Source organism: Maylandia zebra, linkage group LG7 (assembly GCF_041146795.1).
Source record: "Maylandia zebra isolate NMK-2024a linkage group LG7, Mzebra_GT3a, whole genome shotgun sequence".
In the NCBI taxonomy this organism is placed as follows: domain Eukaryota; kingdom Metazoa; phylum Chordata; class Actinopteri; order Cichliformes; family Cichlidae; genus Maylandia; species Maylandia zebra.
Window position 1 is genome coordinate 33783612 of NC_135173.1, and position 110253 is coordinate 33893864.

At 39.9% G+C, this 110253-nt stretch overlaps 7 protein-coding genes, 1 long non-coding RNA gene and 1 pseudogene across 8 annotated transcripts; 6 read left to right on the forward strand and 3 right to left on the reverse strand.

Annotated features, from left to right (window-relative positions):
* Nucleotides 1-4748: 4748 nt before the first annotated feature.
* LOC112429782 (tripartite motif-containing protein 16-like) lies at nucleotides 4749-7511 on the reverse strand. The gene has a single exon (XM_076886270.1). The coding sequence runs from the start codon at nucleotides 7319-7321 to the stop codon at nucleotides 5843-5845; it is 1479 nt and encodes a 492-aa protein (XP_076742385.1). The 5' UTR covers nucleotides 7322-7511; the 3' UTR covers nucleotides 4749-5842.
* A 2065-nt stretch (nucleotides 7512-9576) lies between these two features.
* Nucleotides 9577-12945, forward strand: LOC101474787 (tripartite motif-containing protein 16). Its single transcript, XM_076886271.1, has 2 exons — nucleotides 9577-9618; nucleotides 11246-12945. The coding sequence occupies exons 1-2, from the start codon at nucleotides 9577-9579 to the stop codon at nucleotides 12689-12691; spliced, it is 1488 nt and encodes a 495-aa protein (XP_076742386.1). The 3' UTR covers nucleotides 12692-12945.
* Nucleotides 12946-17406: 4461 nt separating this feature from the next.
* On the reverse strand, nucleotides 17407-28328 carry LOC101479085 (uncharacterized). Its single transcript, XM_024799728.2, has 7 exons — nucleotides 28117-28328; nucleotides 26041-26185; nucleotides 25870-25965; nucleotides 19750-19894; nucleotides 19385-19530; nucleotides 18892-19031; nucleotides 17407-18552 (listed from the first exon to the last, which is right to left on the reverse strand). Exons 1-7 carry the CDS (start codon nucleotides 28214-28216, stop codon nucleotides 18404-18406), a joined length of 921 nt encoding a protein of 306 aa, XP_024655496.1. The 5' UTR covers nucleotides 28217-28328; the 3' UTR covers nucleotides 17407-18403.
* Nucleotides 28329-28343: 15 nt separating this feature from the next.
* On the forward strand, nucleotides 28344-39106 carry LOC143419474 (uncharacterized). The gene is made up of 3 exons (XR_013099460.1): nucleotides 28344-28388; nucleotides 35934-36092; nucleotides 38834-39106. It is a non-coding gene; the product is annotated as an uncharacterized LOC143419474 (long non-coding RNA).
* On the reverse strand, nucleotides 31045-37207 carry txnl1 (thioredoxin-like 1). Its single transcript, XM_004538526.4, has 8 exons — nucleotides 36898-37207; nucleotides 35974-36070; nucleotides 34557-34730; nucleotides 32999-33121; nucleotides 32195-32264; nucleotides 31876-32048; nucleotides 31392-31496; nucleotides 31045-31312 (listed from the first exon to the last, which is right to left on the reverse strand). Exons 1-8 carry the CDS (start codon nucleotides 36993-36995, stop codon nucleotides 31283-31285), a joined length of 870 nt encoding a protein of 289 aa, XP_004538583.1. The 5' UTR covers nucleotides 36996-37207; the 3' UTR covers nucleotides 31045-31282.
* A 2669-nt stretch (nucleotides 39107-41775) lies between the features above and the next one.
* atp8b1 (ATPase phospholipid transporting 8B1) lies at nucleotides 41776-79823 on the forward strand. Its single transcript, XM_004538525.5, has 30 exons — nucleotides 41776-42013; nucleotides 61440-61624; nucleotides 63489-63586; nucleotides 65543-65656; nucleotides 65753-65851; nucleotides 66129-66190; nucleotides 66301-66373; nucleotides 67212-67282; nucleotides 67781-67863; nucleotides 67974-68132; nucleotides 68357-68445; nucleotides 68777-68967; nucleotides 69087-69171; nucleotides 69520-69643; nucleotides 70147-70190; nucleotides 70344-70500; nucleotides 70584-70772; nucleotides 71716-71828; nucleotides 71918-72082; nucleotides 72232-72343; nucleotides 72482-72557; nucleotides 74595-74727; nucleotides 74898-75026; nucleotides 75116-75272; nucleotides 75362-75585; nucleotides 76229-76312; nucleotides 76532-76777; nucleotides 76971-77109; nucleotides 77610-77740; nucleotides 78219-79823. The coding sequence occupies exons 2-30, from the start codon at nucleotides 61459-61461 to the stop codon at nucleotides 78453-78455; spliced, it is 3750 nt and encodes a 1249-aa protein (XP_004538582.3). The 5' UTR covers nucleotides 41776-42013; nucleotides 61440-61458; the 3' UTR covers nucleotides 78456-79823.
* Nucleotides 79824-82908: 3085 nt separating this feature from the next.
* LOC101473940 (tripartite motif-containing protein 16-like) lies at nucleotides 82909-85848 on the forward strand (annotated as a pseudogene).
* A 964-nt stretch (nucleotides 85849-86812) lies between these two features.
* LOC112431171 (tripartite motif-containing protein 16-like) lies at nucleotides 86813-89700 on the forward strand. Its single transcript, XM_076886272.1, has one exon. The coding sequence runs from the start codon at nucleotides 86819-86821 to the stop codon at nucleotides 88475-88477; it is 1659 nt and encodes a 552-aa protein (XP_076742387.1). The 5' UTR covers nucleotides 86813-86818; the 3' UTR covers nucleotides 88478-89700.
* A 953-nt stretch (nucleotides 89701-90653) lies between these two features.
* LOC101478799 (E3 ubiquitin/ISG15 ligase TRIM25) lies at nucleotides 90654-94036 on the forward strand. Its single transcript, XM_012920494.3, has one exon. The coding sequence runs from the start codon at nucleotides 90660-90662 to the stop codon at nucleotides 91917-91919; it is 1260 nt and encodes a 419-aa protein (XP_012775948.3). The 5' UTR covers nucleotides 90654-90659; the 3' UTR covers nucleotides 91920-94036.
* The last annotated feature ends 16217 nt before the right edge of the window (nucleotides 94037-110253 follow it).

Here is a 110253-nt window from a genome sequence, read left to right on the forward strand (position 1 = left end):
GGCAGTCAACACGACCTGATCAGTGGAACTACATTCCTTCAGAACTAAATCCGGCTGATCATGGGTCACGTTCTGTTCCAGCCGCCGAGCTTGCCGACACCACGTGGCTAACAGGACCAGCATTCCTAATGAAACAAACAAAGGTAGCTGCCAGTGGCGATAAAGGATCAACATTTGACCTTGTGAACCCAGATGCTGATGCTGAGGTACGTCCTGAGGTAATCTCGCTCGCCACACAAGTTAGTAGAGACAAACTTGGCTCAAAACGCTTCCAGCGTTTTTCTACCTGGACCACACTCAGTAAGACTGTGGCACGTCTGTGTCATATTGCTCAGTGTTTCTCTCACTCCTCAAAGAATCAAAGGTGTGTTGGATGGCACATGTGCAAAAGTGGCCTGTCAGTCATTGACATTGTCAGAGCAGAACAGATCATCATAAAATGTGTGCAAGAAGAAATGTATTCAGAAGAACTGAAATGCATCAAAATGAAACATGACCTTCCGAAAACCAGCACTCTGTACAAACTCCGGCCCATTCTCGACAGCGAAGGTATGTTAAGAATAGGTGGACGCATTGGTCGAGGACAACTTGAAAGTGGTGAAGTCCATCCGCTAATAATACCAAGCCGCAGCCATGTAGCAAGCTTGCTTGTTTGTCATCATCATCAGGCTGTAAAGCACCAGGGCAGGCATTTCACTGAAGGTGCAATTCGCAACAGTGGTCTGTGGATTGTTGGAGGGAAACGTCTCATCAGCAGTATTATTCACAAGTGTGTTACATGCAGGAAACTAAGAGGAAGAACCGAGCAGCAACAAATGTCAGACCTACCCACAGAGCGCCTTCAGGCTGACCCTCCATTTTCCTATGTTGGCCTTGATGTTTTTGGACCATGGGAAGTGGTGATACGCCGTACCAGAGGTGGTCAAGCTCAAGACAAAAGGTGGGCTGTCCTTTTCACATGTATGGCCACTCGAGCCATACATATTGAGGTTATTGAAACAATGACGTCCTCAAGCTTTATAAATGCGCTCCGAAGGTTTTTCTCCATCAGGGGTCATGCCAAACAGCTTCGCTCGGACTGTGGGACCAATTTCACTGGAGCGTTCAAAGAGCTGAAGATGGATCCTGGCAATAAGAGCGTAGAGGATTACCTTCTTCAACAAAAATGCACTTGGGTTTTCAACCCACCTCACTCCTCTCATATGGGCGGCGCTTGGGAGCGCATGATTGGAGTGGCAAGACGGATTTTAGATTCTATGCTTCTTCAGGTTGGACATGTAAAACTCACTCATGAGGTCTTAACCACTTTTATGGCTGAAGTGAGTGCCATTGTCAATGCAAGGCCGTTAATACCAGTTTCTACTGATCCTGAGGCGCCTTTCATTCTAACACCTTCCATATTGCTGACCCAGAAGGGGGGTGTTCCCTCTCCTACTGTAAGTGAGTTTTCAAGAGGGGATCTGCTCAAAAATCAGTGGAAAAGAGTTCAGGCCTTGGCAGATACCTTCTGGGCTAGGTGGCGCCATGAATATTTGAGCACATTACAGAGTCGGCACAAATGGCAATCTCAGAAACCTAATCTCAAAGAAGGAGATATTGTTCTGCTCAAGGACGATCAAGCCAAGAGGAATCAGTGGCCTATGGGAATTATTGTCAAGGTTGTTCCCAGCAGAGATGGACTTGTTAGGAAAGTTGAAGTTAAGGTGATACGGAACCAGACAGCGAAGGTCTTCTCTAGACCAGTTTCTCAAGTAATCTTGTTGTTTTCACCACAGGACAATGACTCATCAGCAAGCTAAAGGATTGAGACTGTGGCATAAAGTGGCATATCTTTAATATGCCAGGCGGGGAGTGTCATGGAACGGACATATTATAGTTGTTTAAGAAGTGTTACTACCACCTAGTGGTAACTAAGCAGAATGTCTTTTTTGTAGAGGAAGTGATATACAGGAAGTTGTGTGCTCTTTAGCTGCTGCAGTGACAGCATTTGTAATCTGATGGCAATCTCTGCAATCCTGGTGTTAAAGTCCACAATATCGGCTTCATCCGTAAGTTCCTATACATTTAATGTGTATTAGTAAGTTTTGACGCTGTTTTGAGTTAAATCATATGGAGGCAGGTAGATGCTTGTATTTTGTCAGCAGATGCTTTATCTGTGGTCGTGTGTTTTTCGCTAGAACAATGTTATTCTCCCAGTGTAATGGAACATGTCTTCATTGTGTATTTTGTATTCCTTTTCTTTGTACAGTTTTACAAAAAAAGAGAGAGAGAGAATTTATTTTCATCATTAAATCCTGCCAAACACAACAAGCGGCCTGTTTCTTGGAGGATGAAGTGCTGGGAATAAAGATTGTTAAGCTAGCTGTATAGCTGAAATTACGTTGCCTGCAACAAACTTTAGTGAGGACAGCATACAGCTGCCGTCACATCCTCGGTGTACCTCTCAGGATGAATATTGATGCTGGCTGAGTCTGGAGCTTCACTGAGACTTGACAGCAAGGTGTAGTTGTGTAGAAACTGGGTGGGGTCCTCTGTGTGAGAGAGCTGCTCCAGTTCAGTGTTTCTCCTCCTCAGCTCAGAGATTTCCTAATGCAAGTTTCCCCTTAAGTTCATTAATTTGACTCACTTCAGACTTCTGGCAAGCTTTGATCTGCTGCTTGACCTCTGTGAAGATCTCCTCACTGTCTCTCGCAGCTTTATCAGCAGACTGATTGAAGGTCTCCACCTCCTGCTCAAGCACCTTCAGGTGTTTCTCGCTGTCCTGGACTCTCTGCTGGATTTTATCTTGACTCTCTTTGAGCTCTCTCTGCTTTTCACTCATTGCTGCACCAGTCAGTACTTTGTCGTGTCCTTTACATTCATCCATTGTGCAAAAAAATTCAGATACATAAGGTCTGTCTGCACTAAGGACACCTGTGGGTTTCCTTCTGATCCTCTTCATCCCAGTACCTTTTAATACAGTTCATACAGTAGCTGTGTCCACAGGGAATAGTCACTGGATCCTTGAGGCGATCCAAACAGATCGAACAGCAGAGTTTGTCTCTGTCCAGCTGATTTTCTTGTTTGCGCCATTTCCAGGACAGTAAATGCAACTTAACCCGTTGTCACCTCACTTATATATGCTGTGCTCTCCGTGTCTCTATGTTGCTCTAGTGTGCCTGCAGCTTCTCTATCTCTCTCTCAGGACCGCACATTTGGACATTTGTGCCCTTGAGAATCTTATATGAGTAAGCAAATCTTATAATTGTACACTTGTGTGCAATATAATTAGGGAAAAGATATTTTGCTGGAAAGTTTTATCTGCTGCAGGATGGTTTTCCAACAACAGGCTCACAGATGTTCCCATAGCCTTAAAGTAACCTTAAAACTCAGACGGGCAATGACAATTTATTTGCATTTGTAGACTGTAAACTTTCTGCTAATGGGCTCACTAGATTTGAAAATCGGTGCAATATTTGAAAAATTATAATTTTTATATAATTTTATTTATCCGCATAATATCCTACAAAACTTTTCATACAGCTTTTGCCTGGACTCTTTCTTCCTTTACTTGCTCATTAACACAAATCAGACCAATAGCTCTATTGTTCTCTTTTAAACTAAGGAAGGTTAACCTCTAGTAAAGCACTTTAAATTAATTTCAGTTCGATTTTCTGGTAAACGTGTAACAAAGGCATTATTGCACTACCACTCGTCTTAAATAGTGAGCAGCTAATCACAGGATTACAAACAGGTGAAGTCATCAATCCAGGTGTGCAGAGATGAAGGGTGGGAAGCAGAGGAATGACGCTCACTCACATCTGAAACACAAGGTGTGGTTATCTCACACACACCATGGATCATGATACTTTAATCGTTACTTGGCAAAACAAAAGCTACTGTATGTGTGAAAGATGACCATTCTTGTGTATACATTGTACACCTGCATATCCAAATAAACATGTTGAAGGATTCAGTGGGGGGCAGCATGGTGGTTAGCACTGTTGCCTCACAGCAAGAAGGTCCTGAGTTCAGTTCCACAATCAGTGCAGGGTCTTTCTGTGAGGACTTTGCATGTTCTCCCAGTGTTTGCTTGGGTCCTCTCCAGGTGTCCATGCCTTTCTCCCACAGTCCAACGCAGGGTGGGGTTAGTTTAATTGGTAACTCTAAATTGCCCATTGTTAGCCCTGTGACTGGTGACCTGTCCAGGATATACTGTACCTCCAGCTGGGATAGGCTCCAGCCCCACAATCCAGACAAGGATAAGTGGAAGAGAATGGATGGAAGTATTCAGTGGGTTCAATCCAGTTTTTTGCTGCTCTGTTTTGCCCTTTTTGTCACACAGGTGTAGCAGAAAGCAGAGGTAGGCTATTTACACAATTTCTGAATACTGCTATACACTGAACATATGTGCACACAGCACTGAATTGGATAAGCAGAGGGAAATGGATGGATAGATTGACAGACAAGTTCATGTGTGCAGTATTTAGGATTATTTTATGCAACAGTGCCACCTGCTGTTCAAACTAATGAAGTGGCAAAAGAAAGTAAATATTATTCCATCATTTCTAATGATTCTCCAGTTATCTTTGTGTTTAATCCTGATCTAACTAGAAGTATAGATTCACTATGGAAATAACTCCAGGATGTGAATATATCCCTATGTTCTGGGGTCAACATCTGGCAAGCTGATAGATGCAGGTGCAAATAAAAGGAAACTAATATGTATTAAACAGCCATCTTGTGTTCCCTGATTTATTCCAATAACATTTAAGACTGTTGTTTCATCTGGTAATCATTGAGGCTTCAGCTGGTGCATCTTTTTGAGGTACACACTTCTTGTAAGACACAGACAGGTGACAAAAACATAAAAAACAACATTCAGGGGATCACCTTCCACTATTTTCACATGGTTAGAAGTCTTTATTGCAGCCTTTGTCAAAGCCCAAGAAGAGGTTGCAACAAAAACAACATTTATTTGCCAAGATATAACTAAATTAAAAGAGCACATGTTTAAAAGCAAGTCAGCAGTGTTATGTATGTATGGATGAGTGGCAGTGTATGAGCAGTAGCTGAATAGTAGTCTGGGAGCCCGAGTAAGGACTGAAGCAAAGAGGTAGCTCATAAGAACACCAAGCTCGTGCAGCTAATTAGCATCCAATTAGCTCCTGTGAGACAAAATATAACACAGAACAAAACAAGACCGACATATAGTGGCCATATGTCCTTGAGAGTCTCCAGTCCTTTTACTTATCTCTGTTTTCCACAAAAGCCTGCAGAGCTTTTACATTTGTAGTGAGTTACAGATTAGGCACTGAAAAGACATTTTAACTTTCGGATTGAAAAAAAAAAAGGCCACTGAAGTTGGATGCACTGGCTGATGTGGTGTGCACATTTAAACATGGGATGCAGGTTTAATATGACAATGCTGATTTACTGGATTTACAGACATATTAATGGATGGATGAATAATAAATATTTTTTTCTATATATTCAAATAAGAACAAAAAATTATAATTCAGGGCCAAACCAAATCACAGTGCAATCATGCTAGTGAAAGGATTCAATAAATTAGCACAGTATTAACTTACATCACTATGCAGCTACCATCTTAGCATTTCCATTTCTTTAAATTTAACCATAAAGGGTTCTGGTGTAAAAACCATACATTCAGGTGAGGAAATGCCTGTTCACATTGCATGGTAATCAGTCTTTGTTTTTCATCAGGTTAAGGAGGTAAACGGCCTACCAGGCCAAAGTGGTGGCTCTCGCGTTGTGTGACCAACAAAGTGACAGGATTGTGTATACTGGTGTAGTAAAGTTGGGAAAGGGTTTACAAGTTTAAATCTTCAGTGTCTTCTTGTTAATCTGAATGGATTTCAACAGTTGTATAATCAGAGTATAAACCAAATCCAGGACAGAGTGGTCGACTGAATCTGGTCTTGACTTTGTGGAGGAGAGTCATGTTTTGAGATGTTTCAGAGACGCTGTAGAAGGACAGAATACCTGCATCATAATCCAGGTAAATTCCAATTCTGGATGACCAGGGACCTGAGACTGGAGTTCTGATGTTGTTATGTCTGAATTCATAACCACCACAGAAACACTGTAACACCCACGACTTGTCATCATTTCCAAAAGCACTCTCTCTTCCTGATCTGCTGATGTCTTTGTGAGCTACTGCTATAAAAATTTCCTCCCTTTCATTCCACTGCACCTCCCAATAACAACGTCCTTTCAGACTTTCTCTACACAAAACTTGAAACCAGTCAGTGAATCTGTCTGGGTGAGCACGAAACAGAAAGCTCTGATTAACAGGGTGAAATTTTGCCATTACACCCTCAATTCTGATGTAGTTGTGTGCAGTTTTACTGTCAAAAGTGATTTGACATTTATATTTTAAGAATTCATCTCTGCTCGTGGGCTCTGTCTGTAACAGTAAAACATCCCCTCTAGTTCCTCTCAGAGACGCTACAGTCCATCCTTCACTGTGAATGCCCTGAAGTTTCCCTGTGACTGCTGTCTCACTCCCAGGATGAATATTGATGCTGGCTGAGTCTGGCGCTTCATTGAGACGTGACAGCAAGGTGTAGTTGTGTAGAAACTGGGTGGGGTCCTCTGTGTGAGAGAGCTGCTCCAGCTCAGCTTTTCTCCTCCTCAGCTCAAAGATCTCCTGCTGCAGGACCTTCAAGCTTTTCTCTTTCTCTTTAATTTTCTTCTCGATGTCCATCTCTCTCTCTTTGAGCTCTCTCTGCTTCTCGTTCATCTCTGCTGCAGTGGAAACTGTGTCGTGGCCTTTATGTTCATCCATTGTGCAAAGAATGCAGATACACTGCTGATCAGTGCGGCAGAAGATCTTCATCACCTCATTGTGGCGAGAGCACATGATCTCCTGGAGCTTCTGGGAGGGGTCCACCAGCTTGTGTTTCTTAAAGGCGGAGGATTCATAGTGAGGCTGGAGGTGCTGCTCACAGTAAGAGACCAGACACTGCAGACAGGACTTGACAGCTTTCAGCTTTGTCTCAGTGCAGAAATCACAGCTCACATCTTCATGTTCAGCGTGACAGAGATCAGCTTTAGCAGCTTGGAGTCCAGTCTTCTTTGTTTCCTCCACTAAATCTGCTATCACGGTGTTTCTCACCAGAGCAGGCCTCGGTGTGAAGGTCTGTCTGCACTGAGGACAGCTGTGGGTTTCCTTCCGATCCTCTTCATCCCAGTAGCTTTTAACACAGTTCATACAGTAGCTGTGTCCACAGGGAATAGTCACCGGATCCTTCAGGAGATCCAAACAGATCGAGCAGCAGAGTTTGTCTCGGTTCACCTGGTTTTCTCGCTGCGCCATTTCCGGGATGACAATGTCAATAAATCGCCTTAACTCACCAAAACAGTCCGCCTAATTTTAAAGACAGCAGCTCGACGTCTGTCAAGAGAACTTTTTTGGCTTCACATGTACTAAGCAGTTCTTTTTTTCTTTTTCTTTTTTTACTAAGCAGTTCAAAGTCTTCCAGCTGAATAAAAACACGGGAATATTCTTCTTCCTTTTAAAATTTGTATTGGTGGTTGGCAAACAACTGAATGGTGTATTACCGCCACCAACTGGTATGGAGTCTGAACTGGAACGTCGCTCAAAAACAACAAAACGAAAAACCTTCAAATCCTTCCAAACAATTTCCCCTCTTTTAAAAACTGAAACAAGTCCTGATAACTTTTACTTCCATATTCCTTTTGCAATAAATTGATGAGACTCAGTTTCATTTTTAAATTATTGAGGTTTTGGATCAATTGTCTTCTCTCCACCTGATACTTCTGGCAGTGCAATATAACATGTTCTATAGTTTCCTCTTCTCCACAGTAGTCACATTTCACTGTATTATGTTTCCCTATCATGAATAGTGTAGTGTTCAAACCAGTATGTCCAAATCTCATTCTCGATATGACCACCTCCACTCTCCTAATCCTTTCTGTGGTTCTCATTTCTCCTACACTCCTTTGAATTTTATACAACCACTGTCCCCTCCTTTCTTCCTCCCACTGTTTTTGCCATCTTTTCCTAATTTCTTTCCTTATGATACTCTTTACCTCTGCCTGACCAGAATTAATAGCCAGGTCAACTACCCCCAACATAGCAGACAGGTCTGGCCTGGATCTGGTGTCAAGCCGGCACTGCTGGCTGACTTCTGGCACGGTAAGTGGTATGTCATCCAGATAGGGGCCAGGCCTGTTTATGTGATGGCATGCCACATCTGGCCTAATTGTGGTTTGGTTTATGCGGCCCAGACCCATAGAAAACAGGTCTGGCCCGGATCCGGCATCATGCTGGCACTTCTGACTGACCGGTGTCATGGCAGAGTGTATGTCAACCAGATGTGGGCCAGGTCTGGCAATAATGGCACTATTTATGTTCCTATGTTCCTATTTTAGTTAGAAGACCCAAATGCCATGTTGCAACACTATACTGCTATGGTAGCCAACATTTCAAATGCAGGTTTGACAGGTTTGTGAGTGTACACTTTATCCAAAACCTCATGAGGGTTTACTTATGTTTACCACTGAGTGTCTGTAGCTCAGGAGGTAGAGCAGGTCACCTACTGATCAGAAGGTTAGTGGTTCAATCCCTGGCTTCTCCAGTCTGTATGAATGCAGTTAGGAAACACTCAGTTTAGAGCAGGCATGTGAATGTGGAACGTTGCACCTTTAGTAATCTGGAAGAGTAGAAAAGTGCTTTATAAGAATCAGTCCATTCAATGTCTGAACACAGTTCTGTCATGTTACTTTTGCACAGTTATGTTCTGGAACATGTTGTTATTACATGGCTTGATGAAGGTACACATTAGGCTGACATATGGGGCCAGAGCTAAAACTGTTCTGGGAAAGCACAGGGCCACCAGTGTGTCTGCAACTGGCCTTGTGCTGGCCCATGTTTGGGCCGTACCAATTTTGTTATGTGGGCCCATGTTTTGTGGCTTCCTTTGCAACTCTATCTGCCATTTCATTCACCCTTACTCCATAGTGCTCCATAAAAACACAATTGTACGTCCCATCATGTGTATTCTGAAAAGTGTTTGCTGAACCTCTGCTATAACATCTGCTGTACCTTCTGAGTGACTACACTGTAAACTGACCAATGACGAGCTTGAGTCTGAACAAATGACTACTTTTAATGGCCTCGTGTCTTTTACCCACTGAACAGCTAATAGTATTGTGAGCATTTCTCCAGTGTATACTGGCAGTCCATCATTGATCCTTTTCCCTATTTCAACCATAAACTCCGGGACCACAACTGCTACACCAGTTTGACTGACTGAATTCTTTGATGCGTCTGTATATATTTGAACATAATTATACAGTAATTGTGTACTGTTGCTTTAAGAGACCAACCCTCGCTGTATTACTTAAACTAACTTTCAGATTTCCAGACAGTCAAACTTCTCCAGTTTTATATCATCCAGCAAGAAGACTTGTGAGTTTGACCTGCTTATTATCCTCGCAGAATAAAGGAATAAAGCTTTCCTGCGTTATTCCAACCGACGTTGAGTGTTTGAAACGATTTGGATTATTGAGGCGACAACGAGCTAAATTGCATTTAGCGTCCCGGAAATGGCGCAGCGAGAAAACCAGGTGAACCGAGACTGCTGCTCGATCTGTTTGGTAGTGATGGGCAGATGAAGCTTCATGAAGCACTGAAGCTTTTCATCCAATTGGTTCATCCCAGCGCAAAGCTTCTTGAAGCTTCATTTGCTCTAGTAGGACATCTACTGGACGTAAAAATATTAGTTGGCATGAATTTGAAGAGTGTGGCCTTTTGCACACAGCCTGTAAATGTCAACAACAAAAGGAGTGTGTAAAACATGTATATTGTAGTGATGGCAGTATACTGTGTATATTTATACTGGCAGGATGGAAAATGATTATTTGGAAATGCTTAAAATGGAAATGATCATTTACTGTGAGGTGAGGTGTGGTTGGGGTGTGGACAGTGGTTGTGCTTTTGTAACGTTGAGGTATGGACAGCTACACACTGCCTGTTCACATTTTATTCTGTAAAAACTAAATTTTCACTGCTTTTATGACCTTTTTAGTGGGGAGAACATAGCTAGGATTTAATGATTTAACAAATCTTTTAAATCCTTTGTCCTCCACAATGCTAAATGGCTGGGAGTCCTCAATCACCATGCTAACCAGGTCTTCATCTATTTGAGATTGTTCTCCTGAGGAAAGACAATAAAGACAAAGCACAGATATAAATAACCACACACGTAACTTATTACAGTTGTATAATATTGTTATATCATTTAGTAACATTACTGCATGCTATATTATCATGGCATTTGATGGCTCACCTGGTCTTGCTCCACAATCGCTGTTCCCCTTATTCTCATGCAAAGCTCTGTAATGCCTAAGCATGGATGAGGTGTTGTTGTTATATCCCAGCTCCCTGGCACATAGCAAACACTTCACCTTGTACAAAAGTAACAACAGCTTAACATAAATTGTATTGCACCATCAGTATTATGAAAATACATCTTCTGTAGAAATGTACATACCTTGTTGGGAGGAATAAGATCAAAATGTTCCCACACAGGGGAGGACATCCTCCTCTTCTTAGCTGGCTCCATTCTCTCCTGACTTTCTCTCCTCACTCTCATACCCCCTGAGACACGGGCGACCGTGTCTCAGGGGGTTGGGAATCGCATCTGTAACCGGAAGGTCGCCGGTTCGATCCCTGGGCCCTCTGTCCTGGTCGTTGTGTCCTTGGGCAAGACACTTTACCCTACTGCCTACTGGTGTTGGCCAGAGGGGCCGATGGCGCAATATGGCAGCCTCGCTTCTGTCAGTCTGCCCCAGGGCAGCTGTGGCTACAACTGTAGTTTGCCTCCACCAGTGTGTGAATGTGAGAGTGAATGAATAGTGGTATTGTAAAGCCCTTTGGGTGCCTTGAAAAGCGCTACTGTATATAAATCCAATCCATTATTATTATTATCATAAACCTCCAAACGGTCTCCAAACTCTCACTAACCGCAACTCTGCATCAAACACCCACATTTTTGAATGAAGTCTGAGGGGTTTATATCGCTGTCGTAGCTCGTGGCAAATTCGAACCACTTCATGAACCAGTCACGTGGTACAGCCGGGCAAGCGAGGCTTCGGACGTCATCATTTTCAGCTCCTCCCATAAATGAAGCAAGCCTCGATACGTGCATCGCGGAAACGCCCCCTCCATTACTCGACACAAGCTTCGAAGCCTCGATACAGAACGTCACATCACTACTGTTTGGATCTCCTGAAGGATTCGGTGACTATTCCCTGTGGACACAGCTACTGTATGAACTGTGTTAAAAGCTACTGGGATGAAGAGGATCGGAAGGAAACCCACAGCTGTCCTCAGTGCAGACAGACCTTCACACCGAGGCCTGCTCTGGTGAGAAACACCGTGATAGCAGATTTAGTGGAGGAAACAAAGAAGACTGGACTCCAAGCTGCTAAAGCTGATCTCTGTCACGCTGAACATGAAGATGTGAGCTGTGATTTCTGCACTGAGACAAAGCTGAAAGCTGTCAAGTCCTGTCTGCAGTGTCTGGTCTCTTACTGTGAGCAGCACCTCCAGCCTCACTATGAATCCTCCGCCTTTAAGAAACACAAGCTGGTGGACCCCTCCCAGAAGCTCCAGGAGATCATGTGCCCTCGCCACAATGAGGTGATGAAGATCTTCTGCCGCACTGATCAGCAGTGTATCTGCATTCTTTGCACAATGGATGAACATAAAGGCCACGACACAGTTTCAGCTGCAGCAGAGATGAACGAGAAGCAGAGAGAGCTCAAAGAGAGACAGCAGAACATCGAGAGGAAAATTAAAGAGAAAGAGAAAAGCTTGAAGGTCCTGCAGCAGGAGATCTCTGAGCTGAGGAGGAGAAAAGCTGAGTTGGAGCAGCTCTCTCACACAGAGGACCCCACCCAGTTTCTACACAACTACACCTTGCTGTCACGTCTCAGTGAAGCTCCAGACTCAGCCAGCATCAATATTCATCCTGAGAGCTACACCGAGGATGTGGCAGCAGCTGTGTCAGAGACCAGAGAGAAACTGCAGGACAATGTTGAATGGACCATAACTGCTGTTGAAGAAACTAAGGGGGATGTTTCACTGTCAGAGACAGAGCCCAAGACCAGAGCTGAATTCTTAAAATATAAATGTGAAATCACATTTAACCCAAACACAGCACACCAGCATGTTGTGCTTGGGCCTGGCTTAAAAGCAAAATATAGTCATACTCAGACAATCAGGCGCTATGATCACGCCGACAGATTCACTGACTGGCCTCAGGTGTTGAGCAGAGAGATTTTCACAGGACCTTGTTACTGGGAGGTGGAGTGGAGCGGGGACGATGTCTTTATAGCATTAGCTTACAGCAGTGTAAGCAGATCAGGAAGAGAGAGTGCTTTTGGAAACAATAACAGTTCATGGGCATTGGAGTGTTTCAGTGGCGGTTATACATTCAGAAATTCAGGCAGCAACACTTTCATTAAAGGTCCACAGTCCTCGAGAATTGGAGTGTTCCTGAATCATTTTAATAGTTACACTTATCTGTCCTTCTACAGCGTCTCTGAAAGCACTCGAACCATGACTCTCCTCCACAGAGTCCAGACTAGGTGCCCACTCCTGGTTGGGCTCGGTGTATACAGCGGTAGCGCTGAAATCTGTGAGATTTCAAGTTAAAAATGATAAAATTCATAAAATCATTATCTTATGCAACAAAAAGTAAAGAAGCTCCATAAACCAAGATACTCACTTGAAGGTAAAATGTCTTTGTTTTATACTTTTTATTATAAGAAGTGGCCTAGGAAAAACAGACAAGTGATTGTTCATCAGTTCATTGTTAGAAGATAGCACAGACATTTTATACAATAAAAACTCAGTTTTTATTGAAATCTTCATTTCTCTAAAGATAATAAATATTATTTTTAAATCTTTTCTTGATTTGTGACAGACTTCTGATATTGTTTGCAATAACTGACTAAATAGAAACTGAAAATTTATCTTTCTGATTGTGTCAAGTTTTTGGGTTTATTTTCACAATTTATTTATCAGAATGTTTATTAAACAAAATAATGATATTTCATGGAAATATTCAATTCATTTCTATATTGTATGTGTAACAGATTTGATTGTAAAACATCTCAAAATTAAAACTTAATGTCATGTGACGCCATAACAGCTTCTTATCTGCTGATGTTTTTATTGGGAATATTTCATCCATGGAGAGTAAGGTAAAGTGCTTCGAAACAGTGTTTTAGTTTAAATAACTTTTATTTGATTGTCTCGTATGGCCAGTGTTTTATTGTCTAGCAAATCGTTAACAAAGGCAGTGTTTCTAAAACATCTAGAAATTTATGAGACGTATTTATCATAAAATCCAGTAAATGAGAGAAAATGACCAGGACCTTTGGAGCGTGTTTTTCTTTCCTACCTGATACAGTGTTTGCTGATTTTACTCAAAATTATTTAGTTTCCAGTTTCAATCAAGTTTTCTCCATTTGTCCAGCGCTGTGCTGGAAACATGCTTCAGAGATTTTGGTCCAGATTGGCATGATGGTGTCACAGAGTTGTTTCAGATTTGTCAGCTGCACAACTCTGATGTGAATCTCCCTTTTACCACATCATAAAGGTCAGAGATCTGGTGCTTGTGGAGTCCATGTGAGTGCAGTCAGTTCATTGCCATGTTTGAGAAACTAGTTTGAGTTTTTTTGACATGGCGCGTTATCTTGGTGGAAGCAATCATCAAACGGTGGGTGCAGTGTGGCCATACTGGGATGGAGATGGGCAGCAACAATACTCAGGTAGGCTGTGATATTTAAATGATGCTCAGTTCATAAAAAAATGTGCCAAGAAAATATTTCCCACACCATCACCTGCAGCCAGAGCTGTGGATACAAGGCAGGATGGATAATAATAATAATAATGGATTGGATTTATATAGCGCTTTTCAAGGCACCCAAAGCGCTTAACAATACCACTATTCATTCACTCTCACATTCACACACTGGTGGAGGCAGCTACAGTTGTAGCCACAGCTGCCCTGGGGCAGACTGACAGAAGCCAGGCTGCCATATCGCGCCATCCAGAGGGGCCGATAGGGTAAAGGGTAGGGTAAAGTGCCTTGCCCAAGGTAACAACGACCAGGACAAAGAGCCCGGGGATCGAACCGGCGACAGATGCACGGTCGCCCCGTGAGCCACGGTTGCCCCGTAGATCACACAGACAAACACTGTGTTGTCCAGAGGGATCCATGCCTTCATCTTGTTTATATCATATTGCTACCCCCAGAAATCTGGACTTGTCAGACCAGGCAACATTCAGCTGTTCAGTTTCAGTGAGCCTGTGTGAACGGTAGTTTCCTGTTCTTAGCTGACAGCATCATTCTCTGCAAATCCTGGAAAACCCTATGAGATCAAATCAGCTCGTCTGGAACCAACAGACATGTTCAAAGTCACTTCAAACACCTTTCATCCCCATTCTGATGCTCGGTTTGAGTTTCAGGAGGCTTCCTTGACTATGTCTAGATGCCTAAATACATTGAGTTGCTGCCATGTGGTAGATATTTGCATTAATGAGCAGTTGATCAGGTGTGCCTAAAAAAGTTGTAGGTGAGTGTACATACACTAGGAAATCATTAACTTATTTACAGATTAAGTTGCATTATTAGCAGGGCTTTAAAAATAAACTGGATAATGCTGAAGTCTGCCAGATTAAATGATATACACAATACACTAAAAATAAATAATAATGTTAAGCAACCAAAACCTTTCATGTATCAAAACATGGAAAGTCAGTCAGTCAGTCAGTGTGTTTCTATCCAGTCTCATCGGGCAGTAATATTGTAATCTGTAATGTCTGATTCTGAGCTTTTCCTTTGGAGTTAAAAATCCAAATCAGTGTTTGTCTGTGTGATCTGGATTTATTTATCACTAAAACTGTCCCACACTTAACCAAGAGCTGACACTGGAGGGTGACTGGCCTGAGTTTGGGTGTCACACAGGGGCAAGCAAGTATAGATATTACAATACAAACAGAACTTTTAGAAAGCAATTGACTCACAGTCCGTTAGACATTAACGTCTCACCAAATTAACAAATACCAGAACTAAGGATCTTTTCTCTATTTTTATTTTATTTTATTTTTTCACATCCACTTTTGAATTGAATTGAAATTTTTATTTCAGTCAACAACAACAACAGATTATAATTTTACATAAAAGTACTCAAACAGTAACCGAAAAAGGAATAGGCTGAAGCCTTATGGCTTATACTTATCCCATCCCTTACCCCCATAGAAATAATCAAATCCTTAACCAAGAAAATAAATAGCATTGATAAATAAGTTGTATAACAGTTTGAAAAGAAATCAATGATAAATCAAGAAATTAAATCAACACAAAAAAAATTTAACAAACCAAATTTCTATAACCTTGTATAATACTAATCTTTAAAATCTTTTAGTTAACTGTTATTTCCTTGTCTCTTACTGCCATGTTGTACCGGAGCAAACACACATCATTCCAGCTTTAGATCAGCATCAGGAACAACAGCGAGCTCCTGCAGTCAGAGGTCGTGGGATGAACACATTTATGTAACTTCATGCTATAAACTCTCATCTTCTTCAGCTTGGCTGCCACAAGCCCAAACAGATTTAGCCTCATTAAAGTAACGACGAAACAACTGTATTGTCTGCAAGCATGAATCACAGGTCCTCACAGACTGATGAGTCACTGTATCAAACAAGCACACTCATGTCCTACAACTCCTTGTCTCACAGTGAACCCACTTTTCGTGCCCTGCTCCTGTCACTCGATAAACAGACCTTTTTAAAATTATTTACAATAATTTATAGTAAAATAATATAAATGTCAGACACTGTCCACGACCTAAAGGTTGAAGTCAGGTGTGTTAGTCTGTATTTCACAGAATGATGTAAAATAAGCAATCAGTGAAGTTTGACTTCTTCAACTTTGTCAAACCTCTTATTTTGTCTTTATTTGAAGCAGCTGTATAAAGCCATGATGTCAATGAAGCAGTCATATGCAAGCTGGTATGTTGTATAATGGTGACAGTTTTAGTTCCCACACTGGGTTCACATCTCCAGACTGCAGCAGATTGACGAGATACCAAAAGAGCAGGAAAGCTGAAGAAGAGGTGAGCATCGAACATACCATAGAGAGGTGACACAGTTTAAAAACGGAGTTTACACGATCAACATTTAAATGTATAATGTCAACATCAATGTTTTGTTTTTTGTTTTTTCATGTGTGTGAAAGCTTACAGTCAGGGTTGGTGTGGTTAAAGCTCCTGTTTTCTCTTTTCTTTTCCCTTCAAACCTGAACCACTTCCAGCAGGTGGCAGCACCTCCCTGATCCTGATGCCAAGGAGGCCTCTTCCTGTTAAAAAGGAATTCTTCCTTTTCCTGTTAACATTATAGTCTGAGCATTGGAGGTCTCTTTCTAATAGTTTTGGGGTCTTTGCCATTGAGATGGCAGTTGTTGTTAACTGGTTTGAATGAATTATTCCTCAGCTCTGTATTCCCTTCATACACATGGGTTTAGGTTGAGGCAATCACAATATTCTGCTTGATATTTGAACGCAGACTAACGAATATAGGAGCTGCATTCAAAGAACTCCACAGCTGCTCAGCCTGTGTGGGGCAGAAGTGTGTGCTGTGAAAGTGGCTTTGTTCTGAAGAAGGGGGGGACTTCAAAATCAGGTTTTGGAAGACAACTTCAGGAAAGGCTGGTGGAGAGGCATTTTATCTCCAACCTTTTTAATAATTGGAGGATGTGACAATGGCTGTGGCTACTGCCAAAGTACATAACACAGGAAATCCCTTATGAGAGATTGGCAGAGATGCCACCCACAGGGACTGAACCAGACATGTTGCACACATGCAGAGTCAGTCGAGCTGGTTCAAGTATTTGTAAAAACTTTACGCTGGAATTAAAAACAACATGGTTTTCTTTCCTCATGAGAAACAGAAGGTTACACCAACTAAACCAGCAATACACTTACCTGGTAAGTGTTGTCTGGCTGATATTGTATGGTAAGTCTTACCATACAATATCAGCCAGACAACATAATAACACAGGAGTTACCAGGAGACGGAGCGTTGTTGGAAAGATTCACTTAGTATCTTAAATCTTAACCTCCGCCCACTAAATCAGGGCCTCATTGGGATCACAGCGCAGCCAATCAGAAACAGACTGTACTCACAGACCCGAGTGTATGAATCAAATGTGGATGTGTTAATAGTGAAAAACATTCTAAGCACCAAGGAAAACGCATGTGGATCAAGCTGAGTGGATCAGACAGGAGCAGCCGAACACAAAGAACATAAAGCCCTGCTGAGCCTGATTCTACATGCACTGAAAGAGTCAGGAGACAAGAGAGGCTGCATTCATTTATTTATTTCAACGTTCAAGGCCAACAAAACTGTAAGTGCTTCAGGAAGAGTTAGTCAAGTTCCACTGTCAAACGTCATCATACTGTACAGTGAGGTTTAGTGCCACAGCATTGATATACATGTACAAAAGCAAATACAAGTGCAATAACAAACAGTCTTAGAATATAAAACATGAATCTAATGCAATGAAGTTTTTCCCCACACACATTTAGTATGGCCGGGTGTTTTGGCATTCTGGTATGACTACAATCTTATTTATTTATTTTAAATTTAAAAAAAAAAAAAAAAAGGTTCATGATACCCAGCTAACATCAACTATCTGCAGTCCAAGAAGCTGGAGTTGGAGTTTCTCGTCCTGATTTCAGGACCAGAATCTGTCAGGACAAACAGATGTATGACATTTCAGGAAAAAAAAAAAAGCACCAAAATGTGCGCTGCTTTTCGGTCTGGTTACTACCGTTTATGTCAGAACCGGTGCAATACCATACCCATCCCTATTTAGCAGTGATCGAACTTTCAAAATAAGAGCACAGAGATCATGAAGTCATGGAGTGTGAACTTGTCTCAGATGGATAAAAAACTAAAACAAAAGAGAAATCAAAAATGAGCTGCCAAATATACTGTGGGAACCACTAATAAACCTGCAAACTAAAGTGTGTGAGTGGGGAACACTGAAATACATGAATAAAGTACATTAAGATAAAATTAAGCAGTGTATTAAATAGTTGTAGTAGTTTTGAAAAGAATTTAAAGTATTTTAAAGACGGTATTTCTATTTTCTTCAGTACAGCTGAAGAACAGATAGAAAAGATTTGTGGGTTTCCTGCCTTCCCGTGCAGACTCTTTCTTCTACTGAAGAAATACATTTGTTCCCCATGCTGACAGATAAACTCTGTTTAACATTTAGATCTACCTTCAAACATGACTGTGGAGGTGGTGTGAACATGTAACTCAGTGGGTCTGGGGAGGCACGAGTTTCGTTTAAGAAAGGACTCTGAACGTCCTGCCGTCGAGGGGTGACACCATTAGCCGTGCTGAGCCCGGGGAGTGGAGGGGGCGCCACTTGTTCCTCCAGAGCACCGTGAAGAATCTGGACACGAAAAGGATGCACGCCACGACCAACAGCACAACTGCAGAGAGAAAACAAGCAGGGCAGCTAGTGGTTAGGTCGGCCAAGGCTGGACATTAAATTAACTGAACTCCTCTCTGCCTCTGTTCACTGAATAAACTGATGATTCTTGTGACACAAGTTTATTATATTTGTGTTTCAGGGGTGACAAAAACAGATTCACTATTTTATAAAGTTTACACATTTCTAGTAGTTCATAAGCAGCATTTCAGTGGAGAAAGCAGCTTTTCCATGCATGAAACACCCGTATAATATTCAAATGGAACAGAAACCCCAAACCAAACAAAAAATACTGGCTCATTAATAATCATTATTGATAAATAAGTATTGCTGAACTCACCCATAAAGATGGCGTTTGGAGTGGGATCAGCTGGGTTGAAGTGCTTGTAGACGTTTCCGACCAGAGCCACGATCACCACCGGGTAGATTGTGAGGATGTTGCGCACCCAGCGGTCCAGCACCCAGTTCTCCAGAATGAACCTGCCATCATCAAACAGTGTTTCTGTTTACTGTTGAAACAAACTGTTTGGAGATTCTCTCACAGACTTTTATTCAGTTATGCGTGTCGTTCTTACACCATCAGTGTTTTGGGGTTTTTAGAGTCACAAAAGATGGAGGGAGATCACATAATTTAAGTGGCTTCTTAAGGGTGAATTTTAGGGCAAAGCAAACCTTTGCTTTCGTTTATATAAAAAAAAAAAAAAAAATCAGATTTAACTGGTGAATCTATATTTGACTTTCTTCTGTCTCCCTGATCATAGAAATTATCTTCAAGGTAATTTCTTGTTAGCTCCCACATCCCTGTGCCTGAACCTCATCCAATCAGAGCTTACCATGCCACCACCTCTGCAAACAGGATGCACAGTGACGCAGTTGCTGCCGTGCTCTTATCCACACCCCACAGGTGGAGAACTACAGAGAAATTGATCAGAGAGGCGATAGAAGTCCATGTAGCATAGACAGCCAAACCATTTTGGACCTGAAAAAAAGAAAATGAGACAAACAGTTTCTTACTATTGCCTTTTGGGGACAGAGCTGACACTCATCTAACAAGTATTTGCCCCCTTCCTAATTTCTTTTTTTTAAAAACATATTTGCCATGGGTATTTTAATATAAACATTTGTCTGATGATCTGAAACACTAAAGTGTGACGAATATGCAAAAATCAAAGAAATTTTCACACTGACTGTGTCCTACCAGTACTCTGAGAAAGGTCAGGTCTTTGCGATGGTATGTCTGTAACCAGAGTCCATAGTAATCTGTGGCAAAGCAACAGAAGAACAGAGCGCTGTAGCCGGAAACCGCTATCAGGATTAAAACGACCAAAGACGCCAGCATCATCCTGGAAGACAGAGAAACAGAAAGAAACAATGAATGCAATAAATAGGGGGCAGAAACAGCTCTGTAGGTAGAGCGGTGACCCCATGATCAGAAGGTTGGGAGTTCAAGTCCACTGAACGGCTACCCTGAGCAAGGTGCTGTCCCTACACACTGCTCCCCAGGCACTGGATTGGTGGCTGCCCACTGCTTAACTGAGTGAATGTGATTAATAAAGTACAGATTATTAAGTTACAAGGTCAGACATCAGAGAGACAGAGCTGACAAAGGGGCAACAATTCCTTTTGTTATTAACTGAATGGTGTGTCCGCATTGTAGTAACTGAACATAATTTACCACAGTGACTTTCAGGCAAACTGAGCTTTCAGTACATAATTGCATGTTCATTATTTGCATATTCATATTATTTATACTACATTTTGGTCATTCTTATTTCATGCACTACTCATTATTCACAAACTAACATAAATGCTTCCATTCACAAAGATCTCAAAGGATATTTATTTGCCTTTCTGCAGATATGCATAGTCATAGGGCTGCTCGATTATGGCAAAAATGATAATCACGATTATTTTCACTGAAATTGAGATCTCGATTATTTGACGATATTTATTTAACCCTTTAAGACCTACTATAGAACCAAATCCGCCAGAGCTCATATTATTTTTTTACATGTTGTAGTGCCATTTGTGGGAGCATTTCAATTTGCTATGCAACTGTTATAGCCCATATTTTAATAATATGTATGCATTAAGTCCATAGTAAATACATTAATTGCAAAAAAGTGCAATAAACTACAAAAAAATTGAAAATCGTTTTTTTTTTACATATTTGTAAAATATCTACTTGGAGAAATTTAAGAGGTTTATCCCTCAAAACTTTAAATACAAAAAAGTTGCAAAAAATAGTTTACAACAACAGGAAATTTATTTTGAGTGTCTTCATAGTTTTATTTTGGAGATACACCAGTTTTTATATACTGCAGGAAAAACGAAAAAACAATCCTATGATGCAAATTTGCAAAGAAAACAGCAGGTGCATCAAAATAAACTATTTCCAGCAGTGCAATTCGAGTTCTAAGCATCCCAGAAACTATTCAGAAAAGTCAAACATGACCAGTATAGGTTTTTAAGGCCTACGAGTAAAAAACTACAATTTCCGCGAAAATGACGTCACTTCCAGTTTCGAGCAGGAAATGGCGGACATGCGACAGTTCGCGCTGACATCTGTTTCAATGTGGGAAGTGTTACGAACAGCTGATCGGATCGGCAAAGCGTGTTTCTGGAATATTATGTTTTTGTTGCTGCAAGAGCTTTTTATGCAATTTTTGCAAAGCTTTATGTGGAAGGAAACCGTGACCGAGGACAAGCTGATGGCATCAGATGTAAGTACAACTCCTCCGGTTTCATATGCAAAACAAATTATTGTGCTAGCTTACACGGTTCCGGTTCTACAGGGATTTAAAAATAGTTGCACAAAACGGAGCGTGCTGCTCTGACCGGCTTTAAAGGGTTAACAATGACTTTAAAAAAATAATATAAAATAGTGTGCAACACCACTGAAGTTGTTTTTTACCTCTCTTTTCAACCAACGGCAGTCACTCTCCTCTCCAAATAACTTCTGCTTAGCTTTCCGAGCTTCCCTCGGGTCCTCTTAATCAGCGGTCTCCAACCTTTTTTGCGCTACGGACCGGTTTATGCCATTTTTAATGATCGTTGAAAGCCCAGATCGTAATCGTGATTAAAATTCGATTAATTGAGCAGCCCTACATAGTCACCTTGATATTTACAGTGGGGCAAAAAAGTATTTAGTCAGCCACCGATTGTGCAAGTTCCCCCACTTAAAATGATGACAGAGGTCAGTAATTTGCACCAGAGGTACACTTCAACTGTGAGAGACAGAATGTGCAAAAAAAAATCCATGAATCCACATGGTAGGATTTGTAAAGAATTTATTCGTAAATTAGGGTGGAAAATAAGTATTTGGTCACCTCAAACAAGGACAATCTCTGCCTCTCACAGACCTGTAACGTCTTCTGTAAGAAGCTTTTCTGTCCCCCACTCGTTACCTGTATGAATGGCACCTGTTTGAACTCATCATCTGTATAAAAGACACCTGTCCACAGCCTCAAACAGTCAGACTCCAAACTCCGCCATGGCCAAGACCAAAGAGCTTTCGAAGGACACCAGGAAAAGTATTGTAGACCTGCACCAGACTGGGAAGAGTGAATCTACAATAGGCAAGCAGCTTGGTGTGAAAAAATCAACTGTGGGAGCAATCATCAGAAAATGGAAGACATACAAGACCACTGATAATCTCCCTCGATCTGGGGCTCCACGCAAGATCTCATCCCGTGGGGTCAAAATGATCATGAGAACGGTGAGCAAAGATCCCAGAACCACACGGGGGGACCTGGTGAATGAGCTGCAGAGAGCTGGGACCAAAGTAACAAAGGTCACCATCAGTAACACACTACAACGGCAGGGAATCAAATCCCGCAGTGCCAGACGTGTTCCGCTGCTGAAGCCAGTGCATGTCCAGGCCCGTCTGAAGTTTGCCAGAGAGCACATGGATGATACAGCAGAGGATTGGGAGAATGTCATGTGGTCAGATGAAACCAAAGTAGAACTTTTTGGTATAAACTCAACTCGTCGTGTTTGGAGGAAGAAGAATACTGAGTTGCATCCCAAGAACACCATACCTACTGTGAAGCATGGGGGTGGAAACATCATGCTATGGGGCTGTTTTTCTGCCAAGGGGACAGGACGACTGATCCGTGTTAAGGACAGAATGAATGGGGCCATGTATCGTGAGATTGTGAGCCAAAACCTCCTTCCATCAGTGAGAACTTTGAAGATGAAACGAGGCTGGGTCTTCCAACATGACAATGATCCAAAACACACCGCCCGGGCAACAAAGGAGTGGCTCCGTAAGAAGCATTTGAAAGTCCTGGAGTGGCCTAGCCAGTCTCCAGACCTCAACCCCATAGAAAATCTGTGGCGGGAGTTGAAAGTCCGTGTTGCTCGGCGACAGCCCCAAAACATCACTGCTCTCAAGAAGATCTGCATGGAGGAATGGGCCAAAATACCAGCTACTGTGTGTGCAAACCTGGTAAAGACCTATAGTAAACGTTTGACCTCTGTTATTGTAACATAACCTTTGTTGGCAAAGTATTGAGTTGTATTTTTGTTATTGACCAAATACTTATTTTCCACCCTGATTTACGAATAAATTCTTTACAAATCCTACCATGTGGATTCATGGATTTTTTTTTTCACATTCTGTCTCTCACAGTTGAAGTGTACCTCTGGTGCAAATTACTGACCTCTGTCATCATTTTAGGTGGGGGAACTTGCACAATCGGTGGCTGACTAAATACTTTTTTGCCCCACTGTAGCATACTTTGGCACAGCTATCAGTATGATTCTTTGCACATCCATAATAAATCTTTATCACTAAGTATGGTGATTTATTGAAACGTGCATCCATACAGTCTGTACATTTCTAATGAGCCTTAAAGGCAATGCCTGTTATGGCCATTGGCCATCTTTAATCTTCATGTTTAAGGACACTTAAATCTTTTTGGATGTTTCTGCCTTTTGTTCTGTTCTCTGTCCAAATGATTCCACACTGCTTCAGTAATGTTGACATCCAGGCTCTAGGCAGGCCAATCTGTGTGTTTTTCCTGTTCAGGTATGTTTTTAATCTACTGGGAGTGTGTTTCAGATTCTTTCCATGATGAAAAATCAAGTCGTTGCCAATGACATGATTTTTTTGGATGGTATTACTTGATGGATCAAAATCTGCACATTGTGAACACATTTCTACGTTCACAATTCCATCAATTTGGAAAAGATTCCCAGCAACACCGGCTTAAATGGAGCCCCAAACCATAATAGAGATTACAGGTGGCTGTACACACTCATTGTTATACCTCTCTCCTGTCCTCCTCCATACATATTGATAATGAGCTGAACCAAAAACTTGGATACAAGTTTGGATTTGGATTCACCACTCCATCAGACCAGTTCAGTCTAGTTCTTGTGAAATCTGGCATATGTCATCCTTCTCTTCCTTTCATAAGAATGGCTTCTTGGCAGCCACTTTTCCACTGAGACCATTTCTGATGAGGCTTCAGCAAACAGTGGATGAGTCAACTGAAGGGGTAGATGCATGTATACTGTGCAAAAGGCTTTTGTCAGTACTGTATGTTTACTGCAAGTACCGCTGTGCCACATGAGAACTACGAAACGTGAGAACTATTTATTATGTTTTCTTTTCCATGGTGGCTGGAACGGCACATCATTTCATGCTGCACTGCACTGACTATTGTTTTTTTAGTATTCACAGTATAGGATGATCATCCTAAATTGTCCTGTCTGAATTTTTGTTTGGTCGCCAAGTGTTACAAAGTCCGATACAGAGGAACCACTGTTTTGGAGCCATCATCAAAGATATAACTTCAGTTCTGGCTCAAACGAGTTCCAGTTATTTGCATGACTCAGTCTGGATGAACAGCTCGTCCTACAAGTGCTCGTGCTCTGCTAGTAACACATGTGGAATTTATTCCAGTCTTCACAGACACACCTGGTCTGGAACCATCATTTGTTTTTCCAAGAGCACAACGAGCCAAAACACACCTGCGAGGTCTAACCCACCAGCAGGGTGATGAGAGTGTATCAGATGAACTTGAGTGCAGAGAGACGCACAAGTGAGAAAAAACAAGTGTTCAGCATATGTGAGAACTACTTCAGGAATGTTGAAAAAGCTCCAGTTTACGACCTCATGAAGCTCGTGGAACAATTTAAACCATGTGCTGCTCTTGCTAAACCTTTTTCTCTTTAACTAAACTTTAACTCCAGGGTCCATTCCTTCTTATTATGTCTCTGATACGACCACATGTATAATTTAACAGTCTTGAAGTTTTCAATTTTGTACTGTGCTGCAGAAAAATAGTAAAAACAAATTAAACTCCTAGTAAGCAGAACCCAGCCAGGGTGGAGCCAAAAGCCACAAATGGATAACTGCTGAGGTACATTAGGAAAGACATGCAGTGCTAAATCAAATATGTAGAATAAGATATTCATACTGGATGGGCTGGAGCTCTTGTAAACAGCAGATAATGTATCAGCTGATATTAGCCATCCAACAATAAATCAGTAATGGCATATATGAGCATCTTAAAAGTAAAGGCGAGACAAGAGACACAAAAGTTCAACTACATTATGAGTGTTATGAGTTTGTTCACCACACTCTGCAACTTCCCTGTTAGGAATGCCACAAACACAACAGCTAGCTGCTCCAAGCAGACTCAGGCAGTGTGGAAATGAGTAATCTATGAGTGCAGCGACAACACAAGATCACACCTGTATTGTCATCATATTAAGGTAAGGACTCATTGGGTTTTTAAAAATCACAAAATATTGATATTTGCCTAACAAAAAAATCCTAGATCAATCTGGTTATAGCAGATATACGGTGTGTGCAAGAGACAAATTGAAAGAGAAGCAAAGACAAGAGCACAGGAGACTCTGAGCGGTAACCTGCTGCACATCCTTTCCAGCTCAATCTCTGACTAGGGTGATTAAGAATAGAGATGGAAATGTACTAATGAGTGCAGTGAATGTTGTGAGAAGATGGAAAAGTACTCTGAGGAGTGCATAAATGAAGAAAATAAGAGAGAGAGAAGAGAACAGATGGAAAGTTAGTGATTCATGAATGCATATTTAGTAGGGAGGAAGTGAAGGCAGCTATGTAGAGGGTGAAGAGTGAATAGGCAGTCAGGCACTTTGGAGACAAATATAGAGAGACAAGGACATTTATAGAAGAAGGATTATAGATATGTTGGATAAAGGATATTGAATATGGATCTAGGGACTCTGGCGACAGGGTGAGATAAGAGGTCGATGTGGTGACCCGTAAAGGGAGCAGCCAAAAGAAGCATAAGAACAGGTAGTAGTAAATAAAATGAAGACATACTCTGCGTCCCACAGCAGGAGCCATATAATGTTCAGCACCATGTTGGAGAGCCAGCAAATATGGAAGCCGTAGGGCAGCAGACACTGAGCCCAGGATCTATTAACAGAGAGAGAAATATCAGTTTCATCCTGTGTGTTTAGATTTAGTCCAGGTGTTTTGATGCTAGCTTACCCTCTGCATGTGTATGAAGTGATATAAATCACCATCAGGGTGAGCCAGGTATAGATAACACCCCAGATGGAGAAGGTCCAGCCAGCTGGAGTGATGCCTGTCTCATAGCGGGCTGATACATTTCCTGTAGAAGTATGAAAGGGACCTGGAAAACAGACAGAGAGAATAAACAAATGTGCACTGGTGGAGTTTGCATTCCAGTTCCAGCTGGTTTGTTTACAGGGGCAACAAAGCAGCAAACACAAAGATGGAAGAAAACTGATGTGATGTGACTAGATGTTACAGGGGGAAATGCAGAAAAACAGAACTACTTCAGCTGGATTAAAGAGAAATGTCTCAGATCAGCAGGGTTACTGCTTACTGACTGATGAACGTCTTCTACCCATCTTTACATCTGAGAAACCCAGTCATGTTACAGACTTGTTTCCAATCAAATGCTTAGTTGCAAAATGTTCCTCCAGTATTTTTTGGTACCACTTACTTTTCCAAACTTTTATTTACCTGTTCCAACTTTTTGGGACTGTTTGTTAAATTAGCAACATCTTAAATGCGAAGTAAACTAAAGAAAGTCCTCATTTTGTTTGTAGATGTTCCCTTTGAGCCTTTATAACTACTCAAACATAAAGACCTTTATTAAGTAGTAAAATCACTGATAAACAATAAGCTACAACAGAAAAAAACTGACCCTTACTTTGTCATTTTGAAAGCATTACAGAATTCTGAGAACGGCTCTCCTACTTTTTAAAAAGTACCTCACAGGAAAAGATCTTAGGTTAACAGGGAGACAATGTTCAGGTTTATACAACTTCCTAAGTCTTAGTCTTAACTTAAAGCAGATGCAGAGCTGCTGCCACAGTGAGGCTCGAGAGCAGAACAAGGAGTACAAGAGGCCTGCTGCAGTCCAAGATGGAGGAGATTCACTTCAGGAGCAGCTGATTATTATGTTCAGTTATGCGTCAGTCACAAAAAGGCTTGGCAAACACATATGCATTCAATTCATATAACAAAACGTGTGTTCCTCCTTTTGATGCGTGCACACATAACAACCTCCTGCCATAAAAAAATCTAAATCTATCCTAAACACTGTGACTTCTGGGTGCTCCACTTTCCTCCCACGGTCCAAAGACGTGACTGTAAGAGGCAAGGCTGTGGGTGTCAACATGAATGTGGACGATCGTTTCTCTGTGACGGACTGGTGACCTATGCAGGATCACCTCTCGTAGGTATAAACATCAATGTGTCCTAATTATAAGGACTTCTTTTCGTTTCCATTAATGTAATGCACTTCTATTTTAGAAGGCAGGCTTAAATTTAACGTGTGCGTTTTAGACTACCTCTTTGTCTCAAGCTCACCATTTCTCTGCTGCAGAGTAGCTCTTACACTTTTTACATGAATCACAGTGCCTGCTGCTCCTAAAAGATCTCTAAAATAATGACTTAATATCTATCATTACATAAAACAAATTGATCACAGTAAAAACTGTGATTAAAATAGAAAAAAAGTGGATACACTGTTACTATTTGCCAGCTCACTGAGGAAGGAAATGAGTCTTATCCATGTGGGAGCGGAGCATTTTCTCGGCCACACCCTGAATATATATATAAAAATAAATAAATCACTGTTGGATCTTTCCCGTCCAGCAGAACCAGTGGGCGGAGGGATACCACAGTCACTATTCCTACACTTTACTTAGACTATTTATTAGGATAAAAATAATATAAACTTCGTACTAATAACTGGTTAATTTGAGCCCCCTCTCATAACTATAACAAACTCTGGGAAGTTTGTGAGCCGTTATTGTTACTCCTGCCAGTTAGCAGTACCAGCTATGTAAATACGCAGTCCTGGAAATGACGGCTCACTGGTTGGTGTAACATGCTTTGGTGACATAACAGCTGCAGTAAACAGTTAACAAAACTTCTGAAAATACAGCTTTTGTGAAGGAAGAAAACTAAAACCAGAAATAAACACCGAGAATGTACCACCGTGTGCAGTTTTAACAGTCTTGCAGTTATGTTTTTAATCTTTTTCGAGCTCTGTGAAACTCACTTCTTGAACAGCGATATTTCACCTACCTTTGCCCGCTCCGGCCAAAGCGTTAAAGACTAAAACGGCAACAAAAACCACCGCACACAGGATTATGACGAGAATCCGCAGAATATTGACGTCCTTCATTTTGTCTTTCTCGCTGCTTCGTGCCTCGGTGTGTCCTCTTCAACTGTCAGGGAGCAGCGGACGGAGCTAAACGGACCCGAACGTGACGCCTTCACGTGCTCCACGTAAACGCCCACAGAGGGGAAAAGGAGAAGAAGAAATGCAAATGTGTTGTGCTCACGTTTCAACACAGGTAAACCTTGAGTTATATATTCATGTAAATGTTATCGATAAGTTAAACTAAAGTAACTGCATCGTAGTATAATATATAATTACATATATAAGAACTTGCAGTGTAATGGCGTCCTCTTCAGGCAGACCGTGAACATAATACAGCTTATTTAATGCAGTCTGTTGAGCATGTTTCACAACTTAATTGAAGTTTAAAAGTTGTTCAACAACATTTTTAGATACATAGTGTGACACATAGTGTCCGTTGAACTGGTTGAAAATAGCGAGTTTCCCCCCTCATATTTACATCCCATCATACAACAAATAACGTTTATTGGTTTTGTTCTAATACGCTTCAGAGGCATGGTGCAAGGTTGTGTATCTGCTCACATCATTCACAATCTGCCTAACCTGAACAGTATTTCCATCAGCACGTCGGAGGAAACAGTAACAAAACAGTGGGCTCCGCACATATTAGTAATTACATTAAACAGCGAAAACAATAAGTAAACAACTGCAAACTTCTAAATATAAATCTGTTTAAAAGAACAATTCCTGGCATTAGCATTAGTTGAGAACAGATTTGTAATAGGATTTGAATATAAATTAAAAGATATAAATGAACTTAAGAGCTTTTTTAAGAATGAATAGATGGTAAATCGATGTGATGTTTGAGTCTACCCCTCTGTCTGTCTCTAGCCCACTGTAGCTCTGCTGAACAGAGCCGCTCTTACTCACCACACTAAATGTTTGGCAGGGAGCAGTTCTAGAAAAAGCTGCAGGTTTATAATCGGTCCTTTTGAGTCCCCTTTTATAACCGAGCACCACGGGGAAGTTAGTGTCTCACGCCAGTTACCAGAAGCAGCTACGTAACAAATGCGTAGTCCTGGAAATGACAGCTCATTGCTTTGTGTAACATAGCTAGGTGACATAACAGCTGCAGTACGCGGTTATAAAAGCTACGAAAATACAGTTTTTGTGAAAATGCATCTTTTAGTGATGTTCGCCACATTCCCACTGAGTTCCTGTTAAGGGCTCGAGCCCCTAGTGTCCAGTCATTCCAGTATCCATGTGTGTGGGCACCGAGTCGTGTTGTCATGAACTATCCCACTACTGCTAGCGTCGCCCTGAGGCAACAAACCACATTTCCATGCCTCACACTGGCCCTTCAAAATAAACAAACTTTTTTTTCTTCAAATAATGCTACGAGGCACATCTCTTTCCAATAAAATGATGAGTTGAAGGTGGTGACTTTAAGTTGGGGGGGCTTTCTGCAAGATGAGACATCTCCATTAGGAGGTAAGATAAAGATCACTATTTTACATGTTTATAGTGAAATAAATGTATATAAAATACTTTGTGCATTAATATGTTAAGAAGTATATTTGATTGTTTGTTCTACTTTTTGAAATTTATTTATACAGTAAAACTGTTAATTTTCACTTGTTGCCTCAAGGCAACACTGTGTAGTTAGCCTAATTTTTTTTCAGGCAATATAATGCATTAGCATATGTGTGTAGAGATGTGTTTGTGTGCATGTATATGATCATAGTCAATGTTTTTTACTTTTACTTTACTTTTTTTTGAGGGACACTTAGGCAGTCAGGGGTCAGTTGGTAAAGTAATTGTGTGTGTGTGACGTGTATTACTTATCGTTGTGGGGACACAAATCTGTTTACACACTCACATTGTGAGGTCTCGCTTACTTTATGGGGACAAACTGCAAGGTAAATCATTACATTTTAGGGTGAAGGCTTGATTCAGGGTTAGGTTCAGGCAGGGACTTGTGATGGGTAGAATAAGTCTCCAGGAAATGAATGTAAGTTAATGTAATGTCCCCAAAAGTGATGGAAACACATCATGTGTGTGTGTGCATGGGGTTAGGGTCAAATGTTGGATGTACTTTGGTGTTTTATTGTTCTGTGAAATGTTTACATTGTTTATTTATTGTTTATTTGTTCATCCTTGTTGTACTAATAAAACATATTATAGAATAACTTGTTTGACTACCCTTGTCACACAGTGTTGCCTTGAAGCAACAAACCAAAATAAGTAAAAAAATTACATATAAAAACATAAGGAAACATCAGAAATCAGTTTCTAGCAGATGATCAGCAACTGGTTCATTTGTGCTGCCATGTGCAGTTAGCTTCTTCAGCCAGTAGGTGTGAATCATGTCTGGCTCTGGTGCTGTCCAACTCTTCATACTTAATACGATCTGTCTGTCTGCACTGAGGACACCTGTAGGTTTCAGTCTGATCCTTTTCATCCCAGTAGCTTTTAATACAGTTCATACAGTAGTTGTGTCCACAGGGAATAATCACCGGGTCCTTCAGGAGAAACACTCAAACACATTGAACATCAGAATTTGTTCTGATCCAAACAAATAGTTAGCGCTGACATTTAACCTCTCAGAAACACGGAGTGCAAGAAACTTTACCACCGAGAGGAAAGAGCAAGTGGATTTTCAGGTCATGGCTGATACCTGTGAGAGGAATAGTTTGAGTGGTGATAAAACTGAAAGCACATTTTGTTTTCCATTTTTCAGGTTGCAGCTTGTCATGCATCAGTAAACCAATACCATTTGTTCTGACTCAATAATAGTGAATAATAGTATAACCTTCCAGCAGCCATGTCTTCGTGGTGCTACTACTAAAAGAAATCAAGACTGACGCACGTGCCTTTGAAAAAGGATCGTGTTTTATTTACAGAGGTTCCATCAGAATTAAAATACAAATGATTTATAGACTCCACAGGTGGAGCATTCATTCAGAGCTCGAGGAGGACAGTTGGAGGCCCTGTGTGTTTGTGTGTGTTTGTATGTGAGCATCATGTGTGTGACAGCTTTGGCAGAGAGGGGGAAAGTCCTTGGATGCATCTTCAGCCTCCTCCTCATCCTCCCCTTTGTTCTCCTGCTCAGTGACTCTCGCCTTTCTTCCCTACGACCTGCGTGGGGACAAAACATGGGTGAGTGTCAAACACTGCTCTACACAAATGAGCACAGGCTGCTGCAGCTGCTCCTCACCCTTTTGAAATCGTTCATGTTAGTGGCCTGCACCGGAGTGCCTATGAATGTCAGGTAGTTGATTTTTGTCGTCTCCTCGCCTCCTTGGTTTGACTTAATGAACAACTGAAGGGGAAAAAAAACAAGAAAATGATTTAACAATTCAACAAAAACACACAAAAAATGTTTTTCTTTAACTGTTCATTGATTCTGCCAGCGTGCAATGTGTCCATAGGGCAACCCTTCCCAAGCTACTTCTCCAAATTCCTCCAAGAGGGAAGTCTTTTTCCTATAACTCACAATTTTGGTGACCATCCCACAAATAAACCTCTAAAAGCTTTTCCCCCCACCTACAGGATTTACTTCTATTGTATATACTTGAGCATTTTTGCCGTTTGCATCACGGCCTCTTCTGCTGCTCATTAACAACCTTCTTAAAATACATTTCTAATGCATTAAGATCTAACTGCAGTAATGTTTCAGAGGTACTGTTGGTAACACTTACTGTAACACTCTGTACGTTCTGAAACTTGACATAGCGCAGAGGAATCAAACCGTCTTCTTTGTAATCTTCCTCAGACAGCTCCAGAGTCTGAGTGGCTTCGCTCCGCTCTGCGTCGTCGAACCCCATCGACCGAGGGAGATTGATAAACACCTTCACCACCTTAGGGGCTTGGGCTGACAGAGAGTGAAAAATAAAGAAAAAATGAGACACAGAAAGAAGATGATGATTTTTTTTTACCACTCAGAAACTGACAAAGTTCATATCAGCGCCTCCAGATGCTCCAGAGGCTGTGATTAATGTCAGCAGGAGAAACACTCACCAAAGTCTGAGGACAGTAGTTTCATAGAGAAGAGCTTCACAGGCTGATTGAAGGCGATCGTTATCAAGAACTGGACAAAATTTAAAAAGGAAAACATCCATCAGGTTGATGCTCCACATATAACAAAGTTTATTAAGGTGGTAAACAGAATGAGAGCAGACTAAGGGTTTCAGTTAGTTTTAGCTTTGTTTCAGTTTCCTGAACAAACCTGAGAGTTTCAGTTTATTTTGTATTGTTTGAAAATGTCTAAATGTCAAGTCTGTTAGCTTTAGACATTATGATATGGGTGGGATTTGTTAAATCAATAAATATAATCAGCAAAGCCTCTCGTGCTGGTTATGTTGTCTGAAATGAAGATATTTGTTGTATATTTTTGTTTCATTTTTTAAACGCACAATATGTTTTAGCTAGTTTACATTCCTGTTTAAAAGTGTCATGAACATAAAGAGAAAAAAATCTAAATTCAGGGTCATTAAAACCATATGCTAAAAATTTCTCTCTTGAGTATTCAGGAGACAAATATTAGAAAGAATAAGAAAAAACAATTATCAGGAACACCACTTTAAAAGTATCATGATTACCCAGATATTTCATATGAGGATAAACCCCTGAAAATGTATCGTCACATTTTAAGAGGTCCAAACAAATTAAACATGTTTTTAAGAGACAACTCATCTATTAGACATTCTCAATGTGAAACCAGCTTCTTTGAGGAAATAACATCCAGGCTGAGCAAGGTACTGATTTCGTGAGAACTTTAAACTTGTAATGTTTAAACTTCCCGCATGAAGCGAAAAATCGAACCTGTTCATCGCAGTCAGACTCCAGGTAGGACGAGTCTTTGATCAAACAGTTGTCGAAGCCGCAGTCGTCGCTCTCGTTGAGGCACTCGCAACCGGCTTTGTTCACAAAAGGCATGAGGTCCATCTGAAACACAGCAGAGGAGGCAAACTCATTTATTCAGTTCAAACTTCGTGTACGGCTCGATATTTATGAAGCTGGATTCATGTGTGTACTGCAGCAGGTTTACATACACATTTGTTTAATCTTTTCATTCATCTGTGGCAAAGCTTGCACGTGTTTTCACAGAGTTGGGCTATTTATGGTATTTTTCTATCATTTTTTACTGAATCAGAGAGCATTACTGTCAAATCAGTGCTTACATTGGTTTAGTACAGAGTATGGCTGGATGATGTTTAGTTTTTGAAACATATGAGTGGATTATCGAGATAAGATTAGACAGTATGATTAATGGTGACATGATGTGGTGGTGATTCATCTGAACACTAACTCAAACTTTAAAGGTACATTTTAACTTATAATGTCATAAGTGGCAACAGGTGACAAAGTTCAGCCGCTGTGAAGAAATAAAGCTGACAAAACAATGCTTTTTATCACAGATAACAGTTTGTTGGTCTGTTTTTGTGTGGACTTCGTATTTTATAACTTTATCTTTTATTCAAACTTAACTATTAAAACACAGAAGTTACACATTAAGACAAAATAATTAACTTGTTTAGGAAGCAGTGGACGAAACAGCTCCTGTGTCAGGTGAGGTAAAACACACATTTTTGTCAATAGTCTTGTGGTTTAGCAGTGACTTCAGTTCCTTGTTGGAAAGAGCTGCCAGCACTGAAAATAGTGAAAATGTTATGCTGTCTGCTTGGGGGCGTGACCCACTGCCATCTACCACAAATAACACACCAACACTGATGAGAACCTTCAGTAAAGCCTTAAGAGTACTAAAAAATGTAAGAATGTCTTATTGGGTTTGATGAAAATTGACATAAGAACTATTAAATATGAACTTTAATGGCATTTTATTTTAATTAAAGTTCATTTTTAAAAAACAATGCTATCCGACATGCTGCTTTTTCTAAATAATACCACAATGAATATATATCTTACACTGAAAAAAATACAGAAATATGGGACAACTGGATTGACTCACACCTTTATTGGTAGTCAAGTTGGCTCATGATGCACTGGTCCAACTTTTTCAAATGCTGATGTAGAGTACTGATCAATAATCACAGTGAGAAATAGCTTTATTTCTCACTGTGAGGAAGAGACTGTGAACCATTCTTTACACCAGGCTCAGCTTAAACAGCTTTTCTAACTTTGTAAAATAACTCAGGAGAAATGTAAATATAGGGGAACGTACTGAGCTGGCATTCATAAGCAAAAGCACATCCCTAAAGGAGACAATGACTAATGACCTTTTCCCTAACTTCGTGACTGCTGTCTTCAACTAGCAATAAATGCACAGATTATTTCTTTATTTGAACACTGCTGATGGCCAGCGGACAATCCAGCTGTCCTCATCAGCAATCGAAAGCCATCAGCAACATTATCCACTCACATATCCCTTAGGAATGTCAGAGTCCTCGCTATTTCCAGGGTCGTTCTCTGTGTGCTGTTTGATCTTCTCCTCCAGACCTGCAGCGTCTGCCCCTTGGTACTGATCGACCCGCACCCGGTTCCTGAAGAACAGGAACGTTGGTGTCGCTGAGATGTTGTTGGCTGCGGCCGTTGCCTAAGGAAATTAGAAAAAATATATATTTAAAATTCAGAATATAATCAGACTTTAGTGCAACTAAACTTGCCTGTTTGGGTCTCACTATTGACCGGCACCACACATGTCTATTATTTCATAACCCCCGACAGAAGCATACATTTCTGCTGCTCTGACTCAGTCTGCAGAGGATGATGATGACGACTTCAGGGATTGTGGACGATCAGTAATATTGTCAGTTAGGTCACAGTTAAGTTTGAGCTTGTTTCCCATTAATAGACGAAAATCAATATTCATAGTAAATTTGGTCTGCTTCCCACACCCTCCCCCTTTTGTTTTTTTTTGTATTAATTTCATGAAACCATAGAAATCAACCATCAGTATGACAATTGTTTGACTTATAGGCCACCAATGTATCTCATCTGGGCTGAAATTTGGAACCTTTTAAATTTTTTTGTAGCCTTTTTGAGCCCTCGTGACTTCATAAGTGCAGGAGACATCCCAATTAAACTTTCAGGGTTGAAAAACATGACACAAAGTATGTGGTACAACTGCTCTGTGGGCTACTCTTGCTTGTGTTGTTGTAGATCCGTCAGCTGGCCATGGAGAATAGCAAAGAGTGTTAAAAAGAATGAGTCCTTATAAATCTCCCATAGATGCCATTTTTGCCCAGTCTTTCTTATTGTTCAATCAAGAACTCTGACCTTAACTAAGGCAAGTTAAGGCCAACCTGAAGTTCTTTGGATGGTGTTCTGGAGTAATTTTGCTGTGCTGGCCACTCCTGAGAAAGTTCAGCACTGTTCCAGGCTTTCTCCATTTGTGGATAACAGCTCTCACTGGGGTCACAAAGCTTTCGAAGTGGCTTTTTATCCTTTTCAGACTGACAGACGTCATTGACTCTGTTTCTCAGCAGTTCTTGAGTTTCTTTAGCTTGTGGCATGATGTCTTGCTTTTTGAGATCTTTTATCTTACTTCACTTTGCCAGACAGGTTCTATTTACATGTCTTGACTCATCAGGTCTGACAGTAATTCAGCCTGGGTCTGGCCAATGAAAATGCACTCAGCTTTCCAAAAAATGTGGCTAATCTCACTTAATAAAGGGGGCAATTACTTTTTCACACAAGGCTATGTAAGTTTGGGTGGCTGTATTTACTCATATTTTTACTCATTTTGTAGAGAAAAAATACAGTGCTTTTTCACAGCACTGTATTTTTCTTGTTTCAGGACTGCACAGGATGTCAACAACGTGGTGAATCAGACTCACCTGACAGACGTGAACATCTACTTCGAGGAAGACGACCTGTGGGTATTTGTTACTCAACGTGTTGAAAGCTGGAGCTATTCTGATGCATGGCCGGCACCTGAGGAGGAAGGACAGAGCAGGTTAGCGGTCAATTCTAGTCTCACGATGGATCAGTGCATCAATTGTTGCAGTACTTGTCCTGCAAGATGTGATGAAAATCTGCCACACACAATAACACTGCTCAGTGAAGCTAATACAAGCTTAACTTACTCCTTTATTTATTATAATATCATAAAAGCCTTTAGTAGAATGTAAACTAATAAATGAATTACAAGTTTTAATGTTGGTCTAAACTTTTCATTTAGACCTTTTTGCTGCTGTTGTGGGTACGTGAGTTTACCCTCAGGACAAGAACCCAGCATTATCATCATTTAATGTGTCCCAAACGAAAGACATAACCTTTAACTTTAGATACTTTAAACTGATTATCATCACTATTGATCTGCTGTCTTTTCATCAGCTTAACAGGCCTATAGATCAATCAAAGCCTCTTACAATCAGAGTGTACATAAAATCACACAAAGACCTGAAAACCCGCACGTAACAGATCATTTGTTATGCTAGTGGTAGTAGTTCTGCTTTTCATGAGGACAATGCTACAATAGAGCTCATTCTATTTAATCAGCCAGCTCACTCGCACACCTCAGCAGCCAAGTTGCTGTAATACTGCCGTGTCATTGTAAGCAGCAGCGCTAGTGAGCTAACGCCTCGCTCACTGCTAGCATAACGCTAGCATGCCGGCCGTAATTACAATACAATAAACGCTGCCGGTGAGAGAAATATTCAGCTCATGTCACCTCCTCAAAGCGGCTAAGCGACTATCCCTGAATGTTTCTCAGTCATATCCCGAAACTAAGGGTTAAGTCTCGAGGGGCCTGAGCTTACCCGGCCATTGTGAACTTCACCACGGCGAGCCTGGAGCCGGCGGCGGCTAGCTCCGGCTGGAAGTCCGGGTCGCTCCCGATCACTTTAACGCCTACCATGGTGCAGTGTGCTGCTGCGATGTGAGGCGGTTACCCGGGTGATGTTCAGAGCGAACAAACAGGGAAACCTAACAAATATACGGTGTTTTGTTTTTAGCCTTCTGTCGGTGGGTTAGCCGACTAGCCGTCCGGTTCCGAGCCACACACTACAGTTACAGTGCGTTGCTCCAGGATGTGACTCCTGATTGGCTACTACACAACCGGAAATGTAGGGCTTTCTTCTTCGTCCTCGCCGAGTCTGTGTCCGCACGTTATATTGGCCTCAACAGGTTACGAACAGGAACGAACAACAAAAATCTTAATTTTTAGGGGGGAAAGGAGTGCAAACCAAATCAAATCAAACGCTGGTCTCATAAATCTTACAAATTCCGTAAAGCATGAATGAATGAATAAAGGACAAAAAAGGAAAATGTGCTTTTTGATCCAAACCTCACATGTTGCAAATTTCATTTACTTCTCACCACTGAGTTTTGTAGAGAAAACAATGGACTGCTCCATAAATTTAGCTAACTATATATGCAGTGCAAAATGAAAAATAACATGGCCATTAATGCAATAAATAAATAAAATTAAATCCACATACATGCATACAATACATTAATTAAATTGAAAATAAAAGAAAAAGAAAAATTAATGAAATTAAAAGGCAAAGTACATGAACAATAAAGAAACAATGGACAAATGAAGAACATGAAAAATGAAATAATTAAGAAAAGACAATTAGAAAAAAGAAAATTCATCACAACACACTTTACAGACTCATAAATGCTAACATTATTATTAGTAGTAGGCCTATTAATATCATTATTATTATTATTATTATTATTATTATTATTATTATCATCATCATCTTAGATATGTTGCAGTTTTTACTATTTTTTTAGGCACTTTTAGGCCTTCATAGTAAATAGTAGGTCGGGTGTTATATATATATACAAAAAATAAATAAATAAACATCATTATAATGAGTATTTGTAGAAGAGCTTAGCCTCATATTAAACCGATCAAAAAAGATTTATGATTGACAGGGAAATAAAGCACATACATTTGATCTTTAAATATTTTTTATACTTGCTAATCTGTAGAATCTCTTTAGGTGTAACAACAACGGAGGAGAAAATCAGCGCTGGCAAAGTATTTTGATAACATAAAAAGGCACCAGAAGCATCGGCAGCATGTAAACTCTCAGATTAAGAAAAAATACATATTAAGATATTGTTAAACACAGCTTTTGGTGTAATGCTGCCCCATTACACTTTCCCATGGAATTGCACTGGGTTTTAAGAATTGAGAGTTAGAGTGACACAGTGACTTAGGCTTTAAATCAAAGCTAAACATACAGTGCATCTCACTGAAACTCCAAAATCACATTACAAATGTAACAGTTAATGTTCAATAGATGCCTTTAGAGTGAAATAAATGAAGTATAACACAATTATTACGATGTGCTGACAGAGAAACTATTTTTACAGATCAATCAGAGCCTTCTCTTTAATTTTTGTGGTAAATAGGAAGTTAAAAAAAATCATGTACAGAATCACCAGCCAAATCTGATAAAATCGCCCAACATTTGCAGTTTGATTCAGAAATTACACTTCTTCCACGCCTCTCTCTTTTAATGTCTCTGTTATTATTAATTTAAAGGATGACTGTACAGTGAATGGTATTTGTAGTTTTCTAACCTGCCAAAAAGTCTTTCACCGGGGCTCAAGACTCTTGCACAGTAATGGTAAATGGTCTGTATTTGTATAGCGCTTTACTTGGTCCTAAGGACCCCAAAGCGCTTTACACTATACACAATCATCCACCCATTCACACACACATACATTCATACACAGGTTATGGCAAGCTACAGTGTAGCCACAGCTGCCCTGGGGCGCACTGACAGAGGCGAGGCTGCCGGACACTGGCGCCACTGGGCCCTCTGACCACCATCAGTAGGCAACGGGTGAAGTGTCTTGCCGAAGGACACAATGACTGTTGGAGCTGGGGCTCGAACTGGCAACCTTCCGATCACAAGACAAACGCCCAACTCTTGAGCTACGATCGCCCCATAATGCCACTTCCTGTTTGAATCTTTGGATCTTATCAAACTCAAAAATTATAAAGCAGTCTAATTGTTTTGTAGATACTGGATGATTAAGCAATACAGAAATATGTATATGGGTGTGTCAGTGTGCTGCCTCATAATGTTTCACAAAATTAGAAAAAGTTCAATAAAGGCATTCACTGAGTTTTTATAGGTTTGTATTTTCTAATCAGTTTTTATTGTAATTTTGATTTGAATTTGTGGATTGTTGTTTGAAAATGTTTATTTTAAAAGTATTTTTCATTAGTTTCACTGTTAGTTTTAGTCTTTTTAAGTACAGGGAGTGCAGAATTATTAGGCAAATGAGTATTTTGTCCACATCATCCTCTTCATGCATGTTGTCTTACTCCAAGCTGTATAGGCTCGAAAGCCTACTACCAGTTAAGCATATTAGGTGATGTGCATCTCTGTAATGAGAAGGGGTGTGGTCTAATGACATCAACACCCTACATCAGGTGTGCATAATTATTAGGCAACTTCCTTTCCTTTGGCAAAACGGGTCAAAAGAAGGACTTGACAGGCTCAGAAAAGTCAAAAGTAGTGAGATATCTTGCAGAGGGATGCAGCAGTCTCAAAATTGCAAAGCTTCTGAAGCGTGATCATCGAACAATCAAGTGTTTCATTCAAAATAGTCAACAGGGTCGCAAGAAGCGTGTGGAAAAACCAAGGCGCAAAATAACTGCCCATGAACTAAGAAAAGTCAAGCATGCAGCTGCCAAGATGCCACTTGCCACCAGGTTGGCCATATTTCAGAGCTGCAACATCACTGGAGTGCCCAAAAGCACAAGGTGTGCAATACTCAGAGACATGGCCAAGGTAAGAAAGGCTGAAAGACGACCACCACTGAACAAGACACACAAGCTGAAACGTCAAGACTGGACCAAGAAATATCTCAAGACTGGTTTTTCTAAGGTTTTATGGACTGATGAAATGAGAGTGAGTCTTGATGGGCCAGATGGATGGGCCCGTGGCTGGATTGGTAAAGGGCAGAGAGCTCCAGTCCGACTCAGACGCCAGCAAGGTGGAGGTGGAGTACTGGTTTGGGCTGGTATCATCAAAGATGAGCTTGTGGGGCCTTTTCGGGTTGAGGATGGAGTCAAGCTCAACTCCCAGTCCTTTTGAGTGTCCTTGCAAAGAAAGGTGGCTATATTGGTCGCTGATTTGTTTTTGTTTTGTTTTTGAATGTCAGAAATGTATATTTGTGAATGTGGAGATGTTATATTGGTTTCACTGGTAAAAATAAATAATTGAAATGGGTATATATTTGTTTTTTGTTAAGTTGCCTAATAATTATGCACAGTAATAGTCACCTGCACACACAGATATCCCCCTAAAATAGCTAAAACTAAAAACAAACTACAAACTACTTCCAAAAACATTCAGCTTTGATATTAATGAGTTTTTTGGGTTCATTGAAAACATGGTTGTTGTTCAATAATAAAATTATTCCTCAAAAATACAACTTGCCTAATAATTCTGCACTCCCTGTATTATGGTATAGAGAACATGTAAAAGGCTCAAGATTTAGGAAACTCAGACTCAATTTATTGTCTAAACTCACAATAAAACCACAGACATCAGTTTTCACTGAAGAACCTCATCAGTCTTTGACAACTAAAAAATACTGAAAATACTAAAACTAAGGACATTTCTTTTAAAAGGACATTTTATTTTGGTTGTTTGTTTCACATCAAATTTTAATTGTAATTGTAATGAACTATAATAAGTTTGGGTATCGTCATGTAAATATAAACTGCCAACAAATATTTGATTGAGAAGCAATGATTGTGGCAAGCTAGGTTTCATCGGCCTGAAGCACACCTGCTTGCTCACAATGCCGGCTTACCTCATTTGTCTAACATTAAAGTATAATGTTGGACCTGCTTTGATACATGACTGCTTGGACTGACTTTAAGCTGCTACTATATGAGCTTCCCTGTCATCAGATCATTTGAAGAGGGACCTGCTGCTGTTTCTAAAATGAAGGGCCATGTGTGTCATGCTGTAGTGCTGACTCATTTTGATATGGGCCATTGCAGGCTTGCTAAGGCCCCACCTCTCATTAGGGTTCTGGATAGTCTTTAGAAGTAAGCGGATCAGAACATCGATGCCAATGCTGGTATTGGTATAAGATTGATACCAGTGTGATAGGACTGATACGTCGTTTTTTACCTATTTTTGTCTTGACTGTCGTGTCTGTTTAATTTATAGCGTGCAGCACATTTAAATAACACAACATTAGTCCTCTTTGTAAATGTAAATGTGGCAGGTACGTTTACATTACAGGTTTTCAAAAAAAAACACCTTGCATTAAAAGTTGAAAGTTGTGTTTTGTTGTGTAGTTATTGTGGGAAGTAAAACTCCCTGTGATTTAGTGGTTATTAAAATGTGTTCAGAATTTGCAACTTGACAAACATTCATCACACAAATGATAAAGGTAAAAAACATTGGCATCGGTATTGGATTTACCACCACTGTGCACAGCACCAGTGGTCTGCCCCACTTTTCCCCACTACAAAGACCCCGATAAGACCCCGTAAAGGCGATAAAACCCCCCGACACGTTTCATCATATATCCAGGCACGTAGCATCGCCCTTTGAGCCACCACATGATCTAATTAGAAATTCAATTAGACGCCTTTACCTGTCCGTCACGTGACCAGAACACCTCCGCGCCCACTTCCGCAGCTGCAGCCTGCCCCCTAAACGCGTCGTTTTCCGTTGTTATTTTCGGGACAGGAGGAGAGACCGGTCCGGCAGGTTTGTGTGGACTAAACCAGGTGAGGCAGCGGGAGAAGAAGGGCGGGGAGCCGCTGCCTGAGACTGCACAATCAGGAAGAAGCTGACAACATGGTGCGGTGACAGAGCGCTCCGGACACCGACTGAGAGCAGGATTCACCTTTTTAATACTATTCTGACGAGGAAACGAGTAAGTCGAGCTAAAATATAGACGTATAAGCGTTGCTTTGAGTACTTTGCTGTTTGTGAGGTTTGTAAGTGTTAAAGATTGGGCATAAACCAGAGTTTCCCCTGGGCGGCTCACCTTTCCTCTGTTGTCGGTTAAAGTTTCCCACTGGAAACTCCTCAATGATCGCGAATGTTTTGAAATAAGGGTCTTTTTGTCATGTCCAAGAAGAGGTTAACTTTAAAATCTCTACTACATATTTTAGCGGAAACACTGCTTTAGGCTACTTACAAAAATGATTTTAAAAAGCTGCTGGTTCTGTTTGAATGATGTCTGAATTGTTTCCAAATTTCTGGGTAGTAACAATTACTTTTACGTTTCTTTTGTTTCCTGTGAAGGAAGGCTACACGTTAGAAGCTCTCAAGTCAGTATCATTCAGCAATTTACAACTTCAAAAATGATCATAACATGATGATCCATTAGGAGGAATTTCCCTAACAGGATCCAGTTGCTCTCAAGTGGAATCTCTCTGGAATCTGAGTGGGGTTGGGATATATTCAGTACTTCTATATTTTTATATACCTTAATGTGTTCCCTAGATTTAAAATAAGCAAATAAATAAAATTAAGCCCCATGGGCATGAAAACATGGGCATCACCTGTCTCGTCACAATCACATTCTTCTTCCTGGTTGAAATCAGATAAATTTGAAGTATGCTGTGGATTATTCTGTCTGCTGTGGCTCACGTCCGTGCTTTTCTCTGGCCCACATTTGGTCTTCACTAACACTTTTAATGAGGTTTGAGTGGTGCAGTCTCAGCTTTGCCACAAGCCCACATTGTATGGGACAAAGGTCCTGACATTTGGGCCACACCTCTGCCATACAACACATACCAGCGCCTTACCTGAGCTGTGGGTCGCCAAAAGTAGCTGCAATTAGGACCAAATACAGTCTGGATTGTGTTTGGATGGGCGACATGTCTTTATTATGGTATTTCAATGTGGTATCAAATTGTATTCATGTTACATTTGTGATACCCAGACAAACTTGGAGGGCTGGTAAAAGTGGCTGTGTTCCACAATAAATACCAGAATGACTAAGGCAAATCACAGCTGCGAAAATTATCATACGTTTTCCATTCCTTGTGTTTCTGTGTTCGTTCAGTGTCTGAGGTAAATGGACATGTGTATTGAACAGATGTGTCCAAAAAAAAAAACCCCCCAGTGTATTGCATTTTACAAAAATATCTTTTTATGTGCTTCCAATGAAATCTTTTGCTTTTGCTCAAGTTTGGGAATTCTGATTAAAATCCATAAGAATAATGAAACTTGACTGAGGTGAATTCCAGAATTTGGCTGTCACAGAAGACAGAAAAATTAAGCACTTAACTTAAACATCACATCCTCATTTTACGGCTCTATTAAAAACTGATTTTAAAATCTGGGTTTTCAGCACGTGTTTACTCTGAAGAATGTAGATTATAAAATGAAAGGGGGATTACCAAGTGGACTGAGTACATTTATACTTCATCCTGGTGTTGTGGGCAACTCTGTATCTCTTTTCTTTGTTTACCTGTTTACACTATTGTTCTTATTTTTATTGTATTTGTATCTACATGGTCAACAATCAATGACGTCACTTAACTGGACCGAGCCCATGCAAGGTTAATCTAGACAAGCACAAAACTAAAGCCCAGCTATACAGATGCATTGTGTGATTATAAAACCCAAGGCTTTGGATAGATGCACATCAGCTGTGACGAGGGCTGGCACTACGCTCACTAAACTGGCATCTGAGCTACATATACATATAACTGACAGTGGCTCAACAGGCTCAGTCCCACGTGTGGTTAGATGTAACAACCCAGCGTTTTTAGTGTGCGGAGGACATATTGTTTAATTTTGGAATGTGACTTTTGAATGACTTGAAGGTTATTTATTCAATTAATAATAATACTTATTTATTATTATTATCCCTGTGTCCCTTCTAGGCCTCCATATAAATTTTAGTTGTGTTGACGCCACCCCATTTCCTTCTTTATAACTTGCGTAACCTCTCCATGCTGCAAACTTCTCACGGTCTAACATTTGATAGTAAAAAAGTGGAGCCCTTTACATATGGCTACTATATAAACACGTCTTGTCTGCAGTTAAAACACTGTGATTCAAGCCTGGACACCCTCAATTGTGGCTACTGTTGTATTTGTGAACACAATGGCGGCTGGTGGGTACACCCATCCCAGCCAGCCTGGATGTTTTTTCCATAAACATGCAAGGAAGTTTTTCCTCAGCAGACGCAGCAAGTTGGAGTCTCTTTGATTAGGGAAATATTTGTACTTCTTAAGGAAATGCCTGACCTTGAAAGCACAGACAGAGAATTTGAATCGTGACTTGAGAGGCAAATGGACAGAAGAGTGATGTGAGGTCAAGGCTTCACGAAGGCTGTTTTAAAATTTTCTTCAAATTTTCCATATGGACGATCGGACAGGTTTCACTTACTCCATCTGAAGCTTTCTGTTCGTGCTGTCACGACTGTCTATCTGCTTTTATCCATGGTTTAGGAGTCTGTTCTTAAATTAGTGCTTTATTCAATAATATCACAGATTTTCATTCATTTCATTTCATTTTTTGCCCTTCTTCTTTTATTAGGTTATCATACTTTCTCCCCCCCAGTACCATCCATGTTTAAGCTTAAGAAATGCTTCCATGGCTAATGTTTGAGATAAGCGTCAGATTTAACAACGTGACGACACCAGGAAGTGTTTTGTGCCAGCGTACTTAATAAATCCGATGTTTGCTACTGAGTTATCCGCAAATATCTGCTAAAGAACTTTCACAAACATTATGACAATGAAACAGGAATAATAGGAACACATAGGATAACAGGAAGGCTCACATCTGTCTTCTTGTCACCATGAAAGTGAATCTATCAACTTTTTCTCTCCCCTCCAACACCTATTTGAACACTGAGTCCATCTTTAGGTATTTTAATTAATATTTAGGGTAATTACTAATCGCTTATTTACTCCTTGAACTGATAATTAGGGAAATAATGTTTTTAAATTGGCATATAAAGTAAGGAGTACGCTTCATTAATCTCGCTTAATTCCTTCATTAAGCTCTGAGTTATTTGCATATCCAAAGACACCTGGTCCTTAAACTGTATTTCCCCCGAGAGATGCAATGGCCCAGCTTCAATAGTTTTGCTATATGGGGGTAATTTAAAGTGAGCACCAGGGTTTTAAAAGTATGGCCTGTAGCCCAGAGATGGCCATCCTTTAATACAGATGTTTATTGAGACTTGGGATGTGAGTTCAGTGTATTATTTGTACCTGTTCTGAACTTCTTAAGGTTTGCCCCTAATCAATACCACCCGTTTTTAGAAGACACACAAAAATGAATGTACACAGTGTAGCAGCCCTTGGCATCAAGAACGACAGAAGAGTCTCTAACGGGTGCAGCCATTTATTTCCTCACCACACACGGCTCATTCTCTGGACGTTGAGCACCGTGAAAACTATAAAATAAGAAAAAATTGATACCCGTACAGTACCCTTTGAACTATAACAATGAGCTTAAGTTAATTCAGGCAAGTTCAAACAAGTAATTCTGAGATATACAGTCACAGATTAAATAAAACAAAAGGGGTTACTTCAAACAGCATCAAGGGATTACACAGTTCAGTTAAATAAAATATAACAACAGATCATCTCTCATCACATACCTCAGTCCGCTTGCCAAGGGTGCAAAACTCCGGTAAACACTTAAACACTTCGGCCCGTTTCTCATGGGGTGCTGCTAGCTTGCATGACACACATGTCTAGCTAAAAAATAGCACATGGATGTAAGTAACGTAAATAAAGAATAAAAGGGTTTTCAGATAGCTCACAATACAAACGCAGCAACATACCTTACATTAGAAACACACTTATCATACTTATCAAAGTATTATCGTAACTTACATGGACTTTGTACAACTTATTCCTGCCGCGACAGACTGCTCTATACGCGTTACGGGGCATGCCTCTGATCACATCTGTCCTTAGTGCGACTGCGCATACAGTTCCGACAACCCCCGCAAGGATGACTTATGGTACAGATCAGCGGTTCATTACACACAGTTTTTCATTTTCATTCACTTTCAGACACTTAAAAACTAAAACCAAACCAGCAAAACTCTGGAAATCATCAGAGACTAAACTGAATTTAAATAAATGAGTAAATGAATTGGAAAGTGTAAAACTCTTAACAAGGTCATTACAGGCTCCGTTTAGTTCTCTTGCAGACTTTTGTGACCACTTGCCCTGACATACTCACTGTGCCCAGAGGGGAATGTAGCAACGTCTCTGCCAGTTCACCTGTTTTGCTAAAGCAGCTTTGTGGAAGCTTTTTAATAAATTATTGGTTTGATGGTTTTATTTTTCCTTTGTGGCCCTCTGCCCCAGACTCTTTAAAATCTTTAAAATTACTTACCAAGAGCCCCCGATTTAAGAATGTAAACTGAGTGTGGGTGTCTTTGTTGGCCTTGAGGCCTCCCTATAGGTCACTCCAACAAAAACCACTTCTGTTCAGAATCTTTCTTAATCAAACCTTGAGCCATCTTGAGGTTTCAGTCACTGCTCACATGTGAGGAAAGGCAAACAGATGCAAACTAGGAGTCAAATAGAATTTGACTGCATAGGATATGAAGTCTATGCGTGTTTGTTATTTTAAAAAGGGGGGGAAAGCCAGTTATTGTGATTCCTGCCACGGTCTTAGAGCTTCATCTTAATCCACAGAAACGTTAAAGTCCTAGCGGTACAGTGGTTTGCCCCAGGGCCACGCAGTTCTTCTATTTTATATAGACAGAGAATTCACTTTCCCCAAAAGACTTTTGCAAGCTATCTAAATGCAAACAGAAACATGTTTTTCAAATCATCTTACATCTTTTATCTTTAATAGAGAAGTTGTACGAAAACGACATCTCAAATGGGGACACTAAGACGCTGGTTGTTTTATTGAAAAGAAGTAGACATGGGGCAACATAGAAAACGTATCAGTTTCTTGGAGGCGAAAAAATATACTCGGGTCATTAATGTGAGTGGGAACAAAAAAAAAAAAGTGTAGAGAGACGACAACTTTCAAGAGTACAGATGGTGAGGACTTTGCCAGCATGTTGGCAAAACATGAAACATTTCTCAAAGTACAGAATTTTCATAATCTTTGCTACCTTTTACCCTTTTTTAAACCTCTATTTTTTTTAATCTATTTTATTTATTTAATGTGCATATTTACTCAGCCACTCATGTAAACATTAAGAGCATTGTGAAAAAGAAAGTGTGATGGAGGACAAACTGTTGAGCAACCAAATTCCTATATGAAACAGTGATGGCATAAACCTGTGTGGCTTAAATATGAGAACTCCTCAGATCTTATTCTAATTAAAGGATTAAGGTCTTTAAAGTGTTCTTAATTTAAATCCAAACGTGATGATGATGATGCTTTGAGGTCATAGCGCCTAAACTTTGGAACCACCTTCCTCAGCCCGTCACGTCGGCTGAATCAGCCGCTTGTTTTAAACAACTGTTTAAAAACCAAACAAACTTTTATAGATTAGTCTTTCTTTAATCATTTACCTGTTAAATTTGGCTATAGCATACACACATATGGAAGCACGTATCTGTAAATGAGTTAAAATATATATTTCATAATGTAAACATAAGTTTATTTATTAAATGCTTTTTACTTAATTAGATAATAAGTGTCATTATAGCCAATACTGCTGAGTCAACAGGTCTGTAGACGACGCCATCAACACGGCCCTACACTTCATCCTGCAGCATCTGGACTCCCCAGGAACCTACGCCAGGATCCTGTTTGTGGACTTCAGCTCTGCCTTCAACACCATCCTTCCAGACCATCTCCGAGGCAAGCTTTCCCAGATGAATGTGCCTGATCCCATCTGCCGGTGGATCACTGACTTCCTGACGGACAGGAAGCAGCATGTGAGGCTGGGAAAGAATGTCTCGGACTCCCGGACCATCAGCACCGGCTCCCCTCAGGGCTGTGTTCTTTCTCCTCTGCTCTTCTCCCTGTACACCAACTGCTGCACCTCCACCCACCAGTCTGTCAAGCTAATCAAGTTTGCAGATGACACCACCGTTATTGGGCTCATCTCGGACGGGGACGAGTCTGCCTACAGGAGAGAGGTTGAACGTCTGGTGTCCTGGTGCAGCCACAACAACCTGGTGCTGAATGCCCAGAAGACAGTGGAGATTATTGTGGACTTCAGGAAGCACAAAGCTCCACTCCCCCCCATCATCCTGACTGACACCCCCATCACCTCTGTGGACTCATTCCGCTTCCTGGGTACCACCATCACCCAGGACCTGAAGTGGGAGCCCACCATCACCTCCGTCATTAAGAAAGCCCAGCAGAGGATGTACTTCCTGAGGCAGCTGAAGAAATTCAACCTGCCAACACGGACGATGATGCAGTTCTACACTGCAATCATCGAGTCCATCCTCACCTCCTCCATCACCGTGTGGTACGCTGGAGCCACTATCAGGGACAAACAGAGACTGCAGTGTGTTGTGCGCTCTGCTGAGAAGGTGATTGGCTGCAGACTCCCATCTTTGCAGGACCTGTACACCTCCAGGACACTGGGGCGTGCAGCTCGGATCTCAGCTGACCCTTCTCACCCTGGACACAGTCTGTTTGACCTGCTCCCCTCAGGCAGGAGGCTCCGGTCCATTCGCACCAGAACCTCTCGCCATAAGAACAGTTTCTTCCCCTCTGCTGTTGGACACATGAACAATAACCATATGACTGTACCCGCCACTAACACATGACCCTACGCTGTGTTCACTGCATCATTCCATGATTGGCACTGATCACCACCTGCACTCATGTATATATCTTTCAACGTAGCACTCTTAATTCTTATTCTCATGTATATATCTCATGTATAGCTCATGCACATATCTTTCTACGTAGCACTTTGAATTCTTATCCCTACTTTTATTTTTTCATGTCTATTTAAGTGCTATTTATGACACTATGTTTGCACTGAAGCACCGCAGCAATTTCCTAATGTTGTAAACCTGCTCAACATTTGGCAATAAACCCCTTTCTGATTCTGATTCTGATTCTGAATACAGAGATACAATAAGACAAACGGATAAACAACTGTTTTAAAAATGAGTGAGTAACAATTCACTAAAAATTCTCAACAGCCTGTTTAAACACTCGTCTGTGTCATCACAATACAATCTACAGTCATCTAAACGTCATGACACAAAAGCAGGAATAATATTCCCCCGTTGAGCTGAGGCGACCACACATTACAGTTCACAAATGTTCCTCAAATGAATCAAACTGATTTTTGAAAAACAACCTTTTTATGATTTTTTTTTTTTTTTTTTTTTTCTCCCAGTCTCAGTTGTTTTACATTAAAATACAGAGATGGACTCTGCTGACTGAAAAGAACTGAGTATTAAAGAAGATGTTAAGGAAGCAGGAATATGGTGAATAGTTTAGCTTTGTACTGGAATTTAACACCGACTCTGCAGAGAACAGGCAGTCATTGTTCAGGTTGGGTTTTTTTTTTTTTTTTTTTTTTTTTTTTTTTTTGGGTATTACAGACATCAGCTCACACGGATTCCCCTCAGGTGCTGCAGAAACCCGACTCTGTGTTAATGCGACCAATCGCATCTATTCTGTCCTCAAAGTTCCACAGACACAAATATCTTTCAGTTTTTTAAATGAGGTCAACCAAATCGGTTTTGTTTTCTTCCCCCTTTTTGACTCTGTTAGCAGGAAAATCAGAAATGACTTCCATAAGCGTTAAGTCAGGTTTAGGTTTTAATTCAAGGAACAAGGGATTTGGTTTTGTGGATTAGGGCTCAGCAGTACCACAGACTTGTAAAATCTCATTTTCTTACAACCAATTATGTTTATTTAAAAATATAAACAAACAAAAACTAAGAACAAACCTTTTCAAAATGCCCAAATTCACATACAAAATGTTTCTTCTCAACATCTAAATTTGAAAGTCAAACCTGTTAGTTTGACAGTTATTGCTAATTGTTTAGAACAAAAAATGCCTCTCTTCTTAAATATGTTTTTCATTTAATGAGCAGTTTTTCAGCATTTGAGTGTATTCTCCTTATGTATAGTCCTGATCAAAAGTTTTAGAACACTTGAAAAATGGCAAAAAAAATCATATTTTGCTTGGTTGGATCTTAACAAGGTTCCAAGCAGAGCTTCAACATGCAACAAGAAGAAATGGTAGTGAGACAAAACATTTTTTGAGCATGCAATTTATTGAAAACAACGCTTAACATGAAACAGTCTGTTTTACAGCTGATCAATAGTTTAGGACCACATCCCTTTAAAAGGCCAAATCTGTGCAAAAATGTGGATTCATTGTCATTTTCTGTCAGGTAGTCACACTGTCATGACGTACTGATGGCAAATGCAAAAAAACTTTCCCTTTTTGAATGTGGTGTTATTGTTGAACTGCATAAGCAGGGTCTCACGCAGCGCACAATCCCTGCTGAGGTGGGACGCAATAAGAAAGTCATTTGGGACTTCTTAAATGATCCTGAGGGTTATGGAACAAAAAAAGTTAAGTGGAAGACTCCAAAATTTTACCAGCACTGAGCCGGAGGACCCAACTGGCTGTCCATCAAGACACTGGATGATCCTCGACCCAAATTAAGGCAGTTACTGGTGCAGACTGCAGCCCCATAACCATCAGACGGCATCGGAGACTGAAGGGCTTCAAAAACAAAAAACGTCTACAAAGGCCTCGTCTCCTTGAACGCCACAGAACCGATCATTTAGACTTTGCAAGAGTGCACCAAACATGGGACAATGAAAGATGGAAAAAAGTTTTATTCTCAGAGAGGAAAAAATGTAACCCTGATGGTCCTGATGGTTTCTAACATCACTGCCATGACAAGCAGATCCCAACTGACATGTACAGTGCGTGGGTACTATAATGGTCTGGGATGCTTTTTCCTTCAGTGGAACAATGCAGGGGCGTCAAACGGCTGCTGGCTATGTCCAGATGTTGCAGAGAGCATTCCTCATGACTGATGGCCCTCATCTGTGTGGTAACGACTGGGGTTTTCAACAGGACAACGAGACAGTACACAGAACAAGGGAATATATCCAGGAGAATAACATCAATCTTTTGGATCATCCTGTGTGTTTTCCTGATCTAAATCCAATTGAGAAGCTTTGGGGATGGATGGCAAGGGAAGTTTACAAAAATGGACAACAGTTCCAGACAGGAGATGCTCTTCACCAATTTGAGAAATGTTCCCACTCACCTCATGGAAGTGCTTGCATGAAGCATCCTGCAATGAAGTGATCATCAATAATGGTGGAGCTACTTTGATTTCTGTTTTGGGGGTGGTTACAGGTTTTTTTGGAGGTGTGGTCCTAAACTTTTGATCAGCTATAAAACAACCTGTTTCAGTTTAAGCGTTGTTTTCAATAAATTGCATGCTCAAAGAAATGTTTTGTCTCACTCCCATTTCTTCTTGTTGCATGTTGAAGCTCTATTTGCAACCTTGTTAAGACCAGTACAGTATATTTCGTGTGAGCTTTCTGTAGGTCAGCAGCAGTATTTTAAATATTTCATGATTTTAAAAAACTTCTCTAAATGTAGAGATGGTTTTGAGTTTTAAGCACAGCAGTAAGAAAAATGCGTTTTTCTTGAAAACTGGAATGATCAGTGACTTAATGCTATTTACGATTTTTTTCATACTTTTAAATGTCAGACACCTTTAACAGCACTAATCTTCATAATGGAAGCCATCTTTCCTGCTGTAAAGTCCAAAACGATGCTGTTCTCTTTTAGGCTTTGGAAATAACTGAGAAAACATGAATAAACCTCAGTCTTATTGTAATTGTGTTCTTCTGGATATGAACCAAGTAGAAATGGGCCAAGTGAAATTTCTTATCAGATTATTTTCTTTTCTAATAACTGAAACACAAATACTGGAGCTGGTAGTGGATGACTGCTGTTTGAGTTCCTGCTGTTGTGTTTATATTTCACAATATTCTCAGATTAATGATGGACATTTAGAGAAGTAGTCGTCTCTGGTTTGTATTTTTCATTTCTGAAACCTGAGGCCTACATTACCCACAATACAGTGGATGTGGTGTGCTACGCTAGCAGAGTTTAACTCAGGCAACCATCTGGTGAGCTCATATTTTCATACATGCCTGTGTGTGGTTTGTTTTTTTTGTTTTGCTCTTCAAACTTGTTTTTCACCTAAACAAACATGCAGTCACATGACTTTAACACATTTTTCACACATACAAAAGTGCACTTCGATCCTGTTCATGTACCCTGATGTGAAGACACTGTTTACTAAAAACAAAAGCTGCCTTTCAGCCTTCAAACTTCACACACTGCATAACTATTTCCAGTGAGGTCTTCCCACAATGCTGCAAACTGTAAATATTATATTTACAGCTGGTACGGCATTATATCAATAAGGGACTAACTTTGAGTTTACTTGCAAACTGGCACCCAAAGTCATTTATTTTATGATTACATTTTTATTTCTGTATCTTTTAATTGACTTTTTTTGGATGGCTTTCTGCGCAGATCTTAGAGAAGACATAGACTAAATATTAGGCCAAATGCAAATTTGATATTTAAGGGTCATTATCTACAGATCCGCAGTCTTGTGCTTCTAGTTTGACTTGTCTGAAGGCTCACCTGAGCAGTCTCACGGAGCGCTGTACCTCCTCCCTCCTCAGGTTTCAGTGTCGTCAGTTAGGTATGCTCTATTCTGTCCCACTCTGTGAATCCCCCCCCACCCCTTCCTGCTCCCCCTGGTTGCCATAGGGATATCCTGTACCAGATAGCAAAACCTGTTTTCTGAAGAGCGATCCTGAAGAGCGTGGCTGCCTCTAAGCCTCACTTTGGTCGTTATCTGTTATCAGGGAGACCTGTGCAGGAACCGCTGAGCTCTCGGGAAAGAAAACTGATGAATTTGTTTGTTAATGAGGCTGCTTTCATCCTCAGTTGACTTCCCAGGTGATAAAACCAGCTTTTTAGGTCAAGTTGATGAGGTTCCGCTTCTTCGTTATTTCACAGTAGTGTCTGATATATATATATTTATTTATTTATACCTCCTAAAGAACTTGAAAATATATTAACATTTAATATTGACAACAGATTGAAGATATCAGCCACAGGAAAAGACATTTAACTTCACTTGTCTAGTTCCAGAAGTTAAAGGGGACCTAGCTCTTTATTTTAACGACTGCACTGTTCTAGAATAGTTTTGTATGATTCACAGTTCAAAATAATCTTTATTTCATGTCTTTGGCACAGCCCAAAGTGCCCTTTTGTTTTGTTTTTTTTCTTCCCCTGTTACTGGCTGTTCATTGTAAACGTAAGATTTGAACAGCCATCTCAGAGTCATGACACAAGGAAAGGGTCATCAAAAAGCACGATCCCCTCTGCAGCATGGTGGTTGTTGAGACAAGAAAATTAAGCATTAAAAAAAAAGTTGTTACCATTATATTTCAACTCAAACCTTTTTTCTTTCATTTTTTTCAAACCCAAAGAGTAGTATTCATTGATACTGTTTCTGACAGGGCAGGTTTCTACATTTCAACTGTGTCATGTTAACTGGATTATAAAGTGCAGTCTGTGGTGTGAGACAAAAGCCCTGCCAGCCTTTAAAATCAACAGATATGAGACATGTTGGTAAAATAAAAAATAATGATAAGGGAAACTATTTCCTGAACTACGGTAAGAGTGTGTCTCATTACCACCATAAACATTTAAAAGTTGAAAAGGAAGGGTCTCAAATGACTCATTTAGAGCCGTGTGAAGCTGGAGCTCATGATGCAATGCTAAACATCAGACTCATCGTGGCCAAACACAAGCATTTTTCTCATATGCTTGGGAAATTTCTCAGCATCATCCAGTTCAGTGCAGTAATGGCATATTTATAGTAATTTTGATGCAAAAATCATGACTGGCTAATAAGGAGGGGAAACTAAAAAGGAGTGGAAACTTCCTGATAAACGGCTCATTTGCAGCTTTGTAAAACCACATAATTTTCATATGATTCAATGCTTCTTTCAAGATTCAACATTCAAGAACTTTGTCAGTACAACAATATACACAGTATACAACGTACAGTGGAACCCTGACTTACGAAAGTAATTCGTTCCCGAGGGTCTTTCGTAAGTGAAAAATTTTCATAAGTAGAAGCACCCATCGCTCCTTTTGAGTGAACAATAGGCTATAGGCTAATTGCTAACTGCAACAACAATACGTTGTTCAAATGGAACAGCGAAGCGCAAGTACGGAAGCCAAGGGGGTTGTCACATGATTCGGAAGGCATTGTGGGCCTTCTGGACTCAGCCAATCAGAGCCAGCAGATTTTGTTACACGGGCATTTTGCCGTAACACGGGCAGAAAGATTGCCGTTAAGTGCCTTTGTAACTTGAATTTTTCGTTAAATGGGGTATTCGTAAGTCGGGGTTCCACTGTACTGAAATGCTGTTTCACCCCAAGCCCTACATGGTGTATTTATAAGAATATAAAAGATCTATCTCCAAGAGATAGAAAACTAGGAATTACAAATAAATAATGATTATTTGTTATCGTTATTGTCTTTATAATAAAGATTAAAAAGTACTATTACTAAGTATACAATACTATAATAATAATAACTATACAATACTAACTGTACAATAAACAAAGATGGGACAGAGACAATACAAAGTGGATTGTGCAGTAGGTATTGAATAGCAGGTTCAAGTTATGGTCAGGATATTGTAGACAAGACAGGACGAAGGCATGTGTAAGGTCCAAAATGTGCAAATATAGTATTATGTAGATGTGTTCAGTAACCGTGTGACTGAGTGTGACAAAGTGGAGGAGCAGTTATAATTCTCTCCATTTGTCCCACATGTGTTTACTTTTTTTTTTTTTTGCACATTGTACACGTTATTCCGTTTCTATGTATTTGCTATGATTTGCTATTTGTCAAGTAACATTGCTTCATTCACTATCCCGGGTTTGTTTGTGTAAGCGTTTTGTTGCCGGCAAATCAAACATTCTGCAAATTAAGACAAATACTAAGTTATGTTTCTTCATACTTTATTATGTTACAGATTAAGTCATTTGTTCATACTTACTTTGTTTGTCTTTTCAGTCGTCATAAGGGTCAGGTGTGGGAAACGCCCGGCTGGCATTTCCTCATTTTAAAGTCCTGATGATGTCACATATGACACCAGCAGGTCAAACCAAGTGGAGAGGTTTCTTTGTCCATAGAGATACTTCATTTTGTTTGTGTTAAGGTTTAAAGTGATTTGTTGAATGTTTTTCCTTTCGTTAATACTGCCATTTTGTTGTGTAAATGTGCATATTAGAAGTGTGTAGAGGTTTTGTGTTTTTAGATAATCTGTGTAGAGTTTTAGATCCCTCAGTTGAGTGAGTGGTACTGGCTGGGCAATTGGAGGGAAATTGATGGCCCTATTTAAAGCCAGTCTCTACCAGATGCAGGAGAGAGGAGAGGTGAGCTGTGTCACCAGATCCATGTTATGTTGAGTTTTGTTAATTGAATTGATTTGGGGGAAGTTTTGTTAAGTTACATTAAATTAAGTTCACTGTAAATAAATTGCTCACCTTGGAAACCTAAAATGTCTGCATAGTCTGCTTCCCTACCACCTTCTTTGACGTTCGAGTCTGACTACTTCACACTGAGTGTGCAAATAAGCATGTTGTTCTCAGGTCCAGTTTGTAGTGAATTTGTGGAAGTTTTTATTGTTTTTGAGTCTTTTGGTGAGTATTGTAAGGCGTTTGTGTATATCAGTTGTTTGGTGGTAGTGAGTTGAGGGCTCTGACTGCTTGGGGGGGTGGGGGGGAAGCTCTTGCAGTGTCTGGTCATTATGGTTTTGATGTTGCAAAACCGTCTGCCAGATGGAAGGAGGGAGAAAGGTGCATCTGAGGGGTGGAAAGTGTCCTTCACTACACTGTTCGCACGTCGGATGATGTGTTTGTTGTAGAGTTGGGAGACGGGTGGGAGAGGCCTCCAGTGATCCTCTCTGCTGTCCTCACTATGCGCTGCAGACTTCTTTTCAGCAAAAGTATAGTTCCCGTACCAGATATATTTTCTTAGACACATCTATTTTGCATTTGTTTGAATGAGTTCTATATCATGTTCTCCCCTTGTTAATTGACTGAATATTAGTCCACGGATCATTGAGCCTTCTTTGGTTGTATTTTTTTGCTTTTTCTGAAACAACACTGTGGATTTTTCACTTTAAACATGAAGAGTGAGTTAATATTGTGGGCATGTTGACACTGATGCATCTGACTTTAAGCAAGGCTAAAGCTCCACTCCGTTGGTCCAGAGCTGTTTTTATGTTAAGTGGATTGCTTAGGTGGACATGGTGTGTTGCTCTTTAGCGTGTCTTTACAGCTGGTCACACTGAAATAAAGACCCTGTTTATTTCTTACAAACATACACGGAGTTGTTGGAGACGGCTGCATTTACTGGAGTGCATTCTTGTAACCATCAGCTGTCTTTGTACTTCGCATGGACACATCAGGAAGTCTTGGTCTGGATATCCTGACAAATTTCCCAGTAATTGCCTTTTTATTAAAGCAGCTGCAAAACTGTAACTTAACAGAATTTTTAGACTTGTGCATTTATGAAGCCAACTCGCTTGGAAGAAGTTGTTTTGATGGCATGCATACCTGCAGTGATGACAGGTGTCTTAAAGGATATATCCGTGAATGCAGGAGTGACGCAGAGCATTATTTGGCATTGTGTGTTCCTTTGGCGTGGTGTTGTTTGACTGGGTGATGAAAGTTTTTCTGGTTAGACGGACTGTTGTTTAGAATAATTTGACTTTTTTAAAGGTGGCGTTTTTGCTGAGAGATGGTGGAAATGCCAAGTGAGGTCAGAGCAGCAAGTTTTTACTCTACACACTCGATCCCCCTCTTCCTCTCCCGCCCCTCCCGTCATCAAATCTCTGTGTTCCCATGTTTTCGTGTTTGGACTTGTATGTTCAAACAAGGCCCATTCAGCCAAAACACCCACTGTAAATGGAGAGCTTGAATAGAAATGAACTTCTTATATAAATCTCTAGCTGAATGAAAACTTTTAGGAGCGATCTGAATATTACCTTGTTTGTTCAGTCTGTTTGAGCAGTTTCCTGCTGTTTTTGTTGAGTGTATTATTATCAGTATAATCACAGCAAGAGTCTGAAGACATACTCTTACTGCCCCATTTTTTTTCTTTCCCTTTCTATGGCTCTGCTTTATCTTTGATGGGACATAAAACCTTTTAAGCAAAACGGCTTTATTCAGCGGCAGTGAATACATAGCTATTAACCATCTTGCATGTACAGTATATTGTGTGTTCGTTGTGTGTTAAATATGTTCATCCCTGTTTTTTGTGGGTCAGACATGAAATTCATGTGTGCCAACAAGTCATTGGTGGAAATTTTGCTGCAACTGTTAATTAAAGTTGTGAAATACTGTTGACGAACACGACGCATGGGAACACACTACAGGCTGTGAGGAGGGCGGGGCTTAAACATGTATGCACAAAGCGTGCCGAGCTGTGTTCCTGGTCTGTGAGAAGACTTCTGTGCTTACCAATTAATAAATAAATAGCCTTTACAGAGGCTCTGGCAAGGAAAGCATGATTAATATTTAATTAAATGTTGACACCGAGCTGGTAATAAATAGTAAATGTAAGCTGGCAGAACATAGAATTGGGCAATCAGTTACAAGCTATGGAACATTTCCTGCAAAAACGCTGTTACATGAACACTGATTGTGGCGATAAAGGTGATAAATGCACTGAGACGTAACATGTCGTCTGGTTTAGAAACCTTTGAAACCATGGTTGTGTAGACTGAAGACTCAATGACTAAAATATTTTTCCTTTATGACTTAAGAAGGCTTTAAAACTCGATTTTCTTGCCCAACAAGTGGAAAGGAATTTCTTTGTGTGGCTCACATTCATAATAGGAACACAAGAAAAGCTGGTCCAAGCCGGCAATGTCAGCTGTCAGATGGGCCTGTTACATGGCAGACGTGTTGACGTGTCATTAAGTACACCTGTTTTGTAAAAAAACAATATTAGCAAAAGCTCCAAGTGTGACCAAAGCTTTGAATCTGAATGAGTTGCTTGAAATTTAGCTGCCACTGATTTATTCATTGTGCAGTTTTAATTTGACGTAAACCTCTTTTTGGGAAGAGCGCTTGCATACAGATAGACCGATGTTTAAATTCAAAGTGGAAAAAGTGTTCATTAATATGAAGACGAAGAACAGGATGCTGACTGCACTATAATTGCCTCGAGTGGCCTGCTAAGCTCTGTTTGGTACATTTCTGTGTCTCCTGACATTGTTCAGTGCTTATGTTTGGTTTTTGGAAACCAAATTAATCAACCTTATCAGCTGTGCTAAAAGACTCTTTAACAACATTAAACATTAAGCTGATTGAGCGTGCCAATCTGAGCTTGGCGCCTTTTAATCAGGAACTGTTAGTCAGTCAGATGTCAGAGGGAGATAAAATGGCCAATTCATTACATTATCTATCAAAGCTGAGGTAAGACCAAACAATTTTATTTAATTTTTTTTTAAAAACAGTCATGTATGTTATAGTTATAACCCTCTAGTTTATTTAAAATGAACTATGGCGTCATGCATATTGCCTCTATTGCCGCATATATACTGAAACAAGGTGTTAGACACAATGTTTAAAAATTTATTTGTGGCATGAAATCACAAGCTTATTGGGTAACAACTTATCAATTACAAGTTGTGAGCCCATGAGCGTACAGTTCCACATTGAGACCCGCCTTTCTTTGTCACATCCAGTTTTTCCCCCCACACAAGATTGTAACAATGGAAACGCTCATCTCGAGGCTTCAGAAACCAGTGGATGACATCATTGTAGCTACATCCACCTTTAATCTGTCTACAAAAGATGGACACACATTGATATTATGAAAATAAATTTTCATCTTTTGGATATTTAAACCCTGAATTTGTGCTTTCTAGTATTAGCTGACAAAGAAAATAAGCTATAAAGCTTGGTTAATTTCTTGGTTGATTAGTTACTTGCTAATAAGTGCTAATTAACATACCATCCAATATTAGAATTTCAGTCACCCAAAGGTAAATGGGATTAATTACACAAATAAAGTTATTATTATCATATAACTCTATTACAAATGTTCCAAAAGACACAAAACACAGTTGAGGTCAGAGACTGGTGTAGCATGAAGACAGGTGGCAGCTATTCCCCTTAAAATACATAACTTTAAACTTTAATAATAAATGGATGAGTGGGTTTTTGTTTTTGTTTTTTTGTTTTTTTGTTTTGTCACCAGTGTACAGTTGTCACTAAGTCGCTACAGAGATCAACAACATTTTGTACCAGGCTGTAAATATGTTTCTGGTCTAAAATTGCACATTTTAACTATTGGCGAGGATTTCAGGTTGCTACCTCATCAGGGCAAACTATATTTTGAAGTGGATCTTGTGCCTCGTGCTGTTTTGTGAGACTGGATGTTTCCCCGATTCTCTTCTTTGTCGTGGAGAGTGCAAAGTTGGCAAAAGAAATAGTCACATTAGGGAAAAAATGAAAACTATGCCAGGTTTAAGTAAACTGGAAAAATGTTTTGTTAGAAAGTAAAGTTTATTTATACAACTCTTTTCAGACATAAGTCTCAAAGCACTGTACAACAGTTAAAATACAATATCAACAGAGAAAACCAAATCCTGTATATTTCCATCCTGTAAATTGCACTCGGCATTTCTGAAGATGTGCTTTAAGACCTCTGTAATTTCCAAAAACAGGTGGACACGGTAGTTTTTAGGGAACACGACGGAAACAAGAAGACAGAAACGTTTCTTTTGTGAGGAACTATTATTAGCAGTCGATAAATAATCTGTGTTCCACTGAGTAACTGAACCGCACAGAAGCACATAGGTTATTATCTGTGTCATGCCATTCAGTGCAGCGGTAAGACCAACAAGGTTTGCTTTATTAAATGTCACAGAACCACACCTCCCCTTCAGATAAACTTTTCAAACACAAGACTTTGCTTTAAACTCTGAAAACTGCTGTTGGAGGTTTGTCCTGCTGTTCCAGTCGTCGCAAATAGGCTATAAAAAGCTCATCCTTAATGAGAGGTGGTGATGACAAGGAGGGAGTGATTGCATTCCTCACATGGACACGATCACTTCGACACGGATCCCACGTCATCACACTGCATCGTTTTGCTCATGGCATTTGTCAGTCAAAGTAGGGAGAAAAACAGAAGTACAGCTCCCTTCTTGTGACTGATTACTGAGTATTAATGGCTATAATGATACTACACGTGGGCGGTCAGTTTTCCGGCCGTGAAAACTTTTAGAGTTGATCAGTCAGCTGGAGGCAGATCTGCATTTCCTGCTTCAGCTGCATTTCTGCTCTTTTCATATTCTTAAGTCAGTGTGTGGCATCTGTAAACCTGTTAGACTTGTGACTGCTGTCACAGCTTTTTCCCCCTTCTTTTTCCCCCTGCAGTGTTCTTACTTTCACTTCTTCGTCTGAGAAACTGAGGCCTGTGGAACCATTAATCCTTGTCAACCTGACCAATTTTTTTTTCTTTTATTTATTGAAATATTAATGTTTTAAATTTATTTAGATTGTTTTCATTATAGTCAATGCATTTATTTACAGTTTACTGTGTACATTATGGAAATCTGAAGGCCCCATTGATTTCAACTGTACTACTTTGTATGATGCATTATAGTGTTTGCATCATCTTCCTCATTTATGAAACAGACTTGGAATTAAAAAGAAAAATGCAAATCACGACTTCATGAGCTGTATATAAATGATGGATGCAACGTGTGGGTCTGAAAACTGAGGCCAGAACAAATTGTATAATTATTGTACAAATAAAATATGCTGAATCTGAGGGCTTATGTGGAACGAGCCCTAAGGAAAACTGTCAGTTTAAGTTTCTGGAGATTGTGAGTTTACATTTTCTTTAAGACAATCTTGATACTAACATATGTAAGAGGCCCCACATCCTGAGCAGGTTAGCTTTTAGCATTGGTATTATCATCTAAGTCATATCTAGTGTCTGATGCATCCTTAGTATAAACCTTTATTCAGGAAATCACACTACAGATCATTCATATATTAGTTTTGTCTGGATTAAACTGATCTGCTGACTCCATCTATTCATTTATGTATTCATTAATTTTTTTTATTTTTTTTTTGTAAGCAGGTCTGGAAAAAAAGGCACCTGGTGCATCATTGCAGTCGTTGCACAACGTAGCTGTTGGATTGATTGTTTTTAAAAAGTTGCAGAACTTCTCAGAAACGGTCTGAAGACTCCACTGTGAAACAATCTGTAAAATTATTATTGAACCTACTGATCTCTTCATATTTTTTCCTTTCTCAGAGATAACTGACCCGCCAAGATGAGTCGACGACGTGTCGACACCCGGAGCTCCCTGGGGCCTGATGATGAGGTCATGCCATACAGTGACGATGAGACGGATGACGAATTGGAAGAGGAAAGCTCTGAAGGGGAAGAAGAGGCACCAGAAAGAGCACCGCAACCCCAAGTGGAGACAAGACCCACTGGTGAGTTATTCAAGACGTGCGCTGATCCTTTTTTTTTTTTTTTTTTTTTTTTCTCCTTCTGATTCAGGGGATGAATGTGTCATTTTATAGCAGTTTTCCTGTTTCATACCAATTTCTATTTCTCCCAAAGTATTGATCAGATTTTAATGGACATGAGATTAATTTGAGGTGAATGACAAATATGTTTGAGCCTCCTTAAATTCTCAGTGGATTTTTAAGTGTTATTAACATGTGCATAACTAATGTCACTATAAGGCAAATAATACTGGTTGATGTGTGGTTAAATGTCCTAGCATCACATCATACTGTGACCCACTTTTGGGGACTTTCTAGTTTCTTCTGAGAAGGTTGATTCTGTTCATCTGGACGTAGCGTTTTTAGTGGGAGAAACCTTTCGTTATTCATCCAAGTGACTTCTTCAGCCTCAGCTGACTGCAGTTTTCCCCAACCTTATAAACAGTACATTTGCACAATGACGGAAACTAGCACCACTGAATGAACAGTGGGCTGTAAGGTCAGTTCCTTGATTATTAATATGCAAATTGTTATGACCATTGATAAGCTGATGTTTACTGTAAGCCTACACACACAGATCAGTATTTAAGGGGTTGACTCTCATTATCCACTGGAGCATAAACTGAGTGTCATCAGGACGCTACAACACAGAGCGAACACCATCCCCACTGACAGAGAGACAGCGGCCAGGGAAGCAGAAGAACAGCACATCAAGAAGGCCCTGAGTAAATGTGGTTATCCCAGCTGGACTTTTGTCAAAGCTGGGAAGGTGCCTAAAGAAAGCTCCAACCAATCCAGGAGAGAAGGACAACCGCTGCCTAAGTGAAAACCTGTAATGATCCCATATGTGTCAGGAGCATTGGAGCAGTTGAGACGCATTTTTCTAAACACCGGGTCTCTGTAGCTTTTAAACCCCAAAACACGCTGCGCCAAAAATTGGTCCACCCCAAGGATCGGGTCCCCGACACAAACAGAGTAACGTAGTGTACGCTGTGAAGTGCCAGGAGGATTGCCAGGATTTATACATCGGGGAAACCAAACAACCTCTGGTGAAGCGGATGACACAACACAGAAAAGCCACCTCATCATGCCAGGACTCTGCAGTCTATTCACACCTACAGGCCAGTGGACACTCTTTCAAGGATGAGGATGTGCACATCCTGGACAGGGAGGAACGCTGGTTTGAGCGCAGAGTCAAGTAGGCCATTTACGTGAAAAGGGAAAGACCATCTCTGAATCGAGGAGGGGGCCTAAGGGTACATTTTTCACCATCTTATAATGCTGTGATTGCAGCCATCCCTCAACTCTCTGTGAACGGTACTAGTGGCCATTAATTAGTGGTTGTTGATCAATGGTTATGATAGTTTGCATATTTATGATCAAGGAACTGACCTCCCAGCCCATTGTTCATTCAGTTGGCTGGTTTCAGTCACTGTGCAATGTCCTGTTTATAGGATTGGGGAAACCAGCAGTCAGCTGAGACTGAAGAAGTCTCTTTGATGAGTGACGAAACGTTTCTCCCACAAAACGCTACGTCCAGATGAACAGAATCAATCTTTTTTGATTTACTTACCTGGATGATTGAGCATGCATCAAGACATTTCTAGTTTCTTGATTTTTACTTTGGAAAATTGAGTTGTTCTGTTTTTTTTTCTTCTTGTTTTTAATTTAACTGGTGGGTGAAGTTATGTTGATTACATCCATCTTTCACATACAGTCTGTGTTTTAGCCTAACTTTCTAGAGTATATAAGTAACAGACATGTTATTTATTCTATAGTTTACTTCATCAACATTAGGTAAATTTTTAAAACACTGTCTTTTTTTTCTTTTTTTCTTCTTGTTTCGCAGACGTCACCTGGAAAGTGAAAGCCAATGACCGACCCTATCACCAGCTGCCAGAGTTTAAGAAAAAAGTCTTTCTGTGTATAAAGAAGAGCAAATACTCTGTAAGTTTAGACATTACGTCAGCAGGCCATTTAATGTACTTATCTGCAGATTGACTGTTGGTTGTGGTGTAAACCAAACCCTCAGCATATAGAGCTGAACATGGCACACCCTAAACAAATACCAGGGCAGGTGTGTATTTTCCATCAGGCATCCCACTGAGAGGGTGTTTTATAAAATATGATGTTTTTATTTTGTACGCTCTTCAGTTATGAATGGAACTGTAGATGAATAATGGGATGAGGTGGATGTAACTCGATGAGGGTTGGGCGTGCTACACTGGAGTCAAATGAGAAAATCTTGTTCTTTGATTTATGTACAGCTTTTGTTCATCACACAGTTCATTTGTTAAATTTGTCTCCCTTCATGTGGAAAACCATTTAAAGTAGTTGTTGCTGGCTGTGTGGTTTATCCTTCTGACAGCCGGTTAACACGGAAGAGATTTTTATGCTTCGTGTCACTGGCCTTTGTCAAGGTTGAAACCTGATCACCCTGCTGGGGCGGCCTTTCTTTCACCAGCAAACACAGTCAGATACGGTAGATCCTGATGCCAGGAGATGTTTAAAAATACTCGTAGCTCTTCTGTAGTTCTGTGGATCTCTAGATTGTTTTGGTATTAGCTGCCCAAAATGGATATGCTGCCTTCTCTACTATATAATTGAAGCCACATAGCGTTGCCCGGTGGTGCTAAAGTGTCATAAATTACATTATAAATAAATTACATCAATACCACTGCATAATAACCTGTTGATGACGCCATATTTTTTTGTGTGTTAATCTAAAGAAGTACAAGTATATTCTGAAAAAGTTCACATTTAATGCATGTAGTAAACAGATGCCAAAAGCTTGACGTCTTAATAAAACCAGGTGCAGTCCTGTAAATAAAAAAGCAAAACACAAGTATGCACCATGATTTAGTAGCTTCTAGAGTTCATTGATGTGTGTGGGCATGGTAAAATCTTAAATGGATCGGTTCTTATGTAGCTCTATAATACTTTGGCATGAAGAGGAGTTTATGGTTGACTTATAATACCCAAGTCCTGTGGCTGCGAGACAAGATTGTGTTATGGCGTGAATAAAAACCTGAATGCTTCAGACTAGCAAGATGCCAAAACGTCAGTGCGTTTCTTACTGTTAATTGCTATAAAAGTGGTTAATAGTATGTAGTTTCTCAAAGAACTGGACATATTCCTGAGGAAATACTTCTTTTTTCTCATATTGATGATGACTGAGATCACTAGCTTGAATAAGACAAGTTTGGAAACCTTTCCCATTTTCTCCCATGACATTTTGCAACAGAAAATGAATTTTTATTAAAACAAAAACAAAAAAAACCTGCTTCACCTGCAGGTCTTAGTCTAAAAAGCAATCCGCTGTTCCAGACTAGAACCTTTGGCTAACTGCTTCTGTTTGCTTTGATATTTATGTGAAGGTTCAACATAACACAGATACAGAATGGAAGCATAGCCTCAGATAGAACAATGTCCATCACCCCATTGGACACCAGCTGGGGGAATCTGCCCTGAGCCAGCTCTTATCATTCAGCACCAGTAAGAAGAGAGTCTGCCCTCTGTGAAATCAAACTCTGAGCTCTCCCACAGTGGCAGAGCTTCAGTGTCTTGCTCAGTGGAAACCAGGTGTAATAAGCAGAGTTTAGATGGTTATCTGTAAATGAAACACAGCATCAGCTCAGTACTGACAGCATGATAAGTTTACAATTTCTCAACCCTACTTTCTGCAGAGCATCTTTGTCTTTCTAACCAGAATCGAGAATTTTATAACTCTTGCTTTATCATAAACATGTAGTCTTCAAGCCTAGTCTGAATTTACTTTTGTAGTAGAATTGAAATCAAGTTGTTTTTAAATAAGCTGCCAAAATAAGCTCTTGCGTTTAAAATGACTCGTTTTTTTGGAATAGAGAAGTAAGCAAATTGTTGTTTTGTTTCTTTTCTCTGCAGGGAAATGCCATTAAGACGTACAAGTACAATTTCTTGACCTTTCTGCCCCTGAATCTGTATGAGCAGTTTAGGAGAGTAGCCAATGTCTACTTCCTGGCTCTGCTCATCCTACAGGTATAAATATTACTTCTATGCATTATCTGTTTTATGACTGACAGTTTTGCAAAGAATGGGGATCAGTGAGTGCCACCAAATGTCTTGTTTGTTTAGATTATTCCAGAGATTTCTACTCTGCCCTGGTATACTACTCTGATTCCCCTGGTCATCGTGCTTGGAATCACCGCTATCAAAGATCTGGTGGACGATCTGGTAAGATTTGGTCTTTGGAAGACATGCGAGGTTAATTCTTCTGTCATTGTCTTCTCGACTTGGCCCTCAGGTGCAAACTTGCTTACTCTCATTGTTCATCTTGGCAAAACAACATGCAGCATTGTTTTAATCAGTTCAAAAAAAACCTAGCGATATATTTTCAGTTTCCTTTGTAGAAGAACGAGGAAAAGGTTCAAGTTGACTGGATGCTCCTACAGCTACTCTGCATAGTTTTTGATTGTTTTATTCTTCATGTTCTTATGTCTTTTTCCTTCAGGCACGCCACAGGATGGACAACGAGATCAACAACAGGAAGTCTGAGGTTCTACTAAATGGCAGGTTGGAAGAAAGCTGCTTATCAAAATTTTTTTTTTTTAATCAATTTAAAAAAACAAAACAAAACCCATTTCCCTTTCTTTTTTTTTTTTATGCTTTTCTCTTTGCTTCAGGTTTCAAGAGGCCAAGTGGAGGGAAATCCAGGTTGGAGATGTGGTTCGTCTCAAGAAAAATGACTTTATTCCGGTATGATAATTCACCCAAAGTGGGGGTTTTTCCTACAAGGTTGCATTAGTTTTAATTTAAATCAGCCATAACAAGCTCACATAATGAGCACACACTTAATTTATTTCCTTCAAAAATCCCTATTACGATGTGAACTGAATTTCAACTTTTTTAGCGCTATGGGACTTTAAGATGAAATATTATTACGTGAAGACCAATAACCTCACTAAATTGATGTAATCTTTAAAATAATAGTCTTCGTTAGAATCAGAAAGCATTATCCAGGATGTGTGTGTGGTTTCAGTCACTTTCATGATGTAGTAAATTCAGTGCTCAGTTTTAACTTGAGATTTCACAAACTAATGGGTAACATCAAACAGCTGCATCCATTTTTATATATATATTTAACTGTAGAGAAAAGGTACAGAAGAAAACTCAAAGATGGCAAATGGACTTTAGAGGGACATGCTGAGGCCATTATGAGGTTCACTGTTACATAAACTAATGTGTCATCTACATACGTTTACAAAAATATAATCTTCAGTGTATAGTCATTTTCTTTATACTTTACTTAAAAGGGACTCCTGATCGATCCTGGAGGCACTCCACTCATCAAATGTATTTGGATTAAAATGTATCCACATCTGCTAGGTATAAAGAAATGAGCTGAATAAAATGATACAGCATTGCATAATCCAGAACTTAAAATATTAGCTGATTGATCATTTAGTTTTGAGCAAAAGCGAAAGTCTTAAGAAATCGCAGATGTGTGCCTTGAATCCTTTGAGTGCTTTATAAATTTGAAAACTCAAATGTTTATATTTTCAGATATTTTATATATATATTTTTCACTCTGTAGGCTGACCTCCTGCTGTTGTCCAGCTCCAACCCAAACAGCCTGTGTTATGTTGAAACAGCTGAACTCGACGGGTAAGAAAGAGGGGGGAAAACGCCATGTACTGTGCTATCACCATATATTAGGTTAAACTGTACAAACGATGCAATGGACTGTTGGAGTAGAGTACTGTGTTTGAGGAATTTCTATTTAATCAGTCTTTTTCCCAAGTGTTCAGTCAACAAATTACTAACTGAGAAGAGAAGAGCAAATTTGAAAAGCCTTTTCTAAGAACCAAACAGTCTTTGCTCTGGTGTGTGAACGCGTTCTGCTTTTAAGAGGGAACACCTTTAAATCAAACAGATACTTGTATATGTGGTGCAGTTAGATCCTCCAATAGAACGTGTTTACAGTGAATGGGAATAGAAATGAAATGAAATAGAAAGTGATACAAACAAGATCATAATCATTTATTTATTTTTTGCAAAAACAAAGAAATGATCTGGGGATTTTTCTTTGTTTTTAATCATTCTCCCAGACGGGGTTGGAATCAGTTCTCAGGTCTTTGTGTATATATTGTTTTCCCGTTGCAGCGAAACCAACCTCAAGTTTAGGATGGGACTTCGAGTGACTGATGAAAGACTTCAGGAGGATCATCAGCTCGCTGACTTCAATGGTAAGAACTGGATCACCACAACACACTCATTCAGTTTGAATCATGCTTACAGAAACAAGCTATTTCTTATTTTATTTCTCTGAACCAACGCCTTTTTTTCTGTCCCGTAGCCCTGATCGAGTGCGAGGAGCCAAACAACCGTCTTGACAAGTTTACGGGGATGATGCTGTGGGACAGGGAGCGCTACCCTTTGGAACTGGACAACATGCTGCTCCGAGGTTGCAAGATAAGAAACACTGACTGGTGTCATGGGCTGGTCATCTTTGCAGGTGTGTGTTTGTTGTTGTTGTTGTTGTTTGTTTAAAAAGTATATAAATAATTAAATATAAATGTGTGTGTTATTGGTTTTTGTTTCTAACTCAATACCAGATTGTACTTTCTTGTGTTGTAGTTTGGCAGTTCCTCTTCTTAAAACATTGGTATTTCAAAAGTTTGGTTAATTTGATTGTAAAGGTTAAAATAATGAACGTATTTTACTGACTTCTTGTTGTAGGAGGTGATACCAAAATCATGAAAAATGGTGGCAAGACGAGGTTCAAGAGGACCAAAATTGATGAACTGATGAACTACATGGTTTACACAGTAAGCTTCAATCACCATTTTAACACACAGTGTATATTTATTTTCATATCTATTATCTGATGCACCTCCTCGCCACAGACTGAGGTAAATGTTGGCCTGTATGACTGAATGTGTAAGCCCGATCTTCCTGAAGGCTTCTGTTTAAGTGATGCAAATATGCTATTGATGATGTTTGCTTTTTCTGAATATATTTTGAGGTCTCCCCCCCCCCCAAAATTTCTTGCACTGACACTTAAACAATACATTTGCAATAAGTAAGTCAAGCCATACAAGCAGTATATGAAGTCTTCTCAACAGCTATTTGGTGTCTCTCTGTTACTCCTCACCATAGATCTTTGCACTGCTCATCCTGGTGTCCGCGGGTTTGGCTATTGGTCACACATACTGGTATGAGGCTATCGGCACCAAGGCCTGGTATCTGTTCGATGGCAAAGATCAGACCCCCGGCTACAGAGGCTTCCTTAGCTTCTGGGGATACATCATCGTTCTCAACACCATGGTGCCCATTTCGCTCTATGTCAGGTACATAAAGCCAGACAAAATTAAGTGAAAACAATTATATTAATGCGTTTTGTGCTCACTTTCAGATTTGTGTGTGTTCAACAGTACACCAAATAAAAGTTTTTGTGCTTTGTCTACAGCGTGGAGGTGATTCGCTTGGGCCAGAGTAAGTTCATCAACTGGGACCTGCAGATGTATTTTGCAGAAAAAGACACCCCAGCTAAGGTACATTAACACTTGCATGTTTGTTTTTCAATTATCTTTTTTAACTGATTTTTTTCACCGCACTTTTATGCTGTATGTTGTTGAAGGCCTGTGAGTGTTGCCCCTCAATTAAATGGCCATTTCCGGTATTCAAGAATATAATGACGTTTAAACAGGCGAAGAGTATTTGTGGGAGTGTTTCGTTTTTTTTGTACCAAACCAAAATCATATGACATAAATGAAGAATATATGCTGTTTTGTGGTAAACCAGACCTTTTTAATTGGAGATTATTTTGTGAAAATGGCAGATTTTCCACCCTCAGTTGATCACTACAGCTCTGCTGCATAAACTCCTTTAACTGTCTGCAGGCTCGGACCACCACCCTGAATGAGGAGCTGGGTCAGATCCAGTACATCTTCTCCGACAAGACAGGAACTCTGACACAGAATATCATGCAGTTCAAGAAGTGCACCATCGCTGGACGCAATTATGGTACTGAGGAGTTTTTGTTTCACACAAGGAAAAAATAAGATTCAGGAATGGGAGTTTTACATACCCCCCCCCCCCCCCCCCCCCCCAAAGAAAAGCCACCTGTGATGTTCCGGTGTTGGTTTTTAGCTTAAAGTTACCCAAACTTTAAGCTACACAGGTAATAATGGCACATAACTACCGGCAATGAAGTTTGTGCCAAATACATGTTTTTGATTAATGGTAACAAAAGAAAAGCAGCAGTTTCCTGATCAGTGGCCCACAGCTTTGAGGGAGTTAAAAGATCGAATCAAATGCAAATTAAAGCAGAAAATGAAACAAATACATGAATCTAGGAAAATATGTTAAGTAAATTGTTGGGTCCTGTATCAACTCTATTTAAAACCTCTCATTCCTGTCTTTCAGTGTGTTTTTTGTTTTTTGACAGTTGCTGTACTGTGGATTTGTAATTTTGGCATTAAAAGTTTGTTTTGTGGGGGGTTGTCTTTGGTTTTTTTTCCCCACAGGTGATCCAACTACTGCTGAGGGTGTGTCACTGGAACGAGGAAAGGTAAAATCTAAATAATGAGTTGAAAGAATTTTCATGAGTAGAAACAAATTAAATGTCAGTTCGATCTTCAGCAATCTGTAAAAATGGTCCCCAAAAAACCCTATAAACCCAGGAAAATGGAAAGTCATAAAACCTTTTTCTATTTTATGTCAGCTGGTGGACTGGAGCTGGAACCGCTATGCTGATAAGAAGTTCCAGTTCATAGATCATTCCCTGGTTGCCCATGTCCGATCCAAGAAGGATAAAGATGCCATGGAGTTCTTCAAACTGCTCTCCCTCTGCCACACCGTCATGGTGGAGCACAAAGACGGTAATCCTACAGTCACATAATATAGGTCCTATTTAAAAAGAAGACTGCAGGTACTGACATCTGCTTTTGTACTGTCCTCTCAGATGATCTCGTATACCAGGCAGCGTCTCCTGATGAGGGCGCCCTGGTCACGGCTGCCAGGAACTTTGGTTACGTGTTTCTGTCTCGTACGCAGGACACCATGACCATCAGGGAGATGGATCAGGAGATGACCTACGAAATGTTGGCGCTTCTCGACTTCAACTCTGACCGCAAGCGCATGTCTATCATCTGTACGAGCACACAGCCTGACATAATGTCCTTAAATACTTCTTTAGATGTACAGTTATCTGCATACACATGAAGCTGCAAGGGAAAAAAACCCATCAAACTTTGAAACAGAAACAAAACAAAGTACCAAGTTACTGAAGGATGCGCAATGAATGAAAAATTGATGAAATGCCACCTAAAAACTGAATAAATCAAGTCTTCACTAAATCATGGAAGGATTTTATTATGTTTCTACTCAAAATGCACAACTGGCACAGAACTCAAAAGTATTTGTCCAAAACAAGTAAAGCTGTTCAATCTTTAATATAAATGCATACGTAGTTAATCCTAAACATATTCTGTAATTTCAATATGTGTGGATGCTGCATGACCTGGACGTGGATCCAGATCTTGCTAAAACCGTCGCTACTGCACCACATGCCATCCTTTTATAGTGTAAGGAATATAGATTGTATATAAATGGGCATATTGCTTCAGGGCCTAAAAAGTGAAACCTGTGACTCACCTTCTTTCTAGTTGTCAGCAGGCGGCAGCACCTCTGGATGCAAAAAGAAGTGCGGTCATTTAGAAATCTAAAGGAAATGACCCTACTTATATCTTTGATTTCAACAAACAGGTTCCCGATGACTTTATGGTCTCAGTCAATAGTTTCATTCATAGTTTTATTTCTCTAAATTCTTATTTTTAATTTAAAGTGAAATAGAAGATAAAACAGGGTTTGTTTGTTTGTTTGTTTTTTGCAAACTGGCAAAAATTACAAATTTCAAAAAAGGTTTCCAAACGTCACTATGACTACGGTCTTTTTATAGAAATAACTAAAACAAATAAGAGCAATATTATCAAAGCTATTTAGACTGGACAGATTGGACCTGCTACTTTTGACTTTTTACCTCACTGAGACTTCTGTCTAATTACCGCTGATCTTTCTATGTACTGTCTTTTTAGTGAAGTTTCCCGATGGCCGTATTCGTCTCTACTGTAAAGGAGCAGACACTGTCATTTACGAGCGTCTCTCCCCCAGCTCCAAACATAAGGAAACCACCCAGACTGCTCTTGATGTGAGCTATTGTTTAATCTCATTTGCAGCATGCCAGATGCTGTCTTTTTCTCTCAGGAGTAAACAAAGTCAACATTTTCATGTTATCAGGTCTTTGCCAACGAGACCTTGCGGACACTGTGCTTGTGTTACAAAGACATCAGCGCTGAAGAGTTCGAAGCCTGGTCCAGGAGACACAAAGAGGCCCAGGTGACCATGAATGACCGCGAAGCTGCCCTGGATGCTGTGTATGAGCAGATCGAGAACAACCTGATGGTGAGTGGGAAATGACTACGCTTTAGTTTCTATATACATGTAGACTTCATTTGAATGTTTTAATTAAAAAATCTCTTCTGCTAAAAATCTATCGGATTTTAAAGCAAGAAGCTCCCGTTACAGCTAGTAACGAGTTCTCTTGCATTTAGCTAATTGGAGCAACGGCTATTGAGGATAAACTACAGGATGGAGTTCCAGAAACCATTGCCAAGCTGGCTAAAGCAGACATCAAGATCTGGGTCCTGACTGGAGATAAGAAAGGTACCATCACCCCAAAGTGCACAAGAAATAAAACGCCTGTATCACATGAATAACAGCGACATGCCTGAGCTGGTTAAAGTAACAATTTGGATGAATTGAATCTGAACTCGTGTTTTAATCTTTATAATTTATCCCCAGAAACGGCAGAGAACATCGGATATTCCTGTTCACTTCTGACAGACGACATGGAGATCCACTACGGAGATGATGTCAAGTAGGTTGACAAGAACATTGCAAACGACATCCCAAGGCGGACTGTCCCTGCAGACTCAATTAAATTCAGTTTTATTTATATAGCGCCAAATCACAACATCGTAGCCTGAAGGTGCTTTATATTGTAAGGTAGACCCCACAATAATACATGGAGAGAAAAACCCGACAATCACATGACCCCCTATGAGCAAGCACTTTGGCGACAGTGGGGAGGAAAAACTCCCTTTTAACAGGAAGAAACCTCTGGCAGAACCAGGCTCAGGGAGGGGCGGAGCCATCTGCTGCAAGCGGTTGGGGTGAGAGAAGGAAGACAGGATAAAGACATGCTGTGGAAGAGAGACAGATATTAATAACAAATGTGATTCAGCAGAGAGGTCTATTAACACAGTGAGTGAGAAAGGTGATTGAAAAGGAAAGACTCAATGCATCATGGGAATCCTCGGCCTACACCTATTGCAGCATAACTAAGGGAGGATTCAGGGTCACCTGGTCCAGCCCTAACTGTATGCTTTAGCAAAAGTAAAGTTTTAAGTCTAATCTTAAAAGTAGAGATAGTGTCTGTCTCCCGAATCCAAACTGGGAGCTGGTTCCACAGAAGAGGGGCCTCTTCTTTTTTTTAAAATTTTTTTTTATTTTTAATTTAATTTTAGGTTAGATTAATTTCCATCCATCCATCCATCTTCATCCGCTTTATCCGAGGCTGGGTCGCGGAGGCAGCAGCCTAAGCAAAGATGCCCAGACCTCCCTCTCCCCAACCACCTCCTCCAGCTTATCCGGGGGAACACCAAGGCGTTCCCAGGCCAGCCAAGAGATATAATCTCTCCAGCGTGTCCTGGGTCTGCCCCGGGGCCTCCTCCCGGTGGGACATGCCTGGAACACCTCACCCAGGAGGCGCCCAGGGGGCATCCTTGTCAGATGCACGAACCACCTCAGCTGGCTCCTTTCGATGTGGAGCAGCAGCTGCTCTACTCTGAGCCCCTCCCGGATGGCCGAACTTCTCACCCTATCTCTAAGGGAGAGGCCAGCCACCCTTCGGAGGAAGCTCATTTCTGCCGCTTGTATCCGCGATCTCGTTCTTTCGGTCACTACCCACAGCTCGTGGCCATAGGTGAGGTGAGGTTCGACTAGCGGACGAACTCTCCTTTCCAGCACCCTGGCATAGACTTTCCCAGGGAGGCTGAGGAGTGTGATTCCCCCTGTAGTTGGAACACACCCTCCGGTCCCCCTTCTTAAAGATGGGGACCACCACCTGGTCCCCATCACAGATGTAAAATTTTCTTTTTAACATGTAACTTGATGATGATGATTGTTGGGTCTGTGTTTCCACAAACCCCGCTAATTCTAGAGACTTATTCATCATGAAGAAAACAAGACAGTCGATCGATCCATTACTTGCACAAGGGAGGCCTCGTCTGTGTCCAGCACGACAAAGAACCCCAAAATGGTGGCCTCCTCTCGCTGCCTTTTATTGACAAACTTCAAACAATAGTTTACAAAGCACCTCCCCTTGCAACCCCCCTTTGGTTACAAAGACAAGGCACTGTATGTAAATGTATACAGTGTGTGTGTGTGTGTGTGTGTGTGTGTGTGTGTGTGTGTGTGTGTGTGTGTGAGAGACCTCCTGCTGACCAAAGGGTCATAAACCCAGGAAGCTTACATCAAAAGAAACAGATCTTTCAGATAGGATGTATCTACAATAAAACCTCCCCCAGCACAGAGTGGCTGGAGAGGTGGTCAGGATCAAAGGAATGGCTTTGATCCTACTGCTTAAACTAAGACTGTACAAATTTAAGAAACACAATGGCAACATTCAACAATTAGACTTAACAATGATGTGTTCCATCATCAAGTTGCATGTTAAAAAGAAAATAACTTGATGATTGGACACATCGCCATCAAAACATCAAAAAACAGTGAAATGAAACCATTGCATTCTGTTTCCATTCATATTTAAAGTGTTCCAACCATCTTTTATACTATTTATGGCCCAACTGTGTTGCAATTGAGCACTGTTATCACCTGTATTGTGTGTCTACAGTGAGAAGCTAACCAGACGTCAGGCCAGCAGAAGGGATGACCCTCAAGCTTACCGTCGAGGCAAAAAGAAAACGGCCGAGCCTTTCTTTCCCGGATCAAACAAAAATGCTCTCATCATCACTGGAGGATGGCTGGTGAGCTTTCTTCAAAAACCAAAACTAAATTAAAGCTACTATAAAAGATGAATTGGTAGTACTAAAAAGCCTAGCCAATGTTATAGTCTAAAGATAAATGTAATATATTGCCTTTAATACGGTTTCCCTGCATGGTTTACATACTAATCTACTCTCTTTATTCTTTTCAGAATGAAATTCTGTATGAAAAGAAGAAGAAACGCCGTCGTCTGCGTCGTCTGCGTCTAAAGAGGCGGCAACCTCCAAGCAACCCTCAGGACGGACAGCCGATGGATGATTGGGAGAAAGAGATGAGACAGGTTTAACAAAAAACTTTGATTATTGTGAGTAAGAAGAATTTTTGTCTTCATGATATTAAATCCAGTGAAATGTTTCTCTCTACCGGTAGATTGACTTTGTGGATATGGCTTGTGAATGCGAGGCGGTCATCTGCTGCCGTGTAACACCGAAACAAAAGGCTAATGTGGTGAGTTTGGTGAAGAAGTACAAGAAGGCTGTGACACTGTCCATCGGAGACGGAGCCAACGACGTCAATATGATCAAAAGTAAGGACACAAGCTAACTGTGCTCACGCCAAGTGTGTAAGATTCTACGAATCTGCTCTAAGATTTCTCCCCGTCCGCTCTCCCTCCAGCTGCAGACATCGGTGTCGGTATCAGCGGTCAGGAGGGGATGCAGGCCGTCATGTCCAGCGACTACGCCTTTGCTCAGTTCCGTTACCTGCAGCGCCTCCTGCTGGTGCACGGGCGTTGGTCTTACATCCGAATGTGCAAGTTCCTGCGTTTCTTCTTCTTCAAGAACTTTGCCTTCACTCTGGTCCACTTCTGGTACTCCTTTTTCAACGGATACTCCTCACAGGTCAGCAGCACTGTGAAAGTCATCCCTTTTGATTTTATTCTGAAAAGAAGGGAATGTTTGTAGTATCATAGCCATCATTAGACTAACTTTTCATGGAGTTTGCCCATTATAACATGTACTTTAACCCTGTGAAAATTGCAAACGTAGTGAGTAGCTCCCACACAAAACACTGAAGCTCATTTCTGTAGAATTTTTAATCCATGTTCAAACATGGCAGAGAGTAAATGTTCTCCTGCTGGAAGACATCCACAGAAAACGCCTTTCACACACACAACCTAATTTCCATTAGTCAACATCAACTTCTCGGTTTAATGTCTAAATTTGTACCTTGGTCCTTTTGCCTAAGGGGTCGTAATGTTAACCTTCAAAGGTTTTTACTGAGCAACACCTAAAAGAATACTTTTAACGGTGCATACATCTGAATGCTCCAGTCGCACAAGAGGCAAGAACAAGATTATGATACTGCAGACGTCTCTCCTACATCTTCAATTCCTCATCCCACTAAGTAGCATGATTGCTTTGGATTAGGTTGTGCAGTGAGAAGTGCAGATTTGTGGTGCTTTACTTCTAAAGTACACACTCAGTGACAGATAATACTGAACAGCAACAGAGACGATAAATGATTGTTTTTTCCTTCCCGCAGATCACCTTTGAAGACTGGTTTATCACACTCTACAATCTGGCTTACAGCAGCTTGCCTGTTCTACTTGTTGGACTTCTTGACCAGGTAAAAGCTGAATTTGTTGTAGACCAAAGAAAAGAGGGCTATTGTATCCTGCATGAATGTAAAAACTAATTATGAATACCGGTAGCTTTTTTTTTTTCTTCATAATTTTCTCATAATTTCATGGCACAAAGACAGAGTTTAGTTGAGTCATTCTTCAGTAGATATTTTTTTCTTAATCTTAAAATTTCTTGAAACCTTCTCTTTCTTTCTCTGTTGTAGGATGTCAACGACAGACTGAGTTTAAAATTCCCCAAACTCTACATTCCCGGTCAGCAGGGGACGTTGTTTAACTACAAAAACTTTTTCATCAGCTTGTTCCACGGCATCTTCGTCTCACTCATCATCTTCTTCATACCTTATGGAGCCTTCCTGCAAACCATGGGGCAAGACGGAGAAGCCCCCTCAGACTATCAGTCCTTTGCTGTCGTTGCTGCCTCGTCCTTGATTTTTATCGTGAATCTGCAGGTTGGTTACAAATTTCTGAGCATGTGCAGTGCATAAATTTTCAGTTTTTGCTTTTAGGAATTATAATTCGGATTTTGTGACTTATTTGAAGTATTGATGTTGTCAAAATATGGAGCTACTCAAGAATATTGATATTTGTAATGGCTTTTATGTAAAATATCCTGTCTGTCTTTTCTCCTTCCTGTCTTGTCAGATCTCCTTAGATACCTCCTACTGGACTTTTGTCAACTGCTTTGCAGTTCTGGGCAGCATAGCCATCTACTTTGGGGTCATGTTTGACATCCACAGTGCTGGGATCCATGTCATCTTCCCCTCAGTTTTCACCTTCACAGGTTAGTTGACCACAGCTTCACTAATTTAAGCGGTTTGTCTGACTGTTATTCAAAAAGCCAATAAGGGTTGATGACGTATTCTAAAATTCCTGTGTTGGTTGGCCTCCAATTTAAAGCCTGCTTCAGATTAAATCGCTCCTAGGGGATCTCTGGCCAGCTGAAGCTGCAATATCACTGACAAATTACTTGTTGATATATTAAACAATAATTGCATTAAGGCAACTTCATCATTCATTTGTAGCTTTCAGTGTAGACACTCCTTACAGCTGTTTGTCAAGAAAAGTTAAGTCTCTTTAACTGCTAAATCCTCTACAAGTTGTCAGTAAGTCAGGCTTTGACAAAAGGCTTTTTATTTTCATTAGCATGAATGCAATAGCCTTCTACTAATAATTTTACCCAATGAGAATCATGTCCAAGTATTGAAGGTCCCCACATAAACCCCTCATTCTTCATTTCTCTGTTAACATGTGTGTGTGTGTATTTATATGTTGTGTTTATAGGGGTAGCACCAAATGCTTTACGCCAGCCGTACCTGTGGTTAACCATCATCCTAACTGTGGGCATCAGCCTTCTGCCTGTCATCTGCATCCAGTTTCTCTCTAAAACCATCTGGCCCTCTGTAGGAGACAAGGTGAGACCTCTGCCAGTGCAGCAACAAGCCTGCTGGTCATTTTCTGACCCATCAGCCTGAACCCTCTCAGGGAAGGTGGGGGAGTCCTGGGTGATGGGCAATAAGATGCTTGACATACATAAATATATTAATAAACATAAAACAACATAGCTTTGTTTTTTGTTTCTTTCATGCATTGCTTTAAATGTATGATTATCACTTACTAATTCTGGCCACAACTTTATTTCCTAACATTGATGGCAGGGCTGTAGCATAGATTATCCTAACCCACCATTCTTACATTACAATTACACAGCATCATTAGGGTGCCGGCTGTATTGCAGAAGCGCTCTTTTGTAATTACAAGTTGCTTTTAAGGCTGTATTCTGACCATCTTTTGAAGTAAAATTGATTTCTTCTTTCCATTATGACTTTCTACTTTATTTCCATGGACCCTTCTGCTTCATATATTACCGGCTTATTTCCAATCGTCCTTTAGGTCCAGAGAAACAGAAAGAAATACGAGATGGAGCTGAAGGAAGACGACGATAAGAAAAAGCCAGCGCCCTTCCAGCGAGGCCGGCGTTCCCGGCGATCTGCATACGCCTTCTCTCACGCCCAAGGCTACGCTGACCTTATTGCATCTGGGCAGAGCTTTCGACGGCGCCCACGGGCACATGGTGGACCTCAAGAGAGCATCAGGGAGATTCCCCGGAGAGAGGCCGAAAACATCTGAAGGGGCGGGTCTGAGTCTGAGACGGAGCAAAACTGCAGTAGGGGGAGCTGTAAATATTTGGGAGTGCAAAGAGCACTTAGTTATTCTATTGCAGTTTAAGAACATTTTCCCTATAAGGTATTCTGAGCATGCCAGAAGGGAATAAAAGAAAATGAGCTCTCCTGAAGTTTCTTAAATGAAACTCTTCTAAATTGTTTTTCGCTCCTGTCTGTGACCTAGACTCCCCGCCTCCAGATGCACCTCTATGCACAAACTTTGTTGAAATACTAAAGCGAAAAAAGCTCACCGAAAACGACCGTCATTATGAGGTCTGAGGTCACGCAGCATCTGTGTGACTGACAATGTTATTTAACTCAGGATTTTAAAAGAGTTTTATTTTTAGTCAGTTTATCCCTGCTAAGTCTTTCTGTACTGTAACACTAATATAATAATTTTGATTTTGAGTTTTAGCCTTGTGTCTACAGCACACTTGACATATTAGTGTTTTCGTTAAAAGTATAAGAATAATATTTAATCTGTACTGCATTAAGTCAGACTAAAGCATCGGTTAGTTTGATTTCCATTCGTTGACCTCCAAAGATTTACCTTCACATTAAGCTAGTGGGCTAAAGTTAAACAAGTCAAGACATCATCTTTTTAATATTTTATTCTACATAATAGTGGGACGTTACTATGCTAGGCAATGCAGGGTGGTCAGATGTTATAAAGTGTGTCTTAATTTAACAGTGAGATGTGAATGGTGATCTTTTCTCCTCTGCAGCATCAAACCAGGTGTACTTAGAGTAATCACTAAATTAAGGTACTTCATGCTTGAAATCTTTTAAATACCTCTTTCCAAGTTGGATCCTTGTTTTGTTCGGTGCCTTACATTAAAAAAAACAAACCACACTTTCCTCCTCCAACAATCTTCAGAGCTTACTTCAGAAATAGAGCAAGGGTTTGTCGGTTTATCTTCATTTGATTAACTTTTACTAGTTTGTACGTTCCTTTCTGTTTTTACAAATTATTCCAAGTTAACTTACATGTTCTTTAGGTTCAAACAGGAGAATTATCTTAGTGTGAGTGGGTATGTGTGTGTATGTGTATGTTTGTTTCATTTTGTTTACAATCAACCCAAAGAAAAGGTTTTTTTTCCAGTCCTCTAATCAGGTTTAGAATATTGAGGAGCCAAGACTGATGATAGTTCCTGTTCTGACTGTTACTGTATCTTTTTCATGCTAGTGTTACTGTCCACAGATGATGTCTTTTTATTCCTGAATGAATGGAATAGTCGATCAGGACTGCTGTTAAGTAAAAGCAGCAGTATGGTCTTTGATGTATGATGGTGTTTTATCATGTGGTTGTTAATAAAAGCCAAGGGCACATTTAGCAATCTGAAATGTGTCTTTATTTAAATTTTAATTTGAGTATTGCTCCTCTTTTCTGCAGTCTCTCACCCTCCCAAACTGGTCAAAAACAGATTCCTGCCAGTACTTCAACTTTGTTCTAATGAAGGTGTCTTCCTGGCAGAAGTGCTTTCTTACAAGAGAGATAATGTATAAGCAATCTTCTTAGTCCAAGCTCTGTTGAGCTGAGTCTTCCTTTAACCTTAACTAGTAATGACTTAATGAATTTATTCACAAATCAAATAATAATCATCTCACAAATCTATCATTACATACAGCAACCTTCAATACCACTGATATTTATTTAGTGTCTCTCTGACTGAGCTTTCTGAGTGAACTTCAACCATTACTTCCCGCAGACAGTCAACACGTCTGTTAGAACCCATCCCTTCAAAAGTGCTCAAAGAAATCCTACCACCATGTTTGAGAAGCAATAATCTCTCTGTTAATGGGCAACGTGCCACAGGCCTTTAAAAGGCCGTAATTAAACCATGACTTGAGAAGCCAGCAGTTGACACAGCTCTTACCTAATTATCGATACATCTCCAACCTTCGTCTCATCTCAAAGATTCTTGAAAGAGTAGTTGTCAAACAGCTAACAGATCATCTTCAGATGAATGGCTTATTTGAAAAGTTTCAGAGCTCATCATAGTGCTCTCTGTGCTCGTCCTGCTAGACCTCAGCGATTAGACCATGCTGTCAGTATAAGATGGTTTGACTCCTATCTAATAGACTCTTATTTGTTCCTGGAAATGGATGGAGTGTGTGTAGCTGTATCCCAATTCAGGGTCTGCAGCCTTAAAGGCCGCATTTTAAGGCCGATTACATCACAGCAACACAACGAAGGCTGTCCCAATTCGAAGGCTGCTCGAAATGCGGCCCTCAAATGCGTCCTCCTTTTCCCTGAATTTTAAGGACGTGGCGGTGTAGACTTCGTCGTGGCCCAACATATCCCAGAATGCATAGCGCGGCGGTGGGTGTGGACAATTTTTCCGAAAAAAAAAACCGGCGGATGAGGGGCGCCCGAGAAAACTTTAAGTATGTACTGAATATTATTATGTCACTTATTTATGTGCAAATGTTTAATAACGAAGAACATTAAACATTACTGTTGGCCACATGTCGGCAAAGTTATGTGACATTAGTGACGTTTGTACTAACTTGGTTTTAAAGCCTTTACTTTAAAATATACGCCGTTCATTAGCTGAGCTTAATCTTACAGAGAATGATCAAAGCGCATGTAGAAACAAACAAACAAATGAACAAATTATGTTCTCCTTCATTTCTGTCAAACAAAGCTGTATGAAACGTTTCCAGCTGTTAGTATCATGGTTGCTAGGCAACCTGGGCAGCGCGACGGAGGCTAGACTGTCCCATTTCACAAGCCTCGCACTTCCGGCCTTAGCGGTCTTTGAGTACGCGGCCCTTGTGGACCGTTAAGGCTGCGTACTTTAAGGCTGCAGACCCTGAATTGGGATATAGCCTGCGTGTGTGCTTAACAGCGTCTTCTTCACACACTGTTAAATATGCAGTTCCACAGGATTTAGTGCCAGAACAGGTTCTGTTTACATCATATGCTTTCCTTAGGCAGTATCATTTGAAGGGATAATATACATTTTCACTGCTAAACAAGGATCCCCAGCTTAGTCAAACTGCAGGAATGTCATAAAGATCTTGATGACCTGTATATTCTTGCTGCTAAATTCAGATAAAACTGAGGTTATTGTATTCTCTCTCTTTTGCAAGGGTAGGTCTGTCCAGTCTGAGCATCGCCTTTAATATGGACTCTACAACATTTTGAAGTGTATGTAGGTGCACTTCTGCCACTGACAAAGCTATGTCCAGATGAACAGAATCAACTTTTTGGGATTTTCTTACTGGGGTGATTGAGCATGCATCAAGCTGTAGGTGCAGGTTGTAGTTTACACAGGTCACACTCCCCTCACATTCCCTCATTCTCTTCAGAATCCCAACCAACGTCTTATGAGATGGTGCCTCCTTCTTCAGTCATATGATCTCGATGTTCAACATATAAAGGTGCACACAATGTTTTGGCTGATGCACTATCGAGGGCTGTGTCTCGGTACTATTCTTTTCAATTTTTTGGTAAAATGTTAACTTCTTTCTGCTTCCATATGCCTCTATAGGAAGAAATGGGGCTGAGATGAAGGAAGTTCAAAAGTTTAAACCAGCTTTGTAGATGGCTAGCTAAACCATATTTTTATTGGTGGGAGTGTGATGGCCTTGTAGCACTGCTATTGTCACCTTTGTGTTTTGGGTTAGATTGTTAAAGTATCCAGCTGCACCTGTAAGGTGGGAGTGACGGGAGTATATCATCTGTCACACACACTCTCTCTGGGAGGCTGTTGCCAACATGTTTTTGTTACATGCCTCTTTTTACAACATATTGCACAAACCTTTACAAGCATCCATGCTGGGCATTTCATACATACACATACATACTTACCATTACTCATTACCTCTATAGTTACATGCATTTATTCAATGCAATCATTTTTTGAAAAGGATATTATTTAAGGAGGGAAATGTCCTCAGTTTCACCTTCATGAAATCTTTTGGTGGTTATTTACATTTGTATTCATATATTTGTCTTTAAAATTTTACACAAGTAAACGGGAAAGTCACTTTTTATTCCTGCTTTAAAACATTTTAACGTAGAGCTTAATTAAAAATCCTTTAGCTTTGTTATTTTGGAATATTGTACAAAGATTTTTGGATAAAATACATGAACCGATTTGAGAAATAAGAAGAGATTCATGCATGATCGCTTTTAAGTGCGAATAATAACAAGATTGAAGGTTAATCTTGAATAAGCAATAAGTTATGGTCCATGAGTCTTTAATCTGTTTCTTTCACACACTTTCACTCAGATCAGATGTTTCAGTTCAGACGGACACTGATCTTTGTAACACAGAGAAATAAGCTTCCTGCTTTCCAAACAAACACTCCCACTCGGTCCACATGTTTCCTGTTCCTATAGTTAGATCTACAAGTTTACAGATGGGTGTGACCAGCATGGTGTGCACGTAAACCCCATTCAGTGCATGTGAACAGAAGGAATGAGAGTCAGTTTTGTTTCTTTGTATGACAAAAGTGAAACTATTTCACAATCATAGTCTCTGACCGGTGAAATGGCGCAGGGAGGAACCCACTGAAACCAGGACAAACTCTGCTGTTCGATCTGTTTGGATCTCCCGAAGGATCCGGTGAATATTCCCTGTGGACACAGCTACTGTATGAACTGTATTCAAATCCACTGGCATAAAGAGGATCAGAAGGAAACCCACAGCTGTCCTCAGTGGAGACAGACCTTTGCACCGAGATCTGCTCTAGGGAAAAACACCATGTTGGGAGAGTCAGTGGAGGACCTGAAGAAGACTTCAGTCAGCGCTTCTTCTGAACTTGAAGATGTGAGCTGTGATTTCTGCACTGACACAAAGCTGAAAGCTGTCAAGTCCTGTGTGCAGTGTCGGGTCTCTTACTGTGAGCAGCACCTCCAGCCTCACTATGAATCCCCTGCCTTTGAAAAACACAAGCTGGTGGACCCCTCCCAGAAGCTTGATGACCATGTCTGCTCTCATCACAGTGAAGCTATGAAGATTTTCTGCCGCACTGATCAGCAGTGTATCTGTTGTCTGTGCTCCAAGGTTGAACATAAAGGCCACGACACAGTCCCAGCTTCAACAGAAAGGAAAGAGAAACAGAGAGAGCTCGAGGTGAGTCAGCAAAACATCCAGCAGAGAATTAAAGAAAAGGAGAAAGACGTGAAGGTGCTTCAGCAGGAGGTGGAGGCGATCAATCAGTCTGCTGATAAAGCTGTGAGAGACAATGAGAAGGTCTTCGAGGATCTTGTTTCACTCATCAAAAAAAGAAGCTCCAATCTGAAGCAGCAGATCAGATCTAAGCAGAAAAATGAGTTGAACAGAGTCGGGGAGCTACAGGAGAAGCTGCAGCAGGAGCTCGCTGAACTGAAGAGGAAAGGGACAGAGCTGGAACAGCTGTCATGCACACAAGATCACATCCACTTCCTACACAGTTACCCTCTTCTGTCGTCTCTAAGTGAATCCACAAACTCACCCAGTATCAATATTCACTCACCGTGTTACTTTGATGAAGTAACAGCAGCTGTATCAGAGGTCAGAAAGAAACTCGAGAATACTATTAAACTTGAGTGGACCAAGATCTCACTTAAAGTGACCAGTGCGGATTTTTTACTCCTACCGGAGCCAGAACCCAAGACCAGAGCTGACTTCTTGCAGTATTCACGTCAAATCACACTGGATCTAAACACTGCACACCCACAGCTGATATTATCTGAAGGCAACAGAGTAGCTAGATTGACGATAAAAAAACAGCTGTATCCTGATCATCCAGACAGATTCACTCAAAGACAGCAGGTTCTGAGCAGAGAGAGCCTGACTGGACGTTGCTACTGGGAGGTGGAGATGGGACCAGCTAGTGCTACAGTTGCAGTCACATACAAGGACATTAGCAGAACAGGAGATGAAAGTGAATTTGGATGCAATGACAGATCTTGGGCTTTAGAAAATTCTGTTGAATTTATTCACAACAGCATGAGCAACACCATCTCGGGTCCTCGGTCTGCTAGAATTGGAGTGTACCTGGATCACAGTGCAGGTGTTCTGTCTTTCTACTGGATCTCTAACACCATGACTCTCCTCCACAGAGTCCAGACCACATTCAGTCAGCCGCTCTATGCTGGACTCAGTGTTTATGGTTGTGGTAATTCTCTGAAATTGTGTGAACTCAAATAGATGGGCAGGAGAAAGAGTAACTGTGTCACTCTGTGTAGTGTTATTTTACGATGCACCTACTGTAATCAGTCGTTTCTTATTGTAGATTTTACCAGGATAGAATAAAAGCTTTACACCATAATACTGTCAGCAGCTGGTTGCCATTCAAATGTTATTTGAACATGTCTTAGTGTTGACATAATTTATCACAGCTATTGTCCACATATATAGCTGCAGAACCAGTCAAAGGTTGAATACAGTCATAGTGGGGAACACTATTTAATTTTCTTTTTCAGTTATTTTCCATGTTTTATACCAGGAGTATAAAAATGACCCCATTACTAAAGAACAACATGTGGAGCTTTTTATGCCATACTGTGCAGAAAAGTATCCCTACTACCAAATATGCTACGTTTGGGATAAATCAAAAGTCCACTAAGAGGAAAATTAAACCACAAATGAACCTTTATGAGTGATCAAGATGATTAGAAATTTCCCTTTAAACTATCTCTCTACCACCACTGATGTTCTGTTAGGAAATTTACTTGTTTAGAACAAGTTTGCAGAAGCTTGTTTTATGTATTATTATTATAATTAAACTTGACCAAACCAATGATTGGTACTGTATCTGTTAGGGTGTTGGGGTTTACTTAATATCTGTGAATCAGGGTTTTGTTTCCTCATTTGTAAACTAATATTTGTTTGTGTTCATGCTTACCCTTCTCTCCAGTGTTTCTTTTTCTGCTTTTGCTTTTGCTTTGCTGATTTGTGTTTCTTTTCTCCGTTCTAATTATTTCATATTTCATAAACCTTGCCTGTGGATTTCTGATTTGTATACTCGGGACAATTTCCCTCTATTATTATTGTCTGCCTGGCTCTTATTGATTGATTTGCACTGGTGTTTTTCCTAGTTAGCTTATAACTTTTGGGCCTTTTTATCTTTTTAGTAATTCACATCATCTGAGTGCTGGAAATACTTATTCTTTTTGTTCTTTTCATCCTTTTCTTCCACATTGGGTTCTCATTTTGCAAAAACATGGGGTACACCTGTACTAAAACATTAAGACTGAGTAAATTAGGTTTGCTCAATTTAATGTAACTTTAGGTTTTAAAGTTATTTGTTTGTGAAAATACTGCTGATGTAAATAATATACAGTGCACAGTTATTGTTGCTGTGGGAAACCTGACTAGGGATTTGGTTTTCTTTAACATAAATAAAATTTGTACTATTTGAATGCATATAATCTTTTTTTTCTGTTTGTGTTCCTGTTGATGTTCATTAAAGTGTTTCGAGAGGGTAAAAGCTGTGAATTAAAAACAGCAGGAGAGCAAATGTGCATCGGTAAGGCCTGATTAACTTTGAAGGTGATTTAAGTAGTTAAAGGCATTAAATATGTACATTAAATGAATAAACATCCAACATGACACAGACGTGGAGGATTCCTCGACAATTAGATGTTTTATCAGGTTCGTCCAGAGAGAAGAAAGTATCTTAATGCTGAAATAAAGGACGTGATTGACAATGGGACTGCAGAGCCATCTAGTTCTAGCTCAGTGTTTGCTTTCAGATAATATAATAATATAACTTATACTTTTAAAGGCCACTTTGAAGAAGATATAACATTTAAAAGATGAAGTAAAATGTTAATATTTTGAAAATGAATGGATGCATAAATGAATGAATTAATTGTGTTGGTGAACAAAATCGCGGATAGCAAATTTTAAGTGAAAATAATGAATTGTGAGGTACAAGTGTACCTCACCCACACAATAACTGCTAGTTCTATAAGTTTGGAAGTGGCATCTGTTCAGTCATAAGACTAATCTTTAATCCTCTTTAACTCATGATACAATGAAATTGGTGCAGTTCAGTCACAGATAAGCTAAGTTGCTAAGCTTATTGTGCTCTTACTCTCAAACACACACTCTTGACAAACTTTGACCTTTGTTTGATGAGGAAGGAATTAGCCCCTCCCCCCTCATTCCTGTTATATAGAAAAGTCAGTCCCATTCATTTCAGGTGTTTTCTGTTCCTGCCCTGATCACAGATCTGCAAGTTTAAAGATGAGTGTAACCGGCATGCTGTGCTCTGACATGCCAGTCAGTGCGTGTTAGAAGCTGAAATGAAATAACTGCAGCTCAGCCCTGTTTTTCTGGTAAGATGAAAGTGAAACTATTTCACAATCGCATTCTCAGAGGTGAAATGACGCAGCGAGGAGCCCAGATAAACCAGGACAAACTCTGCTGTTCGATCTGTTTGGATCTCCTGAAGGATCCGGTAACTATTCCCTGTGGACACAACTACTGTATGAACTGTATTCAAAACCACTGGGATGAAGAGGATCGGAAGAACATCCACAGCTGTCCTCAGTGCAGACAGACATTTGCACCGAGGCCTGCTCTGGGGAAAAACACCATGTTGGCAGAATTAGTGGAGGACCTGAAGAAGACTGGACAAACTGCTCCTGCTACTCACTGCTATGCTGGACCTGAAGATGTGAGCTGTGATGTCTGCACTGAGAGAAAGCTGAAAGCTGTCAAGTCCTGTCTGCAGTGTCTGGTCTCTTACTGTGAGCAGCACCTCCAGCCTCACTATGAATCCCCCGCCTTTAGGAAACACAAGCTGGTGGACCCCTCCCAGAAGCTTCAGGACAATATCTGCTCTCATCACAATGAAGCTATGAAGATTTTCTGTCGCACTGATCAGCAGTGTATCTGTTATCTGTGCTCCATGGATGAACATAAAGGCCACGACGCAGTCCCAGCTTCAACAGAAAGGAAAGAGAAACAGAGAGAGCTCGAGGTGAGTCAGCAAAACATCCAGCAGAGAATTAAAGAAAAGGAGAAAGACGTGAAGGTGCTTCAGCAGGAGGTGGAGGCGATCAATCAGTCTGCTGATAAAGCTGTGAGAGACAATGAGAAGGTCTTCGAGGATCTTGTTTCACTCATCAAAAAAAGAAGCTCCAATCTGAAGCAGCAGATCAGATCTAAGCAGAAAAATGAGTTGAACAGAGTCGGGGAGCTACAGGAGAAGCTGCAGCAGGAGCTCGCTGAACTGAAGAGGAAAGGGACAGAGCTGGAACAGCTGTCATGCACACAAGATCACATCCACTTCCTACACAGTTACCCTCTTCTGTCGTCTCTAAGTGAATCCACAAACTCGCCCAGTATCAATATTCACTCACCGTGTTACTTTGATGAAGTAACAGCAGCTGTATCAGAGGTCAGAAAGAAACTCGAGAATACTATTAAACTTGAGTGGACCAAGATCTCACTTCAAGTGACCAGTGCGGATTTTTTACTCCTACCGGAGCCAGAACCCAAGACCAGAGCTGACTTCTTGCAGTATTCACGTCAAATCACACTGGATCTAAACACTGCACACCCACAGCTGATATTATCTGAAGGCAACAGAGTAGCTAGATTGACGATAAAAAAACAGCTGTATCCTGATCATCCAGACAGATTCACTCAAAGACAGCAGGTTCTGAGCAGAGAGAGCCTGACTGGACGTTGCTACTGGGAGGTGGAGATGGGACCAGCTAGTGCTACAGTTGCAGTCACATACAAGGACATTAGCAGAACAGGAGATGAAAGTGAATTTGGATGCAATGACAGATCTTGGGCTTTAGAAAATTCTGTTGAATTTATTCACAACAGCATGAGCAACACCATCTCGGGTCCTCGGTCTGCTAGAATTGGAGTGTACCTGGATCACAGTGCAGGTGTTCTGTCTTTCTACTGGATCTCTAACACCATGACTCTCCTCCACAGAGTCCAGACCACATTCAGTCAGCCGCTCTATGCTGGACTCAGTGTTTATGGTTGTGGTAATTCTCTGAAATTGTGTGAACTCAAATAGATGGGCAGGAGAAAGAGTAACTGTGTCACTCTGTGTAGTGTTATTTTACGATGCACCTACTGTAATCAGTCGTTTCTTATTGTAGATTTTACCAGGATAGAATAAAAGCTTTACACCATAATACTGTCAGCAGCTGGTTGCCATTCAAATGTTATTTGAACATGTCTTAGTGTTGACATAATTTATCACAGCTATTGTCCACATATATAGCTGCAGAACCAGTCAAAGGTTGAATACAGTCATAGTGGGGAACACTATTTAATTTTCTTTTTCAGTTATTTTCCATGTTTTATACCAGGAGTATAAAAATGACCCCATTACTAAAGAACAACATGTGGAGCTTTTTATGCCATACTGTGCAGAAAAGTATCCCTACTACCAAATATGCTACGTTTGGGATAAATCAAAAGTCCACTAAGAGGAAAATTAAACCACAAATGAACCTTTATGAGTGATCAAGATGATTAGAAATTTCCCTTTAAACTATCTCTCTACCACCACTGATGTTCTGTTAGGAAATTTACTTGTTTAGAACAAGTTTGCAGAAGCTTGTTTTATGTATTATTATTATAATTAAACTTGACCAAACCAATGATTGGTACTGTATCTGTTAGGGTGTTGGGGTTTACTTAATATCTGTGAATCAGGGTTTTGTTTCCTCATTTGTAAACTAATATTTGTTTGTGTTCATGCTTACCCTTCTCTCCAGTGTTTCTTTTTCTGCTTTTGCTTTTGCTTTGCTGATTTGTGTTTCTTTTCTCCGTTCTAATTATTTCATATTTCATAAACCTTGCCTGTGGATTTCTGATTTGTATACTCGGGACAATTTCCCTCTATTATTATTGTCTGCCTGGCTCTTATTGATTGATTTGCACTGGTGTTTTTCCTAGTTAGCTTATAACTTTTGGGCCTTTTTATCTTTTTAGTAATTCACATCATCTGAGTGCTGGAAATACTTATTCTTTTTGTTCTTTTCAGCCTTTTCTTCCACATTGGGTTCTCATTTTGCAAAAACATGGGGTACACCTGTACTAAAACATTAAGACTGAGTAAATTAGGTTTGCTCAATTTAATGTAACTTTAGGTTTTAAAGTTATTTGTTTGTGAAAATACTGCTGATGTAAATAATATACAGTGCACAGTTATTGTTGCTGTGGGAAACCTGACTAGGGATTTGGTTTTCTTTAACATAAATAAAATTTGTACTATTTGAATGCATATAATCTTTTTTTTCTGTTTGTGTTCCTGTTGATGTTCATTAAAGTGTTTCGAGAGGGTAAAAGCTGTGAATTAAAAACAGCAGGAGAGCAAATGTGCATCGGTAAGGCCTGATTAACTTTGAAGGTGATTTAAGTAGTTAAAGGCATTAAATATGTACATTAAATGAATAAACATCCAACATGACACAGACGTGGAGGATTCCTCGACAATTAGATGTTTTATCAGGTTCGTCCAGAGAGAAGAAAGTATCTTAATGCTGAAATAAAGGACGTGATTGACAATGGGACTGCAGAGCCATCTAGTTCTAGCTCAGTGTTTGCTTTCAGATAATATAATAATATAACTTACACTTTTAAAGGCCACTTTGAAGAAGATATAACATTTAAAAGATGAAGTAAAATGTTAATATTTTGAAAATGAATGGATGCATAAATGAATGAATTAATTGTGTTGGTGAACAAAATCGCGGATAGCAAATTTTAAGTGAAAATAATGAATTGTGAGGTACAAGTGTACCTCACCCACACAATAACTGCTAGTTCTATAAGTTTGGAAGTGGCATCTGTTCAGTCATAAGACTAATCTTTAATCCTCTTTAACTCATGATACAATGAAATTGGTGCAGTTCAGTCACAGATAAGCTAAGTTGCTAAGCTTATTGTGCTCTTACTCTCAAACACACACTCTTGACAAACTTTGACCTTTGTTTGATGAGGAAGGAATTAGCCCCTCCCCCCTCATTCCTGTTATATAGAAAAGTCAGTCCCATTCATTTCAGGTGTTTTCTGTTCCTGCCCTGATCACAGATCTGCAAGTTTAAAGATGAGTGTAACCGGCATGCTGTGCTCTGACATGCCAGTCAGTGCGTGTTAGAAGCTGAAATGAAATAACTGCAGCTCAGCCCTGTTTTTCTGGTAAGATGAAAGTGAAACTATTTCACAATCGCATTCTCAGAGGTGAAATGACGCAGCGAGGAGCCCAGATAAACCAGGACAAACTCTGCTGTTCGATCTGTTTGGATCTCCTGAAGGATCCGGTAACTATTCCCTGTGGACACAACTACTGTATGAACTGTATTCAAAACCACTGGGATGAAGAGGATCGGAAGAACATCCACAGCTGTCCTCAGTGCAGACAGACATTTGCACCGAGGCCTGCTCTGGGGAAAAACACCATGTTGGCAGAATTAGTGGAGGACCTGAAGAAGACTGGACAAACTGCTCCTGCTACTCACCGCTATGCTGGACCTGAAGATGTGAGCTGTGATGTCTGCACTGAGAGAAAGCTGAAAGCTGTCAAGTCCTGTCTGCAGTGTCTGGTCTCTTACTGTGAGCAGCACCTCCAGCCTCACTATGAATCCCCCGCCTTTAGGAAACACAAGCTGGTGGACCCCTCCCAGAAGCTTCAGGACAATATCTGCTCTCATCACAATGAAGCTATGAAGATTTTCTGTCGCACTGATCAGCAGTGTATCTGTTATCTGTGCTCCATGGATGAACATAAAGGCCACGACACAGTTTCAGCTGCAAAAGAAATGAGTGAGAAGCAGAGAGAGCTCGAGGTGTGTCAGGAGAAAATCCAGCAGAGAATTAAGGACCAAGATAAACACATGTGGGTTCTTCAGCAGAAAATGAAGGCCATCAGTCAATCTGCAGATAAAGCTGTAAGGGACAGTGAGATAATCTTCACAGAGCTTATCTGCCTCCTAGAAAAAATAAGGTCTGATTTAAAGCAGCAGATCAGATCTAAGCAAAAAAAGGAGGTGAGTCGACTTACAGAGATTCAAGAAAAGTTGAAGCAGGAGACTGTTGATCTACAACAGAAGAAATCTGAGTTGGAACAACTCTGTCACATGCAGGATTACATCACCTTTCTACAAAAGTATCCCTCACAGCCAAGCTTGACTTTCAGTGAGAAGCCACCCAGCATCAGTATTCACCCTCTGTGTAACTTTGATGATGTGACAGCTTCTCTGTCAGAAATCAGGGAAAAGACGCAGGACATACTCAAAGGACAATGGACCAAGCTATCAGCAACAGTGAGTGACTGTGATCAGTCACCGTCACAAAGAGAACACACAACTAGAGAGGAATTCTTAAACTATTCACAACATATCACACTGGTTCCAAACACAGAAAGTGAGATTTTAATATCTGCTAGCAAGAAAAAAGCACTACAAAAACATAGTACACAAACAAAATTTTTTTTAATAACCTGCTGATGTTAGCACAATTAGGATCTCCTGAAAGAAAAAAAATGTCTCATTTTTTTTCTTTCAGGAGATCCTAATTGTGCTGGCCAGTGTTACTGGGAGGTGACGTGGTCTAGGACTGTTGCAGTAGCAGTCACAAACACAAACAGACTACCAGTTTATGGATTTGGGAATGATGACACATCTTGGGCGCTATATAGTATAAGAGATAAATTTGAATTTAGACATGACAATATCAGGACTCACATCTCCACGTGTCAGTCCTCCACTATTGGAGTGTATCTGGACCACAGTGCAGGTACTCTGTCCTTCTACAGTGTTTCTGACGACATGACTCTCCTCCACAGAGTGCAGGCAACATTCACTCAGCCGCTCTATGCAGGATTTTTTGTTGGTTATGGATCTGTAGTTGAGCTCAAGTAGACCGCAGTCATTAGATGAGATTGTAAAGATTAGTTTCTTATTTTGGACTAATTAAGTTTTTGTTAAACACACTCACTTATGTCATCTTGAAGTTTATAAATTGGATGTAAACTGTAAAATATGATAACATAGAAACGTGATTTTCTAGTGCTAGCCCCCCTGCTCCACAGCTCTCCGTCTCTAATTAAAAATATTACACTGATTAAAGTTTACTGTCAAGAATGGGAAAGGGCATTTGTATACAGCTTGGTTGGATTCAATTGAAATGACACTTCTAATCACTTTTATATTTCCTTTATTTAAGTTCCAAATATGATGGTGCCCTAAAATAAAAAGAGCTCTGAAAATTTCTGGTCAAACTGAAATGTAAACACAGGAATAACAAACTCCCTAAATATGTGAATTTCATCCATCAGTCCATTCAGAGCTGCAAGTCTGTCACAGGGCAAGCAGTAGGGTACATCACCATCACCAATCACATGTATGACTGAGTTTTCATTTTAAATAACATTCTAACTAATTCTAACTATTGGAAGATAGAAAGGTCTTTGTCATAGCCATCATGGAAGACACTGTCACCGATATCTGCAGTTATAAGAGAGATATGCGTTTTTGGTATCTTACATTATTTTGTTCATATTTCATTGATTTGTACATATATTTCTTTTGACAAAGCAGTGTTTAAGGTTTATAAATGCATGTTTGTGTCTTGACCTGAGTGCAACCACTGAAATAAGCAGCAGCCTGCGTTTAAATAGAGCAGTACTGTTTGCACCCTCTTGATGTCACTGCATGACTGCATTTGTCTCTCTCAGCTTTGCTTTCATTATAATTCTCACTTCAGTGAAGAATCAGCGCCACCAGTGAGAACAGCCAGCATTATTAATATTTTCACATATATTACTGCATCTTTTTGTGATTGAGAGGTTTAAAGATTTTTTAGTAGTAGTTTAACTTTGCAAGCTTTGACATGTTTGGTATATGTTTAACTACGACAATAACGTTATTAAATTATTCTTTCACAACATTTTCCAGTCACAATCACTTCTCCATTAGAGGTTCAACCTTCAAATATATATATTTTTTGTTGTTTATTGTTTTTTGTTTTTTTTTATCTTAATTGAAATGAGAATTGCAATAGTGACAAACATAAAAACTGATGTTTTCTGGGGACACAAACTATTTATAAGACTTACAAAACTTCAATGCTGTACTGCTGCATAGACGTTTTCTGATTGTTTTCTTCATTTATTTATTCTGCTAATGTCTTTCAAACTAGAGTTGACTTTACTAATTTTATTTATCTACCTGTTAATATTATTACCATTGTTGTTGTTGTTGTTGTTGTTGTTGTTGTTACAGGATTCTTGCCTCCTTTTCATTCCAGTCTATGGTAAAAAAACAAAAACACTTTTTTTAATGGTTCTGTTTCTGTTCATTATATGTTTTATATATCATTATATTGTCTCCTTTATCTTTTATCTATGACACATATTCCAAAATGTTTTAATGTATACGCTTTTATTTTCAGCAATTTTTAAGCAAAACTGCAATTATCTGTGTTCCTTTGGGTTTTAAGTACATGCCTGATGTTTTCGGCTGCAGTACACTGTAAGACATGATTGACTGCAAAACTTTAGTATGTTGTGATTAGAAAACTTAAATTAAAATAAAAATAACTACCTTAAAATTAAAGCTTGTAATGTCAAAAAAATATGCATACTGAATATTTCCAGAGTCATAAATACAGCTCACCTCAGGAAGGCGCCAGTGACTAAAAAAACAAAACAAAAACTAAAAATTGTAGGGGAAGTAGACTGACAAATTTATGATAGCAGATATGCTATGCTTGTATCATCAGTACAGTCAACTGACTGGCCTGAAACCTACATTTATTCAAGGGAAAAATAAGTGAAATACATAACAAAATGTGTAACTGATTTTACAGCAAGGAATACAGAAAATGTTTTGCTGTAGACACACTGTGGAATGAGGTTAATCGTGACTGTAATGCTGCATTATGTGCATATTCTTTTATTACCACGATATGATAAATGCAGACTATAAAGTGCATTAAAAGCACTATTACAGCTGTATGCCTGGTATATATTTTCAAAGAAACAATCTGTTCAACCAACCTTTAAAATAAAGTTTTTAAAAAGAGCAACCGCAACATTAAAGCTTTGCTTTGGCCTTCAAAGGTATCAAATAAGTTGAGAGAACAATCCTGTATGAATGACCAGGCTGCATCAGACTTTTAAAAGTTGAAATTTGATTCAATTCATCTCTACAACCAATCAAATTACCGCTGTAACTACGTCAACAGCATGTTAAATCATCTTTTTTTGGCCGCTATCTCTCAGTCTCTCTGTCAAATCTGCATCAGTTCCACATCAGAGGCCTCCAGGCGGACGCAGATAATGCTCTCCATATTTACAGTGGCAGGAGGATTGGGAGGTTTTTGACTAGATCCCATTTGTGTGAACCTATTAGTGCAGAGCGCTCTGAGCTCCCTCTGATACGCCTCTGAGATTAGGCAATGGTATTACTGTAAGAGGATCGACTCGCCTCGAGGTGAGGGCCGAATATACAGAGAGAGAGAGCGAGAGGAACACACACAAAGACGGGAACATGCTCACACAGATAGGACCACACACTCCCCAGGAAAAGAAAAAAAAATCAGGATCTGGCAGTGAGAGCGGAAAAAAGAGAGGGAGGAACACACACACACACACACACACACACACACACACACACACACACACACACACACACACACACACACACACACACACACATTTTAAAATAATGAACTGAAACCAAGGGCCCGCACTGATAACAAGGTGCATGATGATCCTCAATTTTAAGATGCTAAATTTCCAGTGATCACTCTCCTGAACACTGATAAGTGTGACTGAGCAACTATTTGGAGGAGGAGATCTAACATGATTGTCTCAATATCAGCTAAATCTAATCAGTCACATGCACGCTGCAGGTTTAATCTGCAATTAAGCTTATGGCACTTTTAATATCCTAAAACTGAAATAAAGAAAATAAGACTGGTATATGTTTAAATCTTTACATAAAGGTATGTATTTCTGTCAGGCATTAATTAGAACCCTTACCTTGTTTTGTTCGTTCTCGCCTTATTTACAACGTTTTGCAGTTTATTTTGTGGGGAACTAATACTATGTAAAAAAACAATACATCAAATGTACAAATGCTAAACAAACTCAGTCATACCCCAATTACACATCTACTGTAATTAGATACTGCATTCAGTATAATAAGATTAAAAAAAAACTGCTAAACTACTATATGTACACATAGCAAGTTATATCATGATAATGAAGCAAAGCACTGAACTAAAAAAAAAAGGTACTTATCAAATCTTTTACATTGTTTTAATTTATCACGGCATCATTTTATGCTCATTAGAGAGGAAATTTTAATCTGAAGTCAAGCCACATGTTTCATTCCCTGAATGCTTTTGGAGTTGGAGCAACTTCCTTTTAACTGTCTTGAAAACAGGTACTGACATACAATACTTGGCTACATGAAATACTACATGAAAGCATGGGGAATATGAAGAGTGAATCATGTCCTGACCTCCTCCCTAGACCTATTTGGGCTACTAAGATTGGTCAGTGACATGACATTTCCAAACCTGTAGGGGGTGTAGGGTGCCAAGTACCTGACGTGATGTGGCTGAAGTCCCCGGTATGCTTTCTTAATGTGCAACAAATGTTTCTCTAATGAATTAAAACAATGTAATTCTAGGGTTTTGTTATATTGATTTTTGGTTGTGGTTCTGATTTTGTTTTTCTATTCTCCCCAGTGTTTCCTCTGCGCCTGTGTTATATTGAGTGTGTCTTCTTGTCTCTGGGTTTAAGATGTGAATTTTAGTTGCTTCCTGTTTTATTTCAAAAGTTGTTTTACATCTTGTATCTTGTTTTGGGTTTTGCTTCCTTTATGTCTGACTGGAAACACTTATGCTCACCTGATTTCTATCTAGATTTCCATCTATCCACTGATAGATATTTGACTTTGTTTAAAGTGTTATTTTTTCCCTCCTACTTTAGTTTTGCTCCTTATGTTGGTTTTTTGACTTTGCCACTGTTTCGATTTTGCTTATTTGCTTGCCAGAGTCTTGCAACTTTTAGCTTGAGATGAATTTATTTCTCCTTGCACCACTTTGTAGAAAACTGATGAAACATGTTGCATTGGAATCGAGTTTGATAGCAGTGCAGATTCGCTGCAGTCATTTGCCCCGAGGTTCCTGCCTCCTATAGAAATATTTTGAGTAGAATGTCCAGAAGCCCCTTGTGGGCTTGTGTGGTGAAACCAGTCTAACAATGCTATATTTTTTATTAGATTGAATATTTGATCTATGATGTCCAGTGTTTGACAATATTTGTTTAAAAATAATAAAAAAAATTATCATTTATAGTTTTGTCAAATTTTTTACAAGGCATTGCACTGTTAGTGTGACTGTTTTCACTGCTTTCACAGTCTGTTTACGATCCAGCAAACCAGTTTATACGACTTTCTGCAGTGAATTGATGGGCCAAGGGCTACATGGTTATATTGGACACTGATAAAATGCCCACCTCCTCATCACGTATCTGTTATTTTATGCAAAGCCTGTAACCGTCACATAAACTAGCTGCAATCCAGTGAAATAACAATCAAATATTAGCATAGAAAGACACATGGCTGGAGTAGCCAGAAGTTCATAAAGGAGCCACATTCTCTGTATGCGCTGATAAAAAAAAAGGTGCTCTTTGTGGTGATCAAAATGAAACAGCTAATCAAATATTGTTTTAAGTACCTAAACCAGGGGCTTGTAAAATATTTCATGAGTCATTGCCTTCTTAGGAAGCAAGTATCGTTTCCGAGGTTGGCCTGGAGAAATGAACACATCTAACACTAGGTGGTTTTCACACAGACACTGCAGCACAAAACTTGGACATGATCTTACAGAGCTGTAAAGAAAACAACTGTGAGAAACCAACTGTGGCAACTGTCAAATAACTACAACCACATGACAGGGACACCAGCACAAACTTCATCCAGAATCAAATCACTACTTTGTACCAGCGACACACACCATGTCTCCTCCTTATTACTGGAACGTATAAAAGATCTTTGGGCACAAGAAGCACACAAAGGTGATACCACCCCACCTCCATCCTGATAGAAACAGTGCTTTTCTCCCATCACTCAGAACTCAAAGCATTCTGATACTGTCTTGTTGTTTACCCGCAATCTTCCCTGACATATCTACCATCTTACTTAATTTGAGAAGAAGTGTTTATAATAAGTGAAAAAGTTAATAAGGCTGGAGAAGCCAACAGAAGAATGAAAAATGTTTCTCTCTCCCACTGAAAACATTAAATCCAGATGTACAAAATGAGCTTCCTGTGTTTGTCGTGTAGTGCTCTGTGTATCTCCCTTTGGTCACTCCTTACTCCACCCTTTTATATAAATAGTCCAGTCTTAAGCTGGGCAAACACTGTGCGATTTTTTCAGTCGCATTATTCAGCTCCTGCTCAAACTGCACGACTAAATCGCAGGGGTTAGAAGTTCGTAGGTCACGATCACACGATCACGGGTCTCACACTATACAGCCCGATGCTCTGAGGCAACCTGAGTGCTCACACTGTGCGTCCATAACATGACACAAAGTCTGTCTCTCGCTCTCTTTTTTTTACTGACACAGACACACCACCGCCATCAGCTTTGCTAAATTGCTAATGAAAAACATTGATCAGGCAGCTGTGATTGAGCAGCAATGTCCATCCAACTATTTTCACGGTTGTTGCGGTCGTGATAATTTTGTGAGGCCACATCGAAAAGGCTCGGATGAGCTTGCCAAAGTTATACAAGTTGGGCCTCCATCGCTTGTGTCCAGATCACACACTGCACCGCCGTGCTACTCTGTCTTTTTTACTTCCATTTCTGTGTTTGCACGTGCGCAGTGTGAGAAGTTGTGTTAAACTGGCTCGTGGCACTACTTCAACAGTGCGATACCCTCACGAGGGGCGACCAGGACTTCAAACAGGTTTGATTTTCTTGTGACTATACGATTGCTGATCAGGAGCTGGTTGTGAGGTGTTAATCGCTTCTCATTACCCCATGTATACATGATGCATAATACACGATTAAGGCGAAACTCAGGCCGATCCCCAAAATGGTCATGTGACTGAAAAATCTTCTCTAAATGAGCCAAAAATCATACAGTGTATGCTCAGCTTTACCCTCAGTCTTCGTCACAGCATCAATTATGATTCCCACATTTGTTCCTCAGGTGCAGCCTGGCATTTTTCCTTGCCCTTCACATCTTGTGGATTTACAATGTCACTCTCTGATTTATTTAAGGACTTACATTAAAACTAATGCTTCTAGTCTCCTGTATTTGGGTCCTAACTTTTACATGACACTCATCTGCATTAAACCTGCAGCCAGCTGCATCAATATCACGTTACTGTTATTGACAATCAGCCAGATAACATGCTTCCGGATGTGTGGGCTTAGGCATTTTAACAGTGAAGCTGTCATACTAGACATTAAAGAGTGCATTAGGCACATTTTCAGAATTTTCTTCAACTTCCATGCTCATTCTGTTTGTTAACAAATATTTTTATTAAAAGTTCATGCTTGTGGGTTACAGCAAGCATTTGTTACAACTTTTCTTTGTTTTGCCATCGATTCACCTCTATCTGGACATTGCATCCAGGTAATACCTGAAACCCAGAAATATGGTAACATCAGTGAAAAGTACTGAAAAAGAAATTAGCAAACAGGATATAAATAAGCCAAAATCTTATGTAAACTGCATTTTCAAAAAGCCACCCATGTTAAAAAGGAAACATAAAAATAACAGAAGCTTTCTAAGTCTCTTCTTTGTTATTATCAGTAGAAATTATAGTTAAAACTAAAATTCCACAAAATGCTACTACTACATGCTCATACTACATAATACTAGTATGGAGGATTTTTCCATGTGGTATCCTCAAGTGTGGATATCTCATTCAACACTCGCTCCTTTTAATTTTGGCTTTTCTGTGAGACGGTGAGAGACTGAGAATTTCAGTCAGGAAGAGGATGGTTGACGAGGAGGGAGTCACAGCCACCCACCTCACCCTCCACCCCACCGGCAAGAGGAGAGAGCAGCGTGTCATAATTTATGACTTAAAAAGCATGAATTTTTCAGCGCACAGTGGCAGGGATGGCACTTCATGTTTACGGCAATCATTTCCTTAGTGAATGATTCATGTGGATGTGGCGCTTATGAATCTTTCAGGGAACAAACAGAAACACTGATGCTCAGAGCTTTAAACTCCTTCGTTGGTTGCTGCCTCAACAGCCAAACTGTGTCTGGGAATCGAAGAAACGGTGACATGAGCGTGGGAATGAAAACAAAAAAGATCCCGTTTCATCTTAAGGTTTTTGTATGCTTCTCTTTTTTTCTGAGCATATTTAAAAGACACTCTTCGATATTTTAGCACTCTTCGAAGGAAGCTTGTGACCATAGGTGACCATGTATCCCTCCAAATGCTGTCGAAACTCTGCCAGAGGTGCGAGGTGAAGATCTCGTGGACCGGGGCCTCTGTCACTTTACGTTGTCTCGTCGTATACGTGTAGGCGCCTCAGGTCTGTCCAGCATCCTACTCTGCCACCTGATCCAACTCTAAAGCCAGGACCTGTTCCCCAGCCAGCCTCCTGCAGGTGGTGTGCCCATGTCCCTTTTTCAGGTTGTTCCCAGCAGGGCCCCATGGACTAAGGCCCGGCCACAAGGCACTCACCTTCAGGCACCCTCAGGCCTGGGCCATGGTGACCCTATCCTGGGCAGGGTGAACTGTTCCCTAGGTTCCCTGTCACTGACACGGCTTTCTAAATCGCTCTTTGTCTGGTTCCTCACCCAGGACTAATTTGCCATGGAACACCCTACCAGGGTGCAAAAAACCCCATGACAACATAGCCCCTGGGATCCCTGGGACACACAAACCCATCCGCCATGATAAGGTATTGGATGACAGAAGAAATATTTGTGTAGCTGATAAATTGCATTGCATACTATTTCATATTCTCTCACATAATTTTGTAGATCCTTCAAATAGCTATACCTCAAAATTAATTGTCTTATCTTATAAAAAATCCAAATCCAAAACAAGTACAAGGGCCCAAAAAGACTCACATTTAGTCCTCTAATGCTATACATCACTCAGCTGCAACAATCCAGGCTACTGTTAGCTTACAAATTTTAAAAAGTTATAAAATGTTTTGCAATATTTTTCTTTGTTTCTGATACGACTGTAACTTTAGGTTGCACAGCTGAAAAAACCCTTTATATAAACTCCAACACTATATTGTGCTCATCATATAGCACTGTACTACAGTGCTATATGATGAGCAGAATATTAGCCATCTTTAAGATCTTTTGGATTCCTCTTTAAATATTTGCTACTCTGCAGTTCCTTTAACAGCCAGCAGATGCTTTTCCCTAGCTGAGTGGAAAAAATGGTGGCAACCTCAGGGGCTGATAAAACAAGCCAAGAAGAAGTTCCAAAAAACTGCAGTTCCTCTGAAGCTGACTCTGAAAGCAATTCTCCATAGACCTTTATAGTAAATATAAATCATTTTATAGCCTGGTACAAAAAGCAGTATTTTTTGTCTCTCTTAATGACTAATGTGGGAGGGTAATATTTTTTTTTACCTTAGTTAGTATTATTATTGGCCTGGCCCCTTGAGTGGCAAGTGGTTGCCAATAGGCCTGCTAGCTGTCTGCTAGGCCTCACCTCTGTTAATTTAAAAAACTGGAACTCCCAGCAGCGTTTATGGTTTTGGTGCCTTTTCAAGCATTTTTAATGCATTTGTCTGACAGTGTTGCATGGACTGCAGCCTTCCCAAGATGAGTAAAATGTTTTAATTTATTAGTCTGCTACTTAGCACTAATCAGCACGTACCCACAGAGACTATAGATGCACCTTGCTAACCCTGTTAGCTATCATTAGCTGATATTTTTGATCTCCACCCACCAATAAATCTAAAAAAAACCCGAGATGAGTACTACCAGATGCCGAACTGGAAGCTTCATATGTTGGTCACATATACCTTTTGCATATGATCATTACTGGCCATTGGAGCCACCTATGACAACAAAGCAAATAAACTCACTGTGTTTACATATGTTGCTTCTAGCCAGTGTGTTTGGTTGTATCTTCTGTGAAATATTGATCAGATAGTCACATTCACTGATGCACCATGCAGACTAACATGTAACCAGATTATTATTAGCTATATAAAGATGTTGGATGGGGCACTCTCACCCTGATATTCACTGTCACTTCTCTGCTCAGCGGAGCCATGTCCTCCTTTAAGAATCACATTTATCTGTTGCCTAGAAGCTGCAGTCGCCTGGTGGAAATCTTTCATCTTGCCTGCGTAGTGCCCTTCAGAGGGCCCTACCGGCTGTTTGGATTTTAGCCAAGGTTACTATAGAAACACACTGAGGGAGAATGGCAGGGAAACAGGAAAGGCTGGCGCTGGCTAATAGAGAACACGGTTGCTACACAAAACCCCACACATTTTTAAATGCGAACGAAGGGTAAACATGAAAGTTTGTTTTTAATCTTTGTTACGAAAAAGCAGATAGATGCATTGATTATTCATTTCATAGACTGGCTGTTTAAATGAGTCATTCACCCAAAGCATCAGAAGATCAACTCCACAGACAACACACACTTGTCTTTCTGTGCAAAATATAATATGGATGAAATATACATTATAAAACATGGATTAAAAAATATAATACCTTTGAGTAATTAAAACAAACTTCAAAAATGTATTAATGTACTTATTTGTAAATTGAGTTAGTGAAGAGAGTGATCAAGTGACTTCAAGTCACAGCATGCGCACTGGATGTGTGTGCTTCAGAAGAGCCTTAGTCACTTTGAGGGGAGTTTGATATTCATGAAAGATACCTGCACAGATCACAGCTGAAAAATTTAAATCAACCTACAACCTACAAACAGATGAATGAATTAAACCGCTGATCAAACGTGTTAAATTAAAATGTATGTTTGACTGAAGTCATCCACATTGAATGCACTCAACATGCATATTGAAAAATGTATATAACATGAATTGATGCATGCATGATTGAGAGCGAGAGAGGCAATGAATAAATTGATGAACAAATGAGAGCGTGAAGCAATGTTAAATTAAAGTTTAGAAATATTTAATTGATCAGTGTTAAAAAAAACAAATATTGCTAAGAAATTGTGCTGTTGACGGATAAATCTTTTGGTCAGGAGTGAAATTTGCAATGTCTAAATCCTATTTAATCAAACTGTGCTGCTTTACTGCTTTAAATAAAATGTATTTAAAGTTTATTTAATTAAGAAATTTTTGCTTTCATACCATGAATAATTTCTGAGTTACAGGTTCTTTAAGTAAGGATATGCAGAAATTCTGCACTTTATGTTTTCTGTGTTTTGTGTTGTTTTGTTTTTTTGCATTTTTGAGCTCTCTTAACTTTTAAAGTAAAGGGGATATATATATATATATATATATATATATATATATATATATATATATATATATATATATATATATATATATATATATTATATATATATAATATATATATATATATTCTCTTGTGTCAACATCATTTTCTCTTATATGTATGTGTGTGTGTGTATATATATAATATATATATATATATATATATATATATATATATATATATATATATAATATATTATATGTATATATATAATATATATATATATATACACACACACACACACATACATATAAGAGAAAATGATGTTGACACAAGAGAATCCTAATAGAAGATGAGCTTGGCAAAAAAATGGAGAACCTGCTTTGACCAGCAACCTATGCCACATGGTGAAATGTCCCTGTGTCGCTGAAAGTATACCTAAAATGACACCGTCATATATGAAATTGTTACTGTTGTGCTATTGGTTTAAATCCACTTATTATCCGGTTGCAGATGACAAAACAAGATTTTGGTTTTAGGGTGTGATACCTGGAGTGGATGTGAATTTGATTTGATTGTGGTTTTTAACAGAGGCTAAATGTGTTTTTCAGCCATAGAAAATTCAAATGCATACATAAATTACTGAATTTAAATAATTGCCATCTGCCAATCTTATATGCTGCTGCAATCAAATTCAAAATGAACTAATATTTTTAGTAAAATGCTACATTTTTGCAGTTATCTATTCTAGTGTAAATAAAATGCAAATTTATGAAATATGGAGATCATTACTTTTTTTTAAATCTTTTTTACATACTACCTTTGCAGCACCCAAAATTTTGAATTTCATTTCAACATCCTTTCAATTACACAGTTTTATTTATTTACTGCCAAATCACAGTAGTCGCCTCGAGATGCTTTATAATGTAAGGTAAAGAGCTTAAAAATAATAAACGAAAACACCAAAACCATAAGACAACTACCTATGTGTAAGCACTTGGCAACAGTGGGAAGGAAAAACTCCCTTCAAACAGGAAGAAACCTCTACCAGAACCAGGCTCAGGGACGAACGACTGTTTGGGAGTGAGGGGAGAGAGACAGGACATAATACATGCTGTGGAAGACAGTGTTGGGGAGTAACGGAATACATGTACCGCCGTTACGTATTTAAAATACAAAATATGAGTAACTGTATTCCGTTACAGTTACCGTTTAAAAAGGTGGTATTTAGAATACAGTTACTTTGTTGAAATAAATGGATTACACTGCGGTACTTTCCTGTTTCATATTGTGGCGGGTCAGGACTGTTTGGGTTTTATTTGACAGCTATGTTCTGTTGTTCCAGGGGGCAGCGTTACGGTTGCCATGGTTACAGGGCGACGCTCTCTCTCTCTCTGCGACTGTGTGCTTTCTGGGTGAGAGAGCGCCTTTTCGTTGTTGTTGTTGTTGTGCTAAGCTAACAGGCAGAATGCTACAAGCATAGCTCTAAAGAATGTAGCATCATGGGCAGTGTAGTCCGTGCTGCAGGGAGAATGGACTGCCATACACGTTATGGGTCTGTGAGCGCGAGGAGGGAGAAAAAGGGGAGTGGAAAGGTACGAGTTGTTATCGAGCAAAAACGGGAGCTGGAAGCATGTAAATATAATAATAACCACTGCAGCCAAGAAGAGTGCCTGACGAGCCCAGTTGTAAGTAAGCTATTAAGACTCGACTGTACACCGTGTTCGTGTTTTCCTCCGAAAACAATAAGTTCCGTTGGAGCAGCCTTTCAACGCCTCTCTCTGTCTCTCGCCAGAAAAGTTGACCCACACAACAAAGTAAAGCTATTTTTCGGCTACGAGCCGACAGGGACCCCGCTGTATTAGTCAGAGGTCCCTTTACTACAGTTCGGAGTCGCGGATCTTCAGTAATAGTAATAAATCACACAGCAATAGTACATTCACGTTGTTGTAAAAAGCATGATAATATATTAAGTAATCCAAAGTATTCAGAATACGTTACTGTCATTGAGTAACATAATGGAATACGTTACAGAATACATTTTGGGGCATGTATTCTGTAATGGAATACATTTTAAAAGTAACCTTCCCAACACTGGTGGAAGAGAGCCAGAGATTATATTTGTATGTTATACATATCATATATTTAGTATAGTATAAATGTAAATCAAATGCTGGATTAAAATTGTTTTAATAATTATATGTCTTAAACTTTTCCACTAAATGTAACCTTATTTGTATCTTTTAGACATCCACTTCCTCAATAGGATAAACATACAAATATGACTGAAATTTAGTTACATTTATATCCAGAGGTGTGGACTCGAGTCACATGACTTGGACTCGAGTCAGACTCGAGTCATTAATTTTATGACTTTAGACTTGACTTGAAAAAATGTTCTCAGACTTGTGACTTGACTTGGACTTTTACACCAATGACCTGGGACTTGAATTGGACTTGAACCGGTTTACTTGAAAAGACTTGATATTTCACCCCAAATATAAAATTTAACATGCATATTATATAGAGATTGAAAATGTGACGTCATTCAGGGGTAAACCGCAAAGGATTCTGGGAACTCGTGGCAAGAGGTACTAGCGCACGCAGGCTTTCAATTGAAATCAGTCACACAGCGATAAAAAGAAACACAAAAATGTCAAGAAGCCGTTGTATTATTAACTGCAATAGCCGGTCGCATGACAGCCACGGGAAGCCGACGGGTAAAGAGATCGGTTGTTATCAGATTATGTCGTTGAAGAGAAATTGTTCGAGCCATGTTTCCGAAGTAACAAAGAGGCGACGGATGGCCTGGATTGCAGCCATTCAAAGATCAAATATAACGTCCCAGAACACTCCAGCTCACAGGTTAGTCTGCTCCAAGCATTTACACGAAGGTCAGTGTTTTTTAGTAGTTAATACGTCATTTTCATAACATAATTGGTGATATAGGTTACAAGCAAGTCTGGCGCTGAACAGAAATTGTCGCGCTATGCTCCTTTGTTTATTGTGCATAAATAGTGAATTGTCCTGACACAATATTGCGTTTCGCTTCTGTTATTATGGTACATTGACAAAAACATATACTTTTATTCACAGGATAAAACAGTTGTTTTGTATCACTAATTGCCCAGTACGATTACAGCATACAATATTATTGTCACTGCTACATTTCTGTAATGCGTACCAGAAATTATTTCCACTACTAATTAATTACCGTTGAGCTCAAAGGTCCTATTAATAAACGGTTAACGAATGTGTATTTATGAAGACGATTTGTGAGACTGGTAAACTTATGATACGTACGATGGTCTTTCGTTCTACACGGTGCATTTCAAGGTCCTGTACCCATCCGTCGGTAAACTGTACCTGGGCTTGTTGCAGTGACCTGAAGTTACTAAACTTCATGAGTGTATGCACTCACTCCAAGAACCGTATAATTATAAATATGCATATAAATATGCTACGATGAGATAGCTGACTTCATCTAACTAGCAAATGTTGTCCAGGCTACGTTGGTGATGCAGTTTTTTTTTAATGTGTATGATATTTTTGTCATGCGATTTTAAAGCTGGTCCTACAACCGCATCCAAGAATAACATGCAGCTTATCTCAGAACTGTCGGTGAAAATTATTCTTGGAGCTAGGTTTAATTGAGCTGCATTTTAAAGAGGTGCAATTTCACAATTTGTGTATATTTTCTAAGTTCACTATTTTGTCATGTGTTGAGAAAAACACAGATTTAAAAATTACATGGTCTAATATTTACATTTAGCATAACTGCAACATGCTTTTTTCATTTTTTTTTTAAAAACTCGAAAGGACTTGAAATTCAAAGTTTCAGACTTGTGACTTGACTCGGACTTTTACACCAGTGACTTGAGACTCGACTCTGACTTGCCTGACATTACTTGAGACTTGACTTGAGACTTGAGGATAAAGACTTGAGACTTACTTGAGACTTGCAAAACAATGACTTGGTCCCACCTCTGTTTATATCTTTGTAAGAGTCTAAGAAGGGTGACTTTTTACGGTTAAGTTTTCAACCAAATGTAGACACCATGACTGACCAAACAGAATTAGCCCAGGAAACATTGTCTGTAAACATTCATCTTTAGAAATGTCTTGTTCCCTCTACCCTGCAGTCCTTAATCTAAATTTTCTTTTTTCCCCATAGAAGCTGCAGAAAGATGCATTCTTCATCTTTTACACAAATATTGTGTACAGTTACACTTCTGCAGTTGCAGTGTACGGGTGTTACTTTGTAGCATCTTGGTGTCTTTTGCATGTACCTTAATGAAGACAAACAACACAGAGGACTGTCATGGGGCAATGGCACTACACTTCTGCACAGTATAAAAAGCTACAGGGATTGGGCATCCCACATTTATATTTCCTTCACAAAAGTTGGGGGGGAAATCCCATATATGCTGCTGGCACCAGTTTCAGCTGTTTGTTTCAGCTTTTAGTACAAACATTTTCACTTTGACCAAAATACCAAATTCTTTTATGAAATGAGTTTTTGTTTGTTTTCTGTAAGAACTGCTCAAATCAATTTGCATGGCCTCAGAGCTCAAACAGCAAGTAGAAGAATACTGAGAGATGGACATGGACAATATTGTTAATAGGAATAAACAAATACTAATAGCAAAATATAGCAATATGCATTAATAATCTTATTTTAGTTGCAATATAAAGGCATTAGGCATAGAAACAAATGCATTATGTATAGCCGGATAATCTCTCTAAAGGCTTCTATATTTTCATTTAAACGCTTTCTCCTTTATGTTTAACCTAATTCCTCATAACACTTAAGCTCCCTCGGCACATTTCATCCCCTGAGGGTTCTTGTTCGTTTGACTCTGAATCGCTTCCTGTCATATTCAAATACACATACTTTATTATTATTAAACATATCTAATAGATGTTCCGTTTAGCCGGGCACAGTTTTTGCTTATTTTTAATATGTTTGGGCCCCCGCTGGGAATCGAATTCTCACCCAGGCTTCGTTAGTGCCTTGCTCATCCGATTAGGGACAGCAGATCAGTAAACAGCTTCACCCAGGGGATGATAAAGAAATGGGAGTTTTGGATTTGAACTGATAAATCAAACCAATACACGATCATTATGTAAATCTTAACCTCAAAGGGCAGTTTCACTTAGGTAGGTGCGTGTGTGTGTGTGTGTGTGTGTGTGTGTGTGTGTGTGTGTGTGTGGCATAAGCAGTTTTTCCTCAAAGCCATGTTTCTATCATTTTAGAGGATACAACAGTGGCTTACATGAATCTCCTGGAGAATTACTCTAATCTTAACCATAAGGTCTAACCCTAAGCCTATGCCATGTTACTCTTTAACCATTTACATTAGAAGATCCTACTGTTTGTCCCCATAAGGAGGAAATGTTCCCATAATTTGATGCAAATACAGTTAAGTCCCCATAACATGTGGAATATCGGAATCACACACACACACACACACACACACACACACACACACACACACACACACACACACACACACACACACACACACACAGAGAGAGAGAGAGAGAGAGAGAGAGAATATGTTGTATCTGCCAGCTGAGACCCAAACAATAAAAAAACCCAACAAATAATAAAACACTTCCCTCGTCCCTTCAGGACAATCCCTTTCACTCTTTCCTTTCTCTCTCTCTGTCCCCACTCTCCACCTATCTCTGTGTATTTCTTTTCCCCTTGTGAATTATTATCCAGCTTTTGAACTGCTTTCCTATCAGTCCTACAGAGGATTTTCACCTTTCTTGCACCAGTGTTTTGCAGAGGCTTCACAGCACATTCACTGTTTGCTTCATTATCTCATTGAATTTTCTTTGAAGTAGCAGTAATATAAAGTGAAGTAAATAATTTTTGATGAATCACCCACTTTGGGTGAGGAAGTGTATGGTAGGTGAAAGGTTAGAAACCAGTCTATACTACAGATGTTCTAATAGACATGTTGATGGTTTGGATGAAATATGCTCAGAGACAACAATAGGAATAGCAGTCTAAATAAATATCAGCAGTTAAATAATACATCTGTGAGGAGTCTGTGGTTAGTGATGAATGTTTTATTTCTTTTTATTTGTGACTTCTTGAAGTCAATACTATGGAGAGCTAAAGGAATAGAAGGATCAACAGAGCTGTGACTCTTTGTCAGCCTGGCTATAGTGCTGAAAAGAAATCTGGGACCATATTCCTCTATCAGTGGCCAAGAGTAAGATGTCCCATCATTACGAACACTTTTTTTTTCTCCATTTTTACAAACTTGCTACAGTTCATTGAGGTTTCCAGATTTGTTTATTTACAGTTTTCTTTTTTTAAATATCATTTTAATCATTTTAAAGATCATAAAGATCCTGCCACAACATTTTCATCAGACTGAAATCTGGACTTTTGGGCATTGCAGCACCTTGATTCTTTTTCAGCTACTCTGTTGTAGGTTTGCTGCTGCGCTTGGGATCATTGTAATGTTTTGTGACAGAGTTTGGGTCAAGCTTTAGTTGCTAAACAGGCAGCCTCACATTTATCTCTAGAATACTCCGGTATACAGAGGACTTCATGGTTGATGGAGCAAGTGCAACTTACCCGTGACCTGTGGCTGCAAAACAAAGTCAGATGCTTGACAGTGAGGTGTTTGCACTGATATCCTGTGTTTGGTTTTTACCAAACATGCTGCTGTGATTTATGACCAAACATCTCTACTCATCTGTCCAAGGGACATTGTTCCATAAATCTTGTGGTTTGCTCAATGGCAGTTTTGCAACCCTAAGCTGTGCTGCCATGTTCTTTTCAGAGAGAAGAGGCACATCTCATTCTTGTTCAGTTTTTTTTTTCTAATTCTAATACTGTAAAAAACTTTAAAATCTAACATGAAAACTGAGGTGTAAAGTGTGACGTGTAGCTCTTGGACTTTTTGCAATTTCTTTGACCATTGTACAGTCTGGCCTACAGATTGTGGCTCTATGATAATACACCCAAATACTCCAGACCAGCAAACTGCCAAACATCTGCTTCTGCAGAGGTGCTCGCACTTGATGGTGGCTGCTACTTACCTTCTTAATTCTTATTGCAAATATAAGAGTGTACTCAGTTTTTCACATGGTTGCATATAACACACTGAAAACTTTGAGCTGCTGTGTGTGGTGCTGCCACATGGCACCGAAGGACATAATAGTGGGAGAAAAGGTTCAAATTAACTGTAGCGTAAATTAAATCTGTTAATCTTGTAGCTTTGAGTTACCACCAGTCAATAGGTTTAAATCGACTGACAACCAATCTGACACACAGCTGCTCCACTTCAATGACTGCTCTCAGAATATGTCAGCTAAACAGGTACTGAACAGAGCAAGAATCTGTTTGTGGTGATGAGAGTAGCGTGTAGATGAGAGAAAGAG

What these genes read in the sequence shown, in the direction of transcription:
- LOC112429782 (XM_076886270.1), bottom strand. Translation starts at nt 7,321, where the DNA reads ATGGCGCAGCGAGAAAACCAGGTGAACCGAGACAAACTCTGCTGCTCG.
- LOC101474787 (XM_076886271.1), top strand. Translation starts at nt 9,577, where the DNA reads ATGGCGCAGCGAGAAAACCAGGTGAACCGAGACTGCTGCTCG. An exon ending in TGAACCGAGACTGCTGCTCG is followed by an intron (nt 9,619 to 11,245) that starts ATCTGTTTGGTA and finishes ACGTCACATCAC; the next exon opens with TACTGTTTGGATCTCCTGAA.
- LOC101479085 (XM_024799728.2), bottom strand. Translation starts at nt 28,216, where the DNA reads ATGAAGGACGTCAATATTCTGCGGATTCTCGTCATAATCCTGTGTGCG. An exon ending in CTCCTGCTGTGGGACGCAGA is followed by an intron (nt 19,895 to 25,869) that starts GTATGTCTTCAT and finishes TCTGTCTTCCAG; the next exon opens with GATGATGCTGGCGTCTTTGG. An exon ending in TTTGCAGAGGTGGTGGCATG is followed by an intron (nt 19,032 to 19,384) that starts GTAAGCTCTGAT and finishes TGATGATGGCAG; the next exon opens with GTTCATTCTGGAGAACTGGG.
- txnl1 (XM_004538526.4), bottom strand. Translation starts at nt 36,995, where the DNA reads ATGGTAGGCGTTAAAGTGATCGGGAGCGACCCGGACTTCCAGCCGGAG. An exon ending in AGTCTGACTGCGATGAACAG is followed by an intron (nt 32,265 to 32,998) that starts GTTCGATTTTTC and finishes AATTTTGTCCAG; the next exon opens with TTCTTGATAACGATCGCCTT. An exon ending in AGAACGTACAGAGTGTTACA is followed by an intron (nt 31,497 to 31,875) that starts GTAAGTGTTACC and finishes TTTCCCCTTCAG; the next exon opens with TTGTTCATTAAGTCAAACCA.
- atp8b1 (XM_004538525.5), top strand. Translation starts at nt 61,459, where the DNA reads ATGAGTCGACGACGTGTCGACACCCGGAGCTCCCTGGGGCCTGATGAT. An exon ending in AAGATCTGGTGGACGATCTG is followed by an intron (nt 65,852 to 66,128) that starts GTAAGATTTGGT and finishes TTTTTCCTTCAG; the next exon opens with GCACGCCACAGGATGGACAA. An exon ending in CCCATTTCGCTCTATGTCAG is followed by an intron (nt 68,968 to 69,086) that starts GTACATAAAGCC and finishes CTTTGTCTACAG; the next exon opens with CGTGGAGGTGATTCGCTTGG.
- LOC112431171 (XM_076886272.1), top strand. Translation starts at nt 86,819, where the DNA reads ATGACGCAGCGAGGAGCCCAGATAAACCAGGACAAACTCTGCTGTTCG.
- LOC101478799 (XM_012920494.3), top strand. Translation starts at nt 90,660, where the DNA reads ATGACGCAGCGAGGAGCCCAGATAAACCAGGACAAACTCTGCTGTTCG.